The sequence below is a fragment of the Choloepus didactylus genome, chromosome 7 (assembly GCF_015220235.1).
Source record: "Choloepus didactylus isolate mChoDid1 chromosome 7, mChoDid1.pri, whole genome shotgun sequence".
NCBI lineage: Eukaryota > Metazoa > Chordata > Mammalia > Pilosa > Megalonychidae > Choloepus > Choloepus didactylus.
Window position 1 is genome coordinate 32,560,236 of NC_051313.1, and position 144,179 is coordinate 32,704,414.

The 144,179-nt window shown below is 36.6% G+C and overlaps 2 protein-coding genes and 1 pseudogene across 2 annotated transcripts; 1 reads left to right on the forward strand and 2 right to left on the reverse strand.

The window, feature by feature from the left end:
* Positions 1 to 18,386: 18,386 nt before the first annotated feature.
* RFX6 (regulatory factor X6) lies at positions 18,387 to 75,927 on the reverse strand. The gene is made up of 19 exons (XM_037844400.1): positions 75,723 to 75,927; positions 75,292 to 75,448; positions 72,490 to 72,613; positions 70,745 to 70,806; positions 59,518 to 59,595; positions 57,968 to 57,995; positions 38,221 to 38,328; positions 34,299 to 34,376; positions 34,076 to 34,189; positions 31,373 to 31,422; positions 29,077 to 29,236; positions 28,019 to 28,163; positions 26,658 to 26,767; positions 26,038 to 26,155; positions 24,447 to 24,569; positions 23,600 to 23,806; positions 21,996 to 22,508; positions 20,946 to 21,158; positions 18,387 to 18,562 (listed from the first exon to the last, which is right to left on the reverse strand). Exons 1-19 carry the CDS (start codon positions 75,925 to 75,927, stop codon positions 18,387 to 18,389), a joined length of 2,769 nt encoding a protein of 922 aa, XP_037700328.1.
* Positions 75,928 to 114,643: 38,716 nt separating this feature from the next.
* Positions 114,644 to 115,868, reverse strand: LOC119540873 (annotated as a pseudogene).
* Positions 115,869 to 131,415: 15,547 nt separating this feature from the next.
* On the forward strand, positions 131,416 to 132,647 carry LOC119540962 (6-pyruvoyl tetrahydrobiopterin synthase-like). Its single transcript, XM_037844868.1, has 2 exons — positions 131,416 to 131,450; positions 132,305 to 132,647. The coding sequence occupies exons 1-2, from the start codon at positions 131,416 to 131,418 to the stop codon at positions 132,645 to 132,647; spliced, it is 378 nt and encodes a 125-aa protein (XP_037700796.1).
* Positions 132,648 to 144,179: the final 11,532 nt, after the last annotated feature.

Genomic DNA, 144,179 nt, shown 5'->3' on the forward strand with positions numbered 1-144,179 from the left:
AAACCATTTTACCTTCAGAATTTTGTAATCACTGCATTTAAAACCATCTGTTGTGGTGAGAGAGCAAACTCTTTTGCCCTTCAAGATACAGAAAAAAAAAAATCTACAGTGGTCTTTTCTTTTTTCTTTCAGAATTCTGATTTTAGGGTGCCTGCCGATTTTCTTACATATCAGTAGAAAAAAAAGAAGAAATTCTTTCTTAGATGGAAAAGGAAGCCTGTTGAAATAAATGTAGATGAAAGTACCTTCTTACCTGCTGCTCTTTTTCAAAGGTGCTTTGTTTCCCCTTGTACAGTGCAGAGTTAGTATTATAAGAGGATGAATGGGTGATATTAAAGACAGGTTTTGATATGTTTCACCATATTGGAAACTTTTCTTGTTAATTTGCTTTGATTTCTTGTAAAGGACTCTAAAAGTGTGCATTTGCCACATGAACTGTAGTGCTTATTATAGTAAGTAGGGAGGCTCATGGAACAGAGCAGAATGTTCCAGGAGGGTGAATGGTTTTTGAAATCAGTGGCTTAGGAAATGTCTTGGGCTCCGCAGTGATGTAGAGGTGTAGACCCTGCCTTGCTGGTCCCTGAAAAAAAAGGCAGAAGAAAGTGGCCTAATTTGTCGCGCTGTGGAACCTTTTTAGAAAGCCTGAAATCTATCCCATCTCCCACCCCCAAACCATGCATGTGAGAATGTCTGCACTACCTTAAGTTGTACCTTTTGCATTTGGGAAATGAAGCCAAGAGAGTTTGAAATTACTGAATTTGGGGTCAGATCAGGACCCAATTCAGGGCTCTGTTGCATTTAAATTCATGCACTAGGGCTGAGGTCTGCCATCTATAAAACAGTGAAAGTGAAAGTACTTCTGTCTCACAGTTGTTGTGGGATCTTGGTGAGATAATGAATTAAAGCCCCTGGTACAGTGCCTGGCATGTAGAAAGCATACCAACATTTATTTCTACCTCAATCTCAAGTGATTGCTCTATCTGAAAGCAAGTTCTTGAGGCATTTCACCTCTACATTTCATTGTAGGTTATTAACAAAAATAATTGGATATGTGGCTTAATGGTGGACTTTTAAAGCAATTTCATGGTTCTCTTTGACAACTATTATATTTCCACTTAGGGAGAGAAAAAAAGAGGGAAATAATTGCCAATTACCATAAAATCCATTATTAAATAAAAGGGTATTTTTTTTTTAACAAATAGTTGGAAGACTTTATACAAAAGGCCCATTTCAGAGATTCCTCCTAAACAGCTCATGACAATAGCTGACTATTACATGGGACAGGTGTCTGATGGGGTGCAGGGAAGGGGTGGGGCAAGTGCAGAGCACAAGGCCAATCCCAGGCAGAATTCTAATGGCTCAGAATGCAGGCTTTAACCTCCAGGTGCTTAGCTTTAACTCTGGGCTTTTGTTGCTTACTAGATGTGTGATTTTGGGAACCCACATAATCTCCTACAGTTTTCTTGTCTGTAAAATGGAAGTAACAATGGTACCTACCTCATCGGGTTGATGTGAAAGTTTACGAAGGTAATGCATATAATGCAATTAGCACAATGCATGCTTCATATCTGGCACTTAGTAGATTTATCTTTACTACAAGGATGCCAGGGATAATATGTGTGGACTGCCCTTGAATACTGGAATTCAAGATAAGAGAGTTGCCACTGATGTCATGAAGGTTCAAAAACTAGTTAAGAGCATTCAGCTTCTCTTACAAGTTTACTTGTTCTCTGTTAAATAAAAGTTTTTCCCCCTGTGGAAGAAAAAACATATTAACATGAACTCTAATTAAAGCCATAGTCATGCCAGAAAACTTGTAAGTAATCAACCCTTTTTGCCTTCTAATGGAAGATGAAGAGTAATTTTCTTTCAACAGCACACAGTGTTAGGCATGGAACAGTTGCTTAAGAAACATGGATTCAGTTGAGTTGAATCAATGGCATATATTACCCTGAAATCATGGATGTGATTTGGATATGATTCTGAGTAGAAAAGACAAGCAAATATTTCATAAAATTTCATCTTCTTTATGTTTAGGAAAATAAAGTGTGCATAATTGTATTTTAATTTTTATAGTGAGCTGATAATAAAAATTTCATCTTCTTTATGTTTAGGAAAATAAAGTGTGCATAATTGTATTTTAATTTTTATAGTGAGCTGATAATAAATATTTCTGATAATATTCTGACCAAATTCTGGGGATATAAAAATATTATGCAAATTCATAATCCAGGGGCACTTTAGGGTACGTAACTGTTTTAATCAGTAGAAAAGTTATAGAATAGCTATGAGAAAATGTAAAAGTATGAAGGCTTGAAAAGGAACTAAAGCTAACAATGAAGAAAAGGATGACAAGAAAAAAGAAATTATTTTGGCAACTGCAGGGCTTCCTATTCACTGTTTGGGCATTCTACAGAGTAAAAACTCCTATTTCACAGTCCACAATCAGTTGAAAGAGCAACTCTCTAGAATCGTGATTATTATAGGAGGTTCCTGTCCTCCTTAAAACTTAATCTGGCTCACAATCCCCATATGATAAGAAATTGCTCTTGAGTGAGAAAGAGGTGCTTTTATGAACCAGCATCTAATTTCCTACCATAGCTTGGCAACAGAAGTGGTGGTTCAATGGTACATCCTCGAGCTACGGCCAAACTCCTTCTCTTGGAAACTGGGAGAAAAGAAGTGATGGGATGGAAAGCCTTAAAGTCTCCCCAGAGGGAAAACTGTGTGGTCAACAGAAATCACAGCTAAAAAAATCAACCTGATTCTGTTTAGGGAGTTAGGATTATTCCTTTATAATTCTATGTGGATATATTAATCATAAGCTATCACTAACTAGCCTTTCTCCACTTCATATACTTTTCTTGTTCTTATCAACACAGATAAAATGAGGGAAACCAGATGTGAGAGAAAGCACGGGAACACATCAGCTGGGCACCAGCCTCCCTGTTGTCTTCTGGCTCTGCTCATCTTGCTAGTTGTCCATTCACAAAGCATTGGCTTTGATCTCAATCTGACTCTGTTTGACAAAGCCAGTTGCAGATGCTTCTCATGGAGACAGCAGATTACAGACAATACCATGCTAAATAAATGCTATCTTCTAGCCCTGTCTACACTGAAAGTTATCTTTTTATTCTGGGATATGCTTGTTTCAAGGTGTCCTAGACATGAGGTGACTGTGAAATGGAAGGTATCCATTTATCTGACTTATAAAATCTCCCTAAGACCAACTTTTGCTGCAAGAACTAAGTAGCAATTGTATACATCATAAAATCATATAGATTCATTTTCAAGGAGTGTCCAGAAAGAATAAAGATGAAGTCAGGTAGCTAAATATGCTCCATCAGTCTCCCCACCCCCCACCCTGGAATAATATGTCCACCTTCACCTATTGAGAATGAGTGGCAATAATATAATTATATGGTCAATAGCTAACTTGCAGGGATGTGGTATAAATCTTGAAAACCCGTTTTGAGTTTTGATGTCCCTGTTAATTAGTAAGAAGATTCTGATTTCACTTTGGTCAATAAGTATGGAGTGAAAAATATGTCTTTTAATGATTTTACTTAAAGTGATCTTTACTACAAATACCTGTGGTTTCAAGCTGCCCTAAAGTACAAAGTCCTTTATTTCAAAATTTGAAATTATATTCTCAAAATTTAGCAGATTGCTTTGTCGATGGTGTCAAAAAATACTGTTAGTTTTATCCTCATGTTTGCACAGTGATCAAGTCATTCCCAGTCTCAGCAGCAGTGGAAACATCAAATTAAATGGCATTGCTTTTGAATCACATTTCTATCATGTTTGTGAAAGAGAAGTCCTTTTTCAGCTTCTCTTCCCTTTAAAAATTGAAAGAAGAGATACTTATCTTAAAGATTTACACAACCTCATGTCCAGAATAACATCACTCTAGTGGTGTTTTGGTGATGCTCACTCTCTCTTATCATCCCAGCCACTCCTCTTCTCATTCACATTTGATAGCTTCCCAAAGTCCAAGTTCATTTATTTACCTCCACTAGAAACCTTCTCCAAAAACTTTTTCTTGTCCAAATTAAACAGCTATTGTTTAAATCTGGTTTAAATCTGGTCTGCAGTATTTGGTTTTCACCTTGCCTTGGGCAACTGCAACAATTTCTCTAAAATTAACTGTGTGCATATCTGTCATCAGTCCTTAGAATGCCTGTCATTTCCCTTGACTTGCGACCAATGAAATGGGAAAATACAAAGAATTTCCTTAAAAACAAGGCAAGTATTAAGGGTTAGACATGTCCACAAATCTGGTTGAGCAAGTTCAAACAGTGCCTGCTGGGTAGCAACATTCTCAGGAAAACACAGGTTAGTCCCTGGTCACTAGCAAAATATCTAACTACTTTTGGGATATCCACTATAACTACACTTTAGTTATAGTGGATATCCCAACTCCTAAATCTTGATAATGTATTCATTATAATACATGATGTTTTAGGTTTTTTTTTCTATTACGGAAATCATTAAATAGAAAGTCCCTGTAATTTTCCTCACCCCGTAAAATCACTATCTACAGTTTGAGTCCTCAACATTTTCTTATTTATACACATATCAAAATATATATGTATATTTTCGAGACAAGTGCAATATCATGTATATGAATTTGTCATCTGGTTCCCCACCTTGAGAAATCTTTTCATGTTTCTCGGAAGAGCATTAGGTTTTAAAACTCATTTTGGGATTAACAACAACAACAACTCATTTTGTGAAGTATTTGGTTTCAGAAATATCTAAGGTAAATACAAATATCTATCAAATGTGGTAAGCTCAAATGGAAAGCTTTAAGACATTGCTCAGTGAGTATATTATCCTACTTAAATGACAGCATGTCCAAAGGCTCAAAGAAAATTGAGAAAAGAATGAGTTCTCTCATCCTTATTATAGCTGTGGTTGTAAGGATCTCCACATATCTGTACCCCACAAGAATCCAATACTAAGTTGTGAGGACCAATTGCTCTCTGGCTTTTCTTGCCATACCTTCTTTTCACCCCTCACTCTTTTCTTCCTCACTCCTAACCCAGCATCCAGATTATTTTTCTATGTACCCATTAAATGACATTTCTGATTTTTAATGTCTGAAGTCATGCAAGAGATTGTCTTCTCATCACAGAGAGGGTAAATGATTATCGGGAGCCATTTTCATCCCGTTTAAATGTTCTTTTAAAAAATGAAGATTTTGAATGCATAGAACACGTTTGTGTTCAGATGATATGCAAATTTGTACAAGAATGACTATCTTGTCTCAAGTCTTCTTTCTGTTTTATACTCTTTCTCTCCCCTCTTTCTCTCACTGTGGTAACCAGGGCATAAGGGCAGCCTGAACATGTGGCTTTGTGTTTGCTCAAGGGTAATGATCAACCAAGCCCAGAGGAAGGCAGGTCAGCTTTCCTAGTTCACCTGCTAAATAGAATCTTTTTTTCATACTCTCCAATTGTGAGTCCATCTGTGCCACCATTAAGAAGGAAAAGTCGACAGAAATAAAGGAGCTGAATACAAGCTGAACGTTTGAAGTTGCTTTGCATATGCATTTGTAGAGACTGCTACTGTATGAATGGAAATGTGTGCTTCACTCATTTCTGTGAATCTGAAGAGCCATAAACTGTTGTTTAAAAATTTTTTAAATGTTCTCCTCCTACATAACCATTCTTGTCTTTCTATTTCTTCTTTAGATTTTAAGCAGAGGGCGCAATTCTGTTTTCTATTAAGAAACATCAAAGCATGCGTATGTACTCTGCAATATAGGTTTGCTAATAATAGTCTCCAAAAGAAATGCTCTTTTTTTTTTTTTTTGTGAAGAATGGCAAAAAGGGAAATTAATTTAGGGGCTCTCTAGGTATTTGCTAAACTAATATGTTTCTTCCAGCACTTGAGGAAAATTCATATAGCATCTTAGAATTTCTATGGATCCTAACTATTTTTCACATGTAAGTCATTCACATGATATCAATACATCAGGTGTCTAGAATATCTGATATAACACCGTTGAACTTCCAGATCATTCTGAGGCTACAAGCAGCTTTCTTGCCCATATCTGAGACTTCAAATGGTAGTAGTGCTCTCTGTATGGATCAGAAAATAAAATGAGGTAGATTTGCTGATGACTGTTGGATCTGGAAATCCTATTTTCCCACTCCTCAGGAAAATAGTCCCTGGTGCCTTACAAAATTTGTTGGTGATACATTGACTGACTGCTTCAGAAAAGGATTCTGCAACTGCTGTTGGAAGGTAGTGATAGCCAATTGTTGGTTGGGGCAATGAATAAAGAATCATCATATCTGCTATGAATTTCAGAAGGGAGAGATGGGAAAAGATAAGAAGGAAATAGTCATTGATTGAATAGGCTGTGATGTGAGGAATGAGGAGAAGATAGAACACAGGAATCTGAGGAAGTTGCATGTCATTCTGATAAGGCTCTTTGGGTGTTGCAATTTTCTCATTATGACTATTTTTTATTTTATATACGTTCATGGTATTAAAATGACAAATTATTGAGTTTCCAGCTTGTAAAAACTACCACCTGCTATACCACAAGCATAGCAGGAAAACTTTGCCACGTTGTTGACCCCCACTCTATCTTTCAGATCACTCACAAGGGTGGAGTGAGTCTGAGGGATGGGCGAGGGGTTGGGATGGAGTAAGGGGGTCTATTATGCATTAACTAGGTAAAAAAAAGATAGAAAAAATTTAATAACTGCTTTTAGACTAGCCTAAATGTACCTTTGCTTGTTACTGCTTTATCAGAACTTCCTGCTTCATGTAAGGACCAGGAAAATAATGTATCTTTGTATGTTCTCTGTGTGTGCATGTTTAGCACAGTGGCTTAAAACCTACCCCAATTCAATTCAGAAAGTCAGGGTATTCCATGAGATGTGTCCATTAACTTGGATTTTGCAGAACTGTTTACCTTATCATGATTTTGTGGCTGTGTTACTTTGATAATGGAGCTTTGCTTTGGGCAAGAGACACCAAATCATGAGGGATTACAGAATCTGGTTAAGTCATTTTATTGCTGTATAGCAGTTAAGAAAGCACACAGCCAGAAACATTTCTGGTGTGTGTTCTCCTTTCACTCACCATTCACCGGGGTCATGCCAGTTTTCTTCCGCCAGGATTTTAAGGGAGAGCTTGGAAGATGGCTCATGTTGTAGAGACCACCTAAGCATATCAATAGGGAATGTCAGGGTAGGAAAGTGAGAAGAGAAATAGCAGTAGGTCCACGGACGCAGCCGAACCTTCCTAAGGAACCTCTTCTACAACATTGTTCCATTCTTGATCCCCTCCTCTCCTATACCTTCAGTGTGTTTCTCTCTGCCAGCTGTTTCTCTGTACTCCAGAAGCATGCTTAAATTTCTCCTTTCCAAAAAGATAAAATGAAAAATAGTCTTTTTTTTTAACCTGCATCCTCCTCTAACTGCTCCCATATAGTTTTCTCCTTTCCATTTTCAGTCAAGTTTTTAAAGAGTGCTCTATACATATTGTCTTCCTTTTCTCACCTCCCATTCCTTTTCTCATTTCCTATCACTCGCTCAATACAAACCCATACAAACTGCCTGTTGCTCAGATCACTCCACTTTTCTCTCACAAAGCCCACCAGTTACCCCCACATATTGTCAAAAGCAATAGTTGTCTTCCAAACCTTTCTTAAGGGAGTCTCTCTGCTACATTTGCCACTATTAACCATGTCGTATTCTTGAAAATCTCCACTTCTTTGCCTTCAGGATGCAACTTTTCCATTGTTCTGCTCCCAGCTCTGACCGTCAGTCTCCTTCATGGATGTCTTCTCTTGTGCCTTCTCTTTACACCTGTTTTCTCAGAGGTCTTCTTCTGGTCCCTTGCTCTGCCCAGTCTGTGTACTGCCCCTGGGCAAATTTTGATGCTTTAAATTTAACTAACACTTTGTGATAATAACCATCAAGTGCATGTTTCCACCTTTATAGTTCCCCTGAGACTCAGACTGGGAATAAGCCAGTCCAGGCATGCCCCAAAGTCGCCCCAAAGTCACCTCAGAATTAACTTGTGTAAGATGTTTGTGTCTGTCACTCTTCACTCTTACATCCCTCACTTCCTCCTCTATTTTTTTAATCAGTTAATGGAACCACTGCACTCTTAGTCGCCCAGATCAGCCTTTTCATCTCCCATCACTCTTACCTTCCAGCTCCAGCCCCTCTCACATCCAATTAATCAATCCTTGTCTTTTTTAACCTATCGGATTTATCACGAGAGTTGAGACATTTCCCATCCTTTAACTGGAATATTGCAGTATCTTACTCACTGATTATACAAATTGTAGTAACCCAAGGCATTCCAGGCACTAAATAGGGCTTTCATTTGGCACACGGAGCTCCCTCCCATGAGTTACTCCAGCAGAAACAGGAACATGGAACCCAGCCTTAGAGAAACCAGTCCAAGCAGGGATTGATCTCCTTAATATAACTTAGTAAACTCCTTAATCATTGGACGTTCTTGTTTGCACAGGAGTTTATTAATTTGGATTTTATTCCTTGGGAAGATGTGTCTGAATCATTCCTTTTAACCAAGGGAATGTGTGATGCATCTAGCCCTGGGAGCAGGAGAAGGCAGATGAGTTGCTAGGCTATTGAGAGGTGTGTTTGCATGGAGGAATAATTTCAAGGGAGGAAGCTGTGTGTTTATAGCCTCATCAATATTAACTGAACTTGAGAGAATGAATTATGACATTGCCATTGATAGTAGATCAGCTCATGACCTCCACAATGCCTGAATTTTACTAAGCATGGTTGCTTAATGGTATGTCCTTTCACTTAAATTTTACTTGCTGTGTTCTCCATTGTGCAGAACTTCGTCTCTTATCTAGACTATTGCCATACCCTCATGGCTCTCCCTGTCTCCAAAGATAATCCCATATTAATTTGAATTCCAATAGAAGTTCCTATTTTCAGGCAGCCTTTTTTGACATTTACGCCAACAAGGCAGTTTTGTCATAAGCTGTGCTAAAGGTATCATAAAGCAGTTTCTCCTAACAATAAGCATGAATAGAAATGTGAATATATTGCATAGTGTAGTTGAGAGGATTAAAATCTAAGTTATTTGTAGAACACAGAACTGCCATATGGCAAATACCCAATGTTCAACAATATTAATATTTTGGGAAGAATGGCCATTTATGAATATTTAAACAACTCAGTTATCCCCTCAGAATTTTATTTTGAACCTTTGTAGTGTGTCATCCCTATTCCTCACCTCTAAAGTAGAGAGGTAACAGTCGTCAATAGAGTATATTCATACTCTAGGAATGCCAGCCCCCAGAGATGTAAGGTAGCTGATCAAGACGCTGTAGTGGTTTTGTCTCCTGGACATCAGGCATGCTGAAAATAAACTGGGAAATTAAGTCATTCATCTGGAAGATGCCTTATATTAAGAAATATATATTATCGTATGTGTGTATATGTTGGGGTTAAATAAAAGCAATGCTGGAATTGGAAAATATTCTAGACCATACTGTTTCCAATGAACCAGGAAATCATTATCTTTTTCTTTTTTAAGTTAGAAACCACTTAAAAATCCATCAGTGGGGAATTGATTAAGTAAGTTACAGCATATCCATAAGATGGAATTATCTGCAGCTACTAAAACTCTGTCAAGGGAATGAAATAACATAGACAAATGTTTATTATATAATATTACGTGTAAATCACTATGCATAGAATGATATTCTCAAATCATATATCGATGTAGGCATGTGTCTATATGTATACAAATTATATTTATAGGTTTTATTTGCAAAGCATGGGATTATATATAGTTTTTTCTTTCCTTATTTTGAATTTCTGAGCATCTTTTGCTTCTGTAATTAGGAAAAATATTTAAAATTTCTTCAAAGGAAAAAATATTCCTCTCCACCTTCTTAAAAAATCCATTTATTACTGCCTATCTGATTTCTTAGTCTCTTTGCTGAGACTTAATCCTTTAACTCTCAATAACATATATCTTGTGTTATGTCACTGCTTCATTGTTGAACTAGTTCTATGGATAAAGTTTTAATTTTTAAAACTGAATAGGAGCTCCCCTCTTATAGATTATTTTTCTTTATTCATTCTAAGAAATAGTTATGAAACATTTAAAATTTACTAAAATATACACCAAATAATATAACAGATATTGATGTGTTATCATACTTTAACAAATATATAGCATTTTGCCATGTTTGCTTCCCATCTATTTTTTAAGAAATAAAGCATTTCAGATATAGTTGGACAACCATCACTTCTCCAATTTTATTTCCCTATCTTCCTCCCCAAAGGTTACCATTATACTGAAGATAGCATATATACCTCCCAAACATATATTTATTCTTTTACTACATATGTATGTCCATAAACAACAAATGGTATCATTTTATGGTTTTCAAATTTCCATAAATATTATGCTTATTCTTTTGAACTTGTTTTTTTTTTCATTCAACAGGATCTTGTCAAGATTTATCCCTGTTGATATATGTATATATAATTCATTACTCTTACCTGATGTATAGTATCCCATTGTATGAATATTTATTCATTATTTTATCCATTCACATATTAATGATTATTTAAGTTGGTTCTAGTTTTTTTGCCATTACAAATAATGCTGCAATGAACATCCTGCCATCTGTCTACTTGAGCAAAAGTTCAAGCATTTATTTAGGATATACACCCGGATTCTCATGACATATACAAAGGCATCTTCCTGGCCTCCCCAATCAATCAGGGCTTCAATTGATATTTGCTGAGGGTCTAGTCCACTAAAATAAATAACTAGATCTTACTCTAAGAGTCCCCTTGTGTTTGAAATCTGCCTATGATTCAAAATAAAAGAAAATCTAAAGAAAAACTTTATTTTTAAGTAGTACAAACTTCTTCCCCAAAGAATGTTTCAGATTTGTGACTATCCCAAGGCAAGCCCAGCCTCAGCAAATTACCACACTTTGTGCAGTTATGGCTTCCTGGTAGATGGCAGTGATTATTGGTCCAGCCTGGCTCTGGCCTTATTATGTTATTTGTGCATCTTGAGCGATGGATCCATTGCTCATTCTGAGTTTAAAAGTGGTCTTTATGTACCATTTTAATAAAGCATTATTTGCTTTGGGAATTCATCAATAAACTTGATATGGCTTCAGCTATCCCAGATCTTACACATAATTCAGGAGATAGAAAAATAGCATCAAAAGCATCATATTAGGGAAGTATAGGACCTAAAGGGAGCATCTGGGAGAGACACCAACCTGGACTTTGGGGCTTCAGGAGAGATTTCTTAAGGTAAGTAACATCTATACTGGAAGGCTGAGTCAGAATCAGGCAAGCAAAGGAGATGCAGAAGGAAGAGAGTTCTTTGAGTTTATTGAATTCCTGAGTTTCTAATCTCAATCTTAGCCTTGGTCAGCAATCCATATGCCTATATGTCATTAAAGTCCATTGAAATCTATACCTCAATATCACTGTCACACATTTAAAAGACTGAGAAGCCAGCCAAAAACTTCCATTAAATGAGGTTTCTTTCAACATCATTTGTGTCAAATGCTAATGTCCTGAACAGTTTCAGAGCCATTAAAGGTATTGATTTTTATAAGCATTTTCATCTCTGTTAGCCATTTATCATTTGTATTCCTACATGTCCTACTCTGTTCACAAAACATAAAGGAAATCCCAGTACTCACACAGTGATTACTTTTGCCATCTAAAAAATCCTGTAAACCTTCCAATTGCAAACAAAGTCCCAAATAGCATATAAATTATACAGATTAATGTTAGGCCCCATGCAACAGACATTGGGTCTTATTCTGAAGTCAAAAAGAAGCCAGCAAAGGTTCTTGAAGAGAGGTGCAATATGTCTTCAAGAAAGATCCCTCCAGCAGTCATGCAAAGGATTGAGTGGGAGCTAAAACATAACCCTGACGAGATCTGAGTTTGCCCCTGGGTATTGTACATGCGGATGAAAAGAACAAGATAAGAGCTCAGAAAGGTAATCAGAGGAGTAATCAAGTGACTGGAAGAGGGGGCAGAGCAAAAGAGTTCAGTACAACAACCAAGTTCCTGCTTCCATAGCACTGTAATGAGGCGAACGGAACCTGAAAATGAAGCGAATGTCTCAGGTCTGCACATGCTGAGCTTCAGGTGTCTGTGGAACACCTTGAGGGAGATGTTGAATAATCAGAAGTTGGATGTTCAGTTCTTAGCTTGGGAGAGTGCTCTTGGCTATGGTAAAGATTTTCCTACTAATAAAGAGAATGGAAAGCACTGGTCCTTTGTGCAGCTACGGAATGAAGGCATTAGAAATGTCCGGCACATTAGACTTTCAGTTTGCCAGTTAGCAAACATTCTAGTGCAAGTCCACGTCCATGTAGCCAATAACTTGTGATTATATATTTCACCATTTATATTTTTCAAAATACTAACTTAATTGACTTTTAAGAGGGAAGAAAATTAATAAATGCAAGGTATTTTCTTCCTAATAGAAATAATCTCATATATTTTTCTGGCTATTTATCACAGGTCTGTGGAAACAAAGAGTAGCAGACCAAAACACTGACATTTTCCCTTTCAGAATTATAGATTAATAGAGGAAGAATTTACATCACTGTATGAAACCAGTAAAACATGTCTAAACACATATTATTTTGGAATATTGCTTTTAGTCTTATTTTCATATCTAACAATCAGACCATATTGTACCCTATGAGTGTCACCTCTATGAAACCATATTTAGTAGTTAATTATTTACCACCTGTTCCTTTTTTTCTTTTCTTTTACATTATAAATTCTTATTTAATGAGCATTGGCCTAGGTTATATAACTAGATTAGACATCCCTAGCAATAGAATAGTCCATATTATGTATAAATGCACACAAGAAGACTTTGCATTGCTTTCAATAATGCTACAGATTACATTGAGTTTGAAAAATAATAGTAGTGAAAATTAATGTTACCACTTATTGAGTCTGTTCAATGTGCCAGGAACCATGATAGATGTTTTATAAGCGTTAACTCAACTAACCTTCAACCTTCTATGGTAGATATTATTATTAAGGTCATCTCATAGATGAGAAAAATGAGTCTCTGAAAAGTGATCTAGCATGTCACATAGCCAATGTGATTTCAAACACAAATCTGACAGTATAATAAAAGTTTTAATCACTACATATTTTGCTTATTCTTTAAAATCATGTTTTGTGTTATCCTGTCTTCTTATTTTAATATAAACTTGAGGCAAGTTTGGGATTCTTGGGAAGATGACTTTCCTAGGGGAGCTTGATAATTCTCAGTACCCTCTGCAACCTATCTGTATCTTTCCAGGACTAGAGTTCCTCAGTAAAACCTTGTGATGGATCGATGGTCCCATATTCTCAAATGTAGGAGGTCCAGAAGAACATGTACAGAAGTGCTGCTGGGTCATGCCACTTAGCAGTGAAGCACATGCCAAAGACAAATCATTCTTCCTGGTTTCCAGGGCTCACTAGTCAGTTCTTGGCCACTTTTTGCTTACACTTCTTGAGGAGCATCAGAATGTGATAGAACCACTGATGTGCCCAGAGGTTATCTGTCATCAAAGGTCCAATATACCTTGGGAAGGTCTGATGTCCAAATATCTCCAATCCCCCAGACATCTGAACACTCAACTTCCTATGAAAATGCCTCAGCTACCACCTTTAGACAAGTTTTCTTGGTGAAGTTTCTCTGGGGAGTGAATTGTCTACATTGTACAGGTGTCCAGACAATGAGTAATGAGTGAAAAACAGTGGAGGAGGGCAGCAAATTGTACAACATATTACTCCCCAACTTCAAATGCAAGATAGCTTGCCATTTGGGGATATAAAATAAGGAAACAGTTTTATTTTTCACTAGAGGTCATATGTAAAGTATTAATAAGCTAAAGTACACAAAACCGAACAACAAATCCTGATAGAAACAACAGCCCACAAAGCTCATAGTTGCCTTGGTGTGTTTAAAGATGCTTGAAGGCTGTAAATCGCTGACCCTCATTCTGACTATTGATTGGTAAGAACAGCACCCTTGTTTTTAACTAATAAAAACAATGGTTTCTCTTTACTTTAGAGCAGGTATCATATTGAGTAGTTAATTTTTCACTTTTGTAAACGTCTTACTTAGCGACTCTAAAACATCTATTTTAAGAAAAAGAGGTAAAGTCACTGCGTTATACTGAGAAATCCTGCTCTGACCTTCTCTTCACCTTCAGCTCCCTTCAACTTTAGGGTTAAAATCAATCACACCAGCAATACAGAAAAATGCCATTTATAACTAAGATATATATTTTTCCTGTCCCTGCTATTTAAATGTATTTTTCAATGAAGGCAGTCTGGAAACTGAATTTGTGGGTAAAGAATAGAGAATTCTGTTAAAACTGGTTTTATTGGCTGAAATCAGTTTTTAGACACCCAAATTAAAACTCTCAAAAACTAGCTCTCCCAACACCACCCTCTACCTCCACACCCGTGTTCACAACATGGACATTATAATTTCTCTGAGAACACTTTCTTCTTTTACAATTTCAATTAATTTTATTTCTTAACTGTACCCATTTGTGTACATTTTTAGCTTAATGTCTGTCCTCCCTCTTAAGCTGTAAGCTCCTTGAGGAGAGGGAGCTTGTCTGTTCTTGTTATTACCAGTGATGAGCAGACATATTTATTAAAATAAGGGATGAAAAGAAGTCTCTCCTGGTACCAGCAACACATTAACCCTTTACCAAAATCTAATCATGCCTAGGAACACTGCCTAGATATTTCACCAAGAATTCTCAAGCAATAAATAAAAGCTAAGTTCATTAAGATGAAATTGTCATATTTGTTAATACTGAGGTAAAAGTTTTTAGGAGGAACAGAAGTCAAGAGGGGTTCTACATTTACATGTTCAAGGCTTTCCACATTATTGAATGGGCAGAGGCTTTTACTAAAAACTTACAATATGACAAGTAAAAGGGTTTAACTAATGAGTGGTCAATTTTACCTCATAAATATCTGCATGGATATGAATGAAACGATGAAATCAAAAGAGAAATTTTGGGGAAAAAATTGCAGTTTTTTTCAGATTCTACAAAGAACTAAATAAAAATAATTTTGCTCATTGTGGAAAATAGATTTTTTTATAATACAAACAATTTCCACCGTAATACTATATAGCCCAGATCAATAAAAATTAAGCACTAGACTCACAGGATTTTGATTTTGGAAAACTAATTGAAAGCCTTTATATCAATCAGAATGGAGATAAGACCTTAGTTTGTAATTAAATGCATTTCAAAATTAGTGAATTGATTATTTTTTGGAGTCCACTTACAACTGCCAATGCTTTCCAGCCATTGCTAATGTCTATAATCAAGGAGTAATTGAAATTTATTTTCTTTTCATTTAATCAGTATGCTTTTGGTACAGGCTGGACTGCTCTCTGCCATTTACAGACTAAAGGATTTAATTTATGGTTCAATAATTGAATGAGATGATACAATAACCTTTTATAAAAATTCATCACTTCTTATCTTTCTCAAAGGACAAAATGTCCTGTATGCCATAGTTACGATTGTTTACTTTTCTGGGAGGTTTTTGTTTAAATTTCTGTAACTCACCCCAGGTTGTAAATCTGCCTTTAAAATACAATATGAATAATTTACTTCTTTGAGCCTTATAAGGGCTCATAACTGCTATTATTGACACTTATGGGGCATTTAATTTCAATCCTTGTTTATAGAAATCTGTATCCTGTAATATCTCTTCCCAGGGAGTTCAGACATATCACTCTCACATGCTTTCTGCTTTTTTGAAGAGTTGGAAACTTGGGTTTGGATTTCAGAATTCATTATCTCAAAGGCTTTGTTTGTTGGTTGGTTGGTGGGCAGCATCTTTGTCCTACTTTTATGACCTGCATTTGTGTGAGCACAAAGTCAGTGGTTCAAAAATGTAATCAGTTAGCCTCCAAGTCACTGTTTTTCAAGTTTTCCTGCAGAAGAGGAAACACAATACTGCCATGGGCCTGGGAGGGTAAAGCAGCTGTACTTTGAGTAGTGAAATGGAGACTGCATCCATCGAGGCTCCAACAGCAAATTCAAGAGGGCGGAAAGGAATCCAGCATCACTCCCCACTGGTCAGGACATCACAGGTCTGGTGTTCTACCACTGCGCTGGGGACCTGTCATCTCACTGTCCCATTAGAGGGGTCGACCCAAGGCTGCCTGCCTACTGTGGCCACTCACAAAACCCAGCTTCTCTCCAGCTCTGCTTCTCTGTCTGCTTCTCTGCCTTTTCGTTTCTCTAGGCTGTGCGTGTGAGTTTTGTGGTCACAGAACCCAAGGATTACCTGACTGTATTAGTTTAGATACTACCTAATGAGGAGTACTTCTATGTGCCAAATGTGGGAACAATCACTTCACAGCCTGCTGGTCTACCTCCAATTCTCAATGGAAGCGTTACTGGTTTTCAAAGTGGGACAACTCTTCATTGTTCAAGTCTCTCCCACACCGTGGAGGATAGCCACATACCTGGTCCTGGGACTAAATGCCAGTGCATTTGTTCCCCTTTACAAAGGCAACCAAAACATGCTCCCCTCCCACAATTTCCCAAATGGACCCTGGACATGACAGGCCTTGGGACTCTCATGGACTCTTCTCTTCCAAAACAGTACAAAGGGAAAGATTTCTTCATCATAACTGTAATTGTAATTTACCTTAGTTTAAAAAAAACTTTCTTGTTTTTTTGGGAGCAGTAACTGAGGAGAACTATTTAGTCTCCCTCTCCAATTTTTTTCAGTGCAGCACTCTTTGAGAAAGGAAAATACCCTCCCCAGTATTGCTTTTTTATAAAAATCTTCAGTGAAACTATCATATCACCACCTCATCATTAGATTAAATCATATTAAAAGGGGGAGTAGTGTCTTTTTCATTTTTGTGTTCTCCATTGTGTCTAATACAGAGTCTGATGCATAATGCCAAATATGTTTAATTACCATACAATGAAAATTTGGTTCTTAACTTTCAAGATGTATGTCCAAACATTTCTTAAAGGTTTCTTTTGTTACTACATTCAGTCCAAGCCCTTATTTGAGTTCACCCTCCTTTGTACTCCTATAGTGTTACAATAGCAAATAATAGAACATTTAGTTTGCTGTTTTTCTTAATTTGCTGTTGAGATTTTTTCTGTTCAATTAATTAAAAATCATAAGCTATACTCTATTGAGCAAGTGGTAGCAACACTGACAAGTCTACAGATAATTTTTTATTGCTTGCCGAAAACAGTCCCACAGTTTGTCATTACCAAATTACATCATGATATATAACGGTGATTTAGAGGCTTGCAGACCTTCTTAAAATGTATCTGGGGCTTATAGTAAAAAGAAAGAGCTAGATACATGGTGTGTAAAGTCATGTTAATTTATATGTGATGAATCCTTCATTTCTGAATTAATCTTTTCATCCAAATGACCCCTGCATACTCACTCACTCTCAATTTGTAGCAAAATGCTTGATTAAAGATTGCTTCCAAATCTTTGTTGAAGTTCAAACAGTCTGCACATCACAATTTCTTTATATGTGTTAGATCTGATATGCAAACATTCTTGAATTAGGATGTTTTGACTAATCAGCTCTACTCTTTAATTTGATATCCAAAGATGCTCTGTCTCCAAATCCCCAGCATTCTTCAGAAACAGTCCAGCCCTGAAAGCAAACCAAGTGGTTGAAAATATATCCATCCATTATTTCTTTTAAATTTTATCTGTTTTAAATAAAGAAAAGAAATCATTCATCATTTCTGTTCTGTTACATAGAAATGGGATACTGCTATGTAACAGAAATCATCACACTAATACACAAGAGTTGAAAGTCAAGCAACTTCGGTGTAGGCTGAATTGTATTAAGTCTTGACCTTGTAAACATTTCCATAGGAGGTAGAACATACACATTTGACTTTTTGTCAAATAAGAGATAGTAAACAATGATTCTGAGATCCTAATAAATTAAGGGCATTGTAAAGGCATTAAATAAACTTTTCTCTTTTTTAGAAACCAAAGATGAAGATCACACTGATTTTCAATAAATTAGAGAGTGAAATATTGTCTTCATAATTGAAATGCTTGCATCTTCAAATTTCCACTGTTTCCATTTGATAATGTTTGAAAGTATGATTAATAATGAGATCACATTTAAAACAATTCATGTGCAATGCAAAATCTGCAAATATCTCCTTTCGCGATGGTGTTGTCCATAGTCTTGGACCAGTGATTTGATAAAAAATGTCCAGCCACTGCACAGTCCATTTTCTTTACTCTTATGGTAATTCCATGATGACCTTTGGGTGGTAGAGAGTTTTAAAGTTTCAACCTCCTCCCAAAATGTTTGGTTTAAGTGCCTCCAGCTGCTGTTCCCATGAATACAGTGTTGATTGGTGGTAAAGAGGACACCATTTCTCTACTATTAGCTCCATGGGAATTCAGAGTTTCTTGAGCTGGATACTGATTCGAAGTTCCATACATACACTGAGATGAGGAGGAAGGAATTGGGGTTTGCAAGCTGGATGCTGTAAGGGAAAATATAATTAACCATTGAAAATTGACATTTTATTTTCTTTGTAAGTGTCGATCACTTTGAGCCTTTATAATTATTTTTGCATTAAGCACACATAATTATACTAAATTTGAATGTGTATGGTTTAGCAAAGCAATCCTCAACTTTTCTTCTATTTTTCCCACTTGTTATTCTATCAAATATTATTTCTCCCCCACATTGCACAAAGAAAACTCAATTTCAACCTAAATTTGGACAGCTCTACCACCAAAATATATTCTTAACCCACCACCTCTTTCCATCTGCAACTGCACAATCATAACTCAAACCACCATCCTCTCTCACCTGGACCAACACAGCAGTCTCCTAACTGGTTTCATGACCCTCAGCTTTGCCCCACCCTCCCACCCTTCAGGGAGTAGCCAGAATGGTCTTGCCTAAGTGTAAATTAGATTATCACTCTTTGGCTTAAACATCACAATGGCTTCTCATTACTTTGAGAGCAAAATCCAAACTCCTTGCCTCAGTCCATGATACTCTATGTGGCCCCTGCCAGACTGATTTATTTTGCTCCATTCTCTCCTTTGTTGACCAAGCTCAAGCCATTCTGCCTTTCTTTCCACCCATTGACCTTCCAAAACTTGTCCCCATTTCAGAGGCTGTAGGCTTGTTCTTTCTTCTGCCTAGAAAGTCACACTCAGATCTTCACTTAGTTGCCCCCTTCTTATCATGTAGTTTTCAACTCAAATGTTCCTAGGTTGGGATTCCTTTCGCAACTACTCTACCTAAAGCAGCTCTGCCATTGCTCTCTGCCACATTGCCTATTAAATCATCTTCAGAGTTCCTGAAATTATCTTTTTAATGTATTTGTTTCCAAATTTATTGTCTTACTTTCCCCTTAGTAAAATGTCAATTTCTTGTGGTCAGGAACTCTGTCCTGTTCACCACTATATCCTCACACCTAGAATGGAGTCTGGCACATAGCAGGTTCTCCAAAAAGCTAGGCTCAATAACTCTGATATTTCCTGCAGTTCGGGTTGCTGCCTTCTCATTACTGTTTTTTCCTATTTTTCTATCTACCAGCCTTTCTGTACCTAGGAGCCAGGTCTTGTGACTAAGAAAACCTATAGTATGTCCTAATTCTCATTTTACTACTTACCCACTTATTCTAGTCGCTCTTTTCACCCTGAAACCCTCTTTGCAATTTACTTATAAGCCAGCTCTGACAACTAAAGCTTAGAGTTCCCTCTACACCCAACCTATGTTCGGTCAAAGCTTCCACTATCTCTACAAGTAAATAGAACTAATAGTAACAATAGCAACACGATATATTTTAGTCTTACAGAGAGGAAACTTCCTGAAGTGGAATTTTCTGCTTCATTAGAGTTACCTAGAAGCAATGACCATTTGCAGATAGCAGGAGATGGTCTGCTGCACTCCATTCAGGGCGCATCTGTGACAGTCACAGAAGGGAAGAAGTGCTTCCTATTGAATGATTGGAAAAGCACACTGAGATGGAATTTATCTTATATTCCCTTATGCTCTGTTTGGGTGCCAGTGCTCTTTACTTTTGCTAGTTTGAAATCAGCACATATAAACATTAACACTATTTTGATCCTTATATAAATATATATACCTGTCCTGTGATAACTTATTTTAGAAATGAAATCTATACATATGTTTTTACCCCTTTATTCACTCACTGATTTATTAAGCTCCTACTATGCGATGGACAGACACTTTGCTGGATGCTGGTGATGCAATTAGTAAAAGTGGCAGAATTTCCTTTTAGATGAGGTTTAGGGACAGTGACCTGGTTGGAAGATGATGCCAGAGACCTTCCTGACAAGCACACTGTTTTGCTCAATTTTACTTAAATTGTGTGCTATAGAACAATAAAAAATAGCAACATTTTCTACAGAGACTTTCAATTATACTTTATGTAAGAGTGAGAAAATGCTGGTAGCCTTCTTCAAAGGATGCCAATTGTTTTTAGCTTGGGATGGTTTGGGGGTACTGATGGAGACTGAAGGGTTCAAAGATACCTCTTGGCCTTGCCCTTGGGTCTAACAGTGAAGGAGCAAGAGTGAAAGAAAGACATCATTGGTACCCTCATAAAGCTTCTACTCCACAGACTGCATAACGAATGCCAGCTATTCCTTTGGGAAAGAATAACAGACCTAGCAGTAGGGTACAAGGTGGTATATATATACTGGGAGACTATAAGACTGTTACTAACTGCATATGCAGAAAAATATAACTTCAGACCAAAGTGATAAATCATCTATGGGAATGAGTTCCCAGTTCACTTCAATGCCTCTTCCTCCAGAGTAATGCTGCATACCTGAGGTTAATGACTTTTTAAAATCTTTTCAAGAACTACTAAAATCATTTACCTACTACTGGAGTCCGGCAGGCAACTGAAGATGATGTGTCTGCATAAAAGGAACTAGTCTGCTTTCTACTACCATCATCTAAAATGTTAAGTGGATCGTGAATGTCACTGTAGGGGGGCAACGAGCGAACACTGCTGATGACAGAAACATGTTGATTCACCATCGATCCAAGTCTATGAGACTCTGGGTAGTTTAGATTGCTTCCATAGTACCCTGTAACAGAAGGTGTCAAGAATGTATTGTTAATGTATTACAGAGAACATTCCAGGAAGGAAAGAAAGCACAAGGTAATTGGGTGGAGGCCTAAAGATATATTTGACAGAGGAGAGATGAATGCTGTATTTGAATCTACCTTTGGACATGCGCTTATATATGGATATGGTTCATTATGCTGCTTTTGTTTATAAAAAATACATAGGAGCTGACTTATTAATTAATTTTGAGATAGAGACCACACCTCTCTCACATTTCCCTTAACTAAATGAATGAGATCTGCCTATGAAGTAAAAAGAGCATGATTAGCCTCTCACAGAAATTACACTAATTGGCAAATACCACTTTTATTTACAGATTCCTGTTTAAGGGAGAACAACTGCCCTGCACCTAGGAGCGAAAGATCAGAGTAGCCTATGCTGGTGATTGAAGGACTCAGCAGTTATTTCCAACTTCCTTGACCATGAGTATCCTATCAGCCTAACCTGGGGCATTGTTTTGGCCCCATCTTTCAAATTTGCTTTTAGTTCTTTGGAAGAAACATAATGCACTAAAAATATTTTCGAAAGACAGAACATTCTTGTTTGGGCTTATTAAGCTTCATCTCATGTATATTGCTTGACAATAATTTTTCATCATTTGTGGCATTTACAAGGACAACTTTAATAAACCCACAAGAATTAGTGAATATGTTTATATGTAGCAGAAACAAGCTCCAAGCATTTAAGATGCTTTAGAAGCCTTACGTGGGATAACAAGCTACTCAGCAGAGGTAGAACTCGATATCTGATTTTAAGATCTCAAAAGGCAGGAAAAATTCTCTAAAAATGTCTATACCATTAGGTGAATTAGGAGGCAATGTTGCTCCTTGGCAGCTGGCAGCCCCTGCGTTGCTCAGGAAACTGAAGCCCCCTGAATTTAGAAACTGCATACTGTGTGAATCTTGGGTGTGTGAGGACAGTCCATAGTTGGAAGGTGGCCGGGAATTATACGACGACCCAGCACAACTGCCACTGAAGAAGTCTCTAGAAAGTGGCTGCTCACTCCAGGCCACACATCGACTGTGCTCAGCTCGGTGGGGATAGAGTCCTGACATGGGTTGGGGCTGTGCTCTGAACATAGTCTGATAGTTAGAGTTGGTTCCGTAAAAGTCATGGTTGGCTTGCGGGAGAGTCGGATAAATGGGCTCTGGGTATGCTGAGCAGTGTGATGGAGCTGACAGTATGGGGCCCACACTTGGGGGCCTCCCTGCCATTGGCCCCTGGTTAATGACACTTCCTCGGCTCGCCATGGCTGGAGAAATGGGTGGTGTCATCAGATGACCTGCACTCTGGGAAAGCTCCATTTGACCTGGAAAAACATGGCCAGAACATTTACTTGGTAGTTTTAAGTAGTTACTCATGTTACTCATGTTTTAAAATATATATATTTGAAACAGTTACTAATATGCCTTTTTTCCAACTTGTTTCATTTGCTACCCCCCGCCCCGAAATAACAGAACTGGGGAACACCAAAAATCCATCTCTTAAGAACATCATCACAATACATGTGTACTTTACAATGGTGGAGACCTCTGGGGTTTGTGACTTTCAAGGAAACTCTGGGCTCATGCTTCCAGGGGAATGAGGATGACTCGAGGTAAGGTTTGTAGATGGTGAGGGGGTCTGCTGCTCACATTTCAGAACAAGCTGAACATTCGATGATTCGATTTTTAAGGTAAAAGGAAAAGGCAATAGTGTCAAAATGGCCATGGCTTCAAAGCAGCCAATTCAAGACACCACATAAACACCACCGAAGAGCAATGCAACTTAGGGACGCCACTAATTCCCTGGGCACTGATTTTGCATTGGTGGAAGTAGGGCCCCTCATCTATAAGATTCTTCCAGGTTTAAAATTCTTTACTTCCAATGTGGTAATGTATATTAAGGGACTTCAAAAAAGACACAAGGCAACGAGTAGTTTTAAGGTATTCTATTAGCTCATTCAAGTTACTAACCCTTCACTGTGGCACAAAGGAGACCGTAGGCCGAAGGGGGAAAAATTATCTTAATGGTTACCTTAACATGGCCAAATCCACTTTTTTAACGGGGAAAGGGTAAAGTCTCCTCAGAAACTAAAAATAAACAACCCATTTTTTGATCCTCAAACATCTCAAGGACTTTATGTGAATCTGACTTATTTTATTCTTCCACTAAATGGAGAGAATGCTCACAGTTCTGCTATAACTTAGTGAGTGGGTCAAAGTGTGATACCTATGTTAATAATGGTATTAATAAAAATGAGAATGACAATTGCTAAAAATCACAACAATATTACGAAGCTTATTATAAGTCAGTTAAGTCATTTCTATTCTTGGAATCCCTACAGGATACCAGTTATAGAAAAAAGACCTCTGAGGTCAGCTGAAGCCTAAATGGCTCTCTTGTGGTTTCCCCACATACCTGGGAGCAGCACAGTGTCTGTATGTCCAGCAGGGAATGGGTGCAGAGCAGGGGTTAAAACTCCCTGTTGACCGGATGTCAAAGGAAGGTAGGCTGTCTCTACGTGGCTTTCATTCTTCACGCTGTCACTGGTAACGGCGCTCCCTTTATTACGGTTGGCGAGAAAGCACGAGCTCGGAGAAGCAGTGAAGGCCGCTTTACTTGCATCTGGAAAGAATTTTTTTTTTTTTTTAATGGGAATGCTAAAACCATTCCCATAATCCTAGCAGATAGGCCCAAGTAAAAGAAATGGAAAATGTTTCATGGTTGTAGAATTAACTGGGATACTCCCGAGAGGTGTTTTCTGTGGGAAACATGTCTGGCAGGTCTTCGGTCTTGGCAGTTGTGCTTTCTGAGATGTGTATTTGGGGGTGCAGGTATAGGCTGAGGGGCACTAAATAATCCACTTGGAGTGAAGTCATCAAAATGCAATTCACTGCACCCAAATTGATGTGCTCCCTCCCTTTCTAAATGCCTATAGGTCTTATGTCTACATCATTTATAAGGTAGCACATCACATGTGCTGTGTTGGATTACAGTTATTTCTTATATCATAGCCACCTTTCCAACTATATTAAATTCCCAGAGTGCCAGCTTTGTATTCTGAAGTGTTTCCAGTAGAGTACTTGACTACGATATGTACAAATGGAGAAAGGAAAAAGCAGTGTTCCACTAGTGTCAGCATACTGTGATGTTTGGTGAAAACTCCAAAATTATAATAAACCTACCTAACATGTGCACTTACAAATCACTGATCTTAGGTTTTAAACAAAGAAATAATGCAAAACAGACAGACATTTAAAATTACCTGAATTCTTCATATACTTGTCCAATAAATTCTGCAACTCCTGCTCTTTGTCATTATTAAATTGGGTCTCCATGGCCAGGAGGATGTATTCATCAAGAAGCATTCGGATCAAATGGAAGGAACCTGGTAATGGGTCAGGAATGGGGAGAGGACGTTATGAGATGAAAAAAGAAAAGAAAAAGGTGGGGAGAAGAGAACGGGAGGGAAAGAGAAAGAGAAGTCGTTATCTCTGTGACCATCTCGCAACACTTTACAAGGAGCAACTGAAATAAACAAATACTTGTTGGACTTTAAATGACCTGCTAAGACCAACACGCTTAACTAGAGTCTCTAATCTTTCTGTGTACTGCCTGCTCAGTTCACTGTGTGCACTGTCCTGCCAGCTCTTTGGCCACTAATTACATCAAAGGAAAATACGGATGAAAGTGAGTCATGCTTTATGCCTTAAGAGGGCACACATTGGAGTGTGATAAGCTTTAACCTGGGGAGAATGAGCTCTACTCTGCTCTATTTCTGTTGACTTTTACTAAATAATTAGACAATGGCCAAAAGGGTCTGAAAAAAGCATCAGCTAAGGAGATGTCTTTCTAGCCTGAAAGAAAATATCCTTTGATTTGAAAAGACCAAAAGAGTAATTTTTATGTCAAAGATGTACTGGAATATCTTAAACATCTTTTAACCATTCAACAGATTCTCCAACAAAAGTCTTTTTTCAAAATAAAGTCAGGCTTCAAACCTGTATATTTTAAGAAAACTTAAACATGAGCAGGATATTTCAAATAATAGATTCAGCAAATCTTATTCATCCCTCAAGACAAATTCACTGATTTTGTTTCATTCAATTGAAAATTAAAGAAAAAGAATTTAGCTAAATTGTAATCTATTTTATAATGTGAAGATTTTTTTTTGAAATGCAACTATTAAATGCAGAGGTACTTCCCATCAGTTGAGCATTATATCTATAAAGTAATAAGACTCTCAGAAATTTTAAGGAAAAAGAAGGTACTGGACTTTTCAGAAAAGCTAACTTGACTCAATTTGTTTCACAAGTCATATAGATCAGGAAAGATGATTCAGGAACATAAGAAAGTGTGTCTTCTAAGCTCTCTGTTTCCTGGAGTGCAGTTATGTGGGTGCTGAGAAGAGATTTTAAAATTGCCTTATTGCTATGGATAGTGCCTTTGGAAAATAATGTCTTAATTATTGTTTATTTGCTTCACAAAGAAAATTTATCTAAGCATTGACAATATAATCAAAATATCTACTAGTCATTAAGTGTTTCCCAGGTGCCAATGTGTTTTAATAAACACCATCTCTTTAAAGCTCCTACAAAACCCTTTGAGAGCAATATTCCCTTCCTTCTATAATGAAGAGACTGGCTTGGGTAAATCCCACAGCCAGAGAGAAGCAGTGTTTGGATTTAACCTTCCGAATCCATGCTCTTAACTACCATATTCTACTGGCTAAATATTCAATATTCTACTGGCTTGAGGAATGACAGTGGCATGTGTTTAAATAATGATAGGAAAATTTGATTGGGGACAAATCATATAATTCATTTAAGAACCATCTTATAAAGCACATAGGATACCAAAACTGGATGCATTGTTCAAGGTGAGATTATGCATTACTCGAGCACCAAAAAAGCTCCACTTCAGCAGAAAGTCTTGAGCCCTCTTCTTTAATGATCTTCCATTTTGTTTGCTTGTCTAAAAGTAAAGGGACAAAATGAAACTATAAAATCTGTCGTCTCATTACCACAAGCAGCATAAGTTAGATCGTGAAGTAAATAAACTGACAAATGGACAGTTTACTCTTGGAATTCAAAACTGCAAATGCTTAAAACAGTATTTTCTGCCAGCATTTATGAAAACTTGCTTTACACAAAGGGCCAGATCCTTCCATTTCGAAGTTTATCTTTCACAATTGATATTACTCAACGGTAACTCTATTGAATGATAGGGAGGGGACAGTGTCTCGCGGACTTGGCCAAGAAAAGAATAGAATTGAATCCAAGCCTGAAGTTCTCAAACCTGGCACCTATAGTTGGTTTTGGTATTTTGGCTGCCTTATTTGTAGGGCTACAAAAGCTTTTCAAAGCTTATTTACATATAGATTGCCACTCCTCCCCAACCAGTCAAAAAATTATAGCCACTTACATATCTCCTCCTAATGCAAAATTTATGTTCTGAATCTGTCAGTGAAAGGTACCTTAATAACTCTCTGCTCTACCACAGTATCCAACCATTCAATAAAAGCCTCCACAGTAGCATTCTTCTTCAGGAGATCCTTCAGTTCTTGGAACACAGTGATAGAGTCGTCTACCATGTAGAAAAGAAAAGAGAACTGAACATTGCACTGTTACTCTGAACCCAAGAGCAAACCTATAACCAGAAGTCAGTAACAATTTTATGGCATGAAAGAGAAAAATAGGTAGATGAAGTTAATGTGTGAAAGTAATTAACTTCACAGAGAACAGCAACCAAAAAACTAGTAATTCACCACTCAAAATTTTAATCAAAAGTGAATATACCTTGTTATACGTTAAAATATAGGTCTATATTTTACATATGTACAAATACACTAAGCAATAATACTGAGGTTGTCCACATGATTAAACATCCATTGGAATCCAGGGCTTTCACTGGATGGTATGAATTAGTTGAAAGCCAGTGAATAAACTTGGCTAAGTTGTTGATTTCCTGCTTTCTGAATATCCTTTATCTTTGGCAAAAATTAAATTCTACAAGGTGGAATTGAGCCATTTACATGAATAATTCTTTTATCATGTAAAATGTAATGGGTAAATTTAGGACTATCATTTTATTGAAAAGTTTGGGGTTGCCAAATCTGAGTTATATCATTTACATTAGGAAAAGAGAGTAGGGTAAGGTTGGGCTGACACTAGAGAGCAGTCCATTCTTTGTGCTGCAGCCATTAAGAAGGTGGATTTTTTGTGTGTTTTCAGAGGGAAAAAGAAGGAAAAATAGTGGGCTATTACCCCTGGGAAATCAAGCCCAGTTGTCTAGCCTGGCACATTAGCTTGCTAAGCTCTGCGAGATGGTCCAAACCCAAACAAGGGCTCTCTGCCTTGAAAAAAATATATGGTGTTGAGATAAGGATATGTGTCACATACCATTTGATGTCAATAATGTACAATTCATGTGAATGTGCATGTATATAATGTAAAACTGAAAGAAAACTTACAAATGGTCATTTCTAGGCAATGAGATGAGGGATAGCTTTTATTTTCCTCAATTATTTTCGGTATTTTCAGGGTTTTTTTAAATAGAGAATACTTTTACATTATTAAAATATTTCTATAAAGCAGGGATTCTCAAACAAGTGCAATTTTGTTTCTGAAGAGATATTTGGCAGTTTCTAGAGACATTTTTGCTTGTCACAGCTGAGAGGAGGCTGCTACCACCATGTAGACAGGGTAGAGGAAAGGGACGCAACTAAACGTCCTATAATACGCAGGCTAGCCCCCCACAGCAAAGAATTATCTGGTCCAAAATGTCAACAGCACCAAGGTTGGAGAACCCTGCTTAAAACAAAGAGACCAGACTTACGTTCAGTGTAGCTCTCTGATTCCGTGTCTGTGCTGCCCGAAATAGTGAGAAGGGCCTGAGATCCAATACTATTCAAGTCAACCTTTTCAATATCAGATACCATAGAATTCACAACGTGCTGGTCAAAGAGAGCTGGTCTGGCAATCTGCTTAGAGAAAGTAAAATAGACACTAACTATATCATTGAAATTCCAACTAAAGGAAAGTTTTAACTTCTAGAGAAATAGTTCCTAGAGGAAAAATATCACAAATAATTTTTTTCTTATTTTTATACTAAAAGAAACTGCTGAGACTTATGATCATATCTGTTAAAGGTTAAAATTATTTTGAGACTTAGGAAATGAATCTTTTTATACATGGTCACAATTTTAAAATGTTACGTTTCTTATCTGGAACTATCCCACACTAGTCCTCAAAAAAGTAGGGAGCTAGACACCTTTATTAAGCAAACAATCATTTTTGGGCAAGGGGGTATATTTTAACAATATACAAACATGGTATTCATAGTTTAAGAGTTACTTTTTTCTTTACTATTTAAGAGAGGCAGGGGGCAGTTTATAATGTGTAGTGTTTGTGGGTTTCAGAACATCTAATAGCACATAGGTTCAATTAATTGTGACCAATTGAATTCATGTGGCAAATAAGTGTTTCACATTTTTATTGCATACAGAAGTTTTTTTGTTTTGTTTTTTTTTTACTTTTTATTTTGAAAAGCAAAAGAAAAGTTGCAAAGGTCAAATGTAGAGTGTTTCCATATACCTTTTGTCCAACTTCCCCTAATACTATCATCTTACATAACCATAATACATTATCAAAATCACAAAATTAACATTGGCATGACATTCTTAATTAAACTACAGACCTAATTTGAATTTTCACAAGTTTTTCCACTAAAGATCTTTTTCTGTTCTAGGATTCAATCTAGAATCTCACATTGCATTTAATTATTATTATTATATATCTGTAGTCTCTGTCAATCTGTAAAAGTTCCTCAGTCTTTCCTTAACAGAAATTCATTTTTGATTTGATGACTCAAATACCTGAGGCTTACCAGCTTACCTGAGCAAGATGCAGGAAAGATGTTTGTCGTTTCAGAGAAGATACAAATCTCCGCAAAATAGGTATTTTCTTGTCAGTTAGGGCCTCTGGCAAGCTTTCCAAGGACGAAACAACCCACTGCTCCCAATTTTTAGCAAAATTTCTTATATCTGCTAATAAGCTACAAAGAAACTATGTGTTAAGTAATAAATTGCTTTAAAATGCATTAAACAAATGAAGTTTAATGGAGTTATGCTATTATTCTATGATTCCAAGAGCATGACTTTTGAGGATATACAGACATAGCCTAGTCCTGCCATTTATCACCTTCATCAAAATCCTCTATCTCCTCAAGCTCCAATTTCCTCATCTGTTAATAGGAATATGGACAGTAACTGTCTCCTAAGACTTTTGTCAGGAATATATTAAATAACTCATCAAAAGTGCTTAGTTTAAAGCCTGGCATGCAGGAGATGCTCAAAAGACAATACCTTTTTATGATTAATAACTCATGATGCAATCATTTTCTATAAAATACATATGGAACAGTGTAAATGTGCACTTGATTTTGCAACTCTAGGCTTTTAAAAATACATCACATTGGGACCATAACATCATTTCTGGTATTTAATTTTAGTTATTAATAATACACTCTAATAATCCAATAATACAACCTTGTGGGATAAATTATCAAGAGCACACTAATAAGAGAACTTTAGTTGGAAAATTACAAATGTTGGTTGTGTATATATTATGAGAACATGTCAAAAAATCTGTCAATAAAGCAAAAATAAACATATTTGGAATGATGACTATGTTGAAGAGTGTTGACATGGTACAAGAAGAGTAGGCAAAGTTTGGAGTTAAAGAGATCTTGGTTAAAATCTAGGCTCTGCTTCTTATTAACTAGCCAACTCTGGGCAAATGGATTAACTTCTTTCTGCTTCCAGGTTCCTCATTTGTGATTTTGGGATCATAATAGCTATTTTGGAATAGTCTGACAAGTTGTACTAAAAAAACACCTCAAAGGTTCAATGATAAGGAATTGGTTAAATGAAGCATAGTATTTTCCAGATGCTAGAAATCTATGCAACCATTTAAAAAGATAATGTTAATCTATATTTATTGATGTGGAAAAGATTTTCATAATATACCACTATAGTATATATATTATGATTCCATATTTTAAAATGTGCACATTTCTAGAAAAAAAGTTTGTAAGATAATAACCTAAGATGTTAACAGTGCGGTGAGATTTTGCGTGAATTTTTAAAATGCACTTAATGCATGTCTTTCATTTTTCTACAATGAACATGAATTAACTGCATAATTAAGAGACAAATAAATATATAAATATTCCTTCAGGCTTGTTGTGGGAATAAAGTGAAATAATTTATACAAAGTCTCAAAGCCCACATTGGGTTTCACAAAGGTGAACTACCATTTCTGTTCTAAATCACGTGGCTGAAGGCTCACCACTAAGTGAGCACAGCCATTGTGTTGTGACATAGAAGTTTAAGCTGCACCTGATTCAGAGCACACAGGAGATGTTTTAAAAATTCAAATTCAGCATTGGAAGGAACTACTCACAAGGCCAACACAAACTACTATACAAATAAATAAAATCATCCAGGGGAAAAGGTAAATAAAAAATAAAATGTTTTATAATTAGCATGCATTCATTGAGCACCAACTATATTGAGCTCTACATGTGGGCTCAAAATACTAAAATAAATTTCATGATTTCATTAGACTCTCATGATTTCAATCAAAGGAAAATTTGATTTTTTTCAAGTTTCTATTGCTTTCCTGTTGGAAAAGTCTTTGTGAAATATCTTCAGGTATCATTTCAATAAACTATTTGTGATCTTATTCCTTTGTTAAAGGAAGACGGTGATTCCATTATGCTACTTTCTTATTTTACAATCATGACTAAAGTTAATAATACAAATATAATAATTTTCCTTATCGATTTTATGATTATGGTGATTTTCTATCAATTATCCCCATATATCTTCCTCCAGCCAGTTTCCACAGAAGAACTTTCTCAGTATCTTGAAGGTCAACCACACTTAAACATCGATTTTTCACTTCAGCAGCTCTCACATGAGAGATTTCAGGATTGTTCTACCAATTTTGTTTTGTGAGGTTCAAATATAAGCTTTGACCCACATCTCTCCCATCTGATACAAAAGGACAAGAGTAGGAAAATAATCTTGGCAAACAAAGGAATCACACTTTAATGTGTTCCTTCAATAGAATATATAAGGTTAAGCCCTAGACAAAGAAACTAACATATTTTATTGAATGAACATACCTTTCAGGCATTTCTTGCATTGTTGCAGGAATGAGTACATCTGTTAGAACCTTAATCACAGCAAAAGAGAGTTAACATAAATCTTTAGTTTTTAGTTTATTGAAAAACAGTGTCAATTACTTTTCCTTCCCTAGCTTCCTAGAGAATAACCTGTTAAATACTTTCTAAAAGTTATAATTTTGTCTCTAAAAGGAACGTATATATTTGTGAGCTGTGTGTGTAAAAGTCAGGGGGAGAGGCAAGTTCTAGAAATATGGTCAATACAAGGTTAAACAGGTAACACTAATGTATTAGGTACAGAGAGTTAATTATCAGAGCAGAAAGATCACTGAAATGGAAAGGTGAGGCTGAGCCCAAAAAGTGGGTGAGATGGTGAGTAGGCCCTTGAAAACTAGCAGAAAGAAGAAATTAGGAAGTATTGACTGATCCCAGCTCAGGAAAATCTAGAGTAAATAAAGGAGGTAGGGAGTCAGGATAAAAGCAGCTCAAATCCTCCAGGTTGGCTGATAAACTGAATGGGCCAGCCTGGGAAAGAGGACCAAGAGGTCTAGGGTAGCAGATATTCCAAAATGTGGGTAGACACTAATTTACAAAACCCCTAAGAGCCCATCAGCAGAATGCACATCTACCCTGTGTGTATGATACAGTAAAACAAGAGACAGTAAGGTATATGCCTCGTATGTTAATTGCCAGTGGATCAGCTTTAGATTTCAGTATCTAAAACAGTTTAGATACTATTTTATGGACAAAAAGATGCCCACTCTCTAAAGGTCAGATGAGGAAGATCTTGCAGGAACACAACTGAAGTCCATTCTACCCTGCCCTTCTTTTGGGTCTCTCTATATCTCTCTGGGCTAGGTGAGGATAGAAACTAGGTTCAGTGAAAGATTCTTAAACTCAGGATCTTTGTGAGATCATTTGAAAAAGAAGTGCACTTTTAGGGTATTTTTTGGAGGAGCTGAAAACCAGTCCTGTTATTTTCTTGGTGGCGGCAAATGTGTGTGCATGAACTCAGCTCATTTCCTAGTACCTACTCTTGGAGATGCCTCCTTTCCCCTTTCTGTTTGCTTCCTTAAATCTTAAGCATCAAGTCTGTTTAATGTAAGCTAGTCTCTTCTCTCTAAATAGTGGTTTTCTCATTCCACCTAGAAAATAAGACCATCTTCCCTCTCCTTTGTCCTTATTCAATTCTAACTTGACCAGAAGGCAAAGAATGTATTGATTGACTCCTCCATTCTCTTATTCTGTGATAAGGAAGAACTGAACAGAGGATGAAATCTTGGCTCCCTCATTCTGCCTCGGACTTATCACAATTGGTCCGCTTTTGGACTTATCACAATTGGTCCACAATGTCGCTTCTGGGCTGTTTACTTAGCTTCTGCTTCCCTTCTCTCTGCAAAGCTGAGGAACCAAGAGTTTACTCAATTAACATAGAAAACTTTATTTCCTATATGTTAACAGGGGCCCTGCCTGTTCACTCAGACTATTTTTTAAAAGGAAAACTTTTTGTTTCCCTTATGACAATTTAACAGGAAAATGTAGACAAACTCACTTGAAAGTATCCAGATTGCAATAGTTTTCTTCCTCACAGTAAGATCTCACTAAATATTACCAAGAAGTAATAATAGTATCAGATGGCACATTTACTCAGCTTGGACCTCGTCACTGCTGCAATCAGGGATGAGACCAGCGGGCAATTAGCCTCTCTCTCTCCCTCACTGGATGGCTGGCTAGAAGGCCAAGCAGCTCGTCTTTGTTCAGGATGTTTTCATTATTCTTCTGTAAACCCTCAGAGTCTCCTCAATTCAGGACCAGAATCGTAACCAGTACATTAAAGCTAAATATTTTCATGAACTTCAAGTTATTAATCCTGGGGTTGTCTAACTCTGCTTTTTCCCTTAAATACTGATATTGTGAAAAAAAAACCATTGTCTTATTTAATCTGAAAACACCTTATGCTGGTTTGGAGCTGTTATGTACCCCACAAAAGGCCATGTTCTTTTAGTCCATTCTTGTGGATGCAGACCTACGTGGGTGTGAACATTTTGATTAGGTTGTTTCCACGGAGATGTGGCCCACCTAATTCAAGGAGGCTCTTAATCCTTTATTGGAGTCCCCTGTGAGGATAAGAGACAGAAGCCCAGAGACATTTTGGAGAGAGCCATTGAAATCAGAATCCAGGAGAAAAGGACCAGCAGGCATTGCCATGTGCCTTCCCATGTGACAGAGGAACCCTGGATGCCATCAGCCTTTCCTCAGAGAAGGTATCTTCCTCTTGATGCCTTAATTTGGACATTTTCATGGCCTTAGAACTGTAAATTTGTAACCTAATAAATCCTCGTTTAAAAAGCCAACCCATTTTTGGTATATTGCATTCTGACAGTGTTAGCAAATCGAAACACACCCTAAACTGTCAGTAAAAAGTAGCTAAGTTTTCTTGTATTTGTAACTCTGTCATACTTAGAATCCTTTGTAGCTATATATAGAAATTGATTTTGTTTTACTTACTATCTATAAATTTCTATTAAAACACAAACTACTAAACATGCACCTTAAGCTGATTATTTTCTCACCAGAAAAAAATTTGATAGTGTATCTCCAGCCATAAATAGCAAACTTACTGAAAACATTCTTTAAGAATTTATATAGAATGCTATTTAAGGAAATACATGGTTCGTGTTTAACATACCCCCAAGGGCTTACCTTATAAAGAATTGAGTCACAAACACAGAAAATGTCAATAATAACAGGGTTTTCAAGCAGAGGTAGAAGATGATCAGGCATTCCTTGCCAAAAGTGTAATAAGAAATGCTGGATCTAGTTGCAGAGCAAAGAGTATGTACGTTAAGATTTTCCCTTAACTCTTATAAAGAACAGGATATGAAAGTATATATAATGCAGTCAAAACATTCTTTATCACCCTTACCTCTTCAAAGTTTCCATTAATTGCATTGTCCAGGATACACTGGCAGTGAGTTTTGTACATCATTATGAGAGTATCAACCTATTTCAAGGAAGAAAGAGCTTAACCAAAGAATCCTTTTAATACCACCTTCATTTTTCATGCATTCATTTGTTCATTAAACACCCATTTTTAAAGCTCCTGCTATGTACCAGGCATCGTGCCCAATGCTGAGGAATCAAAAATGAAGGCACAATTCTTACTGCCAAGAATATACTACTTTGTGAGGAAAAGGCAAGTAAATTGACAATTACAGGATAGTATGACAAGTAAATGAAAACAGGGAGGGTACAGGGAGCTGTGAAGAAAAAGCCAACTTCATAATTTTCTGCCTAATAAGGAAAATTACCTCTAATTGAGGAAGTAAAAACAGAAAATGGTCAAATACATCAACTCTTCACACTTTTTAATGAAATGGATGCGCAGAGCAGTGTGACAGTGTTTTCAACTTCTGCTTCCAAAGTCAGAGTAACCAGAGTAACCTCCACTGCACTACTTACCACATGTGGCTTTGTCTCTGAGCCCCAGGTTTTTCATCTTTAAGTAGGGGGGTAATAACATGTTACACATATGGTGTTAAGAAGATTAAATAAGGCATGATGAATATAAAACAATGCCTGGCATGCCATAAGACCTCACTAGATGTTACCTAGAAAGAGTAATAATATCAAATGACACACACACCAGAAAAAGATTCAGACATTTAGTGTCTATTATGAAATGTCTATCTTTATTTCCAAGTTACCATGGATATTTAAATTGCATAATTTAAAAAGTTTTAAACATATTTCAAAGTTTGCAATGAATTAGAGCTAGATAATATTCCAGCAACTTAACATCAAACTGAACTCCTTATTTTATATGCTAGAAATGTCCCTACCTGTTACTGTTTTGTGCTCTACTTGAAAAGGAGCATAGTCTAGAGGTAAAAAGTGTGAACTTTGTACTTGGACTACCTGGATTTTAATCCCAGCTCTGATCTACTACTTACTAGCTGTGTAACATTGGATAAATGCCTGACATTTGTGTGCTTCAATCTCCTCATCTGTAAAATGGAGATGATAATAGAAGTAACTGCTTACTACATACCCAAAATAATTGAAAGCAGAGGTTTGAACAGATATTTGCACACCAATGTTCATGGTGGCATATTCACAATTGCGAAAAGTTGGAAGCAACCCAAGTGCCCATCAATCAATGAATGGATAAACAAAATGTAATACATACATACAGTGGAATATTATTCAGCCTTAAAGAGGAACAAAGTTCTGAAACACATGACAACATGGACGAACCCTGAAGACATCATGTTGAGTAAAATAAATCAGACACAAAAAGACAAATACTGCATGATCTCACTGACATGAAATGATTAGAATAAGCAAATTCATAGAGTTAGGAACTAGAATAGAGGCTACCAGGAGCTGGGATGGGGATAGAGAATGGGGATTTAGTGCTTAATTGGTACAGAGTTTCTGTTTGAAGTGAAGAAAAAGTTTTGGTAATGGATGGTAGTGATGGTAGTACAACATTGTGAATGTAGTTAACGCCACTGAGTTATGTATTTGAATGTGTTTAAAAGGGAAATATTTTATGCTGCATATATGTTGCTAGAACAAAAATTAAAAAAAAGAAAACCATAATAGTGTACAACACAGTCAATGAACCCTAATGTAAACCATGGGCAATAGTTCATAGTACAATTATAATAATATTCTTTTATCATTTGTAACAAAGGTACAACATACATGCAAAGTGTTAATCATAGGGAAAATTGGGTGTGTGAAGGGATAAATGGGAACTCTATTTTCTCCATGATTTTTCTGTAAACCTACAATTTCTCTAGTAAATAATATTATATAACTTTACTGCTTTGAGATCTGGAACTTACAGAAATAATAAATAGCCTCCTATCTTCACAATGTTTCTCTTTATTAGCATCAAGATTTATTTCTTTTATACACAAATTACAGATTTGTAATCTTACAATGAATACTTCATTTGTTTACATAATATTTATATTCTCTTAGGAAAATAAATTTTAATTGTAATACCTTGAATTCTTTAGAAACATAATGTTGCTCAGTTTTCTGAGACTAGGTACCACAGTAGAGAGGGCAGGGACAGAAGCAGGCTTATCTCCATGAAGACTGGTGAGCAACATTAGGACGAAGCAGAAAGCAGAACCCCAGCTTCAGCCAACACCCCTCGCTGGAGTCAGCTTCCCACTGGGCAGCCTCCATTCTTTCTGCCTCAAGAAAGCAGGCACTTAAAGTGCTTAGCTTGAGCCCACCCCTCTTTCTAGGGACTGAAAAGCTACCTGGAGAATTGGACTACTGACCAAGTAAATGAAAAGCAGAATCCAGCTGTCCCCAGGGGACAAGGAGGCATGTCAGTCCCCAGGGTTCAAGAAGGGGTCCACGGGGAATGAATTTGGAAACCAGGGCTTACAAAGCCACCTTGGAACCTGAGTGAGAAATGATCTGCAGGCCAGTTGGTTAAGTTGACAGATAAGGAATCCCTTGGATGCTAGCAGAGAAACCGAAATGAACTATTAGAACATGGCCCTCACCTCTCTTTCTCTTTCTTGCACGCGCTCTCTCTGTCTTTCTTGCGCTCTCTCTCTCTCCTACTCTCATCATGTATTCTTACACAGTAAACATCTTCATAATATGTTTTCTTTCATGTAAGCAATCCTCTCCACAAAGGTGATCCAACAATACCGCCCCCCCAAAGAACTGTATTCCTCTGATTTCCAGAGATTTCTCCACAAACTACCACATATTAACATCTAGTGGCAGTTTTTCAAATAAGGTAAAAGAAAAAAACTATATGTTAAATTTCAAAATATGATGGGAGAGGAAGATTGACGGAAGTGGACATACTTCAGGAGACTTGCTTGCAAACGGATTCTTAGAATTATTTCAGTACTCTGCAGGCTCTTAACTAATAGTAGGTCTCTTATCAGAATGAACCCTGGAGGTTGCTGTGCATCCCTAGGAATCTATCAATAGATCTTTTATGGATGTGCTATATGTATTTCCTGCTTCCACAGACAGCCCATTACTAAAGTAATGCAGCTGGACATCAGTTAATCATATTCCTCTATCTTTGCACCTCAAAATTATTAACTGTCAAAATGTACTCTCAAAGGTGCTTGTCCTCAAATGCTAAAGAAACATGAACTTTAGTTGAAAGAAAAATTTAAAAATCAACTATTTCCTGATTTAATAATGAATCCTGCTTTTAGTCAGGCAATAGGACCCAACAAATTAATCTCAGAGGTACAGAAATAGAGCAACTAGGAAAAATTATCCTTAGACATTATAATATAGGCATTGGAAAGTTATGTGCAGGGTTACTTATAAGTTGAAAACCATGAAAATGTTTATTTCTTAACCCTAAAAAAATTGCAAATGGAAGATAATATGAATTTTAGAATTGAAAAAAAATTTGCAATCATTTAGTATATTCCTTCCTCAATTCAAGGAACAGAGTCTGTCCTAGAGATATGCTTGATGACTATTTACTGAAATAAAGTGGAGCTAATCAAACACATAGTATTTCTAATTGAAAAAACTGTGACAGACACATTCTAGTATTATCTTCCTCGACATTAAAATGAGCTTTAAGTAAAAATAACCTTTAATCTTTTGAGGTTTATTTTACTACCTTCTGATTACATCCTATCATGGAGACGGTCAATAATTAATTGGAAAGTGTTTAATCGATGTTAGTAAACATTTGACCCTCCTATAAATCAGTCAATTATATTTGATTATGCAGATTTCTGGCTGCTTCCTGCAAGTACCATGAAGTTCCCAGCGAACTGAGATACTGAACCAACATATCAGAAAATCAATGGAGAAGTATCTTTAATTGATACCTTGTCTTTAGAAATGCATCCTTGGTACACAAGATGTTGAGCGCTGGGGAATTCTGGAAGAAGTGTTCCAGTTTTTGAGCTAAGTGAGTATTTCCGAGTGAAGCCACCCTATAATTTAGAAAAATGAAGGGAAACACAGCATTATCAACTAATGGTCCCAAATTCAATTCTAATAAAATAGAGACTTATAAATTCCATTCTTCTTCATCCCACAAATCATGAGTAATTAGATTTGAGTGAACTGTTTAGATTGTGTAACTGAATGCACTATAGATGTCAGCAGAACTATTGTTTCCAAATCATAAATAGTTTAATAGTTTTAAAGCCAGAATATCTTAATATGACTTTGGATTTTAGTTTTGAACTTTGGTCAGTTTTCACAATTTTCAGAGATTTAAGTGCACATTTATTAATGGCGTGTTTCAAAAGATACAGAGCTTTACGGCTATTGAAATTATTTTAACTATGGGAAGCTTTGGAAATTGACAAATCCAAGCTCCTCATTTATGGATTAAATAGATGAGATCATGAGGAGTTAAATTCTTGATCCAATCTCAGAGTGGTAGATTGCGATTGGAGTATAACACTTCTGATTTCTAGACTAGCTCTCAGGACTTGCCCGTCCCAACCTTTTCCCACCCTAAGGTCAGATATTTGTTCGTTCCATTTTTGTGAGGAAAGCATATCACTAGCAGTTCACAGAAAATTAGAGAAAGTGGCAAATAACAAATAATATATAATGCTGCAGGGCTTATGTCCATACAAGAAACCCACACAGAAAGAGGGGATGCACAGTCATGGGAGAATGGGGCACTCAGCAGATCAGACTCCCAGGTCATGAGTGAAGGTTCCTATTCCACAAACAAAATTTTAATAAACTGGATTGTAAGCAAAAGTTAGGGCAAAAAATTCAATTACAAATATAGTCAAGGGAGTAAAGTCTTCATAGGAGGTGCCAAATTTCGCCCTTTCCTAAAGGTTTCCCATATTTGTTTCTAGAGTTTTTGTGTTTGTTCATTTGTCTCCGCCACATTGAAAGATGTTTATTAGAACAATGTCTTATTACTGACATAAGAAGGTTGGGTTCCCAACCCATCTCATCATTCTCTGTGTTCACAGAACCCTGTATACTCATGTGGTAGATGGTGAAGGAGCTGGGAGGACTTTTGCATGCTTAAACACCAGATATTTAGAAGCACTGATTTCTTATTGACTGATTCTACATAACATTTTAAACAAATTTCATATTAAAAAGGTAGTAAAAATCCATTTCTTTCAGATTGGGTTTTACTTTTTGGCCTTATTAACCTCTATTTTCAAGCAAGGATAGAGAAAGGTCATTCTCATTAAACAATTTTTGAACTAATAAGGAACTACTACATAAATAATTCATTATTATAAAACTGATAAAATAGCACAGTTGATCCCAATCCACTATATTTAATGTCTTAATAATTCAAAAAATTTCAGTGCTTTGTGTTTGTCATTTATAACCACCAATTTTCATTGCACAAAGAATGATACTGTCAATAAACAGGGAAAATAATATTAAATGCAAGAAAATAGATAATTTAATCTTAAAGGAAGAAAAGATATAATAAAATATGAAGCTAATACTTGATAGGGAAGCATAATAAAAATGCACCTAAATTCTAATTTTTAAAAAGTTTACAGTTTTTCTTATACCTTTTCTCTTGGACGGAAAATCATATTTATTCATCCCAAGATACAGTTTAGTGAAATGGTGGAAAAAGGTCAGAGAACTATGAAGCAGAAAATTATAATATATGATATTGTATTAAATTCAAGTAAGTTATATGGGAATGGTCTCATTTCTATTAAATAAATGTAATTAGTTATCAAACATCTTTCCATAAAGGAAAAATAAATAAAAAAACAAGCCTAGAAGATTTAAATGGTGGGTTTTAGCAAGTATGCAGGAAACAGATAATTCCAAATTTAAAATAATCTTTCAAAAAACAGAAACAGAAGAACTACTTCCCAATACATTTTTTAACTTTTATGCCAAAGCCAAACAAGGACAGAAAAAGAAAGAAGAATTAAAGGCCAATCTCACTTATGGCCATACTTGTAACACACTACCAAAAAAAATTAGCAAACAAATCCAGCAGTTTTTAAGAATGATCATAGCTAATTGGGTTTAAATCCATCACAATTATAGAAAGCAGAAGGCCATATATTATTTAATCATTTAAACTGATTCAAAAGAACTTATTAAAAATCCAACCACCATTTAACCACCAGTCCAAGTTAAACCATGGATTGACTATAGTTAATAGACAATTATAAAAATGTGCTTTCATCAATTGTAACAGATGTTCCACACCAATGTAAGGTGTTAAAAATAGGGTGGTATATGGGAATCCTGTATTTATGCAAGATTGTTTTGTAAACCCACAACTTCTCTATTTAAAGAAAAAGGAGGTAAAAAAATTGACATTACAGATTATGAGATCAAAATGGCTCCATACCACATATAACACTCAAAAATCACATACACACATACACACTGATAAAACAGAAATAGAGGAAAAATTCCTTAATCATCCAATAAGGAATATCTGTCAAATATGCACAGAAAATATCATACTCAATGGTAAAAAATTATAACAATTCCCTTAAAAACCATGAACAATATAAAGCTGCCCATTCTCACCACTTTTACTCAACACCAGAGTTCCTCAGAGCATTAGGACAAGAAAAAGTGATCAAAGATTAAGGATTGGAAAGGAAGAAACAAAACTACTATTATTTGCAACTGATGTGAATGATTACTTGGAAAAACTGAAACAATTTGCTTAAATTTATTATAATTAATAAAAGAAGTGTTTTTTAGCAAATTTTCTGGGTAGATCAATTTAAATGTCAATTGACTTTCTAAAACCAAGGAACAAAACATTAAGAACATGCAATAAAAAATATACTATGTAAAATAGTAACAAATACTAGAAGATATTTAAGAATAACTAACAAATATATGCAAATGTCTATAAGAAAATTATTAAACTTTATTAGAAAGTATTAAAGAAGTTATGAATAAGAAGACACAATATTGTGAAAATGTCATTTCAACACAAAATTGATGTATCTCTTTAATGTAATTCCAAATCAAAATTCCAACAGGACTTTTTGTGAAATTTAATAAGATGATTCTAAAATATATATGGAAATGCAGAGGATCAAGAGTAGATAAGGCACTTTTGGTAAAGAAGAACCTGACAGGAACATTTACGCTATCATACAAGACATGTTATACACTTTTAATAAGTAAAAGTGATATTGGCACAGGGATGGACCAAAAGAACACTGGACTGGAGTATATAGCCCAGAAAATGCCCCATGCATACACGACAGAATTGGCATTGCAATAGAACTACCCAAAAAGTGAACCCTAAGTTAAACCATGGACTGGCTATAGTTAATAAACAATTAGAAAAACGTGCTTTCATCAATTGTAACAGATGTTCCACACCAATGTAACGTGTTGACAATAGGGTGGTATATGGGAATCCTGTATTTATGCAAGATTGTTCTGTAAACCCACAACTTCTCTATTTAAAAAAAAGGAGGTAAAAAAATCGACATTACAGATTATGAGATCAAAATGGCACCATACCACATATAACACTCAAAAATCAATTATAGGTAAAATAAAGACTTAAATGTTTAGAACAACTTTAAAACTTTTAGAAGAATATTTTATCACCTTAGAATATACAGGATATTTTTTAAACAAGATACAAAAAGCACTAACCATGAAATAAAAATATTTATCTCCATCAAAGACACTATAGAATACTAAGCCATGCCACCAACTTAGAAAAGTTACTTACAACATAGAACCTACAGATATGCATTTCCAGAATATACAAAGAATTCCTAGGAATTGAATTTTTAAAATAGAAAAATAGTGTGATCTGAACAAGCATTTCACAAAAGGAAAAATACAAATGGCCAAAAAAGATCCACAAAGTTATTCAAGCTCTTTGATTTATCAAATTTCTTTTCTAAATTAAAGCCACAGATGCCATCTTACACTCACAGGATTGGCAAAAACTAAACTGCCATCCAATATCAAGCCTGTGTGAGAATGTGGCACAAAAAGAATGCCTACACACTGCTGGAGGGAGTATAGGTTGATACTACCCCTTTGGAAAACAACTTGACCTTAACTAGTAAAATTAAACAAGCATACCCTAGCACTTAGAATTTCACTCATGAATACAGACTTTAGAGGAACTCTTGTACATGGGTACCTAGAGAATATTGCTTGCCAAGAAAAAAATGTTTATCACAAATGGAATGACTAAATGCATTCTAATATTTTCATACAATGGAGTACTATACAGCAGTACAACAAAAGGAACTAGAACTATAGACATTTAACATTAACAAATCACAAAACCTAATATTGAATGAAAACAGAAAGTCACAGAAAAATACATATAGTATGAATCAATTTTTATGTAGGGAGAAGCCAGGAAATACTAAACAGTATTGTTTTGGAGTATAATCTTACATGACAAAATGTTAGGGGAAAGCAAGGGAGTGATTTAACACTAAATTCTGCAGAGTGGTAACATCTGGTAGGGAGAGAGGAGGAAGTGATTGAGCTGGGGTACACAGGGGATTTCTCACTTTTAAACTATGTGGTAGGCACTCAAGTTTTCATCTTATGGTTATTTTAAAAACTCTATGTGTGTGCGTGTGTGTTAAGAATAATATATTTCCCAATAAAAATTTTGCAGTGCTAAGGAAAACACTTGTATGTATTAAGGAACAAACTATATGTCTTTTATTTAAACTTATTTAAAATACTCATGTTGGTAATTAATAATTTGTGTAATAGGTGTGTGGAACATCAGCAAGTGGCAAAAAAGTATAAAGAAAATTTTAAAAAATTGAATTTGTTAGGATATGTCAACAACTGTGACCAAAGGTGGAATAGATTGTATAAATCAAACAATAATATCCTTTCCAGAATGTGTAATTAGCACAAAAAAATAAGGGAGGAGCTTGTAATCTATAAAAAGTAAAATATGATGATTTTAATTCAATAATATCTTTGTTTTAATTGTACCAAAGGAGGTGCCAAATCAGAGGCCAGCTGCAGAGGTGGGTTTTCTTTTCCCCTCAACTTCAAAATTCTTGAGCGCTATTAAGAATATTATTTCCAAAAGAAAAGAAAAGGGGACCTACAGAAGAGAAACAAATATGATTAGAAGGCAAGAGAGTCTGATTTATGAAGAAAGATTAAAGGAGTTAAGCTTCACGGCTTGGCTAAGTGATGACTAAAGGAGAGAATGATAACAGTCTACAAATATTTGAAAAGCATATACCAAGGAGGGAGGATTTGTTATTTATCTTGGTACAAAGTTGTTAAACTGGCTATGAAAGGTTGACATTAAGGGAGAAGGAAACTCAGGCTATCAGAGAAACTTCCTGGTTGAAAAGTATGAAATCAAGGGGCTTAATCCCTAAGAAAAACTGGCCACTCATTACCTAGTTAATACAAAATTTGGCCCCTCGCTAGCAGATTCACAAGAAAAGGAAAGGTTTCTTGACCAGGCAAGATAAAGTATTGGGGATTAGTTTTTGTTTGTTTGTTTTATTCCTGTGAGGATTCTATGAGGTTCTCTAGACATTGCTATTTGAGCCACAACAATAAATAAAAATTTCAAATGATAAAATTCACCCCACTAAGTGATATCTGCTCTTACCATTCTCTCCCTGTTTTTTTTATTTTGCTTTTGTTATTGTTATTTTTGTTTGCTTTTCTATTATGAACTATTTAAAACTTTAGAAAATATAAAGAGAAAAATAATAAACACCCATATACTTAACACCTGTTGAAGATATTAGACATTTCAAATATTAAAACAATCTTTGTAGACCTACTGAATCACAATTCCTCTGCTCCCCGCAAGATGTGATTAATATTCTAGATTTGCTTTTACATCCTTCCTATTCAAACCTTTAAAAATTTACTTTGTATGTAAATATCCTTAAACAATATATACTACTGCTTTAAAACTGACAGATACCATGCAGTATACATCCTTCTGAACTCAACAGGCTGCCCTTTTCACTCTACTCTGGGTTTCTTAGATGAATCTAATTTGGTTCTATAGCTGCAGTTCAATCATTAAAAAGCAGTATAGTATTCCATTGTATAAATATATAAAAATTTATTTTTCAATTATATCATAATGGATATTTAGATTACTTTCTAGTATTCTGTGATGATAAACAATGCTGCAATGAAATCCTTGAACATGTCTCCTCTGCACAGTGTGACAGTTTCCCTAGGAATTGTCATAAAGTCTGTGCATCTTCAACTTTACTCGATATTGTCCCTCCAAATGTTCATGAGAGTTCCTTTGCTCCACATTCCTACCAGCACTATACTTTTAGATTTTTTAAATTGTTGCTAATCCAATAATTGTGAAATAATCTCTTCTTGTGGTTTTAGCTTGCATTTCCATGATTAATATTTAGATTGAGCACTGTTTGTATGTTTACTGGCAGGGATGGTATTTAGAATATTTATGGACACTGGGCAACCAGAGTAGGTTCAAGAACACCAACAATATTAATTAGCCATGCCTTTTCCCTCTTGTGTGAATGGCCTGCTCATATATTTTACCATATACCCACCATATATCTCCTGGGTTTTCTTTTTATAGTTGAGTTGAATTTACATATTCTATATCAGGGCTATGCAATAGAAATTTCTGTGGTGATGGAAATGTTCTATATCTGCATTGTTGAATATGGTGGCCATAAGACACATATGGCTATTAAGCCCCTGAAATGTGGCTCGTGTGACTAAGGAACTGAATTTTTAATTTTGTTTTATTTTAGTTTAACTTGCCATATGTGGCTAGTGGCTACCAGATTGCAGCACATAGTTCTAGATGTTAATCCTCTGTCAATTATTTCTAGGTAAATAAATCAATAGATAATAAATATCCAGTTTATGTATATTTTACCTATTTGAGACCATACATGCACATATGTACTTGTATGTCCTCTTTTTTCTCTAATTAACATTTCTCCATATCACTAAAAGAGACTCTTAACAAAAGAAATAGCACTCTTCCATAAAAGTATCATAAATTACATAACAATTTCTTTATTATTGGTCACTTAGTCTTCATACAGTTCCCACTATGCTCAATAACAATTTTGTGTATCATATTTCATCTTCATTTTCTATTATTTCTTCATATGAGAGTCATTAAAATAAAAAAAGTGGAATTAATAAGAGAAAGGGCATGAACATTTTAAAGAATCTCAACATAGATCTTCCAAGGATTTTCCAGAAAGTTTGTTCAGCCTTCCCCAACAGGACATAGTGCTTCTCCCCACACCTTCACCCAGCTTCATTATAATTTCTTAATATTTGAACATTTTATCATTTAAAATGTTATTTAATTTTCATTTCTTTGATAGTCCATCATTTATGCATTTATTAGCCATTAGCCTTTTTTCCTTATGTGAATTGTCTATCCATGTCTTTTTCCATTTATCTATTGCAGTCTTCATGTTTTTCTTATAAATTGGTAGGATTTCTTCATGGAGTAGATATTATCCCATTTTCATATTTGCCAAAAATATTTCTCCAGTTTTTTCTTTGACTTCTATTTTGTATATGATGCTTTTTATACAAAGGAGTTTTACATTTCTGTGTTTTCATCTTTTATCCTTCGAGAATTTTTTCTTAAATTTTTTATACTTAGGTAGTTATTCCCCATACAGAAATGAGATGGATACATTTATTTCTCCTAAGAATTCCTTTTACATTTAATAATTTAGATGAAATTTATATAAGGCATGAGGTATTTAAATTTATTTTTTCCAAAATAATCCATTTTTCTGATACAAAACCCTGAAGAATTTTATTTGGTACCTTCAGAAAGGACTTAAAGCAACCCATTGAAAAAAATATTTTCTCTCGAGGACTGTAGGAAAATGGTGGAGTAGGAAGCTCCAGGAAGCAGTCCTTCCACCAGAACAACTATTAGACAGGAGCTGTCTAAATCAACTATTTTGAAACTCCAGTACAACACCATCCAGGGAAAAGTAGGAGGAAGAGGCTGGTAAACTGCAGGTAATATCATTGAATTGCACTCTTCTTTGGACGGCAACAGTCACCCATCCCTTAACCTTGGCAAGCAGCAGTAGGGTACAGACACAACTGGCTGGTGCCAGAGTGGACATAAAAAACCAATTCCCTAAGTCTGGGGGGCATAAGGCCTTAGTGCTGATCCCTGTTCTTGATGAGCTACTTCAAACTGCTTGGGACCCGCAAGACTCAAGGACAATATGTTTCTTTAGAGCTGCAGATGACAATGGAAGGACTGCATTTGCTGGGCATGTGCCAAGACAAGAAAGTGCAGCTTTAGGGAGCCAAGGAGGAAGCTTCGGGTGTCCTTCCTGGCTCCTCCCTTACTCTCCCAAGAGCAGTTTGGAGTCAGTGGATGCTCCCTTTGTGGGTTCCTGGCCTTGTTTCAGTCAGGAAAGACTGACTTGGGAAACTCCTCTCCCGAGTGCCACACTACCACCAAAAAAATTTCCCTCCAAGCAAAAGCACTTGGAGAGAGCAAATGCAGAGTAAGAAACAGTTGAGTCAGGTGGCCTGGAGAAAAAGATTACCTGCTTTAAGTCTTGTAACAGAACAGGCAGGTGAGGGAGAAGCTCTGTTTCCTGGGGAGTGGAGGAGACAATCAAATTCCTGTTAACAGGGGAACTCCTAAGGCAACTAGAAAGCACAACCCCAGGATGAGACACAGGACCAGAAAAGACAGGGAGGACCCTGCACTCTGCATTTGCCTTGGGGTGACTCTCTTGATAGAAGGACTGAACTCTAAAGGAGAGAACCAGCCAATGCAATGTCAATTTGCAAAGACTGGGAACAATGTTCATTTTTGCTTAGAGTTGCTTGGGTTGGTTAGCTCCTAAAACTCAAGAAAATCTCTGTCATATAACTAGCTGATTACAAATTCAAGAAACAGGTATCCCATGAAATAAATCCCAGCATTAACATTTTAAAATATTAAAATATACACTGTGTACATTTTACAAAAGTACAAAATGTACAGTGATTAAAAAAAGATTAGAAAACAAAGAAATAGGAAATGATGGCCCATCCAAAGGAGGAAGCTAAAAATCCAGAAAACATCAACAAAGAATACCAGACTGTGGGCATACAGATGAATACTTTAAAAAAAAAATGATCTTCAAAATGCAAAAGGAGATGCAGAAAAACACAAAGAACTAAAGGATATCAGGAAAACTGAAAGACCAATATGAGAATCTCAATGAAGAGACAGACATTTTAAAAAGGAGCCAAACAGAACTACCAGAGTTGAAAACCACAATAACTGAAATGAAAATTTCCCAGGAATCTTCAACAGCAGATTGGAGTTGGCAGAAGAAGAAAATCAGTGAGCTTGAACACAAGGCAGTCAAAATGAGTCATGCAGAGGAGCAGAAAGAAAAAAAGAATTATAAAAAGCAAAAAGAGCACAGAAGACCTGTGGGACACCTCAAGCATTCCAAAATATTGATTAAAGGAGTTCCAGAAGGAAAAGAAAGAGAGAAATGAACAGAAGGAATACTCAAAGAAATAATGACAGAAAACTTTCCAAACTTAGCAAAAGACATGAATATGCACACCCATGAAGTCCAGAAAACACCCAATAGGATAAACTTGAAGAGAAATATGTCCCACCACATACTGATCAAGTTATCACAGGCAAAGGGCAAGGAAAGGGTTCTGAAAGCTCCAAAAGCAAAGCAAAGTGTTAAGAGCAAGGGAGTCCCAATTAAATCAAGTGCTTATGTCTCATCAGAAACCATGGAGGCAAGAAGGCAGCAGGTTGAAATTCTTAAAGTGCTGAGAGAAAACAATTGCCAACCAAGAATTTTATATCCAGCAAGACTTTCTTTAAAAATTGAGGGAGATATTAAGACATTCCCAGGTAAACAAAAGCTGAGGGAGTTCATTATCACTAAAGCAATGCTAAAGGGAGTTCTTCAGACTGAAAGGAAAAGACACTAGAAAGTAGTTCAAAGTGGCATAAAGAAATAATGATCTCCAGTAAAGGTAATCATATGGGTAACTACAAATGCCAATACTATTGTATTTTTTTTTTTTTGGCATATAACTCTACTTCTTATTTCTTACAAGTGCTAAAATGTAAATGTATAAAAAGTAATGATAAATTTATGGTACAAACATATAATTTGTAACAAATACAATAAAAGTGGGGGAACAGAAGGATATAGGAACAGTATATGTGTATGCTATTGAAGTCAAGTTGGTATTGAATCAAATGTGATTGTTATACGTTTGGAATGTTAAATTTTAACCCCATGATAACCTCAAAGAAAATATATGAAAAATATATCCCAAGAGAAATGAGAAGGGACTCAATATGATAAAATACAAAAAGCCAAATAAATATGAAAGTAGGTATTAATAGAAGAATTGAGGGAAAATAATATGAGTTACAAAGACTAAATAGCAAAATGTCAGAATAAAGTCCTGCATTATCAGAAGCATCTTTAAATGTAAATGAATTAAACTCTCCAGTCAAAAGGCAGAGATTGGCAGAATGGATTAAAAAAAAGCACAACCCAACTATATGCTGATTAAAAGAAACTCACCTTAAATTCAAAGGGATACGTAGGTTGAAAGTGAAAGGATGCAAAAAAAAAAAAAAATGCAACATGCAAGTAGTAATAAAAAGAGAAACAAAGCTAACTACAAAAACTACACTCAACAAGAATACAGTATGTATCATAATTCACACTATATTTAATATCAGATAAAATAGACTTTCTAAGTTAAAAACTATTATGATGGGCAAAAAAGGTCATTATATACTGATAAAGAGGTCAATTCAACAAAAGACATAACAAAAAAATATATGCACCTAACAGCAGAGCCCCAAAATATATGAAGCAAATATTGACAGATTTGAAGAGAGAAATAGACAGTTCTACATTTATAGGGAGACTTTAATATACTACTTTCAATAATGGATAGAACATCTAGACAGAAGATCAGTAAGAAAATAGATGACTTGAACAATCCTCTAATCCAGCTAGACTTAACAGACATATACAGAACACTTTACCCAAGAAAAACAGAATACACAGTCTTCTATAACTGCACATGAATCATTCTCCAGGATAGACCAGATGTTTGATCACAAAATAAGTCTCAGTAAATTAAAAATATCAAAATCATACAATGTATCTTCTCTGACCACAATGAAATAAAACTAGAAATCAATAAAGAGGGAGAAATGGGAAATTCACAAATATCTGGAAATTAAGCAACATATTCTTAAACAGCCAATGAGTTAAAGAAATCATAAGGGAAATTAGGAAATATCTTGAGATGAATGAAAATGGGATTCAGTAAAGGCAGTGCTTAGAGGGAAATTTATAGCTGTAAATGCTTATATTTAAAAGGAAAGATTTCAAATCAGAGATCTAACTGGAAGAACTAGAAAAAGAGCAAACTAAGCCCAAATAAATGGAAGGAAGGAAATAATATAGATTAAGGTGGAGAAAAATGAAATAAAGAATAATTATTCTTATTTAAGGAATATTCTTTAAATAAAACAAAACCCAACAAAACCCAAAGTTGATTGTTTCAAAAGGTCAACAAAATTGACAAACTTTAGCTAGACTGACAAAGAAAATGAGAGGACACAAATAGCTAAATGAATAAATAGAGGAACATTACTACCAAACTCCCAGAAACAAAAAACAACTATATGCCAGCAAATTAGATAATCTAGATGAAATGGACAAACTCCCAGAAACATACAAACTACCTACACTGACTCAAAAAGAAATGGAATATTTCAATAAACAATAGCTGATAAAGAGATTGAATCAGAAGTCAAAATCTTCCCAACAAAGAAAAGTCAAGAACCAGATGGCTTCACAGGTGAATTTTGCCAAACATTCCAAGAACTAACACAATCCTGCTCAAACTCTTACAAAAAACTGAAAAGGAAGGAACACTCCGTAATTCATTTTATAAGGCTAACATCACCCTCATATCAAAGTCAGATAAAGAAGCCACAAGAAAATTGCATACCAATAACTGTTTTGAATATGAACACAAAAATCCTCAACAAAATACTAGCAAAGAAATCCAACAACACATTAAAAGGATTATATAACATTGTCAAGTGGGATGTATCCTAGTTATGCAAGGGTGGTTCGACATAAGAAAATTTTATTAATGTAATATACCACATTAACAGAATGAAGGGGAAGAAAACCACACATGATCATCTCTGTTGATGAAGAAAAGGCATTTGACAAAGTCCAGCACCCTTTCTTGACAAGAACACTTAATAAAGTAGGAACAGAAGGAAACATCCTCAACATGATAAAGGGCATACAGGAAAACCAACAACTAACCTCAAACTTAATGGTGAAAGACTGAAAGCTTTTCCTCTATGATCAGGAAAAAGATAAGTATGCCTACTGTCACCACTGTTATTCAACATTGTACTGGCAGTTCTAGCCAAAACAATTAGGCAAGGTAAAGAAATAAAAGGCATCCAAGTAGGAAAGGAAGAAGTAAAATTTCCCTGTTAGCAGATGAAATGATGCTATATAGAGAAAATCCTGAAAAATCCACAACAAAGCTACCAGAGCTAATAATGAATTCAGCAAAGTGGCAGAGTACAAGATTAATCCCCACAAATTGATATTGTTTCTGTATACTAGTAATGAACAATTGGAAGAAGAGACCAAGAAAAGGTTCAATTTGCACTAGCAACAAAAAGAATCAAATATCTAGGAATAAATGAAACCAAATATGTAAAGGACTTGTTCACAGAAAACTACAAAACAATTAAATAAACAAATTAAATAATCCAAGCCCTTGATCTAGAGCCTTGCCCTTATGAAATTTAGCTCTCCAATGGTGAAGCTGAGCCTACTTATAACTATACCTAAGAGTAACCCACAGAGAACCTCTTTTGTTGCTCAGATGTAGCCTGTATCTCTAAGCCAACTCTGCAAATAAACTCACTACCCTCCCCGTACGTGGGGCATGACTCCCAGGGATAAGCCTGGCCCTGGCATCATGGGATTGAGAATGCCTTCTTAAACAAAATTGAGAAAAGAAATGTAACAAAATAAAGTTTCAGGGGCTAAGAAATTTCAAATAAAGACAAGAGGTCATTCTAGAGGTTCTTCTTATGCATTATATGGATATTCCTTTAATTTTCTAGTGTATTAGAATAGCTATAAGAAAATACCTGAAACTGTTGAACTGTAATGCAGTACCTGATTCTTGATGATGACTGTATAACTATATAGCTTGTATCATGTGACTGTGTGATTGTGGAAATCTTGTGACTGACACTCCCTGGATCCAGTGTATGGGAACATGAGTAATAAAACAACCACAAAAAATATATAAATAATAGGGGAGATATGGGATGTTTGGGGTGTTATGTTTTACTTTTATTATTTTTTTGGAGTAATGAAAATGTTCTAAAATTGATTGTGGTGATGAATGCACAACTATATGATAATACTGTGAACCACTGATTATATAATTTGAGTGGATTATGTTGTATATGAACATATCTTAAGAAAATTTCATTTTAAAAAAACATTGCTAAAAGAAACCAAAGATGTAAATAAATGGAAAGTCATTCCCTATTCATGGATTGGAAGACTAAATATTATTAAGATGTCAATTCTACCCAAAGCAATTTACAGATTCAACACAATCCCTATCAAAATTCCAACAGCCTTATTTACAGATATGGGAAATCCAATTATCAAATTTATATGGAAGGGTAAGGGGCTCCAAATAGCCAAAGCCATCTTGAAAAAAGAAGAATGAAGTTGGAGGACTCTTATTTCCTAGTCTTAAAATTTATTACAAAGCCATAGTAATCAAAACAGCATGGTACCAGCACAAGGACAGACATACAGACCAATGGAATAGAACTGAGAGCTCAGAAATCAACACTCACATTTATGGCCAACTGATTTTTGCCAAGGAGGTGAAGAACACTCAATTGGGAAAAGATACTGTCTTCAACAAATGGAGCTGGGAAAACTGGATTGCCATATGAATAATAATGATGGTGGATTCTGTACCTCACACCATATATAATAGTCAACTCAAAATGGATCAAAGACCTAAATAAAAGATCCAGAACTATAAAACTACTAGAAGAAAATGTAGGGTCACATCTTTTGGACCTTATGTCGGGCAATCATTTGTCAGACTTTATATCCAAAGAACAAGCAACAAAAGGAAAAACAGATAGATGAAACCTCATTAAAATTTAAAAGTTTTGTGCATCAAAGAATTTTATCATGAAAGTAAAACAACAACCTACACAATAGGAGAAAATACTTGGAAGCCACATATCCAATAATGGTTTTATAGCCAGAATTTATAATGAAATCTTACAACTCAACAACAAAAACAATGGTTTAATAGCCAGAATTTTAATGAATTTTTACAGCTCAACAACAAAAAGATAAACAACCCATTTTGAAAATGTTGAAAAGACTTGCATAGACATTTCTCCAAAGAACATATACTAATGGCCATAAAGCACATGAAAATACGCTCAACATCATTAGCCATTAGGGAAATGCAAATCAAAACCGCAATGAGATCCCACTCCACACCCACTAGAATGGCTACTATTAAAAAAAAAAAAAGAAAATTACAAGTGTTGGAGAGGATGTGGAAAATTAGGAACACTCATTCATTGTTGGCGGGAATGCAAAATGGTGCAGCCACTGTGGAAGACAGATTGGTGGCTCCTCAGAAAGTTAAGTATAGAATTACCGTATGACCCGGCAATCCCACTTCTAGGTATGTAGCCAAAAGAATTGAAAGCAGGGACTCAAACAGATATTTGCACACCGATGTTCAAAGTGGCATTATTTACAGTTGCCCTGGGTATTCATCAACTGATGCATGGATAAACAAAATGTGAAATATACGCAAATGGAATATTATTCAGCATTAAAAGAATGAAGTTCTCATACATGCAAGAAGGAGTAAAATAAGATAGACACAAAAAGATACATATATTGTATGAGCTCACTGATATGAAATAATTAGAGTAAGCAAACTCATGGAGTCAGAATCTACAATATATGTTACCATGGGATGGGGTGGGGATAGGGAATGTGGTGATGGTAGTACAACATTGTGAATGTAAATTAAAAGAATTATATATTTGAATGTGATTAAAAGGGAAAATTTTAGGTTGAATACGTTACTAGAATAAAAGCATTCTTTAAAAATCCATGGAAGTGTACTAAGGTGAACTTTGGACTACAGTTAATAGTGCTATTATAAAAATGTGCTTTCATCAATTGTAACAAATGTACCCAACTAACACAAGGTGGTAATAACAGGGTGGTATATGAGAACCCTTTGTTTTATGCATGATTTTTCTGTAAACTTGCAACTTATCTAATAAAAAAATTACTATAAAATCAAGCAAAAATATTTTCTCTCTTCTTTGGTTATAATGTCTCCTTGATCATACACTAAATTATTGTATATACTAGGGTATATTTTTCAGGTATCTATCTCTGCTGCTGATTTGTTCTGTCTATAATTGGGTCAGTATAATAGTGGTGTATTTTGATAGCTGCTGGACTATATGAAGGAGACTTCAATAATCCCCTCTTGACTTTTGTTGTTTATATTTCTCTTAACTATTGCATCCTGTATATTTTTCACATCAAGCTTATAATCATTCTGATCGTTTCCAAAAATGAAGTTTTTTACTAAAGTAATAAATTTTTACTAAAGTAATAAATGTCTAAATTAATTTATGAATAATCAGAATTTTTGTAATATCTAGTATACCTATTCAAACATTTTTTACTAAAGTAAAATTGTTACTAGAGTAATAAATGTCTAAATTTATTGGAATGTTTATAATAATAGGAATATTTTTAATATCTAGTATTCCTATTCAAACACATAGTGTACTTTTCACTTCAAATTCTCTTGTATATCTGTGTGGTTGTGTGTGTGTGTGACAGGTCCTTAGTTTCTCTTATGTAACTGTTTTTAAATATTCTGCATTTTTGCTGATTCCTACCATCTAAATTTTACCGTGCTTTCTACCTTTCTTATATTCCACAAAAACTCTTCTCACCTCTCTCAACATGGGATCTGTGGGAGAATTAAGTCCTACACAAAAGGACTTTAGTGACCATTTTCTCAATTCTTGCATTTTGGGGGCATTTGGGGAATGCTTCCTGGAAATCCTCGTTGAGAAGAGCTGGTATTTTCTTTAAGGTCTCCAAACTCTTACTTCCACCATTTTCACTGAGAGCAGGTGACCTAAACTAACTCAGAGAGAAATCTGAAACTACCAAGCAGAACATACCCCAACTTCCTGCTACGAAATCTACAAATCTACCTGCATCTGAGCTTAGCCTCTCCTCTTTCCAGTTTTAATGGAAGATGTGTCCCTTCTCTCTAGGGTCAGCTCCTCCACCTGCACTCTGAAGCTCTCCCCTTCCTACTTCCTCAGTGACCTTTTGCTTTTATTTTTCTTGTCTTTCAGATCCTCAGTCTCTACTCTTTCCAGTTTCCATTTCAACAGCATTCAAACATCAGTCTAATTATCCTTCAAAATTAAATTTCAAGTTTCCTCCAGCTGTCACCATTAACTTGTCTAAATTTTCTACATTTGATGTCACTCCCCACTCATTTCACAAACCAAGCCAACCCTAGCCATCCACTAAAAGTGTCCTCTCCAAAGCTATTAATTATCTCCAGCTAACTAATTCCATTGATCCTTTCCAGTCCCTGTTTTGATGACCTCTCAGTTCTTTTTGACAGTAGTGGCCATTCCCTTATGTTAGAACCTTTCTCTTCCCTTGGCATCTGTGACACCACATTCTCTTCCTTCTCTTCTTACATCTCTGGATTCTCTACAGTTATTTCCTAATCCTCTTCTTCTTCTCCATTTTTCACAACTCTTTTCTAATTACTTCTACTCATTCATTTTTATCCATAGGCATTTTTATTCATTTCTCTGGCTTTAATCACCATCAAACAAAATCTCCGACTAAGATCTCTTCCAGTCACATGCATCCAACTGCCCACTTCAGATCAACACTGGATGGTTTCCAAGCACATCAAACATGACAAGTCCCAAACAGAACCCATAATCTTTCTAGTTGCTCCTCCTCCATGCTTCCTATCTCAGTTTATGGCACAAACACTTAGTTGCTTCAGTCGGAATCTGAGATATTGAATCTACTTTGAAAATATAGCTGATAACAGTCACTTCTCTCCATCCTCATGGCTATTATTCCTATTTCAATCTTCCCTTGCCCAGATGATCAATATACTCTCCAATGGATCCACTGGCTTCCTTTCTCATACCCTTCAAATTGATTCCCCATCGCATAGCCAGAATGACTTTTACAAAACACAAGTCTGATCACACCATTGCCCTCCAGTGGCTCCCCGTTCTAGAATCCATTCCAGCCCCTGCACACAGCACCACTCTCCACCTCGTTTTGCATCACAGCCAGTAGCTTCTTTTATTTTTTCTACAGTATGATGCCCTTTTCATTTGCCTTTATCTACACCAGCGGTTCTAAACAAAGGGGACATTGGGCAATGCCACAGACATTTTTGGTTGCCACATTTGGGGTGGGAGTGCTATCAGAATCTAGTGGGTAGAGGCTGGGGATGATTCAATATTGCTAAGCACCCTACAGGGCTCACAACAGCCCCCACAACATGGAATTATCTAGCCCCAAAATGTCTCAAGTGCTAAGACTGAGAAACCCCTACGTCTATACCTATGCTGTTCCCTCCGTCTAGACAGATCCTCCTCTCTCTTTACCCACTTCACTCTTCTCCTGAACTCCCACTGAATTTCATTTCTTACTTTAAATGTCAATTCCTGTGGGAAATGTCCCTAACCCCTAAACTAGGTTAACTTCATGTCCCCCTTTATAATTACTTTACTTATAATTCCTTATTCCAAACATATTTTCTTGTTACACTATAAGGCTCGCTGAGAGCAGGACCAAAATTATTGTGCTCCCTAGTACCTGTGACACTGTATATCTGTTGTTTAGCTTCTTGACCAAGGGTTTAAAAGAATAGAACTTCATCCTGAATTTTTTAAAAGGCAAGCACATCTCTCAGTCCCAGTTTCCTTAGATGTAAACAAGCAGTGGTAACACCCATCCTTCCTCCCTCACAGTTACTGATGTTCCAATGACCTGAAGTACATGTAGGGTGACCAACCATTCTGGTTTGCTCTGAAAGTCTCACAGACCAGGAAACCCCCAGTCCCAAGCAAACTGGGATGGTTGGTGATCCTAAATTTGAAAAAAGAAAATTTTCAACTTTGTAAATATGAATATTTTATTACTAGTTAAAAAGTCATCTGAGCCTTTAGAAAGTTCTTAACTGTTAATTAATGTAATCATCATAATCTTGATACTCGATTATTGCTACAAGGACCATTAGAAATTTTGCAGGCTGTGTAGCCTAAAGAAAAGCATTTTCTATTCACTTTACCAAAAAAATCTACATCTGAATTTGTAGTATACTCTTCCAAGGAGGAAAAAGTAGAGTTGAGAAATATTTTTCTTTCATTCTACAAAGAATGGCTTGCCATACACAGTATCTATTAGCAGTTGGCTTGGTCGGTTGTACCAGCAGCCTCGTCAAATTGGTAGAAAAAACACCTGAGAAAAATTATTTAAATCCCCTATTGACATAAACTTTAGTCAACCGAAATGCTATTTCTGAGTCAATATTTTTGCAGTTTTACAAATGTTTATCTAATAAAGAGATATTATTTCATTGATAAAAAGAGCAATCTGAAGCATTTTATTTTGTAATTAACCATTAACTTATTAAAAGCATGGGGGAAAGAAATTGGTCATTTCAGAGGGTTGGGGTTTTATATACTTTCTTAATATGTTTGCATCATTTCACCAAACTAATGGAGTTATGACTTACCTCAGGTCAAAATTTACCACACAACACATTGTTGTGTGCCGTTAGGTCTGTGGCACCTCTTTTTAATCATTAGTTAACTTTAGGATAATGATGGCCTTATCATGTGCCTAATTAGCCATGAAGTCCCTAATGGTAGTCTAACTCATTTAGATAAAGTCAGTTTGCTGATCTGTTCTCCACTAAGAAGGAGGGGAGAAAGGGTGCTAGGGAGAAAAAGTGTGTGTGTGTGTATGTGTGTGTGTGTATGTATGTACAGGTAAATGGATACACACACGCACAATGTGGTAAAACAGCCCCTAGCATTTGAGTTTCTTGAAAACTGTTAAAGGATTTGTCAAAATGGGTATATTCCAAATACCAACTTTTTCCATATCTTTAGGCTTTTGTTTATTTTTTAAGTGTAAACTTCTTGGATCAGTGCTAGTCTTTTTTTCAATCTCCTAAATATTTGAAACTTAGGGAGAAAATTATCCCTCCTAGGCTAACTGGTTATTCAATAGGTCCACATAAAGAACCACCAGTTGCACCAAATCTAACTTAGCTTTGTTTAAATTCCTCACTTATTCAAGAGACTACTAGTAAATAACATTTTTGTCTAAATTTGCCAACAGGGATGATTAAAACTTATTGTTCAGCTTATAAAACACATTATAGCAAATTAAAAATAGAGATGAAAATAATCCTTACCTCATTCTTTAACTTGCTTCCAGAAAACCTTAAAAATCAGTACATTTTCCATTAGTTCAAAAAAATAACTATTAGAGCATTTGAAGAAATGCAGAAGACCTACAAAAGTAGTAACTTCATACCATAATTACAGAAATAAATCTGGAGAAATTTATTTGATTTTGCAAAGAGGCCCAAGCATCCTTCTCAACGTATTAAAAAAGTACGTCCTTTAGGTGAAAGTTAAATGAGGGAGAGCTAGGGAATTCAGGTAAGATTTGAGGCAAAGAACCCCTGATATTAAACACTTGTCAAAGATATTACAAAAAACATAATTTGCTTAGATTATTAAACATAGTAATTTTGTCATCTTAAAATAACATGATCTTGGGGTCATGAAAGAGCTATATTCATAATGTTATTTTGACTCTCAGTAACAGCTTTTCATGACATATTGATCCATATTCAGTTCTTAAACCTATCTTTATGTATCAGGATTTTGTTTAAAATTATAATATCAATGCATAGAATTTAAGCTGCTTCTTTTCTCTGTAGAGTTGAGAAACATTCACAAATATTATTCCCTGTATTATCACAACCTCCATGCAAGGCAGCCTTTGCCTCACCCTTTTCTGATTTAAGGATCATTTATCATAAATGGTGCTAAGAAGCTAAAGCCCCAGCTCAGGCAGCAGCAGCCCCTTCATTAATTCAACATCTCAGAGCTTCAAGCCCATGTCTGTTCTTTACAGTGGGTAGTGGCTGGAATGCTGCCATTCCACTCCTTTTAATAGCTAAGTTCTTAGTATGACTTGGGTGACTGAAATTATTTTTTCCACAAGATAGTTCACTTTTAAAAATAATTTTTTCTTTTGAGAGCTAAGAACAGTTCTTGGTAAATCATAACATCAGGCAATCTCAGATGCAGAATTAGTTATTCAGAGCTCCGGGACTTTAAAAAAAAAAAAACAAGTATTGTATATTATCACTGGTTTCATTTGATGTCATCTCATTTGTCAATAACCTCTGCCCAATATTTAATGGTAGCTTAGAGCAATGTGTTCTTTATTACTCATTTGTGTTTTTCCTTTTGTAGAGACCCAAACAATCCAGTAGATGGTATTCAAGCATATGTGATTAGAGATGATTATAATAAACTTTTCATCTTGGTAAGGTATTGGCCATGTATATAGATCTATAAAACAGTTTGTCTCTTAGGAAAAAAACAATACAATCACATTTTCTCCTTTTATTTTATTGAATCCAGTCTGAAAATGAACTCAGACTTTTAAGTAAATACTAATTTAAAAGCAATTTTGCTTTCCTGATTTCTCCTTTTCATCTCTCTGGGGCACCTAGTTCACCATTAATTTCTCATAAATGATTGCAAATTATATAAATTGCCCAGTAATTTAGCCTATGTAATTGTAAATATCCATACAAAGTTGAAATTAAGGTCAAACCCTTAAGAGAAAACATGTCAATAAGCAAAATTAGTAAGTAAATTTATTAAATAGATTTCATGCATATTTAAAGAAATGCAGAGGGTCTTAAAGATGGTGGAACTCTACCTTGTCAGGCCCTTTCCAGAATAAACCGAGTGGTAGTATGCACTGCTCTCTTTGATGCCAATCCCATAATAATGATACCTAGAGCAAGGACAGGAACCATCTCTGTGTTAATGAAGAAGTTTTTTAAAGATGAAAAAGTGTCTAAAATATAATTGAAGTAAACCATATGAGGAAGAACCGCAATCTCTTCATTACCTTACTTTCCTGATTTTTTCTAGTAGCACCTTAATGTTCTAAATCCCTCTTTGATTATCATTAATCCTACATATATGATTCTATTTCTGGGTCTAGGCTGAAAAAAGATAGCAGAATCACCTAGAGCCAATCCCCATCCATTCCCTAAAAAAATCAGATACCACAAACCAAAAAATTTGCAAATGTAGTCATTGGCTCTATGTATGTTAAGTATATCTATCTGCAAATTGCTTGGTTCAATTAGAATTTACTCAATTGAATGAGAAAATGTTATGGTTTCCTTCGTAGTTTATTTTACTGGTTGGAGAAAAGAGTATGACATTATGTCTGAAGAAGACATTGATGTCTTACATGGAAATGAGTACAAAGCATGAGACCTTCTAAAAGATATTTGCCTCATGAGGAATGAGAAGCCCCATTCACTGTCATTTTCACTTCAGACTTCTGGCTGCAGAACAGTTGAGAAGACAATTACATTTTTCAACAGAAATATGACACATGAAAACTAACAGTGCTACCAATAATTTGCTATAAACATGTCAGTGGATTATGAGCCACAAGGCAAGTATAACGTATCATTGGTTCTCAAATTATGGCTTATTCTCCCAAGCCACAGACTCCTGACATGCCACATACCCAAGTGCAAATGTTACAAATGTTGTACAAAAGCTGGTCAAATAGTGGGTTTTTAGTGAGGATGGCAAAACCTGCTGCCATCTGCTCTCAATGGTCAGCCCCACTTTCCCAACCGCCATCCACACTCACACTACCACTAGCTGCTTGTTTATCTACTCTTTCCATTTGTATTCATCTAAGATCTAGAAAGGAATGAATTAAAACTTAATGAGAGGATTCCCAGTATTCTCCACCCCAACTAACTGTAATTTAAAGTTTCATTTCTTAGCATCACCGTCTTTGTTTAAAGTGGATGGGACAAGGATCTCTGTTTCAAGGTCCTTTCCCTGACCTTGAAAAGAAAGAACTTGACCCAGTAATTCCAGTCCTAAACATCTGAAGGGCCTGAGCAAGAGTACTACTAGAGACCCACCTGCCATACATCTAAATATTTTAAAACTATAAATCAAGCTAACAAACTGCTGGATAAAATATTTCTATCCTTCTATCTTGACAAAGTTACCCTCAAATGATCTGGTAGGCAGGTTTGGATTTAGAATTCTTAGACTCCTGGAGTCCCACCTGTGAGCATGCTGGGGAAGGAGCACCACCCCACCCCCTTCTCTTCCCAAGCCCTTCTCACATGTGCATCGTGAGGGGCCTCTTGTGAACGCTGCAGTCCCAATGTCCAAGCATCCACACCCCACACAAACAGCTGTCTCCTGGCCACTTCTCAGCCTAGGGCCATGCCCTCTGGAGGACAGATCTGGGAATAGGCCCAGGAAGCCAGGCTGGGGCTGTTTTGACAGGGACTCCTAGGGTTCCCAGGACCAGGAACTTGGTCTAGAAGGGGGATGTGGGCTTTGGTTGGACATATTCATGCCAACTATGGATTCCTTGCCTCACGAGAAGGGGAGTGGCTGGAGAAAGGCTGAAGCAGAGCCCTCTACAGTGGGATGCTCAAAAATGGGTTCTCTCTGGCCAGGATCTAAGGGCAGTCCTGTGGCAGAGAAGTTGCCTCTAATAACCCTGGGTTGTTCATGGTGGAGAGGAACAGAACTTTTAAAACACGAAAAAAAATACATACATTATAACGAGAAACATTTTCAGAAAGAACTGTTATATTTGAGAAACAGTAATGGAGGGTGACCAAGATAAATGAAGACATTTTATGATGGTGGCAGACAGGAACAAGTCTTCAAATCCTCAACTTTGGTAGAAAGATAACCTTTGAAGATGTTATTAGTTAAGGTGTGCCCAAATTGAATGAGGGTGGGTCTGAATCCATATGGCTGAAGCCTTCATAAGCAAAGGAAATTCGGATGCTGTCAGTCAAAAGAAGCCAGAAGTCATTGGAAATCAGAGGAGCAGAGACAAGGAGAGAGGGGTTGCCACATAGAAGAGGCTTGCGGGAAAGCTACAGTCTCCAGAAGAAAGCAAGTCCTGCCAACGCTTTGATGTTGATAAAGGTATTTGTCTTACAAAACTGTAAGACAATAAATTACTGTTGTTTAAGCCACCCCATTCTGTGGTATTTGTCATAGCAGCCCTGGCAAACTGAGATACCAAAAGAAATGTCTTTTTATTAGCAGGGACAAAACGAGTAATGTTTGAGAAAAAGAGGACCTATTACAATTAAATGATACTATAATTTCATGTTCTTTAGCAAAGCTTGCTGTTTGTTCTGTAGACTTTATAGTTTAAATGACTACATTTTAGCCACTTGCTGAAGCAATGTATGTTCAGCATCGCTTAAAAAGTTGATAATCTTTTAGTATAGCTTTGCTGTTCTGGTTTTTTATCTCTAATCTGTTCATCAATATGTAAATAATATTATACCACAGTAAAATAGTTTGCCATCCAAAATGGTTTACCTTCACAAGGTGGCAGACAAAAACCTTAAGTCAAAGGGATGACCATGAATTCAACAAATTTAAGGTGTACGCTGTGTCCTGAGCCCTGTGCTAGTTGTCAATACAATAATGGACAAAAAGGCATGCAAAATCAGGTCAGAAACGTGTGCTTCCAAATTTCACCCTAGTTCAAGGTTCCCTGAGCCAGACTGCCTGCCAATAATGCAACTTTGAGCACATTAAATGGGTTACCTAGCACTGAGGCACATTTTATTTCCAGTTTTAAAACCACCTGGTAATTTTACTAAAAATTGCAACATCCTTTAGGAATCAGCAAATACGGACTAATATGGATTTGCTAAATTCATCCTACATTACCTATGACTTTTAAGGAGAAGGTATTTTATTACACAATTCATTTGTTCCTTATTTTAATAAAATGACTGTGTAGTTTGCCCCCCCACCCCCAATCATGAGGGAAGAATATCTTTAAAAAAGTATTTAACACCTCTACCTATATTCAGAGTCAAGATTTTATATCTACAAAGAAAATCTTTTTCCAGTAAAGTATACTTCTTTTGTAGATCAAATGTAAATGCCACTGTCATCCCATGCCCACAATGACATCTGAGGAAGCCAACTTGGTCAGCTACATCAGGCTCTACAACTCAGAAATATCATGGCTCTTTCTCATTAGCAATGTCTCATAACATAGGTAAACCAGTATAGCTTAGCATGTTCTATCAACACAATCTTATAAACATGCCAGCCTACAGAAAACAAGTAAGAAGAGTGAACTCTATCTCCGTCCTTCAAATATGTATTCAGCACTCACTGTGTGCTAAGTGCTGAGAGTTCAAAGAGAGACAGGAGAGTCTTTTAAGCATGCAAGGAAAGAACTGCAATACGAAATTAATATGTGCTATAATTGAAGCAGGTAGCAGCAGGTAAGAGTAGCAATAGCTACCATTTATTGAGCACCTATTATGTGCCAGGAACTCTATATCATGACCTCAAATTTCTACAGCAGATTGCAAATTAAGTATTATCCCCATTTCAAAGCAGAGGCTCAAAGAAGTTGTGTGATTTGTCTAAGACCACCCAGTGAGTAAATGGTGGAGTCAAAATTAAAACCCAGAATTGTCAAGCTCCTTAGACACTCTGTTTCAACAGACCATGTTGCTTCCATACTCAAGATGCAAAAGATATATATTTATATTTATGTAATTTTGTATCTCAATTTTATTTACAATTGGAAACTCTCAACTGTAATGTTTCAAATATGTTTATATGGATGCACTCACACACCCTCTTCTAATTCAGCGTGAAAGCATCGATAATTGACATGAATCACTAAGACCTAAATCAATGATCTAGATGCTTCATATATGATGTTCCTTGTATCAACAAAGACTTCCTCTGGAATGTAAGCTCCCTAAAGGAAATCAATGAACATTTGTTTAATAAATGAATGAAAACATGAAAAAAGTAAAAACCAACAATGTGTCAGAAAACGTCATAAAGAATTTGTCAACAGACCATGCATACAGCATTCATATACTTAGATATATCAGCACCTTTAAAATTTGGTAGAGGTTAAAAAATCTCTTGTCTAAGTGATGCAAGGAAATCTACCAACTTCTTTAACTCTACCACAAGTAACGTATAACCTTATCTATTAGGATACTCGCTATCTACATATAACTTGTGCTCTCCCATTTTGCTGCCTTTATGTTATTGAGCTCTCCTTTGGGAATGTCCTTCTTTCCTGTCTTCATCTGAAGACACAGCTTTAACATATGAAGCTTTCTTGGTCTATCAGACAAAACTAATCTCTCTGCCCCCTTAGCTCCTCTACTGATCTTTTATCCCCTAAAGCTTTTATCCCCTAAAGCTTCAGTCCTGTGTCATTGGTATGTGTGTACATGGCTTGCCTCCACTAACAAACTATGTGATTTGGAGAAAGAAGACTTATCTTTTGCTCCACTGTATTTCCCTTCAGAAAATATGGCAAAGGAAAATCTGAAACATTTCTTGGAAAGTCTATGTGTTCTTCTAGTAGGAATTTGTAAACTGATAAAACATAAACCATCTTAAATAATCTTAAATAATCACCACCTGGAACTGTAAACTGATAAAACATAAACCATCTTAAATAATCACCACCTGGAACTGTATTTCCAGATTGCAAATAAAAGATGAGATTGAACAATAATTTTATACCTAAACAACGTATATAAAGGACATGGAATCAATGTGTTTAGGCAGGGACACTGTTACTAAGAATACATATCTCAATATTCAGTTTCTTTTGGAGCCAATAAAATAATCACTCCCCTTAAATCTTCTTTTTAGTTTAACTAGGTACATGTTATCATGTGAGTGATGAGTTAGGACTTGGAGAACAGAAGAGGAGATTATAAATGAGCAGCTCTCTATCTTCCTAACAGCTAAAGATAAGCCTCATAAAACTGGGAGGATTTCATGCAAAATATACGTGGATTTTTCATCTCACATGCAATATTTTATACCATTATATTTGTTATTTAAAATAATTACTCCTAGGAAATATGCTAAATACACCAAAAATATTCTGGCCCAACAAAAACATATGCTGGTGAATGTTAAGTAAAATGTGAGGTTTGCCTTACCATGCAATAACCAGTTATTTTAATTTATATACCACTGTCTGATGCCTACCCTGTTAGTGATTCTGAATAAAAATTCCCAAACAATTCACAGTTTTTACTCCCCATTTAATTATTCATCCATTTTTATTAAAGAAAATGTATGATAAATGTTCAAAAAGCCTCAACCAATTCCTGTAATTCCTCTAAGAAAACGTTTGCCTCTTGAAAGCAGTTTTTGTGATTGCCTAACAAATTTGTGTCCATTTATTAGCATCAGCTGTCCTTAGCCTTATTTCAAGTGACCGAGATCACTTACAATTTAGGAATAAAGAAGAATAATTAACTAATATTTGTGTCAACATTTAAAGAGATTTTAATAGAACAAATGTAATTATTGCTGCTCTTTTTTACAACTAAAATATTTACCTTGTATCTAATATTTTCATTTGCTGATCAATTTATACCTACACCTATATTTCTTCTTTCCCATTTCAGTCATTATATAGAATTCCTGAAACATATGTTCCCACTGAGCTGGTAGCCCTGATGTTAGTTTACACTACACAAATGATAACTGATAAGGAAATGATGGGATTAAGCTGTTCAGGGACTTGCAATAACTTGCCATGATAAGAGCAGATGCTATATCAGTTTTATTAACCCACTAAATCACTACTAATAAATAAGATAGTAGCTTTTGACCATCATGTCTGAATACCAAGATTTGACTGATCAAAGTCTACAAGAAATTAAAATATAACTTCAAATCAAATAGTCTACCATGTGCATGAAATCTGTTCGATGGGCTCAACTATGTTCTGCCTAACTGAGATGAGTTATTCTGAATAAGGGTGGGATACAGGCTCTTTTTGCTCACCATTGTATCCCCAGGGACTGGTCTGCACCTGGGCATTCAGAAAAAAATACTTATTAAATAAAAAAAAAAGGAACAGTGAAAGTTTTTCGATAGCAGGTACCCAAACTTATAGCCCTTTGTAACTCAAACGCCATTTAGTACCATGCTTTGTACACCAATATAAATATATATAGACTGATGATTCTTGATATAATACCATTCATAATCATAAAATATGCAAAACAACTTTTCATTAGATACTCTATTGTACCTATTGGATTTTGTTTCATTTTTACTTATTCAAAACCTAAATTTAAAAGTAGTACCCAGAAAAAAATCAGGTGTATGCTTTTGTTATTAGTGCTAAATCAAAAGGAAAAATAGAAGCACAAAAGCAAAGTTCATTTTTATCTTGTTGCGGAGAATGCGGAGTCTGCCACTGGGGTAGGGGTTTTCTTGGCAACCCCTAGAAGGTTGGTAACAGTGGAGGAGGGGATGGAGAGCTGAGCCACTGATACTGCCTGGTTTTGTCCCCAAAGTACACTTAGCCTAGGTGATCTGGGGTAAGGTTTTCTGACCAAACATGTTCACCTTCAGAGACCTTTATCACCTTCAGAGGCCTTCCCTTGCCACTGGAAACAAATTATTCCATCTTTAATTGTTTATAATTTTGACAGCGGATGATCTGTGGCCCTGTGTAATGATTCTACTCATTTGGATTTTTGTGTGTTTTTGATGTAGCTGGTTGTTTAAAATATTACATCTCTCTCTTTTGGTTGAATACATTTTTGGCTGATTTTATGCAGTTAAACTCTTTTCATCTTTCATGTTTTAATGTGAAAAAAAGTAGCACCTGCACAAAGGTGAGAGTTGTGAGGGATGATCAAGGTAAGACCCAGTTTTATCAGGACTTGGAGAAACAGAACTTGAATAACAGAGAATTCACTCACACTACACCTTCCAAAGGAACTACTAACCATCTCTTCAACTCAGAAATCAGTTTTCTTCACAGTTTTGGATTTCATAACTGGATCAAATTTGGAAATTGATATTTTCCCATGAGATTCAAAGGCATCTAAAGACAGTTTTAGAAGTGGTGTTATCTTGTACTCAGAATATACATAAATCTTTTGAGTCAATCAATACACTAGCTATTTTATAAGAATTTGACAAAAATTGAGAACTCATTTTTTAATAGTCATCATCCATACTGTTATATAATAATAGATATTTTGGCATACTATTCACTGAAGTTAAAATAAATTAATACCACATTTAATTATATTTCTGAAATAATTCAATAAATATTTAGCAACAATGTGTTGAAGACACTATACTACACACTACAATGATAAAATAATTTTTGTCAAATTACTAGTAAAATTTGGAGAAATCATTGATTCCTGATTTCTAATATATGCTTGTTTCTTCATTTACACATTTCCATGTTCATTAAACTGTTCATATTTCCAAGGACAAAATATTTTCATAAAATATAAATTTATGAAATATTAAACAGCCATTATAGATGATTGTTATGAAGAAGATATGCCAACCTAAAGAAATGATTATGACAAAAATTTAAGGCAGAAAGCAAAATTATATTTGTGCTGCAAATTTACTTTTATGTAAAATACAAATATCTCTAAATAAATACAAAAGTATTTAAAATACCTTATGACTGAAGCTTGAGAAAATGTTATTAGCTCTTTGAAAAAGAGTTTGATGTATTAATGCTTTCAAAACTGTTGGATAATTTTAAAAAGCAGAATAAAACTTATGCCTCAAACAACATAAAATTCAATTAAATAATTATTTTGTTGATATGCCCAATATCAGAAAGGAGTAGGCTTTACCCAGACCACCTAGAGTCAGATTAACTTCAATTTAAGCCAAGCTTTAGACCCAGATAAACCTTAATTTAAATGCCAACGTTATTATTTTGCATTATCTGTGTGACTTTGGGCACGTCAATAACCTTTGAACTGCAGTTTCCTCATCTGTAAAACATAGTAATTCCTATCTTTATGGCTATTTGAAGGATTAGAGATAACAAGTGCGTGTGTGTGCATGTGTGTGTGTGTATATGTGTGTAGTGCTCAATAAATACTAATAACTTCAATTACCTTGCTGATTTTTTGAGGCATTGAGTATAATTTCATATTATTATGGATAGTAAGGTTGAAAATTCATTTCCCCATTCATTCCTATACTTCATCTCATTTAACTCTTACAACAATCCTATCAGATATCATATATACACTATACTGATGAGAAGTTGAGTAATTCATTCATTATCATACAGCTATATATGGAAATATGGGGATCAAGCTTATATTTGTCCAACTTTAAACCCATGCTCCTAACCATTAGACTATACTGCCTTTTGATATATTATCTTCCAAGATAAAATCTAAGGATATTCCTTGAAAATAAATAAAGGCAGAAAAACTACATGGCTAAGAATATTTATATCAAAACATTACCAATTACAAGATACATAAATTCTACATCTTACTATATATTTCAATATAGTTAATTCACTTATGGAAAATTATCCCCTTCATATCAAAATACCAAAAATGAAATAATATTCAGGCCATGAAAGCCAATGGCAAATCATTAAGGCAGAAAATATTCAAAGAATTAATGCTTTGCTCTTGGGCACATCTATGGCTCTTAAATATCAAACAGATTGCCTGAAGTCCACATGTTGGTACATATATCTAAACACTAGATCCTCATCATGTCACAATGGACAAAGTTAATGATTCATCTGTAATCCTCAAGGCTCCTTCCAGGATTAATAGACTTTCCCTGCAGCCTGTCCGTCTGCTTATCGATCCTGTAAGAAGGGTTTCTTTGCATTGCTTTGCCTCTTTCCCCACTATCTGTCTTTCCAACCCCTGTCTGAGTATCTCATCCTATGCAATTCACAGGAATTAAATTCAGTAGAAATCAGTCAGTTAAGTCAACTCTGAAATAAAGCAGATTTGGTTAGAAGGAAGGGCCAATTTGTCTTTTTCAGTCTGGCATTTTATTTATCCTTCCCAGGCCACAGTTCTGTTAATTTTAATTCAAATCATTAAATAAGTATTAGTTGATAATCTATTATATATCAGACAACAGAAAGCATATGCAAATAAATAGAACAAAGTCTATCCTCAAAATACTTACTATCTATTGTGGGGACGGAGATAAGTTAATTTCACATTAAGATAGGTACCAACAAACTGTTATGAGGATTCAAAGAAAAAGCCTTCAGTGAATCAACAGGCTAAGAAAAAATTCAAAGGAAGAGGAGAAGTTCATGAGACATTCTTAAAGTGGATGAGATTTCAGCATTCATGTAGGGGAAAGGACATTCTCAGTGGACAGAGGTTGCGTAAGAAAAAAAGATGTTTGGGTGTGAAGCAAAGGGGACTGTGGTAATAATTTGGCAAAAGCATAAGCTACATGCTGAGAAGTGAGAAATGTCAGGTGATAAGATGGAAAATACAGGTTGAGACTAAATCCTAGTGGACCTTGAAGGTCAAGGTGAAAAAGTTTGTTGTTAATTAGTAGAAATTATGAGCCAGTGAAATTTCCTGAGCAGAGGGACAATATGATGAAATCTGAACTGTAGGAGATCAATTTGGAAAAATTATATAGAATGAACTGAAAAGGTACACTCAAAATTAGGTTATGAAAGTGAGATTGGAGAGAAATGGATTCAAGGGAATTAAAAAAGTAGGACTCATTTTGGCAAGACTAGAGCTGTGCTGCCCACCATGGTAGCTACACACCACATGAGCCCTTGAAGTGTGGCTAATCTTAATTGAGATGTACTGTTAGGGCAAAGTACACATTGGATTTCAAAAACTTTGTATGAAAAATTAATGTGAAGCATCTCAATGCTAATTTTTAGATGGATTATATGGTGAAATAATAATTTGCAATATATTGATTTAAATAAAGCATATTATTAAAATTAATTCCACCTGTTTCTTTCTTTTTACTTTTTTAACATGGCTACTAGAAAATTTTGAATTAAATATGTGGCCATATCGTATTTCTGCTGGACAATGCTGGTCTAGACATTGGGACAGAGAAGACGGTGGGCAAGCTGGAAGTGGAAGGCATGGGAAAAGCAACTTTACAGTACTGTGACAGAGCATTATTAGCAGGTTCAAATGCTAGTTGGATGCCAAGGAAAATGAACAGCAGAAATGAGCATTGAGTTTTTGCCCAGGTAAAGAAATGGACTAGGAGAGAGTGATGTGATCCGTAATTGGAGAAGTGAGCAGATAGCTATCTTTCAAGAAACATCAATGAGAAGAAAAATAATAGAGAAAGTTGCTGAAGGATTTTCAGATTTGAGAAGATATTTTTTCAACCTATGAGAGATCTGGGTCTGTTTGCAGCAGAGGGAAAGGAGAAACTTAAACACAGCAGACAGAGGAAATGAATGATAATTAAGAAACTGTAACTGAAATTCTGCAGAGATTGCCACAAAAGAAAAGAAAAGCTAAAGACATCAAGAGAGGGAAAATGTGACAGCTTATGCTGTGTTTCTATTTACATTAAGAGATGACCAAAGTGATAAAAGAGTGTGTCATTTGTTTTGCAGGGATAAGAAGAGGCTATTAAGAAATTATTGTCTGGAAAAGAAAACTAGAAAAGAAACTGAGCCATGCTCTGGCACTTTCTTTCCACCCACAGCTCTACAACCTCCTGACTTTGACCCTGTTCTTTGCAAGTGTTGTGGATACATTCAGTCACTTAATTAGCTACATACATTTCCATTCCATCACACTAGTACCTTCAGTAGTGGCTTGAAGATTATGAAATGATTCATTTGGGTTATTTCAGAAGAAAGAATAATGTATTGTGATTTTTCCATACATCTTGTTTTGTAAACAGTAGTCTAAAATCTACCTATTTTCTTTTTGTTCCCACAGCTGGCAAAAGTCTGATTCATCATGAAGAGAATATCTGGTTCTATTTGATCTTTTACTGATAAAAACAATGTGTATTTTGAATCTGTTTCAATCCTCATGCACAAGGGCAGATCTGATATGTGTTCATCGATGTCTTACTTTGAATGGCCTCTTGTTCCAAGCCGCCGGGTGGTTAGGAGGGGAAATTTCTGACGAATTGTCTAAAAAAGAAAGTCAATTATTTTAGTTTTTAGAAATAATGTGGTTCTATTGCAGGTCACTCATCTCAATTACTTCAAAAAAGTAAATGTTGAATTTCAGGTAAATATTTAGTCTAGAAAAGGTAACATCATGTATATATCGATAAGCAATATATCAGCAGAGCCAGGGAGGTACTTATTTGATGGAGTGTTCTACTGACCTTATCTCAACTTCCAAGGCAGATAATAACAATATCGCTTTTGCTTGATGATAATACCAAAGCAGTCATTACCTGATTTGTGCACTTAGTGAGAAGATTTGGGTTTCCTTATAATAATTCCACCCAGAGATTTATCCACAATTAAATATCTACCCCCAACCCTGAAATGACCCAGGAAACTCCATCTGCCTTATTGGATCTCCACAGCAGTGATATAAAATTTTTCTTTTGTATGTTCCCTTCTCTAAATTTGCTAAAATTAGGATCTGATTAAAGAATGAAGTATCTTTGTAAAAACTCTTAAAGTGGGAGCTTTTAACCTAGAGCACAGGAGATCCATATATAAACTTCAGAGGACTTCACGGAAATTTTAACATATGTATTAATTTTCTAGGGATTGAGTTTATAGTTTTTATCAAATTATCAAGGTGTTTCACGACCCTCTAAAAAATTAAGAATTACTGCCATAAGATGGAGTCATAAAATGGTAATATTAACATGGATATTATAGGTTGTCTTATCCAATCTCCTTGTTTTATAGAATGAGTAAAATGAGTCAAAAAAGGTTAGGTGATTTACAAAAGATCTCACAACAAATTAGTCATAGCCAAGGAAAGAACCTAGATGCACCAAACCACATTGTCTCCCAAAGCCATAGGCAATTTTTCAAAATAAACTAATAAATTAATTTAAAAACGGGAAGTCAGATCATGGTATTCATTATTTTCTGGACAATGAGTCCCTCTACAGGTTAGAATTTGGATTTCAGGTTATATGAGATGCAATATTTGAGACTCAAGCTTCCTACAGATTTTCTAAGATGTCCTATATTCTCAGAAAACACAGAAAAATCAAAAATCACACAAGAACCTTGTCAATGAGATTGATATTGTTTCCCAATTTTAGAAATGAAATCAACATGTGTATGTACAGATGTTAGTTCTACAGATTGCCATCTGAACCATATGGGTTGAGTGGAAAGGAGTGCTTATAAATGAGAGGAATGTAATCAATCACATTATAAAATATTGGGAATTGGAGTGTGATGATTCTCAGCATGAAATAGATAATCAATGGAGAACTAAGATAGCTTTTTAAAAAGCTATTAACTCATATACTTGGACTTACTAAACAATAAACGTAACCATCAACAGCATTAACAAGACACTTGTCACGATTTAATTTTGCTTCCCAACACAAAGCTACACCATGCTTTTTAACATATCCCTCTTTGAAGGGAAATGCCACTGCTTGAATGGAACTTGCGTTTAGGTCATATTATATCTTTTGATAGCCAGGTTTCCAATATTCAAAGTCAAGGTATAAACATATGGCAGTTCCAAACACAACCCTTAAGAGATTTTATTAATGCTTGTGAAACAAATATCTCAATACTCTCTAAGAGAACTTGCTTGAATGGATTTGTTTCCATACTGTCTACCTAACATAACTTTATGTAAAATAGCCAATATATGCCATTTACCTTTCCAAAGGTGGCTGCACAGGCAGGCTCCAATTTCTCTTTCCTGCAGAAATCTAAATAGTGTGCATAAAGAATGCACCGCGGTAAGCAAACTCCTTCACATACAATGTAATTCTCTTCAAGCCTAAGAAAATAGGCAAAAAAATTAGATCTAACCTTTTTTTAATTTCTCCTTCCCTCTCCCCTTTCACACTGATTCAATGCCCATTTTGAATGCAGACTCTATACAAATGAGTTCATGATACACTTCTTTTATTCTGGGTATTATTAAAAATCAGATCACAAGGATTAATGTTGTAAAAGCAATAACTCGGTGAACTTCTGCTAGGGCAGTTAAAATATCATGGCTAACAGAAAATACCACGGCTAACACCATGCCTAGTCCACACCCCAAATCCTCACTCTTCATCTTCATTTACTCGGTAATACATAACTATGAATGGTGAAACTGAAGATGATGTTTTTTCTTAAAGAACTCAACATTCTCAACACTAAGGTTGGCAAAAGCCTACAATTTCTTACTTTACTTCCCTAAAAAGTACTGAACTTCAAATAGTTAGGGAAACATGGTGATGCACTTATTTGCAAAATACATAAGAGGAAATTCATTTCACTTAAATCTTAAATGATACTGACCTATCACTCTACCTTTCTGCTGTGATAATTATTATAATTACCTAAAGCATCCTGTACACCTGAAAGAAGGTGATTCTCTATAGGTGCCTTCAAATATGACACACATAATTTTGACCATTATTAATATAATTATATGAACTTTTAAACTTGAAAAATAATTGTATTTAATCTGGATTTCTGCAAACGCAATTAAATGCAGCTTACATAAATGCAATAAACACATGTGTGTGCAACAATTATCTGAACAGCAATCTAGAAATCAGAACTTTTAGATTTTATTCCCACTTGTCTAAAAATTCAATAGGTGAATCTGGGTAAAACTTACTTATACCTATTTTTATGTGTTGTAAAATCATAATAAATATAATATGGGAATATTGTAATATGGAGTACACAATCAGATTTAAATTCGTGGAACCCTTCAGAAGATTTCTGATTTAACATATTCCCAGTGTGCATAAGATAAACACTAAAGGAAGTATTCCCTGAGCAGGCAAAACATCAGGCATCCATTTTCCTGGGGGCAAAGAAATCAGTATGATGTAATATTTTAAAATATAAAATAGATTTGCATACATAAAACCAAACACCTACTTGACAGTGAAAATTAGAGTTAATCAGTCATATTTTTCATTCTGATTTTCAGTTCTAATTGTTAACATCCTTAAAATAATCTATAACCTCAAAGCATGCAAACATAACACTCATTTCTTGGAGAGGATATGGGAAATTAAAAATTACAGCATTTTATAGTTTCAAAAAGTATGAAAATCACTATGAGAAATAGTCAGCTATTTAAAAATGATATTTTAATAGCATACATATAATCCCTATTTTTCACCTATCTATTTAGAAATACCTGCCTATTGTTCTAGGCATTGTCTTTGTCTTCAAAATACTAAGTAATCATAGACATGGGTAAAATTTTAATTTTGAGCCCAGCATTATTTCCTTAACCCTAATATATACATATTTATAAAATAAAAACCCAAGATTGTTTCCATTCACTCAATTTGAAATGAAAAATAGGGGTGATCATTCAAAACACTTCCATGATATACCTGAAAACAAAACACTTTTGCCCCAATTATTCTAATGAAAAAATAGTTGTGTCCTAAATAATCCAGATACTTAGGTCAATTATTTACTGCTCTAGTGTATTCTTAACCAGTAAACATGATATCAGTTTCAATAATTAAGCCATAAGTTTAGAGGAATATTTGATTTGATTTGAAATATTTCAAAGGTTTCAATATATAATCATAAAAATTGGTGCATGTAAATTTTAATACAATGTTTAAGTAGATAAAAATAAAATTTACTAGTTTTTGTCAGACAATTTTTTCTATTGTATTTTTCTAAAGTTTAGATCAGATATTACATATAAACAGAATATGTAACTCATCAGTGAATAAATAACACTTTTTATTGATTTGTTCATTTATTGCTTGGGATTTGGGAAGAAACTTATACTCCTGTTTCTACACACTATGTGGGAAAGTCTTATATTAGGTTATTTTAGATCCTTTTTCTTTTCAGATCAATATTACAAAATGTCCTTTAAATAGAGAGAGAGGCTACTGATAAACTCTTGTTTTTAAAAGATTTACCACAAAATCCAATTCATGATACTTCATTATAATAAATCATATGTGACAGGTGCTATAAAATAGTTCAACATTTATTTAGTTAATAGTGATATCTTAGCTGATTTTTCTGTCTCTGGTTTAGATACAGTTCATCTTATGGTCAATACACTATTTTTTAATTTGCCCTCTTATGGATAAGGCAATGTTAAATAAAGAGCCCTCTCCTTTTAAGATATTTTTTTTATGTCATGTTTTATGAACAAGGTAACTACCAAATAACAAACGTCAGGACCAACAGATTGAACATTAAGCAAAGAACTCATGATTATGAAAAAACAAAGTAATGTAGTCTTATTTATATTACAGATTATTTTTGATCAGTTACTGAAAGGTCTTTATGCATACAAATATACACTGGATAGTGAAAAAAAGTTTTGAATAAATTTCCAAATGGAGTTTTAAACTTCCCCAAAGAGTTAAGGTAGAAGCAGAATACAAAAAGCAAAGGTGAAGACACTGACTTTTAAAAAAGCTCAACAGGTGCATAGATACGTGTACCCTTGTGGGAAAGTCTTACCACTGCAGCGTGAGCTGAGTCTGTTTCTTTTTATCCTTCATAATCTGCGTGATGGTTTTCTTCTGAGAGAGGTGTTGATCAGCTGCTTTGGTTTTGCTGTCGTGACTATCTTCATCCTCTTCTTCGGAGGAAAAATTACCATTGCTTAAATGCATTTCTGATTGCAAGTTGTAAAGATGATGAAGAAAAACAGAATGAAATCAATTAAGTATTCTTTAAAAATACCTTTGTGTCAAATGTGGGCAGGAGGAGGGGCGCAGCTATGCAAAATCCCCTATAGGCAACAATCTCTAGTTGACAAACATTTCCTGGGGAGATAAAAAGATTGTACTTATATGTATGTCTGCAGTGTGTTTAGGTTTATTACTGGGTGCCCTGCTTAGAATACACCGGCGTCCCAAGCACTTCCCGGGAGGGGGCAGAGCACGCACCTGATTTAACTCCCACCAGTAGCTCCGGGTCTTCCTCCTTTTCCCCGCTGCCCAGCGCGCTGCCCAGCTGCGCTTCAGCCTCCAGGTACACCCCTTCCTCGGGGTAAGCGAGCTGCACACAACACTCCTCCTGCATCTCCCGGGAAACTTGGGGCGAAGGTTGCGCCTGCAGGAAGGCGTCTTCCAGCTCCGGGACCTTGGCCATCCTCCCGTCCGCCCGAGACCTCTGCACCCGCCGCTGGCCGGCTCCCCGCCGAGACCCGAGCCACAGCCCGGGGCGGGGCGGGGCGGGGCGGGGCTGGGGACCTGGGACCGCTGGGGTGGGGGAGGAGGCTGGAGGCTCCAGCGCCCGGGAGCGTCCCGGAGGAGGAACGCAGGGCAAGGGTACAGCACAGACCCACCTCGGGCCGAGCCGGGCGGAACGCGACTGCCTGCTCTTCTCCACCGTGCGCCATCCCGGCAGATGCTCAACTCGGAACTCGCTCCCTCACCTGCACCCCAGTCGCGCCCGAGCAATGGAGTCCTGTTCCCACATCCCTTCCCCTCTCCTTCTTCCTCTCTTCTCTTGCGCTGGGCGGGGGACACTTTTCACACCCAAGGCCGGGTTATCCGAGAAAGCGCCACTCTCCTTGCCGGGGAAAGGTAGCTGAAACGCCCCATCGCTACTCTCGAGAAACACAAACGATGCTCCCAGCCCTGCAGATCTGGCTGTGTGCGCGCCCTGCCCGGGGAGAGGAGACGGTGCAGAGTGCCGCTGTCTCTGGATGCTGCACAGTCCGGGTTTACTTACTCCCGGAATAATCCTAGGGACCGCCGAGAGCTCTTCTCGGTGGCTTGAGGATACGTGGCATCAGCCCGGTGTGCAGGCTGCGATGCTCGCGGGCGCGGCGAGCACTTCCCCCGCGCACACGGACTCAGACTCCCGAGTCTTGCCTCTCTCGGGGTTCTGGCCCTGGGCTTGTTGGAAAAGACGCATTCGCTCCCATTTACAGTATTTTGTGATTTAAACGCGTCCCTGGCGATTCCTCATCTCTTATATGTAATGTTAATACAACGAACGTTTGTTGAAACGAAAAATGAAATTGCAATAATTAATGGCAACAGGCAGGTGTGGTGGAAAATAACTTATGCTCTCTTTTAGAGGGAACAATCCGTAGAGACTTGGGACCAGGGTATGCCTGACAGCCACATAATCTTCCCTTCCTTCCATCCTTTGTTTATTTAACAAATATGCCCAGCATTCTCCAGGAAAAGCCAGAATCCTGCTTTGGTTCACACTGCCTTACTACAACTTCAACCTGTCATCCGTCCTCTCTTGGAGCATTAGAAAGACCTTGAATGTGAATTTAATATCAACCTAGATAACACTGAAATTTAAACTAGAAAAACAAAATGCGACTCAAGGTGGTGGGGGTTGCTGAAAGATGAGTCAAGAGGAGGAATAAAACATTCTAAAAGCAGTACCTTCTCTAAGCAACCAAAATTATGGGTATATCTGAACCTCTCCAATTTTTGGGAAAGGCATCCTCTCTCTGTCAAAAGTTTTCCCTTTACCTTGTATCTCCAGGATTTCTATCTGGCAGAGTCCACCAACCCATTCACACATCCAAACCTGCCAGGCTGCCCACAGAGTTGTATCACACTTAGCTGATACAATACTACATAGACACCCTCAGACTCATTCTGTAAAGAGAGTCCTAGTGATTAAACTGCACGCACAGAAAGACCCTGACCACTTACACAGCGTAACCACAGGGAACATTCTGTTCAGGCAAATTACTGGGATTTTTTTTTTTTTTTTGGATTTTGTAAAATATTGGTCACTTGATACCTGGGTTGATGTGTGTATGTGTTTGTGTATGTGTGTTTAAGCCATACAGACATTAAGTGAATATCTGGCAATCATCCAGTTACATTGATCAATAGAAACTTAAACCAAGATCATTTAAGTCCCTAAGTTAATTTTTTGCCTTAATTTAAGTAAACCATCTGCCTAACAAAATAACAAGTTAAGTTCTTTGTGCTTCTATTTAGAAATAGAAAATTTGAAAAGACCTGTAACAATTAATCAAAAAACTTCTAACCAAAAAATAAAATAAAATAAAAGCCCAAATGAGATGAATCAATGGTGAATTTTACCAAACGTTTTAAGCAGAATTAAGGCCAATCCTTCTCAAATTTATCGGATGCAGCAAAAGCAGTGCTAAGAGGGAGAAAAAAGTCATAATCCTAAATTGCCATCTGTCATTATTATAATAAACTTAAGTTCATGAGGAAAAATCTTTTAGAGAAGTAATAGTGATTAAGAAGTCATAAGGTAGGAAAATAGGTAAATATGAACTGACTTTTGAAAATAGTGGTTCTTAACCTTTTGTGCTTTGTATTCCCATTGAGAAATTTATGTTGGCCATGGACTCTCTCCCCAGGGAGGGAAATACACATGAAAATACTCGTGTACAAACATACAAAATTTTGCATATGATTTGACAGATCCCAAGTAAAGAATCCCTGACAAAGTTGTTGCTGTTTTAAGGGAAATATATATATATATATATATATATATATATATATATATATATATATATATCTTAAAAAGAAGATTCTTGAAACTTCCCAAATGACAGTATCTTCATGACTGGAGCATCACATTAAAGGGAAAGGAAAAGGACTTTGGAGTCAGATCCATTTGCACTCATTCTTTATGTGACTGCACATTTATCCTTTCTGTCCTGTTTCCTTCTCTATAAAGTTGGTTTATGTACCTGTAGACTTCCTGGGTGCTCAGCCCAGATCCCTTTCAGTCCCTCTCATCTTTTCTGACCACCCCCTCCCAGCTTCTGCCTTCTTTTATTTCCACTAAGTGTCCCTACTACCATCACCTGAGAACATCTGAGACCTCCTTGGGTGAGCCTCCCTTGGCACCAGACTGCCTTTTTCCATAAGCAGAAATAATCCAAGTGCCTAGGAGTTTATATACTCCTTGAGTAATCAGAGTTAATGTCTGATGGTCAAAGAGAATCAAGCCAGGTTCTTTGGCCTCATGATGTAAATCTAAGGTCTAATTTACAATCTAGACTTCTTCTGTGGGATCAGGCTGAAGACAATCTCCAGTGGACCACTCCAAAAACTCCACCTTTGCTTGGCTTCTTCACCTTCCCTTCCTGCTGCTCCCAGTCCCGTACCCATTTCTCTGGGAACACTTCCTTAAAGTATCACCCTTGCACATGAATACTTGATCATACTGACATAAGGTTCTACCTTATTCATGATGTGAGGGTTAAATGATACATTAAAAACAAGAACCTAGTACAGTGCCTGGGACAGAGAAAGCCTTCAATGAAAGTGTCTGATATTTTTATTCCAAAAACTTTAGTTCCCTTTTAGTTCTCATGAACAAAGAAATAAAATTTCTCTCTTTCGTTGCAGGAGTATTCTGATAAACATCTTTCTCCTTGTCTGGACTATGCCTGGGGTTAGCTATAGTCTGGAGGAATCATATACTATGAAAACTTTTTACTGTGAAAGTTCATGCTTCCCCTAATATTTTTCTGCCCACCAAGGTTACTTTGCTATTATAGAAAGTACTTCATATTCTGCTTTCTTTTAATAATTTTCATGTTGTTTCTGCCTTCAAATAAAATTAAGGTTGGTTTATGTACCTGTGCTGCTTTGAAACTGTTATGGACCCCAGAAGAGCCATGACCTTTTTATCCAATCTTTTTGGGTGGAAGCTTTTGATTGAGTGTTTCCATGGTGATGTGACTCACCCAACTATGGGTGAGAACTTTGATTAAATTATTTCCATGGAGGTGTGACCCTGCCCATTTCGGGTGGGTCTTAATTAGATCATTGGAGTCTTTTTTTTTTTTTTTTTTTTCATTTTATTGAGATATATTCACATACCACGCAGTCATACAAAACAAATTGTACTTTCGATTGTTTACAGTACCATTACATAGTTGTACATTCATCACCTAAATCAATCCCTGACACCTTCATTAGCACACACACAAAAATAACAAGAATAATAATTAGAGTGAAAAAGAGCAATTGAAGTAAAAAAGAACACTGGGTACCTTTGTCTGTTTGTTTCCTTCCCCTACTTTTCTACACATCCATCCATAAACTAGACAAAGTGGAGTTTGGTCCTTATGGCATTCCCAATCCCACTGTCACCCCTCATAAGCTACATTTTTATACAACTGTCTTCGAGATTCATGGGTTCTGGGTTGTAGTTTAATAGTTTCAGGTATCCACCACTAGCTACCCCAATTCTTTCGAACCTAAAAAAGGTTGTCTAAAGTGTGCGTAAGAGTGCCCACCAGAGTGATCTCTCGGCTCGTTTTGGAATCTCTCTGCCACTGAAGCTTATTTCATTTCCTTTCACATCCCCCTTTTGGTCAAGAAGATGTTCTCCATCCCACGATGCCGGGTCTACATTCCTCCCCGGGAGTCATATTCCACGTTGTCAGGGAGATTCACTTCCCTGGGTGTCTGATCCCACGTAGGGGGGAGGGCAGTGATTTCACCTTTCAAGTTGGCTTAGCCAGAGAGAGAGGGCCACATCTGAGCAACAAAGAGGCATTCAGGAGGAGACTCTTAGGCACAAATACAGGGAGGCCTAGCCTCTCCTTTGCAGCAACCGTCTTCCCAAGGGTAAAACTTATGGTAGAGGGCTCAACCCATCAAACCACCAGTCCCCTATGTCTATGGTCATGTTAGCAACCATGGAGGTGGGGTAGGCGAATACCCCTGCATTCTCCACAGGCTCCTCAAGGGGGCACTACATCTTTTTTTTTTTTTTTTTTTTTTAACTTTCCCTTCTTTTTTAAATCAACTGTATGAAAAAAAAAGTTAAAAAGAAAACAAACATTCAATAAAAGAACATTTCAAAGAGACCATAACAAGGGAGTAAGAAAAAGACAACTAACCTAAGATAACTGCTTAACTTCCAATATGTTCCTACTTTACCCCAAGAAAGTTACATAATATAGCAACATTTCAGTGAACTTGTTCCTACTACATCCATCAGAAATTAACAGACCATAGTCATTTCTGGGCATCCCCAGAACGTTAAATAGCTTATCTGTTCTTCTTGGATTATTGTTCCCCCTTCCTTAATTGCTCTCTACTGCTAGTTCCCCTACATTCTACATTATAAACCATTTGTTTTACATTTTTCAAAGTTCACATTAGTGGTAGCATATAATATTTCTCTTTTTGTGCCTGGCTTATTTCGCTCAGCATTATGTCTTCAAGGTTCATCCATGTTGTCATATGTTTCACCAGATCGTTCCTTCTTACTGCCGCGTAGTATTCCATCGTGTGTATATACCACATTTTATTTATCCACTCATCTGTTGAAGGACATTTGGGTTGTTTCCATCTCTTGGCAATTGTGAATAATGCTGCTATGAACATTGGCGTGCAGATATCTGTTCGTGTCACTGCTTTCCGATCTTCCGGGTATATACCGAGAAGTGCAATCGCTGGATCGAATGGTAGCTCTATATCTAGTTTTCTAAGGAACTGCCAGACTGACTTCCAGAGTGGCTGAACCATTATACAGTCCCACCAACAATGAATAAGAGTTCCAATTTCTCCATATCCCCTCCAGCATTTGTAGTTTCCTGTTTGTTTCATGGCAGCCATTCTAACCGGTGTTAGATGGTATCTCATTGTGGTCTTAATTTGCATCTCTCTAATAGCTAGTGAAGCTGAACATTTTTTCATGTGTTTCTTGGCCATTTGTATTTCCTCTTCAGAGAACTGTCTTTTCATATCTTTTGCCCATTTTATAATTGGGCTGTCTGTACTATTGTCATTGAGTTGTAGGATTTCTTTGTATATGCAAGATATCAGTCTTTTGTCAGATACATGGTTTCCAAAAATTTTTTCCCATTGAGTTGGCTGCCTCTTTACCTTTTTGAGAAATTCCTTTGAGGTGCAGAAACTTCTAAGCTTGAGGAGTTCCCATTTATCTATTTTCTCTTTTGTTGCTTGTGCTTTGGGTGTAAAGTCTAGGAAGTGGCCTCCTAATACAAGGTCTTGAAGATGTTTTCCTACATTATCTTCTAGGAGTTTTATGGTACTTTCTTTTATATTGAGATCTTTGGTCCATTTTGAGTTATTTTTTGTGTAGGGGGTGAGGTAGGGGTCCTCTTTCATTCTTTTGGATATGGATATCCAACTCTCCCAGCCCCATTTGTTGAAAAGACCATTATGGCTCAGTTCGGTGACTTTGGGGGCCTTATCAAAGATCAGTCGGCCATAGATCTGAGGGTCTATCTCTGAATTCTCAATTCGATTCCATTGATCTATATGTCTATCTTTGTGCCAGTACCATGCTGTTTTGGCAACTGTGGCTTTATAATAAGCTTCAAAGTCAGGGAGTGTAAGTCCTCCCACTTCGTTTTTCTTTTTTAGAGTGTCTTTCGCAATTCGAGGCATCTTCCCTTTCCAAATAAATTTGATAACTAGCTTTTCCAAGTCTGCAAAGTAGGTTGTTGGAATTTTGATTGGGATTGCATTGAATCTGTAGATGAGTTTGGGTAGAATTGACATCTTAATGACATTTAGCCTTCCTATCCATGAACATGGAATATTTTTCCATCTTTTAAGGTCCCCTTCTATTTCTTTTAGTAGAGTTATGTAGTTTTCTTTGTATAGGTCTTTTACATCTTTGGTTAAGTTGATTCCTAGGTATTTGATTTTTTTAGTTGCTATTGAAAATGGTATCTTTTTCTTGAGTGTCTCTTCAGTTTGTTCATTTCTAGCATATAGAAACATTACTGACTTATGTGCATTAATCTTGTATCCCGCTACTTTGCTAAATTTGTTTATTAGCTCTAGTAGGTGTATCGTTGATTTCTCAGGGTTTTCTAGATATAAGATCATATCATCTGCAAACAATGACAGTTTTACTTCTTCTTTTCCAATTTGGATGCCTTTTATTTCTTTGTCTTGCCGGATTGCCCTGGCTAGCACTTCCAGCACAATGTTGAATAACAGTGGTGACAGCGGGCATCCTTGTCTTGTTCCTGATCTTAGAGGGAAGGCTTTCAGTCTCTCACCATTGAGTACTATGCTGGCTGTGGGTTTTTCATATATGCTCTTTATCATGTTGAGGAAGTTTCCTTCAATTCCTACCTTTTGAAGTGTTTTTATCAAAAACGGATGTTGGATTTTGTCAAATGCTTTTTCAGCATCTATTGAGATGATCAATTGATTTTTCCCTTTTGAGTTTTTAATGTGTTGTAATACATTGATTGTTTTTCTTATGTTGAACCATCCTTGCATGCCTGGAATGAACCCCACTTGGTCATGGTGTATGATTTTTTTAATGTGTCTTTGGATTTGATTTGCAAGTATTTTGTTGAGGATTTTTGCATCTATATTCATTAGGGAGATTGGCCGGTAGTTTTCCTTTTTTGTAGCATCTTTGCCTGGTTTTGGTATTAGATTGATGTTAGCTTCATAAAATGAGTTAGGTAGTGTTCCATTTTCTTCAATGTTTTGAAAGAGTTTGAGTAAGATTGGTATCAGTTCTTTCTGGAAACTTTGGTAAAATTCCCCTGTGAAGCCATCTGGCCCTGGGCATTTATTTGTGGGAAGATTTTTGATGACTGATTGGATCTCTTTGCTTGTGATGGGTTGGTTGAGGTCTTCTATTTCTTCTCTGGTCAGTCTAGGTTGTTCATATGTTTCCAGGAAATTGTCCATTTCTTCTACATTATCCAGTTTGTTGCCATACAGTTGTTCATAATATACTCTTATAATTTTTTTAATTTCTTCAGGATCTGCAGTTATGTCACCTTTTTCATTCATTATTTTGTTTATATGGGTCTTCTCTCTTTTTGATTTTGTCAGTCTAGCTAGGGGCTTGTCAATCTTGTTGATCTTCTCAAAGAACCAACTTTTGGTGATATTTATCCTCTCTATTGTTTTTTTGTTCTCTATGTCATTTATTTCTGCTTTAATCCTTGTTATTTCTTTTCTTGTACTTGGTTGAGGATTGGTTTGCTGTTCATTTTCTAGCTTCTTCAGTTGATCCATTAGTTCTTTGATTTTGGCTCTTTCTTCCTTTTTAATATATGCGTTTAGTGCTATAAATTTCCCCCTTAGCACTGCTTTTGCTGCATCCCATAGGTTTTGGTATGTTGTGTTCTCATTTTCATTCATCTCTATATATTTAGCAATTTCTCTTCCTATTTCTTCTTTAACCCACTGATTGTTTAGGAGTGTGTTGTTTAACCTCCAGGTATTTGTGAATTTTCTAAGTCTCTGATGGTTATTGACTTCTAATTGTATTCCATTGTGGTCAGAGAATGTGCTTTGAATAATTTCAATCTTTTTAAATTTATTGAGGCTTGTTTTATGTCCCAGCATATGATCTATTCTGGAGAAAGTTCCATGAGCACTAGAAAAGTATGTGTATCCTGGTGATTTGGGATGTAATGTCCTGTATATGTCTGTTAAATCTAATTCATTTATCAGATTGTTTAGGTTTTCAATTTCCTTATTGGTCTTCTGTCTGGTTGATCTATCTATAGGAGAGAGTGATGTGTTGAAGTCTCCCACAATTATTGTGGAAACATCAATTGCTTCCTTTAGTTTTGCCAGTGTTTCTTTCATGTATTTTGTGGCACCTTGATTGGGTGCATAGACATTTACGATTGTTATTTCTTCTTGCTGAATTGCCCCTTTTATTAGTATGTAGTGGCCTTCTTTGTCTCTCAAAACATCCCTGCATTTGAAGTCTATTTTATCTGAGATTAATATTGCTACACCTGCTTTCTTTTGGCTGTAGCTTGCATGAAATATTTTTTTCCATCCTTTCACTTTCAGTTTCTTTGTGTCCCTGTGTCTAAGATGAGTCTCTTGTATGCAACATATTGATGGTTCATTTTTTTTGATCCATTCTGCGAATCTATATCTTTTAATTGGGGAGTTTAATCCATTTACATTCAACGTTAAAACCGTGAAGGCATTTCTTGAATCGGCCATCTTATCCTTTGGATTATGTTTGCCATATTTTTCCCTCTCTCTATTAATATCCTTTATTGTACCCATACTGAATCTCTTTAGTACTGAACCTTTCTCCAAGTCTCTCTGTCCTGTCTTTGTTTCTCTGTCTGTAGGGCTCCCTTTAGTATCTCCAGTAGGGCAGGTCTCTTGTTAGCAAATTCTCTCAGCATTTGTTAGTCTGTGAAAAATTTAAGCTCTCCCTCAAATTTGAAGGAGAGCTTTGCTGGATAAAGTATTCCTGGCTGGAAATTCCTCTCACTCAGAATTTTAAATATATCGTGCCACTGCCTTCTCGCCTCCATGGTGGCTGGTGAGTAGTCACTACTTAGTCTTATGCTGTTTCCTTTGTATGTGGTGAATTGCTTTTCTCTTGCTGCTTTCAGAACTTGCTCCTTCTCTTCTATGTTTGACAGTGTGATCAGTATATGTCTCGGAGTGGGTTTTTTTGGATTTATTCTATTTGGAGTTCGCTGAGCATTTATGATTTGTGTATTTATGTTGTTTAGAAGATTTGGGAAGTTTTCCCCAACAATTTCTTTGAATACTCTTCCTAGACCTTTACCCTTTTCTTCCCCTTCTGGGACACCAATGAGTCTTATATTCGGACGTTTCATATTATCTATCATATCCCTGAGGTCCATTTCGAGTTTTTCAATTTTTTTCCCCATTCTTTCTTTTATGCTTTCATTTTCCATTCTGTCATCTTCCAGGTCACTGATTCGTTGTTCAACTTCCTCTAGTCTTGTACTATGAGTGTCCAGAATCTTTTTAATTTGGTCAACAGTTTCTTTAATTTCCATAAGATCATCAATTTTTTTATTTAGTCTTGCAATGTCTTCTTTATGCTCTTCTAGGGTCTTCTTGATTTCCTTCATATCCCGTACTATGGTCTCATTGTTCATCTTTAGTTCTTTGAGTAGCTGCTCTAGGTGCTGTGCCTCTTCTGGTCTTTTGATTTGGGTGTTTGGGCTTGGGTTATCCATATCGTCTGGTTTTTTCATATGCTTTATAATTTTCTGTTGTTTTTGGCCTCGTGGCATTTGGTGAACTTGATAGGGTTCTTTTAGGGTTTGTAGACCTATTGAAGTCCTTATCTCTAATTTATCAGATCTACAGCTTCGTGGAGTACACTTTCTCTAACTAACCAGCAGGTGGCGTCCACGAGCCACCTGTTCTCCACAAGCCAGTTCTCCCCTGCTTAGCCTTTTTGTTGAGTGGGGGAGTGAGTCTTGTGGGGCCCAATTGGTGTCCCAAGCTTGCGTGTGTAGTGGGTGTTGCCTGCCCTGTATGTGGGGCATGTTTCTGGGCAGTCGGGGAGGTGGGGTGGCCCTAACAATCAAATCTACCTGATGATCCTAGAGTTTTAAAGCTGCTGCAATAGTCTAATCCTTCAGTTCAGTCCTGCCACAGTTTGTCTCTGCCACTGACCCACAAGTCTTTGGTATTGGCGTATGGCTCCTGAGACTTGCAAGTGGGCCCCTCTTCCAGGCTGTGCACCCCGGGTCCTCTGTTGAGGGATGACTGTGCTATGTCACAGGTGAGTGCCGTCCCCCCAGGGCAGTTCTGGGCTGCTGGGCTGTGTAGGGAGGCTCCCAGTCTGCTCAAATGATGGCTGAATGGGGCTTTGTTAATTCAGACTGCTCCACCTTCCCAGCTCTGGGACATTCAGCTGTGGTTGCAAGGAAGGCTAATGTCCACGCCCAGTTTTGTGGTGTGTGCCTGTTATTTGAAGCACTTCCGTCACACTGGGATGTCTGGGGCAGCTCTGGGCTATGGGGCTGGCGATGGGCAGGAGTGTTTCCTGTCCCCCAGGATGGTGGCTGTGAGCGGACACCCCCCTTTTCTTGGGAAGTTGTGTTGTTTAGTGAATTTTCTCAGCCACTGGATTATTGCCTTTTGTCTCAGAGCTCTCTTAGTTCTGCTCTTGACTTGACGTGCCCAAATTGCAATTCTTTGAAGCTTTCTGTATTGAGCTTCTTAGAGTAATTGTTTTAGAAAAAGCAAAAAGGATTTAAAAACAAAACAAAACAAAACAAAACAACAAAAAAAATGGCCCTCCTCAGAGATCTAATGGGTTATTGAAATGCTAATACACAAAGCAACCAGGGCCATTAAGGAAAGGTGCACAGGGCAGAGAGATCAGCTTTGCTTCGGGATTTGCATATGCGCCTCAAGGCCTGAGCTCCGCCCTTCCCCTTTCTGTGTTCACCAGAACTCCAAAAATCCTCTGCTTTTATTTTGGAATTTTTCGTGTTGTTTTTTTTCTATGCCTGTCTCCTCTCTGCTGGGCTGGCTGCTCTCAGAGTCTCTGGTGTCTGGTCTCAGTCTATCTATGGTTGGAGTTTGAATCAGTAGAATGAGTTTCCGATAAGAACAGCCACTGCAGTTCTCCCTTCTCCTTCCCGGAGCTGACAGCCCCTCCTCCCCCGGGACTGAGCCTGGCAGGGAGGGGCGCGGGTCCCCTGGCCGCAAAAACTTACAGATTTCGCTGATCTCAGCAGTTCCACGTTTTCATGAGTGTTGTGTGAAGTATGCCCAAAGACAGATTGCTCTGTGGTGTCCAGTCCACGCAGTTCCTGGCTTTTTACCTACTTTCCTGAAGGAGTAACTAAAACTTACAGCTCACCAGTCTGCCATCTTGCCCCACCTCCTGGAGTCTTTTAAGAGAGTTCACAGAAACAAGGAGCTCAGAGAAGCTGAGAGAGACATTTTGGAGAGAACCTAAGAGCTGACAGATGTTTGGAGATGCAGACAAAAGACATTAAGAGATGTTAAGCTAAGAGATGAAGCCCAGACTTTGCCCCAGAGAAGCTAAGAGAGGACTCCCAGATGATTACAGAGAAATGCCCTGGGAGTGTTTTTTTGGTATGTTGCATAACAGCAGCTTTAGCAAACCAGAATAGTACCTAACAACAGAGCTCCAAAATACATGAAGCAAACACTGACAGAATTGAAGTGAGAAATAGACAGTTCAACAATAGTTGGAAACTTCAATACCCCACTTTCAGTAATGGATAGAACAACTAGACAGAAGATAAGAAAGAAATCAAAGACTTAAACAACACTACAAACCAGCTAGTGTTAACAAACATCTATGGAATATTCCACCTAACAACAGAATATGTATTCTTCTCAAGTGCACATGGAACATTCTTCAGCATAGATCATATATTAGGCCACAAAACAAGCCTCAAGAAATATTAAAAGATTAATATCATACAAAATATGTTACATGACCACAATTAAATGAAATCAGAAATCAATATCAGAAGAAAATTTGGAAAATTAACAAATATGTGGAAATGAAACAATACATTCTTAAATATCCAAAGAAGAAATCACAAGAGAAATTAGAAAATACTTTGAGATGAAAAAAAGTGAAAATACAACATACCAAGTTTTGTGGGATACAGCAAAAGTAGTGCCCAGAAGAAAATGTATAGCTGTAAATGCCTGCATTAAAAAAGAAAGAACTCAAATCAATAAACTAACCTTGCACCTTAAGAAACTATAAAAAGAAGAGCAAACAAACCCAATGCAAGCAGAAGGAAATAAGAAAGATTGGCATGGCAGTAAATGAAATAGACAAGAGAAAAACAATAGAGAAAATTAATGATATCAGAAGCAGGTTTTTGCAAAGATCAACAAATTATGACAAGCCTTTAGCTAGACTGACCAAGAGAAAAAGAAAAGACTAGCATTACTAAAGTAAAAAATGAAAGCAGGGACATTATTACTGACATTACAGAAATAAAAAGGACTATAAAAGAACACTACATAAAATTTTATGCCAACAATTTAGATAACTGAGATGAAATGAAGAAATTTCTATAAACATACAAATTGCCAAACCTCATTCATGAAGAAACAGAAGCCTCAGAGACCTATGGCAAGAGATTGAATAAGTTATCAAAAACTTTCAACAAAAGTTTTTAATTTTGATGAAGTTGAATTTATCTATTGTTGCCTTTATTGCTTATGCTTTTGGTGTCGTATCTAAGAATCCATTACCAAATCTGAGGTCATGAAGATTTGCCCATGTGTTATCTCCTAAGAGTTTTTGGCTTTAACCCTTATATTTAGAAGTTGTTTATTCATTTTGGGATAATTTTTGTATACACTGTGAGGTAGGGGTCTAACGTCATTCTTTTACACATGTATATCCAGTATTTTCAGCACCATTTGTTCAAAAGAATTCTTTAGTTTTTTGTTTGTTTGTTTGTTTTGTTTTTTGGCCTCATTGAATGTATTTGGCACCCTTGTCAAAAAATAAATTGGTCATAGATAAGCAGGTCTATTTTGAAATCAGGAAGTATGACTCCTCACAAATTAAAAACTTTTGTGCATCAAAGGACATTATCAATAAAGTAAAAAGACAGCCTACAGAATGATAGAAAATAGTTGCAAATCATCATGTCTGATAAGGGCTTAGTAACTAGTTATATAAAGAATAATTACAACTCAACAACAAAAAGACAAACAACCAACTACAAAAAAAAATAGCAAACTAAACCCAAAGTGAGCAGAATGAAGGAGTTAACAAAGATTAAAGCAGAAATAGAGAATAAAAAAAAAATAGAATTAACAAAACCAAAGTTCATTATGTGAGAAGATCAATAAAATCAACCAAACTTTGACTAAATTGAGAAAGAAAAAAAGAGAGAAGATGCAAATAATTAAAATCAGAAAAGAAAGGGAGGCCATTACTACCAGCCCCACAAAAATGAAAGTGTCATAAGAGGATCCTATGAGCAACTGTATGTCAACAAGTTAGACAACTTAGATGAAATGGACAAGTTCCTAGAAACACCAACAACCTACAGTGACTCTAGAAGAAACAGAGATCTCAACAGACCAATTACAAGTAAAGAGGTTGAATCAATCATCAAAAGTCTCCCAACAAAGAAAAGTCAGGACCAGATTGCTTCCCTGGTGAATTTTAACAAACATTCCAGGAGGAATTAATACAATCCTGCTCAAACTCTTTCAAAAAATTCAAGAGGAGATAACACTCCCTAATGCATTCCATGAGGCCAAAATCATCCTAATAACCAACCCAGATAAAGATACTACAAGAAAAGCAAAATGACCAATATGCCTTATAACTATAGATCCAAAATCATCAATAAAATACTAGCAAACTGAATCCAACAGCACATTAAAAGAATTATACACCATGGTCAAGTGGGATTTATCACAGGCATGCAAGGACAGGTCAACATAAGAAAATAAATTAATGTAATTCACTATATTAACAGAATGAAGGGGATAAAAGCACTTGACAATATCCAGCATCCCTTTTTGATAAAAACACTGTGAAAACTAGGAATAGAAGGAAACTTCTTCAACTTGATAAAGAGCATATATGAAAAAACCCACAGCTAACATTGTACTTAACAGTGAAACTATGAAAGTTTTCCCTCTAATTTCAAGAACAAGACAAAGATGTATACTGTCACCATGGTTATTCAAGTTTGTACTGGAAGTTATAGCCAGGATGATAAGGCAAGTAAAAGAAGTAAAAGCATCCAGATTGTAAAGAAAGAAGTAAAACTATTCCTATTCTCAGATAACATAAACCCTCCCTAATTGGCATATAAAACCCTCTAATAATTACACACACACACACACACAATTAGGACTAATAAATGAGTTCAAAAAAGTTGCAGAGTACAAGATCAATACACAAAAATCAGGTGTCTTTCCTTACACTTGCAATGAACAATCTGCAAATGAAATTAAGAAAACAATTCCAATTACAATAGCATCAAAAGGAATAAAATGCCCAGGAATAAATGTAACCAAGATAGTACAAGACTTGTATACTGAAAACTACAAAATATTATTAAAAGAAATTGAAGACCTAAATAAATGGAAAGACATCTTATGTTCATGAATTGTAAGTATTAATATTCAGATCTTCCAATATTTAGATGACAGTTCTCTCCAAACTGATCTATAAATTCAATGCAGGAACCAAGGCAAGATGCCGGACTGGTGAGCTGTATGTTTTAGTTACTCCTCCAGGAAAGTAGGTAGAAAGCCAGGAACTGCGTGGACTGGACACCACAGAGCAATCTGACTTTGGGCATACTTCATACAACACTCATGAAAACGTGGAACTGCTGAGATCAGCGAAATCTGTAAGTTTTTGCGGCCAGGGGACCCGCGCCCCTCCCTGCCAGGCTCAGTCCCGGGGGAGGAGGGGCTGTCAGCTCCGGGAAGGAGAAGGGAGAACTGAAGTGGCAGCCCTTATTGGAAACTCATTCTACTGATCCAAACTCCAACCATAGATAGACTGACACCAGACACCAGAGAATCTGAGAGCAGCCAGCCCAGCAGAGAGGAGACAGGCATAGAAAAAAAACAACACGAAAAACTCCAAAATAAAAGCAGAGGATTTTTGGAGTTCTGGTGAACATAGAAAGGGGAAGGGCAGAGCTCAGGCCCTGAGGCGCATATGCAAATCCCAAAGCAAAGCTGATCTCTCTGCCCTGTGGACCTTTCCTTAATGGCCCTGGTTGCTTTGTCTCTTAGCATTTCAATAACCCATTAGATATCTGAGGAGGGCCCTTTTTTTTTTTTAATCCTTTTTTCTTTTTCTAAAACAATTACTCTAAGAAGCCCAATACAGAAAGCTTCAAAGACTTGCAATTTGGGCAGGTCAAGTCAAGATCAGAACTAAGAGAGCTCTGAGACAAAAGGCAATAATCCAGTGGCTGAGAAAATTCACTAAACACCACAACTTCCCAAGAAAAGGGGGGTGTCCGCTCACAGCCATCATCCTGGTGGACAGGAAACACTCCTGCCCATCGCTAGCCCCATAGCCCAGAGCTGCCCCAGACAACCCAGTGTGATGGAAGGGCTTCAAATAACAGGCACACACCACAAAACTGGGCGTGGACATTAGCCTTCCCTGCAACCTCAGCTGATTGTCCCAGAGTTGGGAAGGTGGAGCAGTGTGAATTAACAAAGCCCCATTCAGCCATCATTTCAGCAGACTGGGAGCCTCCCTACACAGCCCAGCAGCCCAGAACTGCCCTGGGGGGACAGCACTCACCTGTGACATAGCACAGTCATCCCTCAACAGAGGACCCGGGGTGCACAGCCTGGAAGAGGGGCCCACTTGCAAGTCTCAGGAGCCATACGCCAATACCAAGGACTTGTGGGTCAGTGGCAGAGACAAACTGTGGCAGGACTGAACTGAAGGATTAGACTATTGCAGCAGCTTTAAAACTCTAGGATCACCAGGGAGATTTGATTGTTAGGGCCACCCCCCCTCCCTGACTGCCCAGAAACTCACCCCATATACAGGGCAGGCAACACCAACTACACACGCAAGCTTGGTACACCAATTGGACCCCACAAGACTCATTCCCCCACTCACCACAAAGGCTAAGCAGGGGAGAACTGGCTTGTGGAGAACAGGTGGCTCGTGGACGCCACCTGCTGGTTAGTTAGAGAAAGGGTACTCCACGAAGCTGTAGATCTGATAAATTAGAGATAAGGACTTCAATTGGTCTACAAATCCTAAAAGAGCCCTATCAAGTTCAGCAAATGCCACGAGGCCAAAAACAACAGAAAATTATAAAGCATATGAAAAAACCAGACAATATGGATAACCCAAGCCCAAGCACCCAAATCAAAAGACCAGAAGAGACACAGCACCTAGAGCAGCTACTCAAAGAACTAAAGATGAACAATGAGACCATAGTACGGGATACAAAGGAAATCAAGAAGACCCTAGAAGAGCATAAAGAAGACATTGCAAGACTAAATAAAAAAAATGGATGATCCTATGGAAATTAAAGAAACTGTTGACCAAATTAAAAAGATTCTGGACACTCATAGTACAAGACTAGAGGAAGTTGAACAACGAATCAGTGACCTCGAAGATGACAGAATGGAAAATGAAAGCATAAAAGAAAGAATGGGGAAAAAAATTGAAAAAATCGAAATGGACCTCAAGGATATGATAGATAATATGAAATGAGTCTTATATTCAGACGTCTGAATATAAGACTCATTGGTGTCCCAGAAGGGGAAGAAAAGGGTAAAGTTCTAGGAAGAGTATTCAAAGAAATTGTTGGGGAAAACTTCCCAAATCTTCTAAACAACATAAATACACAAATCATAAATGCTCAGCGAACTCTAAATAGAATAAATCCAAATAAACCCACTCCGAGACATATACTGATCACACTATCAAACACAGAAGAGAAGGAGGAAGTTCTGAAAGCAGCAAAAGAAAAGCAATTCACCACATACAAAGGAAACAGCATAAGACTAAGTAGTGACTACTCAGCAGCCACCATGGAGGCGAGAAGGCAGTGGCACGATATATTTAAAATTCTGAGTGAGAAAAATTTCCAGCCAAGAATACTTTATCCAGCAAAGCTCTCCTTCAAATTTGAGGGAGAGCTTAAATTTTTCACAGACAAAGAAATGCTGAGAGAATTTGCTAACAAGAGACCTGCCCTACTGGAGATACTAAAGGGAGCCCTACAGACAGAGAAACAAAGACAGGACAGAGAGACTTGGAGAAAGGTTCAGTATTAAAGAGATTCGGTATGGGTGCAATAAAGGATATTAATAGAGAGACGGGAAAAATATGACAAACATAAACCAAAGAATAAGATGGCTGATTCAAGAAATGCCTTCACAGTTATAACGTTGAATGTAAATGGATTAAACTCCCCAATTAAAAGATATAGATTCGCAGAATGGATCAAAAAAAATGAACTATCAATATGTTGCATACAAGAGACTCATCTTAGACACAGGGACACAAAGAAACTGAAAGTGAAAGGATGGAAAAAAATATTTCATGCAAGCTACAGCCAAAAGAAAGCAGGTGTAGCAATATTAATCTCAGATAAAATAGACTTCAAATGCAGGGATGTTTTGAGAGACAAAGAAGGCCACTACATACTAATAAAAGGGGCAATTCAACAAGTAAAAATAACAACCGTAAATATCTATGCACCCAATCAAGGTGCCACAAAATACATGAGAGAAACACTGGCAAAACTAAAGGAAGCAATTGATGTTTCCACAATAATTGTGGGAAACTTCAACACATCACTCTCTCCTATAGATAGATCAACCAGACAGAAGACCAATAAGGAAATTGAAAACCTAAACAATCTGATAAATGAATTAGATTTAACAGACATATACAGGACATTACATCCCAAATCACCAGGATACACGTACTTTTCTAGTGCTCACGGAACTTTCTCCAGAATAGATCATATGCTGGGACATAAAACAAGCCTCAATAAATTTAAAAAGATTGAAATTATTCAAAGCACATTCTCTGACCACAATGGAATACAATTAGAAGTCAATAACCATCAGAGACTTAGAAAATTCACAAATACCTGGAGGTTAAACAACACACTCCTAAACAATCAGTGGGTTAAAGAAGAAATAGCAAGAGAAATTGCTAAATATATAGAGATGAATGAAAATGAGAACACAACATACCAAAACCTGTGGGATGCAGCAAAAGCAGTGCTAAGGGGGAAATTTATAGCACTAAATGCATATATTGAAAAGGAAGAAAGAGCCAAAATCAAAGAACTAATGGATCAACTGAAGAAGCTAGAAAATGAACAGCAAACCAATCCTAAACCAAGTAGAAGAAAAGAAAGAACAAGGATTAAAGCAGAAATAAATGACATAGAGAACAAAAAAACAATAGAGAGGATAAATATCACCAAAAGTTGGTTCTTTGAGAAGATTAACAAGATTGACAAGCCCCTAGCTAGACTGACAAAATCAAAAAGAGAGAAGACCCATATAAACAAAATAATGAATGAAAAAGGTGACATAACTGCAGATCCTGAAGAAATTAAAAAAATTGTAAGAGGATATTATGAACAACTGTATGGCAACAAACTGGATAATGTAGAAGAAATGGACAATTTCCTGGAAACATATGAACAACCTAGACTTACCAGAGAAGAAACAGAAGACCTCAACCAACCCATCACAAGCAAAGAGATCCGATCAGTCATCAAAAATCTTCCCACAAATAAATGCCCAGGGCCAGATGGCTTCACAGGGGAATTCTACCAAATTTTCCAGAAAGAACTGACACCAATCTTACTCAAACTCTTTCAAAACATTGAAGAAAATGGAACACTACCTAACACATTTTATGAAGCTAACATCAATCTAATACCAAAACCAGGCAAAGATGCTACAAAAAAGGAAAACTACCGGCCAATCTCCCTAATGAATATAGATGCAAAAATCCTCAACAAAATACTTGCAAATCGAATCCAAAGACACATTAAAAAAATCATACACCATGATCAAGTGGGGTTCATTCCAGGCATGCAAGGATGGTTCAACATAAGAAAATCAATCAATGTATTACAACACATTAACAAGTCAAAAGGGAAAAATCAATTGATCATCTCAATAGATGCTGAAAAAGCATTTGACAAAATTCAACATCCCTTTTTGATAAAAACACTTCAAAAGGTAGGAATTGAAGGAAACTTCCTCAACATGATAAAGAGCATATATGAAAAACCCACAGCCAGCATAGTACTCAACGGTGAGAGACTGAAAGCCTTCCCTCTAAGATCAGGAACAAGACAAGGATGCCCGCTGTCACCACTGTTATTCAACATTGTGCTGGAAGTGCTAGCCAGGGCAATCCGGCAAGACAAAGAAATAAAAGGCATCCAAATTGGAAAAGAAGAAGCAAAACTGTCATTGTTTGCAGATGATATGATCTTATATCTAGAAAACCCTGAGAAATCGACGATACACCTACTAGAGCTAATAAACAAATTTAGCAAAGTAGCGGGATACAAGATTAATGCACATAAGTCAGTAATGTTTCTATATGCTAGAAATGAACAAACTGAAGAGACACTCAAGAAAAAGATACCATTTTCAATAGCAACTAAAAAAATCAAATACCTAGGAATCAACTTAACCAAAGATGTAAAAGACCTATACAAAGAAAACTACATAACTCTACTAAAAGAAATAGAAGGGGACCTTAAAAGATGGAAAAATATTCCATGTTCATGGATAGGAAGGCTAAATGTCATTAAGATGTCAATTCTACCCAAACTCATCTACAGATTCAATGCAATCCCAATCAAAATTCCAACAACCTACTTTGCAGGCTTGGAAAAGCTAGTTATCAAATTTATTTGGAAAGGGAAGATGCCTCGAATTGCGAAAGACACTCTAAAAAAGAAAAACGAAGTGGGAAGACTTACACTCCCTGACTTTGAAGCTTATTATAAAGCCACAGTTGCCAACACAGCATGGACTGGCACAAAGATAGACATATAGATCAATGGAATCGAATTGAGAATTCAGAGATAGACCCTCAGATCTATGGCCGACTGATCTTTGATAAGGCCCCCAAAGTCACTGAACTGAGTCATAATGGTCTTTTCAACAAATGGGGCTGGGAGAGTTGGATATCCATATCCAAAAGAATGAAAGAGGACCCCTACCTCACCCCCTACACAAAAATTAACTCAAAATGGACCAAAGATCTCAATATAAAGGAAAGTACCATAAAACTCCTAGAAGATAATGTAGGAAAACATCTTCAAGACCTTGTATTAGGCGGCCACTTCCTAGACTTTACACCCAAAGCATAAGCAACAAAAGAAAAAATAGATAAATGGGAACTCCTCAAGCTTAGAAGTTTCTGTACCTCAAAGGAATTTCTCCAAAAGGTAAAGAGGCAGCCAACTCAATGGGAAAAAATTTTTGGAAACCATGTATCTGACAAAAGACTGATATCTTGCATATATAAAGAAATCCTACAACTCAATGACAATAGTACAGACAGCCCAATTATAAAATGGGCAAAAGATATGAAAAGACAGTTCTCTGAAGAGGAAATACAAATGGCCAAGAAACACATGAAAAAATGTTCAGCTTCACTAGCTATTAGAGAGATGCAAATTAAGACCGCAATGAGATACCATCTAACACCGGTTAGAATGGCTGCCATTAAACAAACAGGAAACTACAAATGCTGGAGGGGATGTGGAGAAATTGGAACTCTTATTCATTGTTGGTGGGACTGTATAATGGTTCAGCCACTCTGGCAGTCAGTCTGGCAGTTCCTTAGAAAACTAGATATAGAGCTACCATTCGGTCCAGCGATTGCACTTCTCGGTATATACCTGGAAGATCGGAAAGCAGTGACACGAACAGATATCTGCACGCCAATGTTCATAGCAGCATTATTCACAATTGCCAAGAGATGGAAACAACCCAAATGTCCTTCAACAGATGAGTGGATAAATAAAATGTGGTATATACACACGATGGAATACTACGAGGCAGTAAGAAGGAACGATCTCGTGAAACATATGACAGCATGGATGAACCTTGAAGACATAATGCTGAGCGAAATAAGCCAGGCACAAAAAGAGAAATATTATATGCTACCACTGATGTGAACTTTGAAAAATGTAAAACAAATGGTTTATAATGTAGAATGTAGGGGAACTAGCAATAGAGAGCAATTAAGGAAGGGGGAACAATAATCCAAGAAGAACAGATAAGCTATTTAATGTTCTGGGCATGCCCAGGAATGACTATGGTCTGTTAATTTCTGATGGATATAGTAGGAACAAGTTCACAGAAATGTTGCTATATTAGGTAACTTTCTTGGGGTAAAGTAGGAACATGTTGGAAGTTAAGCAGTTATCTTAGGTTAGTTGTCTTTTTCTTACTCCCTTGTTATGGTCTCTTTGAAATGTTCTTTTATTGTATGTTTGTTTTCTTTTTAACTTTTTTTTCATACAGTTGATTTAAAAAAGAAGGGAAAGTTAAAAAAAAAAAAAAGAAAAACAAGGAAAAAAAAGATGTAGTGCCCCCTTGAGGAGCCTGTGGAGAATGCAAGGGTATTGGCCTACCCCACCTCCGTGGTTGCTAACATGACCACAGACATAGGGGACTGGTGGTTTGATGGGTTGAGCCCTCTACCATAAGTTTTACCCTTGGGAAGACGGTTGCTGCAAAGGAGAGGCTAGGCCTCCCTATGGTTGTGCCTAAGAGCCTCCTCCCGAATGCCTCTTTGTTGCTCAGATGTGGCCCTCTCTCTCTGGCTAAGCCAACTTGAAAGGTGAAATCACTGCCCTCCCCCCCTACGTGGGATCAGACACCCAGGGGAGTGAATCTCCCTGGCAACGTGGAATATGACTCCCCGGGAGGAATGCAGACCCGGCATCGTGGGACGGAGAACATCTTCTTGACCAAAAGGGGGATGTGAAAGGAAATGAAATAAGCTTCAGTGGCAGAGAGATTCCAAAACGAGCCGAGAGGTCACTCTGGTGGGCACTCTTACGCACACTTTAGACAACCCTTTTTAGGTTCTAAAGAATTGGGGTAGCTGGTGGTGGATACCTGAAACTATCAAACTACAACCCAGAACCCATGAATCTCGAACACAGTTGTATAAAAATGTAGCTTATGAGGGGTGACAATAGGATTGGGAAAGCCATAAGGACCACACCCCACTTTGTCTAGTTTATGGATGGATGAGTAGAAAAATAGGGGAAGGAAACAAACAGACAAAGGTACCCAGTGTTCTTTTTTACTTCAATTGCTCTTTTTCACTCTAATTATTATTCTTGTTATTTTTGTGTGTGTGCTAATGAAGGTGTCAGGGATTGATTTGGGTGATGAATGTACCACTACGTAATGGTACTGTAAACAGTCGAAAGTACGATTTGTTTTGTATGACTGCGTGGTATGTGAATATATCTCAATAAAATGAAGATTAAAAAAAAAATTCAATGCAATCTCTCTTGACGTTCCAGTGGTCTTTTTTTTTTCGCTGAGAGGAGCAAAGTAATCCTAAAATTCATGTGGAATAGCAAGGGACCGAAATAGCCAAAGGAATCTTTAAAAAGAAGAATAAAGCTGAAGGACTCATAATTTCCCAATTCAAACTCTTACTACAAAGTAACAATTCAAACAGTGTGATACTACCTATAAGAATAGATAGCCAATGGAATAGAATTTAAAGTCCAGAAGTAAGCCCATATATCTATGGTCAATTGATTTTTACAAAGGTGCCAAGGTAATTCAATGGGGGAAATAACAGTATTTTCAACAAATGTTACTGGGACAATTGGATGTCCACATTGACAAAAATACAATGTCAAATGCTTTTCCTGCATCTAGAGAGACGATTTTTTTTCTTTCTTACCTCACACCATATACAAAAGTTAACTGAAAATGGATCAGAGGCATAAATGTAAGAGCTAAAACTATAAAACTCTTAGAAGGAAACATAGGTGTAAATCTCCACAACCTTGGATTAGGCAAAGTTTCATAAACATGACACCAGAAGCATAAGAAACAAGAGAAAAAAGATAAATGGGACTTCATCAATGTCAAAAACTTTTATGTACCAAAGGACACAATCAAAGAAATGAAATGACAACCCACAAAATGGGAGAAATATTCACAAATCATGTATCTGATAAGGGTCTAATATCCAGAATATATAAAGATCACTGACAACTCTACAACAAAAAGATAAACCACCAATTTTAAAAATGTGTGAAAAACTTGGACAGACATTTTCCTAAAGAAGGTACGCAAGTGGCCAATAAGCACATGAAAAGGCAGTCAACACAATTAACTCTTAGGGAAATGTAAGTCATAATCACAAGGCGTCACTGCATATCCACTAGGGTGGCTGTAATTAGATAAGCAACAACAACAAATATGGAATATAACAAGTATTGGAAAATAGCAAATTTTGGAGAGGACATGGAAAAATTAGAATCCTCATACATTGCTGGCAGGAATGTGAAATGGCACAGCCACTGTGGAAAGCTGTATGGCAGTTACCACGTAATTAAACACAGAGTTACCATATGACCCAGCAATTTCACCCCTAGGTGGAACCAAGAGAGTAGAAAACATATGTTCACTCAAAAACTTGTACAAAAATGTTCATAGAAGCATTATTCATAATAGCCAAAAGATGGAAACAACTCAAATGTTCATCAATTGTTGAATGCTTTAACAAAATGTATATACATATAATGGAATATTATTGAGCTATAAAAACGAATGAAAACTGATACATGCTGCAATGTGGATGAACCTTAAAAACATTTATGCTAACTGGGAATAAGCCAACACAAAAGACCACATATAACTCCATTTATATGAAATGTCCAGAAAAGTCACATCCATAAAGACAGAAATGTAGATTAGTGGTTGCCAGGGTCAGGGGTGAGAAGAATGGGAATGACTGCTTAATCAGTAGGGGATATCTTCTTTGGATGGTGAAAATGTTCTGGAATTAGATAGTGGTGATGGTTGCACAGCATTGTGAATGAACTAAGAGCCATTAAATCATGCACTTCAAAATGGTTAAAATGGTGAATTTTATTTTAGGTGAATTTATTTCAACTAAAAAAATTTAAGCAAGGTCTGTTATAAAGAAACAACTTTAAAATCTGGTACATTCTTACCATGTTCAAAACTTTACTGTGAAGGAAATTTACAAATTTTGGACAGATTTCACAGGATTAGTCTTAAAACATGAGCTATCATATCAGTTTTGCTACTGTCTTGCAAACTTCAACTAATTCTTCTTCAAGTCTAACTTCTTGCTCCTTTGATCTTGATTGTGCCATATGTTACTGTTTTTGTTTTCTATCCTTATTGCATGTAGGATGAGAGAGAAATAACAGAAACAAAGAAAAAAAAGAGGAGAAAGAAGAAAAGAAAAGGTCATGAAAAGGCTGGAAGGAGTAGAGGGGTTAATAAAAAATTAATAAGAGAAACACACCCAATCGTTTAGAATTTGGGAGACCAAGTTGATGGCCTCAGTCTAATTGGGGCAGAACCGTTTTTGTTTTTGTTTCTTTACACATGACTGAAAGTCAGTGTAAAAGATCAATTAATTTGGGCAAAATCCAGGAAAGGGGTTAGCTAGCAAGCTATTGCTGGATTCCATTTGGGCAGTGACAGGGCCAGAAGAGGGAGTGTGCAGCTGGAAATGGGGAAAATGGCAGAGACTAGTGTTACTTAAAGGAAGAATCAGCATTGCCTGGTGACAAATGGGCAGGTCTTGTGTGGAAAGTTCTCCCAGATTGCAGTCTTTAGGAACTAACAAGAAAACATGGAGCACTATCTATTTAAAACAATTGCTCAGTTAGTTCCTCAGCTGATCATTCTGACCTCTGCACAAAATTCACTATTGTTACTGCTAAACACAGTTGAGACCATTCCTTGAGGAATAGTTGCCTCTCTTACCACTATCATTCCAATGACAGATGTGTCTTAAGCCAGTGCAGGGACTTCAGCCTGAATTAGGACATGGAGATAATAACCTGCCCTAGAACAGAAGGGTCCTTGTAGAAAGCATGTACTGCTGAGACCCCATTCAGACACTTCATTAGCTTTTCTTTAGGACTTTGATGAGATGTCTTCTTCCCTTATAACTCTCAATGTTATAAACCCTAAATGAGTGACTGATTCTAATATGTTTCTTTCTTATTTGATATGCTCTTTAGAAAAGTATAAATGCCAGGATGGAGACTATATAGGTATTTATTATTATCTTTACCTTTCTCAAGATTAAGAGAAAAGTTACAACATAAAATTTAAAGAGTAGGATAAATTTGTTATCTTTAGTAAAAATTTATCTATGGTCGTTTTTAAATGGAAAATATTTACATAATTCTAGGGGTGCATATGCATTTGATGGTTAGGTTCATGTGTCAACTTGGCCAGGTTATGGTGCCCAGTTGTTTGGTCAAGCAAGCACTGAATGCTACTGCGAGGACATTTTGTGGGCTTAAATCATCAGTAAGTTGATTGCATCTGTGGCTGATTACATCTACAATCAACTGAGGAGATTGCCTTCAACAGTGAGAGACATCTTATCCAATCAGTTAAAGGCTTTAAAAGGAGACGTGCTGGTTTAGGCAGTCAGAAGAGAGAATTTCCAACTGTAGTTCAACCAGTCAGCTTCACCTGGGGATTCATCAAAAACCTTCACTGGAGTTCCCAGCTTGCAGCCTGCCCTACAGAATTTGGACTTATGCATCTCCACAGTTGCATGAAACAATTTAATAAAATCTCATATTTACAGATATCTCCTATCAGTTCTGTTTCCCTGTCCATGTATGCTAATACAGAACACAGAAAATACTGAAGAGCCTAGGAAATATATGACTTTGATTACAATTTACTGTTAAAAAAGGGAGAGTGCATTTAAGATATTTTAATATCCACTTCTTTAAGTAAGATCACTTTGCTTTTTTTTTCAAAGTTATTTCATTAAACCTTAACTCCAATGTCTTCGGTAAACTTTGTCCTTCGCATGTAAATAACCACTTACCTCGCTTTCCATTTCCAATAAAAAATAGTCTAGTCTAAGGGTCTTTTTTAGATTAACATAAAACTAATTTTACTACTTGTTAAATCATACTTTGAAAGATATTACCCTTTTGCATATATGTTACATTTCACAATAAGGAATAACTGAAACTGTGGAACTGTAACCCATAACATTCTTTGAAATTTGCTCTCTAACTACTTGTTAAATTGCACTTGTAAAGATATCACTTCTATGTATATGTTATATTCTACAATTAAAAATATGATAAGAAAGGAAAAAAATTATAAATTTGCAACAGTGAAGAAAGAAAGTATATCAGGTTAGTCAGTGCACAAAAGTAAATAGTATAGAGCTTTTTGTGTATTTGAGAACAGCTTCTTATATAGTGTTGCACTAAATGCATATAGTAAATAGCAAAAGTATACTAAAAATGCAATTAAATGTTAGATTGTATATTAAATAGCAGCTAGCACATAGTAAATACCTACTGAAGATATCTTGCAAGGGTGAATGGGAGGTGGGGCAAGATGATGGAGTGGTGAGGTGTGGAATTTAGTTACTCCTATAGGGCATCTGGTAAAGAGCCAGGAACTATCTGGAACAACTGTTTGTGGGGCTTCTGTGACCAGACACACATCATACACCAGTCTGGAATGGGTGGAATGGCTGAGATTACAGCAAAGAACTGAAGGTTTCTCCAACCAAGGGACTGGCAACCCTCTCCCACAGCAGACTGTCTTGTTGCTGGTTCCCAGAGGGAAAAAGCAGTCTCTGCAGGGAGCAAGGAGTGGGACCCAACCAGGCTCCAACTGCAGAATTAATTAACAAATTCAGAGACCTGAATAAAACCTCTGTATTAGTTAAGGTTCTCTAGGGAAACAGAATCAACAAGAGATATCTATAAGTATAAGATTTTTATAAAAGTGTCTCTGTCTCACATAACTGTGGGTATGCATGAGTCTAAATTCCATAGGGCAGGCAGCAAACTGGCAACTCCAATGAAGTTGTTCATGGAACTCCTCAGGAAACAAACTGGCAACTTAGATGAACTCCTCAGGAAATGCTTTGCTAGTTAGCTAAAGAAGTGAAGGTCCTCTATCTGTCTCACTTAAAAGTCTTCAACTGATTGGATTAAATTCAGCTGACTGCTTCTCTCATGGTGAAAGACATGTCCTTCATTGATGTAAGCAGTCACAGCTGCAGCCAATTGACTGATGATTTAAGAAACCAGCTTTCTGGTTTATTAACCAGCCACAAATGTCCTTGCAGTAACAATTAGGCCAGTACTTGCTTGACCAGACACCTAGGTATTATTACCTGGCCAAGTTGACACATGAACCTAACCATCACAAGCTCCAAGCTCAGCTAAACCAAGAGCAGGCACAAAAGGAACTAGGAGTTTTCACCCCAGAAGAGAGGAGGTTAGGCTAACAACAACAACAACAACAACAAACCAGAATCTTTTGGAGTTGGAGGAGCTCAGAATACTGGAAAATGGCTGAGCCCTATGAAAACAGGGCACATAGAAATGGAGACTCGCTCCACTTCTTGATTGGCAAACCTGGGGAACTGGGGTCTGGGTCTGAGAAAGTTTCTCTTTTTTCTTTCTTTCTTTCTATTTATTTATTTATACTTTTCAATAGCGCATTAGAACTGCCAGAACTCTCAGTTTCAGCACTGCCCTGGGCCAGAGTGAAATTATAGTTGTCTAAGAGTAACTAGTCAGGTGAAGGATATAATTCCCTAAAGGGCATATTTTTAAGTAGTCTCAACTGGGGGCAAGGGAAAGTAGCTCAGCAAAGGCCCAACTGTGGCTTTAATCCTGGCAGAGAGGAGGTGGGGCTGACAGAAAAAAATGAAATGAAATACAATAAAAAAGAACAAAGGTGGAGGCTTTTGGAGTTGGCTAAGCTCAGAGTGCTGGAAAGGGGCTGTGCTCCAAGAATTGGGGTGCACAGAGCTGAGCACAAACTCCAGCTTTTGACTGGCAAAATGTGGGGACTGGGGAAAGGTTCTGAAAAGGGATTTTTTTTGCTTGATTTGTTTTTTTTTGATTATTAGTTTTTCTTTTTTTTTTTTTTAACTATTCTAAATAGCTCACTAGAAAATCCTCAGATATTTTCAATTGGCAGCTGGAGCCAGGCAAGGACAGAGTTAAGATAAATCTGAGAGACAAAGCAATGAGACAAGTGGAGGAGATAATTTCTTCAGGGGCATAATTTCTCCCCCCCCAAAAGGGGGGTTGGGATCCAGCTCAAATGATGGCCCTAATTCAGAGAACTCAAAAGCCGGAAAATAGAAACAGCTTGAGTGAGCCATGCCCCTAGCAGGGACAGGGGCTTCTGAGAATTAGAGGCACTGCATTTCTTTACACCAGTGGGGAGCTGTGGGCTGATAAGTGCCACCTGCTGGAAAGGACAGGAAATGCACAGAGTCTAGAGGCTTCACAGAATGGTCTGACAAATTGCTGGGTTTCATTCTCAGGGAAACCTGATATGGATTACACCCTCCTCCTGAGATGTGGGCCTGTCTGGAGTGGGAAAATCTTATTAGGGTCAATCATATATGGGGAGGTCCCATCATAAAAAGGTTATATACAGTAAGGGCAAGAACCAGAAAAACAAGAGCTGAAAAATTCTGATCAGCTAAACAGAAGCTATGTAAGAGGTCTAGAATCAGTTGAACTGAATGCCAAAGAACAGATAGAGAACAAAGCCAAACAATAAGAAAACTCTAGGTAAATGAGTGAAAACAAGCACCAGAATAAACTAATCAAAAAAAAAAAAAAAATCAGATGCTTAGGGAGCAAAAAATCATGAGCCGTACTAGAAAACACAAGAATATGGACCAGCCAAAGAAAAAACTAACACTTCAACCGAGATACAGGAGTTGAAACAACTAATTAAAGATGTTCAAACAAATCTTCTAAGTCAAATCAATGAGCTGAAGGAAAATGTGGCAAAAGAGATGAAGGATATAAAGAAGACACTGGTTGACCGTAAAGAATTCATAAGCTTGAAAAACAAATGGAAAAACTTATGGGAATGAAAGTCACAACAGAAGAGGTGAAAAACACAGTGGAGACATACAACAGCAGATTTGAAGAGGCAGAAGAAAGGATCAGTGAACTAGAAGACAAGACATCTGAAATTATACATGCAAAAGAATATATAGAGAAGAGAATGGAAAAATATGAGCAGGGTCTTAGAGAACTGAATGACAACATGAATATATGTGTCATGGGTGTCCCAGAAAGAGAAGAGAAGGGAAAGGGGACATAAATAATAATGGATGAAATAATCACTGAAAATTTCCCAACTCTTATGAAAGACATAAAATTACAGATTCAGGAAGCACAGCATACTGCAAACAGTATAGATACAAATAGACCTACTCCAAAACACTTACTGATCAGATTGTCTAATGTCAAAAAGAAGAGTGAATTCTAAAAGCAGCAAGAGAAAAGTGATCCAACACATGCAAGGGAAGCTTGATAACACTATGTATAGATTTCTCCACAGAAACCATGGAGGTGAGAAGGCAGTGGTATTATATATTTAAGATACTGAAAGAGAAAAACTGTCAACCAAGAATCCTATATCCTTCCAAACTGCCCTTCAAAATGTGGGGTAGTTTAAAATATTTTCAGACAAACAGACACTGAGACAGTTTGTGAACAAGGACCTACTCTAGAAGAAATACTAAAGGGAGTGCCACAGGCTGATATGAAAAGACAGGAGAGAGAGGTTTGAAGAAGAGTGTAGAAATAAAGACTATCAGGAAGGGTAAAAGGAATTAGAGAAAAAAAATAAGACATGACATATAAAATCCAAAAGACAAAATGGTAGAAGAAAGTACTGCCCTTGCAGTAATAACATTAAATGTTAATGGATTAAACTCCCCAGTCAAAAGACATAAACTTGCAGAGTGGATTAAAAAAACAGGACCCATCTCTAAGCTGTCTACAAGGGATTCACTTTAGACACAAGGACAAAAATAAGTTGAAAGTGAAAGATTGGAAAAAGACATTTCATGCAAACAAGAACCGGAAAAGAGCAAGGATAGCTGTATTAATGTCAGACAAAATAGACTTCAAATGTAAAACCATTTAAAAGAGACAAGGGACACTATACATTAATAAAAGGGACAATTCATCAACAAGACATAGCAAGCATAAATATTTATGCACTGAGCCAGGGTGCCCCCAGAAACATGAGGTAAACACTGACAACATTGGAGAATTAGACACCTTTACAATAATAGTTAGGACTTCAATACACTGCTGTCATCAATGGATAGAACATCTAGACAGAGGATCAATAAGGAAACAGAGATGTTGAATTGTACTATAAATGAACTAGTCAAAATGGGCATTTATAGAACATTACACCCCATAACAGCAGGTTTCACATTTTTCTAAAGTGGTCATGGGTCATTCTCTAGGACAGACCACATGTTGGGTCACAAAGCAAGACTCAATACATTTATAAGTATTGATATTACACATCATAATGGAATGAAGTTGAAAATCAACAATAGGTGGAAGGTCAAAAAACACACAAATATATGGAGACTAAACAACACTCTTTTTTTTATTCAATTTTATTGAGATATGTTCACAAACCACACAGTCATCCACATTGTACAATCAATTGTTCATAGTACGATTATATACTTGTGCATTCATCACCACAATCAATTTTTGAACTTTTCCATTACCACACACAAAAAAGAATAAGAATAAAAATTAAACTTAAAAAGAACACCCAAAACATCCTATACTCCTTCCCTCCCAATTATTCATTTACTGTTTGTCCTCATTTTTCTACTTATCTGTCCATACACTGGACAGAGGGAGTGGGGGCCACAAGGTTTTCACAATTACATGGTCACACAGTGTAAGCAATATAGTTATATAGTCATCTTCGAGAATAAAGGCTACTGGGTTGCAGTTCAACAATCTCAGGTATTTCCTTATAGCTATTCCAATACATGAAAAACTAAAAAGGGATATCTATATATGCATAAGAATAACCTCCAGAATGATCTCTAAACTCCATTTGAAATCTCTCAGCCACAGAAACTTTTATTTTGCTTCATTTCTCTTCCCTCTTTTGTCCAAGAAGTCTTTTTCAATCCCACCATTCCAGGGCCAAGCTCATCCCTGCAAGTCATGTACCAAGTTGCCAGGGAGATTTACACCCCTGGGAGTCATGTCCCACATCAGGGGGGCAGGGGCAGTGAGTTTACCTGCAGAGATCACTTAGAGAGAGAGGCCACATCTAAGCAACAAAAGAGATTGTCTGGGGTGACTCTTAGGCACAATCTTAAGTAGTTTTAGCCTCTCCTTTGCAGCAGCAAACTTCATAACGGCAAGCCCCAAGATCAAGGGCTCAGCCTTGTAAATTGATAGTCCCCAATGCTTGTGAGAATATCATTAATTCCCCTGGTAAGGAACTTTAATAGTTCCACATTTTCCACAAGACTCTCGAGGGGGCTTTGCAAATACAGTTTTATTCTCTTCCAAAATTACTTTGAGATGTATTGGAGCATCACGCTAACCTGTACAAACCAACCAGATTTCACTCTTACTCAACATTCCATGTAATCATGTTGTTTGAATAAACTGACCCTGCAAGTTAAATTATATAGTATGTTACAAAAATATATAGATATTTGCACCTAATAAACATCTCTTCCTTTGGTCTTACACATAAGTTGAAGTTTAAAAAACACCACCTGTATCATCCTTTACCCTTTAGTCTAATTTACCTTAGTCCTAACCAAGTCCATTTCATTCATATTTCTAATTGAAGTCCAATCTCTTTTTTCAGTCTCCTTAACATTTGCTGTATGGGGTAATGCTGACATTCACAGCTGCCAGATTCTTGTTGAATCTCAGGTGTCACACAAATACCCAAAGTCCAAGGGACTGACCAGGTTATACACAAAGAGCGCAGCATCTCAGAATTTAGAAATAACCATTACAACTCAGGAATAGATGAAACTGCTATAATAGCTTACAATCTAGGAACCTTTACAATAAGCTTTCTCCTGATAGTCTATGCTCACAGGCTCAGGTCTCAGAGTTTGCACACTATACCTAGTCCATATTAGGGAGGCATTATGATGTTTTTCTTTTCATTTCTGGTTTATTTCACTCAACATACTATCCTCAATGTCCATTCACATCACGACTTCACTCCTTCTTGTAGAAGCTCAATATTCCATTGTATGTTTACACCACAGTGTCATTCTGTTCATCAGTCAATATACCTTTAGGCCACCTCCACCTACTGCAAATCATGAATGCTGCCACCATAAACCCTACTGTGCAAATGTGCATTCCTGTCCCTCTTTTCAGTACTTCCAGATATATACCCAATAACAGAGTTGCAGGACCATATGGCAGGACCATAAGGCAACCCCATGCTTAGCTTCCTGTGGAACCACCACACTGCCCTCCAGATGGGCTGCACCATTCTGCTTCCCCACCAATGATGATTAGGTGCATCCCTTTCTCCACATTTTCTCCAGCACTTGTATCCACATGTTATTTTTTAGTTTTATTCACACACCATGCATTCCATCCTAAAGAAATCATCAATGGTTCCATGTATAATCACATAATTATGCATTCACCACCATTATGTATATGAGAACATTTCCATTTCTTCCACAAAGAAAGAGGGTGAGGTAAAAAAAGAAAAAAGAATAAAAGAAAAAGACAGGAAAAAAATGACAACTAAAAGCAACAAAAGAAAAAATAAAATTTAAAAAATGCAATAAAAAGTCAGACAACACCACCAATGCCAAGAATCCTATACCCCTACTTTATATCCCCCACTTATAGACATTTAGCTTTGGTATATTGCCTTTGTTACAATTAATGGAAGCTTATTACAATATTACTGTTAACTATAGACTCTAGTTTGCATTGACTGTATCTTTCCCCTATACCATTCCATTTTAATACCTTGCAAAGCTGACATCCATTTGTTCTCCCTCATGTAAAATCATTCTTATATTTGTACATTTAATCACAATAATTGACAACTCTGTTTCACTAAGTTATACAATCCCAGTCTTCATCTTCTGTCTTTACTTCTGGTGTCCTCCATGCTCCCAACCTTCCTCTTTCAACCATATTCACAGTCATCCTTGTTCAGTGCACTAACAATATTGTGCTATCATCACCCAATATTGTGTTTTCCATTTCTGGATCTATACAATCAATCCTGTCAAATATTCTGTACTCCTTCAGCATCAAATGCCTGATCTTTACCCTCCTATTTCATGGTATCTTAATTTCTATACTATTCTTCAAAGCTCTCTCTCCTGTTTTTCCTGTCTGTAGCATTCCCTTTAGTATTTCTTGTACAGGAGATCTCCTGTTCACAAACTCTCAGTGTCTGTTTATCTGTAAATATTTTTAACTGTCCCTCATTTTTGTAGAATACTTTTGCTAGATGTAGGATTGTTGGTTGGCAGTTTTTCTCTTTCAGTACCTTGAATATATCATACCACTGCCTTCTTGCTTCCATAGTTTCTACTGAGAAATCCATACGTAGTCTTATTGAGCTTCCCTTGTATGTGATGGATTGCTTTCTGTTGCTGCTTTCAGAATTCTCTCTTTGTCTATGACATTTGACAACCTGATTAGTAAGTGTCTTGGAGTAGGTCTATTTGGAACAATTCTGTTTGGGGTATGCTGCACATCTTGGACCTGTATTTTTATGCCTTTCATAAGAGTTGGGAAATTTTCATTGGTTATTTCCTCTATTATTCTTTCTGCCCCTTTCCCTTCTCTTCTCCTTCTTGGATATCTATAAACTTATGTTCATGTGTTTCATTTAGTTCCCTGAGACCCTGCTCATATTTTTACATTGTTTTCCCTATCTGTTCTTTTGTGTGTAGGATTTCAGATGTCCTGCTCTCTAGTTCAGTAATCCTTTCTTCTGACTCTAAGTCTGCTGTTGTATGTCTCCATTGTGTTTTTCATCTCTTCTAGTGTGCCTTTCATTCTCATAATTTCTGCAATTTGTTTTTTCAAGCTAAGACACCCAGTGTATTTTTATATCTTTCATCTCTTTTGTCCCATTTTCTCTCTTTGATTTGATTTAGAAGATTTTTTTTTAAAATCTTTAATTGTTTCAATTCTTGAATCTCAGTCAAGGTGTTAGTTTGTTCCTTTGACTGGGCAATGTCTTCATGTTTCCTGGGGTGGCTCATGATTTTTTGCTGTCAAAGTATCTGATTTTCTTGATTAGTTTATTCTGGGGGTTGGTTTCTCTGTTTTGTCTTGGGTTTTCTTGTTGGTCTTCTTTGATCTCCATATTTCTTCATTACTCTCACTGGCAAGTTGTCAAATTGGCTCTGCCCCCAATCTTACCCCAAAATTAGGCATCCACCATGGGCTGCCATAGGAAATGGGAGGTAGGCACTGGGCACCCCAGCAAGTTCACTGTGTGTGGTAATATAGATCTACTGGCTTTCAGTGGTGCTCTGTTTTCCACTGGTCAGCAAGACCTGGGTTTGTTTTACAGCCCTGTTTTGACAGTTGGGTTGTCAATATTTCTCAGCCCAAACCCAGCTGGGTTTCTGTACAGGGCATGTAGAACAGCTCCTGTGGTTCTAATAAAGGATATGAAGCATCTTTTTAAAAGAGTTTCTATTCCCTTGCACTTTTTGGACTGTCCAGCAGATGGCACTTTGCAGTAACTTACTTGTCCTCAGAGGCTGCTTTGCCTCTGAGCACAGGCTGCAACTACACAGGTGAGCTGAAACTGTGGGATTCCTATGCTCTTACTTTGCCAACCAAAATCTGGCTCAATGTGGAGCTACACCTGTGTCAGTGTACTCTCTCAGATGACCCAGTAATCCATCCACCCCCAAGGCAAGGAAATGCTGCTGGATGCTGCTTCCCCCAAGGGTGGGGAAAGGCTTTCAGACCCGGGGTAAAAACACAGTTTCTGTCCATCTTTCTCAGTCTCTTTGTCCCTCACTGACCTGAGCCTTGAAATGTCCTCCCCTGTCCACTGGGTCTTTAAACATTATGGGGTATGTCTCACTGCTGTGAGAGATTTTTAAATCTTTGTCCCTGGTGGGAGTGTTCCTGTCTGTTGATTTTGTGCCTTTCCCACACTGAGTCCAAGTGAGGGAGAGGGGAGAGGACTGGTTGGTCTGGGACAGAATATTCCTACCTGATATTTCTGCTCTTTCTTCAATTTGGCACCTGCAGGGTCCTTCTCCAGTCTATGTCCTCCTCCAGAGATTCAAACAATTCAGAATTGTCTTTTACTTCATTGAATCTCTGAAGAGGAGTTTTCAGTATCTGTTTACATCACCATGTTGATGACATCACCCACTCACACCCCCCCACTTTTCCTCTTAAAACAAAACAAAAAACCCCCAAAATTTTTTACTCTAGAAATCAATGTTCAATAAACACTTGAGAAAAATTTGGTTAGGTCTCAGAGAGTTTAATTAAAACAATTCATAAATTGGGGACACTCCAATCACCATGAAGTAGAGAGTAGTTCCCTAAACAACATACTATTAAACAACCAATGGGTAAGGGAAGAAATTACAAGAGAATTTAATAAATATCTTGAGGCAAATGAAAATGAAAACACAACATATAAAAACTTATGGGATGCAGCAAAGACAGTGCTGAGAGGGAAATTTATTGCTATAAACAACTACATTAAAAAGGAATAAAGGTTTTGTATGACTGCGTGGTATGTGAATATATCTCAATAAAATGAAGATTAAAAAAATAAAAATAATAAAATAATAAAAAAAAAGGAATAAAGGGCAAAAATCAAGAAATTAACTGTGCACCTGGAGGAACCAGAGAAAGAACAGTAAACCAACCCCAAAGCGAACAGAAGGAGAGAAATAACAAAGATTAGAGTAGAAATAAATGAAATTTAGAACATGAAAGCAATAGAATCAACAAAACCAGAAGTTGGTTCTTTGCGAAATTCAATAAAATCAGTGGACCCTTAGCTATGCTAACAAAAAAAAAAAAAGGAAGGAAGGAAGGAAGGAAGGAAGGAAGAGAAAGATGAAAGAAAGAAAGAAAGAAAGAAAGAAAGAAAGAAAGAAAGAAAGAAAGAAAGAAAGAAAGGATGCAAATAAATAACATGAGAAATGCAAAGGGCTCATAACTACTAACCCTGTAGAAATAAAGGAGATAATGAGAGGATACTATGAGCAACTATATGCTAATAAACTAGACAACTTAGATGAAATGGACAACTTCCTAGAAAAGCATGAGAAACCAACATTGAATTGAGAAGAAATAGATGACCTCAACAAGCCAATCACAAGTAAAGAGACTGAGTCAGTCATCTAAAGCTCCCAAAAAAGAAAATTCCAGGAAAAGACAGCTTCACATGTGAACTCTATCAAGCATTCAAGAAAGAATTAGTATCAATCCTGCACAAATTCTTCAAAAAATTGAAGGGGGAACTCTACCTAACTCATTCTATGAAGCCAACATCACCCAATACCAAAGTCAGCCAAAGATACCACAAAAAAAGAAAATTATAGACCAATCTCTTTAATGAATATAGATGCAAAAATCCTCAAAAAAAAAAAAAAAATACTCATGAATCAAATCCAGCAGCGTATTAAGAGAATTAAACAACATGACCAAGTGGGATTTATTCCAGGAATGCAAGGTTTGTTCAGCACAAGAAAATCAATTAATGTAATACACCACATCAATAAATCAAAGCAGAAAAACCACATGATCATCTCAGTTGGTGCAGAAAAGGCATTTGACAAAATTCAAGATCCTTTCTTGATGAAAACACTCAAAAAGATAGGAATAGAAGGTATCTTCCTCAAAATGATAAAGGCAATACATGAAAAACTCACAGCTAACATCATACTCAATGGGGAACAACTGAAAGCTTTCTCTCTAAGATCAGGAACAAGACAAGAATGCCCACTGGCACCACTAATATTCTATTCAACATTGTGCTGGAAGTTCTAGCTAGAGCAATTAGGCAAGAAAAAGAAATAAAAGGCATCCAAATGGGGGAGGAAGAAGTAAAACTTTCACTGTCTGCAGATGACATGATTCTATATGTAGAAAATCAGAAAAATCTACTGCAAAGCTACTAGAGCTAATAAATGAATACAGCAAAGTGGCAGGGTACAAGATCAAATGCAAAAATCATCAGTGTACCTATACACCAGTAATGAGCAACATGAGGAAGAAATCAAGAAAAATAGTCCATTTACAATAGCAACCCAAAGAATCAAGTATTTAGGAATAAACTTAACCAAGGCCACAAAAGACCAATACACAGAAAATTAAAAGAAATTGCTAAAAGAAATCACAGAGGACCTTAATAAATGGAAAGATATACCAGGATCATGGATTAGAAGGTTAAATATACTTAAGATGTCAATTCTACCTAAATTGATTTATAGATTCAAGGCAATACCAATTAAAATCTCAACAACTAACTTTGCAGAAACAGAAAAACCAATAACCAAATTTATTTGGAAGGGCAGTGTGCCAGTTTGGATGTATTATGGCCCCCAAAATGCCATTATCTCTGATTTACTCTTGTGGGAACAGGTTGGTTATCTTTTTGATTAAGATGTGACCTTTTGATTGGATATTTCCATGGAGATATGACCTACTCAACTGTGGGTGATGACTTTGGATAGTTTCCATGGAGGTGTTACCTTGCCCATTCAGAGTGGGTGTTAATTGGATCATTGGAGTCATATAAAAGAATACACAGACAAAGGGACTCAGAGCAACTGAGAGTGACATTTTGAAGAGAAGCTGCAGCTAAGAGAGGACAAAATGCCTCAGAGCAACACTTTGGAGAACTCCATTTTGAAATGCAACCTGGGAGCAAGCAGACACCAGCCAAGTGCCTTCCCAGCTAGAAAAGAGGTTTTTTGGATGCCAATGGCCTTTCTCCAGTGAAGGTACCCTTTGTTGATGCCTTACCTTGGACACTTTATGGCCTTAAGACTGTAACTTTGTAACCAAATAAACCCCCTTTATGAAAGACAATAATTTCTGGTGTTTTGAATTATGGCAGCATTGGCTAACTGTAACAGGCAGGGTGCCCCAAATAGCTAAAAACATCTTGAGAAAGAGGAATGAAGTGGAAGGGCTCACACTACCTGACTTTAAAGTGTATTACAAAGCTACAGTAGTTAAAACAGCATGGTACTGGCATAAAGATAGATATAATGACAAATGGAATAGAATTGAGGACTCAGAAATAGACCTTCTCATCTGCAGACAATTGATATTTGATAGAGTGGTCAAGCCAACACAATTGGGACAGAGCAGCCTCTTCAATAAATGGTGTTCGGAGAACTGGATATCCATATCCAAAAGAATGAAAGAGGACTCCTATCTTACACCTTTTACAAAAACTAACTCAAAATAGATCGAAGACCTAAACATTAGAACTAAGACCATAAAACTTTTTTTCATTAAAAAAAAAAAGGATTTAGAACACATAAAACAAGGCAACATTTATTCTTTTTTCTCCTCTTTTGATATGGGATCTGTTTGTTGCTCCTCCACTGTTGCACTATTGCTCTCTAAGCCAGTGTTGCTATCATTGGTTCCTTCCTTCCATACTGTCAACCCCCTCCTGCCCACTCTCCTTGTCCTCAGTAGCTGTGCCTTCTTCACCATTCTGTTGTACTTCTCTTGTTTCTTCAAGATGTGCCTCCTCTGTCTCCACTGGAGTGCTCTCATTTTCCTTTTTCTTTGATTTTATTAGCTGCCTACTCTTCTTCAGGAACAATATTGCTCTGGCTGTGTTCAGCTTGTTCTGCTGCCTCTTTCTCCCTTTCCTCTTGCCTTTTGTGGGTCTGTTCCTTTGCCTGTGCAATTTCACCTGCAAATTTTTGCATGTACACTTCTACCTTCAAACCATGCAAACTTTAAAGTTCATTGTTAAATGATTCTGTGTTTTCCAGGAATTTCCTCTTCTTTTTTTAGTGTCACTCCTCTATTTGAAGAAGTTCAGCTTCTAGTTTTAACTGATGACTGATTAAGGACTGGACCTGTTGTTTGAGGACCTGCATTCTAGCTGTTGTGACAACTGACCAAACATCTGGCACCACACTCTTACTAAGGATTTCACTGATGAGGCAGTGATATCTCTAGAAATGGGTGGAGGCTGTATGCTTCATTGAAAAGCCATCATCATAATCATCTGGATCTTCAGCAGGCTGAATGCTCAAGTAAGGTTCTCCTTTCTCCATGCAAGACTGTTTCTGTTGACTTTCCTCCTCTAGAGCAGCTTCTGCATGACTTCTTGCATTTATATAAGCAAGGTATGCAGGGGAATTGTGGTAGGCCTTCAAAGATCCATTGTACTTTTTTCTGCTTCATATTCATTTAAATATTCTTGTTTCTCTTCATCAGGGAGATCTCACCACATGCTGCCAATAATATTGCCAATTTCCAACAACTTTAGGTCAGGGTTGGAAGACTTTATTTGGTCCCAGAACTTTCTACTTTATCCCATGCAGGGCATCAGCAGCTTATCTGGTGGCTTTGGGGTTTTAGAAGTTGTAAAACCAGAAGATGCTGTGACCCGGCTGTTAGTGCCCAGGTTCCCTCCTAGCCTGAAGCTGTTGTAGATGAGATGACTGTATGGATTGTATCCCACAAACCTTGGTGTGCTGGGCATTTGTGTTGCAGGAACTGGGGTGGGAGGTGGGGCAAAAGATGGTCATTTTGACATTTTGGAAGATCAAGTTCTCGGTTCCTTAAGAATGAATATGAGACACCATGGATAGAAAGAAACAACCATAAAACTTTTAGGAAAAAATTTAGGGAAGTATCTTAAAGATCTTTTGATGGGAGGTAGTTTCCTAGACCTTACACCCAAAGTGCAAGCAATTGAAGATGAACTAAATAAATGGTAGCTCCTCAAAACTGAGCACCTTTGTGCATTAAAGGACTTTGTCAGAAAAATAAAAAGGTAGCCTATGCATTAGGAGAAAATATTTGGAAACCACATATCAGATAAGGGTTTAATATCAAGAATATACAAAGAGATCCTACACCCCAACAACAAAAAGACAAAGACCCAAGTGAAAAATGGAAGAAAGACATGGACAGACACTTTTCTGAAGAAGAAATACAAATGGCTCAAAAACATGAAAAGATGTTCAACTGCACTGGCTATTAGGGAAATGAAAATCAAAATCATGATAAGATATCATCTCACACCAACCAGAAGGGCCATTATCAAAAAAAAAAAATGGAAAATTACAAGTGCTGGAGTGGATGTGGGAAAGAGGCACACTTATTCACTGTTGGTGGGAATGTAGAATGCTGCAGCCACCCAGGAAGCTCAGTATAGAATTGCCATATGATTCAGCAATCCCATTACTAGATATGTACTCAGAGGAACTGGATGCTTAGACATGAATGGACATTTGTAAACTGATGTTTATAGCATTGTTATTCATGATTGCCAAGAAATGGAAACAACCCAAATGTCCATCAACAGGTGAGTGGATAAACTGTGGTATATACATATGATGGAATATTATGCAGCTGTAAGACAGAATAGTCATGGAGTATATAACAATGTGGATTAATCTTAAGGACATTATGTTGAGCAAAGTTAACCAGAAATAAAAGGACAAATACAGTATGATCTCACTAATATGAACTAACATTAATGAGCAACTTTGAGAGTTACAGCTGAGAACACATGTTATCATGTAGATATCAGACATTTAATGCTGAAGGAAAATAGAATGTTCAACAGGATTGATTATATAGATTCAGAAATGGATAGCATAGTACTGTGTGACGGTAGCACAATATTGTAAGTACGCTGAACAAAGATGACTGTGAGTACAGTTGAAAGAAGACTAGCAGCATGTATGACACCATAAAGAAAGACAGAAGATAAAGACCTGTACTGTATAACTTAGTGAAGCCTAGAATGGTTAATGATGATGATTAATGTGCAAACATAAAAATGATTTTACATGTGGGAAAACAAATGAATGTCAACTTTGCAAGTTAAAATGGGTATTGGGGAAAAATATAATCAATGCAAACTAGAGTTTATAGTTAACAGTAACATTGTAAAATGCTTCCATTAATTGCAACAAAGGCCATATACCAAGGCTAGATGTCTACAAGAAGGGGATATAAGGGAGAGGTATGAGATTCTTGGTGGTGTTGGTGCTGTCTGACCTTTTTATTATATATGTTTTCATTTATTTTTATTTTTTCTTTTATGTTTTTATTATTCTTATTTTAATTTTTTAGAGTAATGAATGTGTTCAAGGGATGATTATGGTGATGAATACACAATTATATGATGATCCTGTGAACAACTGATTTTACACTGTGGATGATTTTATGGTACGTGAATACATCTCCATAAAATGGCAGGAGGAAAAATAAACAGAGGAACACTAGTGCTGGAGAAAATGTGGAGAGAGGGATGTACCTATTTACTGTTGGTGGAGAAGTGGAATGGTGGAGCCCACCTGGAGGGCAGTGTGGTTGTTCCACAAGAAGCTAAGTATGGGGTTGCCATAAGGTCCTGCAACCCCAATATTGGGTCATACTTGGAAGAACTGAGAATAAGGATATGAATGGATGTTGGCACACTGGTGTTTATGGTGGTAGTATACATGATTTGCAATGAATGGAGGTGGCCCAAGAGTATACCAACTGATGAACAGAATGGTGAACTGTGGTGTATACGTACAGTAGAATATTGAGTGGCTGCAAGAAGGAATGAAGTTGTGATGCATGTGATGAGGTGAATGGAACTTGAGAACAGCATTTTCAATGAAATACCCCAAAAATGAAGACAAACATTATAACACCTAACTAACACAGACTAACTATAAGGTGCAAACTCTGAGAATTGAATCTTAGAGCATAGGTTATCAGGGGAAGGCTTATTGTAAAGGTCCCTAGATTGTAAGCTCATAGAGCAGTCACATCTATTCCTGTATTATAATGGCTATCTCTAAATTCTGAGATGCTGAGCTCTTTGTGTATAAACTGGTCAGTCTCTGGAACTTTGGGTATCTGTGTGACACCTGAGACTCAGAGCTAGAGTTCAGAAGCTATGAATGACAGTATTACTCCATACAACAACTGTTAACAAAGCTGAAAAAGAGTTCAGACCTCAATTAGAGGTATGAATGAAGCAGATCTGGCTAGGACTAAGACAAATCAGACTAAAGGATAAAGAATGGTATTGATGGTGTTTTAAAACTTCAACTTCTGTGTGAGACCAAAGGAATAGATGTTTATTTGGTGTAAAATATATATTTTCTGTAGCACACTATATAATTTAACTTGTATGGTCAGTGTATTAAAACACCATAATTACATGGGACTTTAAATAAGGAATAAGATCTGGTTGGTTTGTAGATGTTAGTGTGAAGCCCCAATACATCCCAAAGTAAGTTGGGCTGCAACCCAGTAGGCTTAATTCTTGAAGACAATTATATAACTATATAGCTTACACAGTGTGACTATGTGATTGTGAAAACTATGTAGCTCACACTCCCTTTATCCAGTGTATAGACGGATTAATAGAAAAATGGGGACAAAAATTAAATGAGTAATAGAAAGGGGTGGGAAGATTAGGTATTCTGGATGTGCTTTTTTGCTTGCATTTTTATTCTTTTTTTTTTTGAGTAATGAAAATGTTCAAAAATTGATCATGATGAATGCAGGAATATATGATGGTACTGTGAGTAATTGATTTTACCCTGGATGATTGTATGGTATGTGAATATATCTCAATAAAACTTGATTTTTAAAAAGTGTGAATGGGAGGCAGGTAAGAGCTGGTTGCATGGAGCAGTCATCTTTCTTGCAACTGGAGTCAAGTTGATCAAGAAGATACACGATCAGATGCATCGCTGTAGAAGTGACGGCACCAGAGAAAGGATGGGTGCAGCTCACATTAAAAGTACACTGGAGGATGTCGTCAACATGGCAATTTAAGACACCCCCTGGAAAAACCTCCCCAGAGATCCAGCACATAAAAGGACAAATTACAGTTGCTTAGAACTCAGGAGGAAAATAGAGACTGGAGAAGGACTCCACAGGCGCTGAATCAAAGAAAAAGAAAAATATTAGTTACAAAATTTCTTCCTGGACTGCCAGTCCTCTTCCCTCCTTCCCCCTCACTCAACCCAGATCCCTCCACATCACACTGGGGACAAGGAGTATAGAGGTTCTTACAGCCAGGTACAGGGACTCAAGTCCACAGAGACTGTGCTGGTTTGAATGTATTATGTCCCCAGAAAAAGCCATATTCTTTGATGCAATCTTGTGTGGCAGATGTTTTGGTGCTGATTAGATTTGCATGGAAATGTGCCCCCACCAAACTGTAGGTGATAACTCTGATAAGATATTTCCATGGAGGTGTGGCCCCACCCATTCAGGGCGGGCCTTGATCATTGGAGCCCTATAAATGAGCTAATGGGCAGAGGGAACTCAGTGCAGCTGTGAGTGACATTTTGAAGAGGAGCTATAGCCAAGAGGGACATTTTGAAGAAAGCACAAGAGTTGCAGATGAGAGACAGTTTGAGGCCATAGAAAGCAGACTCTTGCTCCAGAGAAGCTGAGAGAGGACAAATATCCCAAGTCCAACTAAAGGTGACATTTTTGAGGAACTACAGCCTAGAGAGGAATGTCCTGGGAGAAGCCATTTTGAAACCAGAACTTTGGAGCAGACGCCAGCCACGTGCCTTCCCAGCTAACAGAGGTTTTCTGGACATCATTGGCCATCCTCCAGTGAAGGTACCTGATTGCTGATGTGTTACCTTGGGCACTTTATGGCCTTAAGACTGTAACTGTGCAACCAAATAAACCCCCTTTTATAAAAGCCAGTCCATCTCTGGTGTTTTGCATTCTGGCAGCATTAGCAAACTAGAACAGAGACCTAGAGTGGAACACAAGCTGCTGAGGAGTGCTGCATTCAAAAAGACCCATGGTGGGGGTAGTGGGGAGGAGACCACAACTGAAAAGAAATACTGGTAAGAAGTTTGTGCCTTCATGCAATCCAGTTTCTGTTGACTGTACCACCTAAATGCAAAATGGACTTTTCTAGAGCCTTTCTGGATTGACCCCATATAGCTCCCCAGGACAGGACACCCTAACAAGGAAGAAACCAGAGGCAGAAAGGCCTCACAGAGAGACAGAGAAAAAAAGGGGGGGGGGTGTTTAAACTGAACTGCTGTTAAGACAGGAGGTCTCAGAACTGAAAAGTGTAAGGAAAACAGGGCACTGAGTGAGGGAGAGAATTTAAACAAATCATAGGAGCTGGGGAGAAAATTCTGCACAAAAAGAAACAGAACAGATCAAGATTCCTGTAGAAGGAACAGAGGAAAGGAAGATTTCTCCTGGAGACAAAATAATTTCTCAAAAAGTGCAGCCTTAAAAATTGTACCACATATCCAGGGCAAGAATCAGATGAAGAAGAGCTGAGAAAATCTCATCAGTTAAACATGAGCTACTCTAAAGCTCTACAGTAAGTTGGACCAAGTATCAAAGAGCCTTAAAACGAAGTGAGTTGACAATAGAACCCCAGAAAAGAGAGAAAAACTGACCTTCAAAGTCAGCTCATAAAGATAATCAGATGCCTAGACATCAGAAGAAAAACATTACACACCATAGTCAGAAACAGGAAGATTTCGCTCAGTCAAGGGTACAGATGAAAACTTCAGTGGAGATACAGAGTTTGAAACAGCTAATTAAGGAAGTTCAAACAAGCCTAAATCAATTCAAGGAGATGAAGGAATATATACATAAGGAGATAAAGGATATTAAGAACACAGTGTGTAAGAATAAAGAACTTGAATGTGTAAACAAACTTAACAGAACTTATGAGAATGAAAGGCACAATAGAAGAGATTAAAAATATACTAAATGTATATGATGGCAGGTTTGAAAAGGCAGAAGAAAGAAACAGCAAACTAGAAGATGGGACAATTGAAATCATACAATCAGAAGAAAAGATAAAGAAAAGAATAGAAAAATATTGAGCAGAGTCTTAGGGAGCTTAGTGACAGCACAAAGCACACAAACATATGCATCATGGGTTTCCCATAAGGAGAAGAGAAGGGAAACAGGGCAGAAAGAATATTTGAAGAAAAAGTGGACAAAAATTTCCCGACTCTTATGAAAGATATAAATACACATGTCCAAGAAGTGCAACACACTCCAAACAGAATAAATTCTAATAGACCTACTCTGAAACACATACTAATCAGAATGTCAAATGCCAAAGACAATGAGAGAATTCTGCAAGCAGCAAGAATAAAGCAATTCATCACATACAAGGGATCCTCAATAAGACTACATTCTGATTTCTCATCAGAAACCATTTAGGCAAGAAGACAGTGGTGTGATATATTTGAAGTACTGAAAGAGAAAAACTACAGGCCCAAAATTTTTTATCCAGCAAAACTGTCCTTCAGAAATGAGGGAGATTTTAAAATATTCACAGATAAACATAAACTGAGAGAGTTAGTCAACAAAAGACCTGCCTTACAAGAATTACTAAAGGGAATTCTGCAGGTTGAAAGGAAAAGACAGGAGAAAGTGGCTTGGAGTAGTGTGAAGAAATGAAGATTAAGGGTAACTAAAAGGGTAAATGCAAAACCCAGTAGTACTGTATCTTCAATATACAACTCTACTCCTTAATTCCTATAAGTCAGAATACAATTGAACAAGAAAAAAGCATATTCCCTGATAATGGCTATGAATGGAATATTGGAACATTACTCAGCCATAAAAAAGGAATGAAGTCTTGATGCTTGTGACAACATGAAGGAAACTCGAGGACATTATGCTGTGTGAAATGAACCAGACACTAAAGGACAAATACTGTATGATCTCATGAAGTGATTAGATTAAGCAAACTCATAGAGTTAGAATCTAGACAATAGGTTACCAGTGGATAGATTGGGGTAAGAGAATGGGGAGTTGATGCTTAGTTTGCACAGAATTTCTATTTAGAGTAAAGGGCTAGAAATGGATGGTGGTGATGGTAGCACATCACTGTGAATGTAATTAACAGCACTGAATTATAGAGTTGAATGTGGTTAAAGGGGGAAATTTCAGGTTGTATATATTACCAGAATAAAAATTAAATGATAAAACATAGGACTGCATAACATCTTATTGCAGACATTGGACTACTGTTAATAGTACAAGTCTAAGAATGTTCTCTCATGAATTATAACAAATGTATGACAGTAATATACATTAATAATAGAATGGTATATGGGGGAAAATACAGTTAATATAAACCATGGACAATGGTTAATACTACTATTTTAATAATCTTTCATCAAAACTGTAGCAAAGGTAATTACTGTTAAAAATAGTAGTACAATTACAAAAAGTGCTATCATCAATTATAACAAATGTTCCACACCAATGCAAGATGTTGGTGGTGGGTTGGTGTATGGGAAACCTATATTTAATGCATGATTTTCTGTAAACCCACAACTTTTCTAATAAAAAATTTAAAAAAAAAAGAGTGAATGGGAAGTAGTGTCAGCCCTCCATCCTCAACCAAAAATAATAGCCCAATTATTTATTCATTCAATCAATAATAATAGCCCAGTTACTTATGATCTGGGTATTCAAAGATAACTAAGACTTGATTCCTCCCCCTTCAATACTCTCAGTCTAGGAGAGGGAGTAGCTATATTAGAACACAACATGATAAACACTATAATGGTGATATGCACAAAGTGCTCTAGTAGCACAGAGGCAAGAATGACTGCAAGGGCAGCCTCAGTCCCTGGAGGGCAGGGCTTCACAGAGGATGGAATGTTTAATCTGGTCTTGAAGGACTAGTATGCATTCACAAGGTAGAAGAGTGGTGAAAAGACATACCAGACAGAAGGAATAGAATATACAAAGGCAGAGTTAAGAAGGAGCATGGCTGATTGAAAGAATCAGTATTTGGGTTGGATGCTAAGTGCGTAATAGGACATGAGTTGAGGTCAGATTTTGAGAGGCCTTTTTCATCAAGCTAAGAAATGTATATTTATCACAACTGACATTAGCAAGTCATTAAAAACTTTTAGGAAGAAATGTATTACAAAGAATGAACGGATTGTGGAGGAGGCAAGTTAGGAAGATCAGGTGATAAAACAGAAGTTTGGACTAGGAGAATGTAGAAAAGAAAGGGGTGATTTAAAAACATATTAAGGATGCATACATGATTGTGGTAGATTGCTATGGTGCTGGCCCCTCAGGCATCCTCCATCTATGCCCTTGGTGGTACCCTCCCATGTTGACTCTGAGCTTGGCCATGTAATAGCAAATGTGCAAGCAGAAGATTGGAAACCACTTGTGCATTGGCATTTCACTTCTCTTGCTGATCCTGGAGAGGCTGGGACCACTAACATGTGACTAAACTAAGGCTAACCTGTTGGAGACATGTCAAATCTATCACTCCAGCTGACACTAGAATTAACCATTAGCTAAAATCAAGTGCCAGACTTGTGAGTGATATGCATGAAGCAATTCTAAAATAACCAGCCTCCAGCTCTCCCACCAGCTGAAGGCAGCCTCATGCATGAGACTTGGTGAAGCCCAGCCTAGCTGAGTCTAGCCTAAATTGCTGATCCATAGAATAGGGAACTAATAAATCATTGTTTTAAGCCATCGACATTTGGGGGGTTTTGTTATGCGGCAAAAACTAACTGATACAGGAGGAGGAAGAAGATGGTGGCACAGAGAGGAGTGGAAGATAGTTAGTCCCCCTGGAACAACAAAGAAACAACCAGGAACAACTAATAAATAATCTGGAATAAATGCTGGGGAACAAACGTGACTGTCCATACATCATACACCAACCTGGATGGGCAGAAAGGCCTGAGATCACAGCATAAAATCTGTAAGTAAAAACTGTGGACCCACACCAAGAGCCCCTCCCCCATGGCAGGCCAAATTGCAAAGCCTCGCTGTGCTAGAGAGCAGCACTCTCTGAACAAGTGAATATGCCTCAGCTCAGTTCTAACTGAGGTTTTAATTAACAAATGTTGACTATTCAATACAAGCTACAAATCCCCAAAAAGAAGACAGAGGCTTTTGGTGATGACTGATGTTGGAGAGCTGAAGGACCTCTCTGGGAGGGAGGGGGAGCCCAGAGGACCAAGTTCTGTCTCTGGCCAAAGGATGAAACTGAGGGGGGGGGGGTGCAGACTGGCTTTCTGTCCCTTTCTCAGCTCAGTGGAGAAAACTTCAGCCATTTTCAGTTCCCAGTGCTCTGACCCAGACAAGGGTGGAGACAGCAAAGTCAAAGAGATAATTCAAATGCAAATGATATCCCCTAGGGGGTACATCTTCTCTAAGAGGAAACAGGTAGTACCCAGATCTACTACCCACCTTCCATTCAGAACCAGACCCCAGACCCTGGGGGAAAACAGCCACAGGCCACATCTCCTTACACCAGTCTGGAGAAACAGGCTGATAGGTGCCACATGCTGGGCAGAAAAGCACAGTGGCTTGAGGCCTCACAGGTTGTATAAACCTTCTAAGAAACTGATACTATTGCCTCCATCTGAGACCTGAGCCAATTCTGCTCTGGGAAATCCTGATTGGGGTAACCAAGGAAACCAATGCCTAGACAACAGAAAACTACAACCTACACTAAGAAAAATGAAGTTATGGCCCAGGCAAAGGAACAAACTTACACTTCAACTGAGATACAGGAATTGAAACAACTAATGCTAAATCAATTTAAAAAGTTTAGGGAAGATATGGCAAAAGAGATGAAGCATATAATGAAAACACACAGCATACATAAGGAAGAAATCGAAATATTTGAAAAAACAAATGGCAGAATCTATGGAAATAAAAGGCACAACACAAAAGATGAAAGACACAATGGAGACATACAACAGAAGATCTCAAGAGGCAGAAGAAAACACACAGGAACTGGAAAGCAAGACATCTGAAAGCCTATACACAAAAGAACAGATAGATAAAAGAATGGAAAAATGTGAACAATGTCTCTGGGAAATGAATGACAACATGAAATACAGGAATGTACGTGTCATAGGTGTCCTAGAAGGAGAAGAGAAGGGAAAAGGGGCAGAAACAATAATAGAGGAAATAATCAATGAAAATTTCTCATCTCTTATGAAAGACATAAAATTACAGAACCAAGAAGTGCAGCGTACCCCAAACAGAATAGATCTGAGTAGGTCTATGCCAAGACACTTAATAATCAACTACCTGCATATGATAAAACCAGACAATATGGAGAATCCAACTCCAAACACACAAATCAAGTTATCAGAAGAAACAAAGTTCCTCGCAGAATTAATCAAAGAAATACAATCGAAGAACGAAAGCATGGCAAAGGATTTAAAGGACATTGAGAAGACCATGGCCCAGGATATAAGCTACATAAAGAACACCCTAGAAGAGCATAAAGAAGACATTGCAAGACTATTTATTTCTCTTATGGAAATAAAAGAAACTGTTGGCCAAATTAAAAAGACTCTGGATATTCACAATACAAGACTAGAAGAAGCTGAACAACATCTCAGTGTCCTAGAAGTCCACAGAACAGAAAATGAAAGAACTAAAGAAAGAATGGAGAAAAAAATAAAAAAAATCAAAATGGATCTCAGGGATACAATAGATAAAATAAAATGTCCAAACTTAAGACTCATTGGTGTCCCAGAAGGGGAAGAGAAGGGTAAAGGTCTATAAAGAGTATTCAAAGAAATTGTTGAGGAAAACTTCCCCAACCTTCTACACAATATAAATACACAAAGCATAAATGTCCAGCAAACTCCAAATAGAATAAATCCAAATAAACCCACTCCAAGACATATTCTGATCAGACTCTCAAATACTGAAGAGAAGGAGCAAGCTCTGAAAGCAGCAAGAGAAAAGCAATTCACCACATACAAAGGAAACAACGTAAGACTAAGTTGTGACTACTCAGCGGCCACCATGGAGGTGAGAAGGCAGTGGCATGACATATTTAAAATACTGAGAGAGAAAAATTTCCAACCAAGAATACTTTATCCAGCAAAACTCTCCTTCAAATTGAGGGAGAGCTTAAATTTTTCACAGACAAACAAATGCTGAGAGACTTTGCCAATAAAAGACCTGCCCTACTTCAGATTCTAAAGGGAAGCCTACCAACAGAGAAACAACAGAAAGAAGAAAGAGATACAGAGAATTTTAACAGAAATATTTAGTACCTTTCATCCCAAAGCACCAGGACACTCATTTTTCTCTAATGATCATGGATCTTTCTCCAGAAGGGACCATAAGCTGGGACATAAAACAAGCCTCAAGAAATTAAAAAAAAAAAAATTGAATATACTCAAAGCACATTCTCCAACCACCATGGAATACAAATAGAAGCCAATAATTTTTGAACTGTAACTCCACTATTTACTTCCTAGATGATATAAATTACACAAACCCTAATGACAAATCAGTGGTTTTGAACTCAATGTAAAATATGTAATTTTAGACAACTATATAAAGGTAGAGGAATTGAGGAGTATAGGAACATAGTTTATGTGTCCTATTGAAGTGGAGGTGGTATCAAAGAAAAACAAGATTGATATGGATTTAAGAGGTTAATTTTAACACCCACAGCAAACACAAAGAAACTATCAGAGAATGTAACCATAGAGATGAATTGCAGAGTTTGGGTTAAGAGAAATGGGGGAAGGGGCAATGGGGAGTTAAGAAATGAGGGTGGAGTTGCTGTTTGAGGTGAAGGGAAATTTCTAGTAATGGATGGTGGGAAAGAGCATTACAACATTCTAAAGGTGATTAATCCCACTAATGGAAGGCTAAGGAGGAGGTGGAATGGGAAGATTTAGGCTGTATATATGTTCCCATAACTAAAAAAAAAAAAAAAGACAGTCTAAATAGATGATTGAATGCCAAGGATGAACTTGGATGGAATTGGAGGATAGAGGACAGGTGGCTCAAAGGGACACAGTTGAGACATAAGGTAAAGGAAATATAGAATGTAAGCTTTGTATCATTGTTCAATCTCTTGTACTTAGCTGCACTTAATGGGATTGCATAAAAGAATGTTCTTGTTCATGGGAAGTGTATACATGAATTATAGTGTATGTTCAAGGATGTGTGCAGCTAGCTCTCATATGTTCAGAAGACAGCAATAGATGATGGATGATAGGGAGGGAGGGAGTGAAGGAGGGAGGGAAAGAAATAGCGATGTGACAGCATGTTAAGGTTGGTGGATTGAGCTATTGGGGGAGGGGGCTCAGGGTATGATGGAATTCTTTGTATGGGGTTAGTATTGCTTTTGCAACTGTTCCTGTAACTTTGAATTTATTTCAAAATAAAATAATAAAATAAAATAAAATAAAATAACGTGATAGTTTCAAGTAGGGCCTGAGACTAATGGGTTGTTAATAACTGAAGTGTATAAGCACCTAAATAATAAATTACTGTCTACGACTACTACTGTTTCTTCAGCAGGCAGAAAATTAGAAGCAGTGGCTCACAGCTCTGGCTGCAGGTCTCAACTACTTGTATTTGCCCAGACCCCACTCCAGATTTCCTAAATTAGACTCTCCAGGGTTGGGGTGTGCAGATTCTTATGTTGAAAGGGGCCTCTTCCTCTCCTCTTTCCTGCATTGTATTTACATATGCTACTAGGATTCAAAATTTGAGCTTCTGTTGGTGCTATAGTTTATTCACACCATGAATAATGATGTGAATGCAGCTTTACTGGGGTGAGGTGTTTACAAGTGCCCAAGCAACAATTTAGAAAGGAAATTTGAGGGGAACTGCCCATATAGAACTTTTGATCAAAATACCTTCAATTTTTCTTCAAATTTCTTTTTGTGCTTTAATACTTAAAAGTAAACAAATGCTGAGTTGAAAGTGTTAGGTTCAAGGGTCAGTTTTTGTAAATAATGTGGCATTAGCAGGCTTTTATAGGCAGTAAAACTTCACTTAGTGCAAATGTCAACTGACTGGAATTTTTCCTCCATGAAAAAGGCAATTATGAAGAAAATGGGTTTAAAATGCAGAAAAACAAAACAAAACAAAACAAAACACAATCTAGGATATGGGCTGAGGTGAGTAAACATGCTATCCCCTCTCTTATACTTCCCACTTCTTCATAGTTCTGTGCTATGGCTACTGATGCTCTGGGGATGGCCCTGAATCCCAGCAAAATTCTTCTTCCATGAAATATTTACTTATGTTCCTCTTAACCTGAATTTAACACAAAAATGTCCAGGGAAGTTAGAGGAGCATACAGGAACTGGAAAATCAGGATACAGTCTCTCCTTAACTGCCCCTAATTCACCCTGGCTTACATCCCATTTGGAATGACTATGTCTAGGAGGACAGAAGAAGATATTCTCCCACTTCTTCAAAAGTGCATGTAGAGAGACAGTACCTTAAAACTCCTAGAAGATAATGTAGGGAAACATCTTCAAGACCTTGTACTAGGAGGTCACTTCCTAGACCTTACACCCCAAAGCACAAGCAACAAAAGAAAAAATAGATAAATGGGAACTCCTCAAACTTAAAAGCTTTGTACCTCAAAGGAATTTGTCAAAAAGGTGAAGAGCCAAGTCAATAGGAAAAAATATTTGGAAACCAAGTATCTGACAAAAGACTGATATCTTGAATATATAAAGAAATCCTACAACTCAACGACAATGGTACAGACAGCCCAATTATAAAATGGGCAAGAGATATGAAAAGACAGCTCTCTGAAGAGGAAATACAAATGGCCAAAAAAACACATGAAAAAAATGTTTAGCTTTACTAGCTATTACGGAGATGCAAATTAAGACCACAGTGAGATATTATCTCACACCAATTAGATTGGCTGCCATTAAACAAACAGGAAACTACAAATGCTGGAGAAGATGTGGAGAAATTGGAACTCTTATTCATTCTTGGTGGGACTATATAATGGTTCAGCCACTCTGGAAGACAGTCTGGCAGTTCCGTAGAAAACTAGATACAGAGTTACCCTTCGATTCAGCAATTACACTTCTCGGTATATACCTGGAAGATCTGAAAGCAGTGACATGAACAGATAGCTGCATGCCATTGTTCACAGCAGCACTATTCACAATTGCCAAGAGATGGAAACAACCCAAATGTCCTTCAACAGATGAGTGGATCAACAAAATGAGGTATATACACACGATGGAATACTATGTGGCAGTAAAAAGGAACGATGTCGTGAAACATATGACAACATGGATGAACCTTGAAGACATAATGCTTAGCAAAATAAGTCAGGCACAAAAAGAAAAATATTATATGCTACCTCTAATGTGAACACTTTGAAAAATGTAAAATAAATGGTTTATATCATAGAATGTAGGGGACCTAGCATTAGACAGCAAATAGATGATCTAATAAGAACAGGTAAGTTATGGAGGGTAAACTTAATGTTCTGGGAATGCTCAGGAACAACTATGGTTTGTTAATTTCTGCGGGGGTATGGTAGGAACAAGTTTGCAGAAATGTAGTTATTTTAGGTTATTTGTTCTTATTCCTTTGTTGGGTTATAGTCTATTTTCTTGGGTTAGGGTAGGAACATGTTGGAAGCAATGTAGTTATTTGGTTATTTGGTTATTTGTTTTTTCTTATTCCTTTGATTTAGTTTTGTTTGAAATGTTTTCTTTTATTCTTTGTTTTTTAATTTTTTGATAAAGTTAAAAAAAACAATGAATGAGTGTGAAAAAAAGTAAATGAACAATGAGGGCAGAAGGGGAATGCAATGTTTTGGATGTTCTTTTTTATTCTAATTTTTATTTTATTTTTTTGAGTAATGAAAATGTTCAAAGATTGATTGTGGTGATCAATGCACAACTATGAACAACTGCACACTTTGAAGGATTGTATGTTATGTGAATATATCTCAATAAAATTGAATTTAAAAAAAAATAATTAATTACCAAACTCAAAGATAAAGAGAAAATCCTGAAAGCAGCAAGAGAAAAGTGATCCATCACATACAAAGGAAGCTTGATAAGACTATGTGCGGATTTCTCAATAGGAACCATGGAGGCAAGAAGGAAGTGGTGTGATATATTTAAGATACTGAAAGAGAAAAAGTGCCAAACAAGAATCCTATATCTGGCAAAACTGTCCTTCAAATATGAGGGAGCGTTTAAAATATTCTCTGACAAACAGACAATGGCACAGTTTGTGAACAAAATACCTGCTCTACAGGAAACACTAAAGAGAGCACTACAGACAGAAAGGAAAAGACAGGAGTGAGAGGTTTGGAACACAATTTTGGGAGATAGTAGCACAGCATTGTAAGTACACTGAACAAAGATGACCATGAGAATGGCTGAAAGAGGAAGGTTAGGAGCATGTGGGACACTAGAACAAAAGACAAAAGATAGAGACTGGGACTGTATAACTCAGTGAAACCTAGGGTGCTCAACGATTGTGATAAAAGGTACAAATATGTTTTTACATAAGGGAGAACAAATGAATGTCAACATTGCAAGGTGTTAAAAATAGGGTGGGATGGGGGAAATACAATCAATGCAAACTAGAGACTATAATTAACAGAAGCATTGTATTATGCTTCCTTTAATGTAACAAAGGCAACATACAACAGCTAAATGCATATGGTCCAGGGGAAGAATAGGGGAAGGATATGCGACTCCTGGCATTGGTGATGTTGTCTGACTCTTTATTCTATTTTAGGTTAATGCTATCTTTCCCTTTGTTGCTTTCTAGCTGTCAAGTTTTGGTTTTTTTGTTTGTTTGTTTTTCTCTTTTCTTATTCTTTTGTCTCTGCCTTCTTTGATTCTTCCTCCTTTGTGGAAGAAATGGAGATGTCCTTATATAGATAGTGGTGATGGTGGTGAATACATAAATATGTGACTACACAGGGAACCAATGATTGTTTACTTAGGACGGAATGTATGATGTGTGAACAAAACCAGCTTAAAAGAAATGGGTTGATGAAGAAACCTTGAGGGCACTATATTGAGTGAAATAAGACAGACACATAAAGGCAAATTTTGCAGACTCTCACTGATATGAACTAATTATAACATGTAAACTCATAGACATGAAATATAAGTTACCAGGATATAGAACAAGGCTAAAGAATGGGGAGTGGTTGCTTAGTATGAGCAGAATGTTCAACTAGGGTGAACTTAAGTGTTTGGAAATGGACAGAGGTGATGGTAGCATGCTGTGAGAATAACTAACAGTGCTGAAGGTCTGTGAATGTGGTGGAAAGGGGAAGCTCAGAGTCACATATGTCACCAGAAGGAAAGTTGGAGCTTAAAAGACGGTAATGTATAAAACAGTGAATCTTGTTGTTGTCAATGTCCATGATTAACTATAAAATATTAGAAATCTCTCTCATGAACTAGAACAAATGTATGACACTATAACTAGAAGTTAACAATAGAGGGGCATATAGGAAAAAATATATACCTATTTCAAACTATATGCTACAGTTAGTAGTATTTTAACATTCTTTCATTAGCAGTAACAAATGTACTATACCAATACTATAAGTCAATAACGGAGGAGGAGTGGTTAGGGGTATGGGAGGATTTGAGTTTCCTTTTTTTGTCTTTCTTTCTTTTCTGGAGTAATGAAAATGTTCTAAAAATTGAAAAAAAAAATTAATTGTGGTGATGGATGCACAGCTGTATGATGGTACCCTGGGCAATTGATTGTACACTTTGGGTCTTTGGATAATTGCATGGTATGTGAACAATCTCAATTTAAAAAAAAAAATGAAAAAAAAAACTGATACAGTAATGGATGGGTTATAGGTCAAAATAAGTGGCTGAACTTTAGAGATGGGAAGCAGTTGGGAGAGTGAGTATGGGGTACTTTTTTGATTTTTGCTTTTGGTGGGGTTTTTGTCTTTTTTTTTTTTAAGATGAGGAATGGAAATCAAGGAGAGGGAGATTTTTAATAATAAAACTTACTTCAATGGTTTCATGTACAGATCAAATGTAAAAAATAATAAAATAATTAAAAAGATAAAATGTAATAATACACACAGAAACACCAAATGAAAGAGAAATATTGGCAACCGCAGAGATAGGCGCCTTCTCCGCACCCGCTGTGGGCCCAGGGAGAACAAGCGTGCCGAGGCGCCGCGGTTGTCATTGTGGCGTCACCGACCAGCGCGAGGCTCCTCCTTGTCTCCTTCTGGGCGAGCCACCGGCTCCACAACAAATCTCTGAATAATGAAGAAAACTTGAAACTGTTTGGGAAATGCAACAATCCAAATGGCCATGAGCACAATTACAAAGTTGTGGTGACAGTGCATGGAGATAGTGATCTTGTTACAGGCATGATAATGAACGTGATTGACCTCAAAGAGTATATGGAGGAGGCAATTATGATGACCCCTGATCGCATGGATCTGGGTGTGCCATATTTCACTGATGTTGTGTGCTCGACAGAAAACGTGACTGTATATATTTGGGAAAACCTTCAGAAATTTCTTCCTGCAGCGGTTCTTTAAAGTAAAAGTATATGAAACTGACAATAATATTGTAGTCTATAGAGGAGACTAGATCTTAGGGTAAGCATTGTAGAAAGACTTAATTTCTTTCTATATTTGAGAAAGATCTCTAACCCCTTAGAGCATTAAGGAGTCATCACATTGTTGTACCTCCACATTGTGTTTTGGAATGCCTGATTTATTGAAATTATTATTAAGATCTGTTTTAAATTTAAATCTATTTTTAAACCAAATTTGTAATATCTCCTCAATGTTATTCAGAGAATCTTTTATCTATAGATTAAAAATCACCTCGTTTTGAGCAAAATGTTTTGGTATAGAACTATATGAAAACCAAGAAGATACATTTTTGTTACTGTTTCCTCCATTATCTCATAATTGGAATAAATTTTTTCTTGGTATATGCAAATGGTAAAAAATGTTTATAAGATTTACAATAGGTGAATCTTACAAAAAATAAAATGCAGGTGGTCACAAGTCTGGAAACATAGACAATATATATTTTTAATAGAGTAAACTCCCTTGATTACTTCTTCTCAGGTATGCTAAAAGCACAACTTTATTTAGTGAAAATTAGAAACACAAATCATTTAAGGCAATGCATTGTAGATGTATGTGCAAATATTGATGGAAATGCTGCTTTAATGTACATTGTTCATTGCAATTTTGCACAACTTAGTGAAGTTTGAATTGTTAGTGGGGAACAACACATTGAACATAGCATGCGTCATCAGTAAACTCTTTATTATGCATTTGGTCTGTGTCTCCAGACTATGGACACCTGAACTATTTTAATTCAGAGGACTGAAGAATAACCACTCGTTTTAAACCCTGTTAAAACAGTCAATCAACATGAAAAGGGTGTGTAATTCTGTGTAAGGCATCTCCTATGTATAATTTTTCCTAATTGATCCCATTTTGTTCTTATCATTAAACTTACCTGCCTAAGTTGAAAACAAAAAAGATGTTACCTTATAAGTTTGCCTGAATGTATACCATATACATTTTTCTTTTCTATTTTATTTTTATGGATTGTATTCAAATGGGTATACACATACATCCCATTTGGGGGAGAAAAAACTTGAGGTGCCCCCAAACACTCTGAAACACCTCCCTGAAGTTTCTGGTTACAGGTGGGATGTAATTTCTGCAGATACATGTCTCCTTCTACCCTGAAACCCAGAGAATTCTGCTTCTTCAACTGATGTGTTTACACAAAGACACACTACAGGTGTAAACAGATTAAGATATTCCAAATGTGAACTATATTTATAAATCCTTATTTATAAATTAGGAATTCTTTAACTCTTTAGTTACAGTTTCTTATTTACCACATATTTCCCTAGTAGTCTCAGGTCTGAAATGCCTATTATTTCCGGGAATAATTTATGTAGGAAGACAAGCTATTTTATCCAACTTTTAGTTTTAAAACATAGTGTATAGTCTACAATGGGCAAAGTGTTTCTTGCCATATCTAAGTTCATTTGGGAGAAATGGGCAAAACAAGAATGATTTTCAGTTCCAGTATTCCTAATCTAACAGGGCAAATAACTGAAATTAAATGCCTTATATTGCAAGTATGAATTTATAGTCATGTTTTAATCTACTGCCATTGGCACTATAGAAGAAATTAAATCATGTAAAACTTAGGGCTACGCATATGATTTATCATAAATTTGTATTTAATTTTTTGTAATCAATAGCTGGCTTCAAATCTGTTCTTCCTCTCAGTGTACTTCTTTTTGTCATTGCTTCATTGTGAAATACACTCTAGAAATAGTTCCTTTACTCAGAATCCCAGTTCCATGAATATTTAAAATTGTAGCTTTATTATTTTCTTAGCCTTCAAATTTTTTGTGTTTTATAAAATCGACATTGAATATGCTAATTGTAATCACTTTGCCATATATCATAATTTGACTAATTATCATCAGCAATTGTGATGAAATCTGTTGGTTTTTAAATATAATGTTAAAATAAATAACTCTTCTCATAACTCGTGTAACTTCCTGAAAGCTAAACGAGATTAGTCTTGTTTAATTCGTTAGTTTTCTATCACGTCACATCATGGAAAGAATGACTATGCTGACTAACTCCAGGTTGTTGTTCCAAGATGGTGTGTACAATGTATTTATTCCTCATCCCTCTTTCAATTTGAAAGCTTTTGAAACCGATGTATCATCTTTGCTGAACCATTTATCAAACAGAGGAGCTGAGTAAACATCACTGGTTCCATAATATATTGCTTTTGGGTGCCAGTAGAGGACAAATAACAAGAGAATAATGTAATAATATGTAAACATTAGGCCAAGAAAAGAGGTGGTTGATTACTTCTAATCCAAGGATTAGAACAGAACTTCTGGAAGCTGGACCACCTTCATCAGAACAGCACGCTGTCCTTGTGAAATATGCAGATTACCACATCAGAACCAAGGAATCAATGCATGAAATGGATTTTATCAATATAGTGTCATACTTTCTAAATTTCTCACATCAAGACAAGGAAAATTGGCTTTCAGAAGAAGTGAAGGAGAGTATGTTCAGCTTAAGCCAGAACCTAGAATCTTGGACTCATAATAAAGGATGCCTTCAACAGGATTAAGATTTAGCACTGGCTTGTTTAGAAGGGCATTATGGAGGAGAGGGTGAAAAGGAGAGGAGGAAGATGGGAGAGAGGGGCAGGTTACTTAATGAGCTGGTGATCATATTCTCTCTGTAGTCTCAGCAGTGCTTTCCTGGGTTTTCATATGATGGGACATGTGGAAAATGATAATGTTATATCCACCACACTGGGATAAATGGACAAAGCCAGATACATGTAAGCAGTCTATAAAGCACCAAAAAGAGACTGACTTTGGGCTGCCTTGATGAGAAATTTTTCAGGGAATATCCATTATGTTCTCTGTTAGTGTGTTCATCACTACATGCTCTTAGCAATGCCTTGGCACTGTTTTGCCTTCTCTACTTCATAGAACAGAGGAATTAATACTGGAAGTTATGGGGTCAGTCTCCCCCTCCTTTGAAGGAAGGACAGGGAGATATTCTCTCTATTTCCACAGTCAATCAAACAACACTGTCAAATGGGTGTGACATTTCATGTAGAATATTTTTATCAATTACTATATTTTATTTACTCATGAATGAAATAAATAATTGAACTGTGTTGTCTTTTCAGTTAACCTGTGGTGACATGAAGTGAAATTTCAAGAGAATTTTGACTGACCCATGTAAAAGAAGACTAAGTGCAAAATATAGACTGGTGCTAGGGAGAACCCAGTTTTATCCTTAGATGAAAATTATTTGCTGAATATGTTGGCATCCTACAAAAAAAATCAAAACATGCATTCCAGGTTAAAAATAAATAAAAGATGGTAGGGGAGTCAATCAGGGACAAAGAAGACAAGATGGCTTTGCTATCTTTTATAAAATCAACATAGTACTCAAAACACCCAATGATTAATATTTCAAATAAAAATGCTAATTGATCATTTTCCTAAATTCGATAGTACTAAAGATATATTTCCATATATACATGAGTCAAACTATGATGAATTTTAGCAATTGCTTCAAAATATTGAAAAAATATCAGAAAATATGTAACTTTAAAAACCATATACCAACTTCTAAGAAAGTTAAATTGCACACAATACTAAGAGCAAACTGCAATAACATTTACACTAAAATGGAAAGCAAATAATTACATATGATTACACATTTTGGGGCTAATCTATTTTAATTTCTGTTTGCTCATATTTCTAGAAACTAAACTAGGGCAACATAAAATCAAACATAAAACCAAAGCGCATATTAAGACTCTTCATGAACTCACAGTAAATATGAATTAAGCTTCAATTTTATGAAGCGACTAAATAGCCACTTCATTCTTACACCATAGCTATTTCAACTACTAATTTATAACTTAGATCATATCAAAAAGGTGGTTGATTAGTTATTCCTAACTATGAATTAATTTTGAAAGAGCACACGGGAAATATAAATTGGTCCCTCCAGATACATTATGTAAATTAGCAAGGTCATTATATGGTTTTCTGGTTGACCATAAAAGGAAAAATTAAACCAATGGAAAATTCTCCTGTGACATTTCCATTAAATACTCTGGATTGCCAGCTGCCTTCAGTATTCACTTAATTTTAGAAATAAGAGGATTAGAGGAAGACCATAAAAAATGGAAATTGCAGTGGTTGAGACAGGAAATGATTAAGGTAAAAATAAGGATTTTATTAGAGTCAGGATCATGGTAAGGATGATTTCCATACTGACCCTGTTCAGATGTATTGATAATTACAAGCCTATGAAAAGAAAAAGCAACTTCATGGTGCCAACAATAGACATATGTTAGAATTCTGATTATTTCATCATCCACTTTGATACAAATGCATCCAAATTGTCTAAGCTAGAAAAATTGGTATACATGAAAAACTATGGAAATATGAATTATGCTATAGATAATGAATTCTGAGTCTAGCTTAAAAGTTAAGATTGTAAAATGACTTCAAATTTATGACCTTTCTGTGTCATTAAAATTCATTACATCAGGAATGGAAGGATGTCACGTCTTCACACCTGCATTCAGTGAGCAGTAGGCATGGAGTGCTCTCTCTGGGTATATCTTTGTAGAGGACCCTCTAGGAAGTAAGTTCCCTCCCAGTCCAAGAGTCACTTTTAACTCTCACAGTCAGAGGATCCATCCAGGTTGCTGAGGAAGAAGGTTATCTAGTCTCACCCAACAAAACAACCTCTTCCGCACAGCAGGATTGATGACCTCTAAACAGATCTGAGATCTCTCATTCAACTGTGGGCAGTCTTGAGGTGGAGAAAGAGAGAAAAGAAAATGAAAAAAAAAACAAAAAAACACCAAAATCTAATTGTCTGAAATATTTGAATGCAAATTCAAGACCCAGAAGAAATAACCAGCATAAACAGAAAGGAGTAGAATTTGACCAAAATTGGAAAAAACACGTGGTGGAATATAGCACATTGAATCCTACGACTGAGCTAGAACTGAAGTACAAATTTTTCAGAAATGAAAAAATAAGAGTAAAGCATTTATCAATATCAGTAACATTAATAGTATATAATGCTTTGCTAACAACTGGTGTTCAATATTCTTATAAGAATTAACTTACTGGGTTTTAACAATAACAATTATCATACACCAAACACTTATTATGTGCTGAGTACTGTTAAGAACTTTATCTATATTATGTCATTTTATACTCACTGATCCTATGAGGTAGGGGGTAACATGACATTTTTACAGAGGAAGAAACTGAGACACTGAAAACTGAAATGACTTTCCAAGATCTCCTGTGGAACCAGGACTGAACCCAACCTAGCTTGATTTGAAGGCTCATGTTCTTAACCAGTCAACAAGGTCAGGCTTGTTAGACCTCCCACCAAACACAGGTGCCAGATCTCTGTCTCGTACTTGCTCGGACAAATGGTTCTCAGTCCTATCAAACCCACATCACTAAACTCCCTTTTATAATACATATTTTCTAATACTTTCTTTACCATACTGAAAATAAATTCACAAATAACTGCACACATTTTTAAATTCTTGCAATGCACTTGTTCTAATATAAAGAGGAAATTAAAGAAAAATAATTCATAATCAACAATATGCTTCAACAGATAATGCTCAGGCATGACTGCGCTAAAATGCTTCATTAAGTAATCTGATATGTGCAGCTTAACATAGAATCAGATACCTCTCAAATACATGAGAGGTATTGTTATTGTGACATGATTTTCCAAAATGGTAAACAACTCTTCTTAAAGTTCTGTACAACAGTATACTCTTTTCTCCAGTATACTTTTTCTCCAGTGGTTGAATTCATAGAAAAGTCATTATATATTGAAGCATACCAAAAACTTCTTTGTGTTTATATGTAAAATAGAGTTAGCTTCTAAGCTTATAGAATTATGAACAGGTATTTCATCTACTTTAATGTACTATGAGCTGTTTGAAATTCATGCAGGATGCAGGACAACTCTTTGATAGGATGCTGAGCATCCTGCCCCACCCACAAAATACTGGTAACATCTACAAATCATCAACGGAAAACAAAATGCCTCTGATGGTGGGCAACCCACTTAAACACTTAAATGGGATTCACTGATATGACCAAAGAGAATATACTAATTCAACTACACACATTATATGGATGTAAAATTTAAACATTTAAATTAGGATCCATGGCATTGTCGGGAGGTGGAGAATGCTTGGGTTAAGATGAGGAGACTAACCAAGAGTGAAATACTCATAAGGAAAATGTAAAAACCAACAGGAAAAGAGGAACAATGCCTGAAAATACACACTAAATCTTGACAATTGGCTTCTGGCTAGATTCAGCCAAAAGAAAACGAGCAGATAGGACGAAAAGAAGGCAGGTAGACTACTTTTTTTTGCCTCAGGTAGTGTATCTGGCTTTGGCTGCACTTCCTCCTAGGATCCAGCTCCTGCAAGGCAGGCCTTTCCTCACTCCGCCTGAGCAGCCTGCAATGGTTTCAGCAACCACTAAGTAGCCTGGCTCTGTCCAGGCTCAATAATATCATCTTTTCCCTTGGTCTCTGCACCACTGGTGCTATGCTGGTCTCTACATCGCTTCATCATTCTCTGGCAGCTCTTAAAACATCTTCATATATGTTAATACTAAATTTCCATTTTGAACTACCTAGCATGGGCTCTGTTTTACTGGCTGGACTCTGATTGAAACACAGGTGCTTAATAACAAGAGTTTAGTCCAAGATCTTAAACTTAATAGAAATTTTAGAGGAAGTAGAGGAAGTGGCAATAATAAGTGAGACTATCAATCAATAAATATATATGCAGAAAATAATCTATGCCTACTAAGGTGCTGTGTGCCGTTATTGCAAAAGATTTAATTTACTCAGCCCTGCTCAAATTAAGTATACATTCTAAAACATGAAATGAAAGCAGTAAGGTATAAAATCTGAGAATATGGATTTTGTTGTTAGACAGACTTGGATGAGAATCCAGAATCTACTTCTCAGTATCAGTGCGACTTTGTTAATGTGTTTTAACTTCTCTAAGTCTCACTCGTCTCCTCTACAAAATTCAGATCTTGACGATAATACCTGTTTCGAAGGAAAATTTACATAAAGCATACACAGCATTTGACATAGTCCTATATAAAAGATCCAAGATCCAAGGTCCCTTGGAAAAATTCAGTAAGGTAAAGAAATTTAATTTTAGAAAAATAGGTTTTTAAAAAAACTGAGCTAAGCCCTTAATGAGTAAATTAACTGAAGTTCAACTTTTTAAACAGATGCATGTTCCACTTCTCTAGAAAGTACAGGAAAAAATGGATCTGGCCTGCAAAATGTCAGTTCTTTAGATTGAAAACTTTCAGAAAAATATCCCATCAGCTACATAAGGTTCTCTACACTTTCAAGTATCCTTATGGTTAAACAAATAATGGCATTTATGAGTTTCAAATTAGGAGTTATCTTCATACATTAATGAGTTGATCAGCTATCAATTTAGGATTAAACAGTTGGCTCTGTGCTGCCAAGGAAGGAAATGAATATGAGAAAAAAGGAAGAAAGAAGAAAGGATCAAAGAAAGTCCTCTTCCTTCTTCTCTGCATCAGAATGTACACACAAGAAAATATCCTGATAGAGGGAGTAAGGCAGTGGGGATGGAATGGGTGGTTTCTAAAATATTTTCTAAAGTGAAGAAATACAGAATTATACCAAAAACTAAAAAGCAAATAGACAGGACTTCCCTCAGTGATGATGAATTAGGTAATCCAAATAAACCTTCCTACTGAGAAAAGGCAGAAAAGCAAAACAAAAAATACTTTAAACTCTCTGAGGACAATGGAAAGCTTACAATGTAGTAAAGAATAATTGGACAAGATCCACTGGAAGAAGCAACCCAGAGAAATCCCAGCTTTTAGAGCTGCTTCTTCCCCAAGGGTGTCTGCCAGTTAGAGAAGAGATGCTTCAGAGGCTAAAAAGCTAGGCAGTGCTTTGATATCCTCACAAAACTTATTGGACAAACACCGAAGTTCAGAGCTTGCTAAAGAAGGGGGTTCCTGTTCAAGAGGCATGATGTGGTCAGTAAAGGGTCCATTTCCATTAGGAAAAAGGGGAAATTGATAATAGACTGTCATTAGAAGAAACTGAAGATAATTTCAAATATTCTTAGTCCATGAAATTGAATGAAGTGATTTTGAATTGCTATTACTCCAAATCTGCCAGATACAAAATTGAATCCTTTCTGCAGGAAGAAAACACCACCTCAGGCCTCAATGATTTCTGAAATATATATACCTATATCATATCTGGCACTCCAAAAATAGCCAGATACAATGAGGAAATAAGAACATTTACTTCTTAAAAATCACAAGAATCAAAGTCAACTGGAGCAGACCCCTAGAGGATGCAAACAATAGTTATGAGACATTGACTTTAAAATTGCTATGCTTAATATGCTCACAGAAATCAAAGACAAGATTGATATCTTTGATTGTATGTTAAAGAAATAAAAATTCTAGAAATTGAAAACTGCAATCAATGAAATTAAGAATTCAATGGATTATACCTGTGCTAGTTTGAATATATTGTGTCCCCCAAATGCTGTTATCTTTGATGTAATCTGGTGTGAGCATATGTTATCAGTGTTGATTAGATTGTAGTTCTTTGAGTGTTTCTTTGAATGTGCCCCACCCAGCTGTGGATGATGACTCTGATTGGATAATTTCCATGGAGGTGTTACTCCACCCATTCAGGGTGGGTCTAAGTTGATCAGTGGAGCCATATAAATGAGCTGACATAACAGAAGGAACTCAGTGCAGCTGTGAGTGATATTTTGAAGAGGAGCTACAGCCAAGAGAGACACTTTGAAGAAAACACAGGAGCTGCAGATGAGAGACAGTTTGAAGACAGCCCTTGAGGGCAGACTCTTGCTCCAGGGAAGCTGAGAGAGGACAAATATCCCAACTGCAACTAAGAGTGACATTTTTGAGGAACTGCAGCCTAGAGAGGAACGTCCTGGGAGAAAGCCATTTTGAAACCAGAACTTTGGAGCAGACACTGGCCACGTGCCTTCCCAGCTAACAGAGGTTTCCTGAACACCATTGGCCAGCACCATTGGTGAGGTACCCGATTGCTGATGTGTTGCCTTGGACACTTTATGGCCTTAAGACTGTAACTGTGTAACCAAATAAACCCCCTTTTATAAAAGCCAATCCGTCTCTGGTGTTTTGCATTCTGGCAGCATTAGCAAACCAGAACAATACCCAACTGAAGATACAATTAGTGAACTTTAAGATAAATCAGAATATTCAGACTGAATTGCTATGAAACCAAAAGGATGGTAATCCAAAAAAGATGGGCCAAACAATCTAGAGAAGAGAGTCAGAAATATTATCATGCTTGTATTGGAGCCTCAAGAGAAAGAATGAATCAGATTTGGAGTCTTCTTTTTTAATGGAAGTATTTAGAGCCATAAATATCCCTCTTAGCATTACCTTAGCTGCATCCCCTAAGTTTTGGCATGTTGTACTTTCATTATTCACCTCAAGATATTTCCTAATTTTGCTTCTGATTTCCTCTTTAACCCATTGGTTAAGAGCATGTTGTTTAATATCCACCTATTTGTGAATTTTCCATTTTTCTCTCTGTTATTGATTTCTAGCTTAATTCCACTGTGGTAAAAGAATATACATTGTATGCTTTCAATATTTTTTGATTTATTGAGATTTGATTTGTGTCATAACATATGGTCTATCTTGGAGAATGATACATATACACTCAAGAAGAATGTGTATTCTGTTTTTGTTGGGTGAAGTGTTTTATATATTTATGTTAGGTCTAGGTAGTTTAGAATATTGCTCAATTTTTATATTTCTTTATTGATCTTCCGAGTAGATGTTCCATCCATTATTGAAAGTGGTATATTAAAGTTTCCCACTATTCATGTAGAACTGTCAATTTCTTCCTTGAAATCTGACAATGTTCACTTCATATATTTTGGGGTTCTGTTATTAGGTGCATACATCTTTATAATTGTTACATAGCAGCATTATTCACAATTGCCCAAAATGGAAGGAACCCAAATGTCCATCAAACAATGAATGGATTAGTAACATGTGATATATACATACAGTGGAATATTACTCAGCCATAAGAAGGAATGGAGTCCTGATGCATTCAACAACATGGATGAAAGTTCAGGACATTATGCTGAGTGAAATATGCCAGACACAAAAGGACAAAGATTGTATGATCTCACTGATATGAACTAATCATAATAACCAAACTCACAGAGTTAGAATCTAGAATATAGGTTACCATGGAATAGAATGTGGGCAGAGAATGGGGAGCTGTTGCTTAATTTGTGCAGAATTTCTATTTAGGTTGAGTGTAAATGTTTGGAATGGGATAGTGGTCATGGTAGCACATTATTGTGAGTGTAATTAGCAGCACTGAATTACATTGGTGAATGTGGTTAAAAGGGGAAGTTTGGGGACTTGTATGTTAGTAGAAGGAAAATTAGAAGATAAAACATAAAACTGCATAACACAGTGAACCCTGTTGTGGATGATGACTCTGGTTAATAGTACAAATATAAGAATGGTCTTTCATGAGTTTTAACAAATGCACATCACTATTACAGGTGTTAATAATACAGTAGTATATGAGAAAATACATCTATAAATTATGGACTATGGTTAACTAATATTTTAATATTCTTTCATCAATTGTAACAAAGGTACCACACCAATGCAAAGTGTCAACAATAGGGAATGTTATATTTTTTTACATGACTTTTATGTAAACTACAACTTCTCTAATTAAAAAAAACAATTATTTTTAAAAAAATTATACTAAGTGAAAGAAATCACATACAAAGTACTACATATTTTATTAATCCATTTATATAAAATATAGAGATAAATAAATACAGAGAGACAGAATTAGATTAGTAGGGCTTGGGAAAAATAAAGATATTGAGAGGTGACTGCTAAGGGGTGTAAGGTCTTTCTTTTTGGATTAAAGAAAATGTTCTAAAATTTACTATGTTGATGAATGCACAATTCTGATTATACTAAAAGCCATTGATTGTACACTTTGGATGGATTGAATGGAATGTGGATATATCTCAATAAAACTGACTTAAAACTTTAAACAATATACATTTGCCATCTCAAAAACAGAAAAAAAAGGAAAGCCATGGAAGCACGAAGCTGATGCAACAAAACCCAGAAGAAAAAGGAGAGACCAGCAGATGCTGCCATGTGCCTTGCCAGGCACCAGAGGACCTAAGGATTGCTGGCAACCAGTCTCTGGGAAGCAAACATCATCTTGATGATGCCTTGATTAGACATTTTCACAGTCTCAAAACTGTGATTTCACAATTTAGGAGGCTGTTACAATACATTAGGCATAAGATAACATGGACCCAAGATCCTCCTTTGTATCAAGTGAATTATTTGTTCTCTTGCTCATTGATAATGCTGAGAATTATTTCTTCAGTAG

Coding starts and splice junctions, on each gene's coding strand:
- RFX6 (XM_037844400.1), bottom strand. CDS start 75,927: ATGGCCAAGGTCCCGGAGCTGGAAGACGCCTTCCTGCAGGCGCAACCT. Junction 72,614..75,291: donor ACTCAGCTCACGCTGCAGTG/GTAAGACTTTCC, acceptor CTATTTTCTTAG/GCTTGAAGAGAATTACATTG. Junction 59,596..70,744: donor GGAACAAGAGGCCATTCAAA/GTAAGACATCGA, acceptor TCCTTGCTCTAG/GTATCATTATTATGGGATTG.
- LOC119540962 (XM_037844868.1), top strand. CDS start 131,416: ATGTCACCAGAAGGAAAGTTGGAGCTTAAAAGACG. Junction 131,451..132,304: donor AAGTTGGAGCTTAAAAGACG/GTAATGTATAAA, acceptor GTCACCGACCAG/CGCGAGGCTCCTCCTTGTCT.